The 121,546-nt window shown below is 36.7% G+C and overlaps 6 protein-coding genes across 24 annotated transcripts in view; 2 read left to right on the top strand and 4 right to left on the bottom strand.

The window, feature by feature from the left end:
- Positions 1–498: 498 nt before the first annotated feature.
- Positions 499–23,556, bottom strand: si:dkey-7k24.5. The gene is made up of 6 exons (XM_001336254.7): positions 23,247–23,556; positions 19,705–19,896; positions 19,185–19,257; positions 14,661–14,843; positions 10,777–10,926; positions 499–1,852 (listed from the first exon to the last, which is right to left on the bottom strand). The coding sequence occupies exons 1-5, from the start codon at positions 23,521–23,523 to the stop codon at positions 10,809–10,811; spliced, it is 843 nt and encodes a 280-aa protein (XP_001336290.2). The 5' UTR covers positions 23,524–23,556; the 3' UTR covers positions 499–1,852; positions 10,777–10,808.
- On the top strand, positions 23,522–50,343 carry rdh20 (retinol dehydrogenase 20). 4 transcript variants are annotated; one of them, XR_012408195.1, is made up of 6 exons: positions 30,188–30,706; positions 36,191–36,289; positions 36,382–36,527; positions 37,170–37,301; positions 46,046–46,725; positions 47,761–50,343. XR_012408195.1 is itself a non-coding variant. In XM_073954519.1 (5 exons), the coding sequence occupies exons 1-5, from the start codon at positions 23,643–23,645 to the stop codon at positions 46,164–46,166; spliced, it is 510 nt and encodes a 169-aa protein (XP_073810620.1). In that variant the 5' UTR covers positions 23,522–23,642; the 3' UTR covers positions 46,167–48,373. The 4 variants fall into 4 exon arrangements, 3 of the variants coding, with proteins under 3 accessions (XP_073810620.1, XP_683600.5, XP_073810622.1); XM_073954519.1 differs by lacking the exon at positions 30,188–30,706 and adding an exon at positions 23,522–23,654 and having other exon boundaries at positions 46,046–48,373; XM_678508.10 differs by having other exon boundaries at positions 46,046–48,373.
- Positions 49,862–73,001, bottom strand: stau1 (staufen double-stranded RNA binding protein 1). Of its 6 annotated transcripts, none has more exons than NM_205561.2 (15): positions 72,820–73,001; positions 70,341–70,579; positions 68,542–68,663; positions 68,273–68,453; positions 64,699–64,849; positions 64,389–64,560; positions 62,864–62,959; positions 59,550–59,762; positions 57,603–57,746; positions 57,271–57,417; positions 54,438–54,513; positions 54,033–54,358; positions 53,839–53,961; positions 51,624–51,703; positions 49,862–50,740 (listed from the first exon to the last, which is right to left on the bottom strand). In NM_205561.2, the coding sequence occupies exons 2-15, from the start codon at positions 70,528–70,530 to the stop codon at positions 50,653–50,655; spliced, it is 2,109 nt and encodes a 702-aa protein (NP_991124.2). In that variant the 5' UTR covers positions 70,531–70,579; positions 72,820–73,001; the 3' UTR covers positions 49,862–50,652. The 6 variants fall into 6 exon arrangements, with proteins under 6 accessions (NP_991124.2, XP_073808726.1, XP_005168816.1 ...); XM_073952625.1 differs by having other exon boundaries at positions 49,862–51,181; positions 51,526–51,703; positions 70,341–70,683; positions 72,820–72,987; XM_005168759.5 differs by having other exon boundaries at positions 70,341–70,683; positions 72,820–72,987.
- Positions 73,002–73,251: 250 nt separating this feature from the next.
- On the bottom strand, positions 73,252–98,276 carry pbrm1l (polybromo 1, like). Of its 9 annotated transcripts, none has more exons than XM_073952827.1 (30): positions 97,860–98,267; positions 95,132–95,277; positions 94,938–95,035; positions 94,238–94,385; positions 93,921–94,073; positions 93,688–93,804; positions 93,487–93,555; positions 92,043–92,141; positions 91,858–91,943; positions 91,684–91,775; positions 90,830–91,037; positions 90,597–90,738; positions 90,415–90,497; positions 90,045–90,324; positions 89,789–89,894; positions 88,208–88,871; positions 87,557–87,768; positions 87,209–87,406; positions 86,952–87,109; positions 84,843–85,085; positions 84,615–84,760; positions 84,251–84,408; positions 83,550–83,733; positions 81,741–81,948; positions 81,207–81,405; positions 79,105–79,302; positions 78,467–78,628; positions 76,234–76,292; positions 75,944–76,148; positions 73,252–74,010 (listed from the first exon to the last, which is right to left on the bottom strand). In XM_073952827.1, the coding sequence occupies exons 2-30, from the start codon at positions 95,264–95,266 to the stop codon at positions 73,847–73,849; spliced, it is 4,974 nt and encodes a 1,657-aa protein (XP_073808928.1). In that variant the 5' UTR covers positions 95,267–95,277; positions 97,860–98,267; the 3' UTR covers positions 73,252–73,846. The 9 variants fall into 9 exon arrangements, with proteins under 9 accessions (XP_073808928.1, XP_073808929.1, XP_073808926.1 ...); XM_073952828.1 differs by having other exon boundaries at positions 79,189–79,302; XM_073952825.1 differs by having other exon boundaries at positions 98,162–98,267.
- Positions 98,277–101,390: 3,114 nt separating this feature from the next.
- Positions 101,391–121,546, top strand: part of camk1a (calcium/calmodulin-dependent protein kinase Ia) — a 54,653-nt gene continuing 34,497 nt past the window's right edge. For both annotated transcript variants that reach the window (XM_021477264.2, XM_021477265.2), the window contains exons 1-2: positions 101,391–101,501; positions 106,235–106,346. In XM_021477264.2, the coding sequence (XP_021332939.1) occupies positions 106,261–106,346 (86 nt within the window). In that variant the 5' untranslated portion in view covers positions 101,391–101,501; positions 106,235–106,260. The remainder of the gene's footprint in view (positions 101,502–106,234; positions 106,347–121,546) is intronic.
- LOC555793 (actin-associated protein FAM107A) overlaps positions 107,937–121,546 on the bottom strand; it is a 60,664-nt gene continuing 47,054 nt past the window's right edge. For both annotated transcript variants that reach the window (XR_012408191.1, XR_002459113.3), the window contains exon 8: positions 107,937–112,590. The gene's annotated coding sequence lies outside the window, so the exon portion shown is untranslated. The remainder of the gene's footprint in view (positions 112,591–121,546) is intronic.

Below are 121,546 nucleotides of genomic sequence, written 5' to 3'. Positions count from 1 at the left end.
GTAAGCCATGATTTTATCTACAATTCACTTTGAAGTTTGATATGACTAAAAAGTGGCCATACATTAATATTATCTCAATTCAAATGAATAGCGGCTTGGACCCGGAAACAGTATTCCACACATCACTGATACGTCACGACTTAACAAACAGATTGAAAAAAAAATGACCTGGAAACATGAGATCGATTATAGTTTCTAAATGTCAATTTCAATTACGTTTTGATTAATTGTTTAGCCCTATTTTTGAATTTCTTTCTTCAGTTGAAGACAAAAGAATATATTTTGAAAAATGTCAGAAACCCCTAACCATAGTATTTGTTTTTCCTACTATGGAAGTCAGTGGTTACATGTTCCAACATTCTCCAAATTATCTTCTTTTGTGTTCAACTTCAAAAATTCAGCACTACTGTCCTTGAGGGTGAGTAAATAGTGAGTCAAAATAAATTTGTGGGTGAACTATCCCTTTGGAAAAGTTACAGAAGATTGATGCTGTGCTTACATGTGTAATATGTTCCCTTCAGAACCACTTTATGCATATTTTATGTTTAAAAACAATACGTAGCACACGCACATCGGCAGCCCGAGCATAAGCAACACTGAGAAAGAACGGACAACACATACCTCGTCCTGTTGTTACATGATGAAATGCTAGAATAAATCTGACGACTTTCAAAAATAACTTCAGGTCAACTCAACATTTCAGTTACCAATTTCATAGCAGTGAACGCTGTCTAAAACACAAATATTTCTGAATATGAGAATAAATATATATTTCTAAAGTATTTTCTAGATGAAGCGAGGGAGATGGTCTCATACTTTTGCATTTGCCAGGGAGAATGTTTATTTTAGAATATTTGATTTATAAATAATATTTAAAAAAAGGTTTTATGGGACCTTTTGTGCCCTCAGTTGTTATTCAGGCTCCACACAAAACCCCAACATGACCAAGATGACCACCAGTTAACCCAGCATTAATCCTTTTTGATACTGTAACACAGTACATAATGCATGACCACGTTCACCTCCCGATTTGATACACTGCACAAAACTTAATATCCTCAAAGATTAGATTTACCGCCATTCTGTAACCACACGCATTCATAGTCCAGCATGCATTCGCAGGTATGTAGACGATGTCCTGAAGACGACTATATCCAGTTTCCATGGTGACCACAAGCCCTCCCTGTTAGCGCTCGTATCCAATTTGAAAAGCGGGATAGAGAGGGATAAATTTGATCAGAAACATGCACTCAATTGCATCCGTGTCCACAAATACCATAACTAAAAGTCACATTGTCAGAATGTACTTGTCTCTTATGTATGTGCGTGTGTGTGGTTTGATAATGAGAGCAAAGATGATGGAGGAAAACTCGGCCTCTCCCGAGACTCGTGAGTGTGTACGTTTTCCATCCTTGTCTCAACGATTTTAGCCGAGTTGAACTGAGGTGTGAACGGAATACCAATTTTCTGCAAGAGAGCGGGAGGAGGGTGTGTATGAAAAAAAAAACACTGCAAGTGAGAGGATCTTCCCTCTCCGTTCAATACAGAATAATTTATGAATGCAACGATGTGTTACTGCTTACTGTAATGGCTGGAGAGGAAGCTGCTGTGAGTGCTGAAGTCCCTTGCTTCACTTTGTGGTCTTTTTATGTGGGTATAATATAATATCCATAATCTGTCGAGTGTATGATCCACGCTCAGTGCCCTGTGCATTCAGTAGATTCATTTGGAGAGACGTCATCGCTAAAATGTGACTTCACTGAAGCCGTTCTTTCATGTGTCTGTGTTAGGCTGTGCCCTGAGGTCAGTGTCCATGGATGAATCTCACAAAGAAATGTCTGACGTATTTTCCCTAGAAAGTTAAATATATAAATATGTATTTCTTTATGATTTATGCTTATTTAATTTAAGCACAATTATCCTTATTTAATTTTAACACTTTCAAAATATATTGTTTTTACATCTTCACCACATTTTAGCTCCCTTAATGATTAGGTTTTTTCTTTTGAGACTATAAATATGTAAACCCAATATCAGTTCTTTAATTCTTTAAAAAGTCATATTTGTGTTCATATTTATCTCATGTCAAGCAAATAAATACTCTAAATATTAAGATATTACTTGAAATTTCTCAGTTTCTTTGGATTTACTTGATTTATAAAGTATGTGTTTGAGTAAAATATTAAATTATTATTTTTTTGTTTCTCTTTGATAACATTTCATCCAAATGTCCACTATATACAGTTGGTTAGAATTATTAGCCCCCCTTTTAATTAGATTATTTTTTATTATTATTTCCCAAATGATGTTTAGCAAAGCAAGGAAATTACACAGTATGTCTGATAATATTTTTTCTTCTGGAGAAAGTTTTATTTGTTTTATTTCGGCTAGAATATAAGCAGTTTTTAATTTTTAAAAATCCATTTTAAGGTCAAAATTATAAGCCTTTTGAAGCTATATATTTTTGATGGTCTACAGAACAAACCATCATTATACAATAACTTGCCTAATTCCCCTTTCCTGCCTAATTAACCTAATTAACCTAGTTAAACCTTTAATTGTCACTTTAAGCTGTATAAAAGTATCTTGAAAAATATCTAGTCAAATATTATTTACTGTCATCAAGGCAAAGATAAAATACACCAGTTATTAGAGATGAGTTATTAAAACTATTATGTTTAGAAATGTGTTGAAAAAATCTGTTAAACAGAAATTGAGGAAAAATATACAGGGGGGCTAATAATTCTGACTTCAACTGTATGTTTGTAATTTAGACTTTTTCATATACATTATATATTAAAAATGACAATTAGTCAGAACATTAAGTTGGTTCTGACTGAAAATCAAAATTATTCCACCATACAGATGTGGCTACTGAGAATGCGCGAGTGAATGAACGTGACCACACACAGTGCTGCAGTACTGCGGCACAGCACAACATGGTCTAACACAAGAAAGACATGACCAGCAGGGGGCAGTTATGTAACATAGTGAATATACTGAACTAAAAAAAATGAAGCAGCCAGCGCATGTGAGCGAAGCTGAGCGGTGAGGCACTTTGCTAAGCATTCCTCTATGGTCGTGTGCTCGACTCAGTTGCTAACCATGCAAAGCAACCGCTCCATTAACATTCCGCTCATGCTAGCCGGTAAACGAATACCGCTTAGAACCCACGCCGACATAAAATTTCTCGAGTAGGCTAACTATTTTTTTATTTTATTTTTTTGTTACTAAAAAATCTCGTCGATAAAATTTCAAAGCGGCAACCTTTCTTGTGTTTTTTTTCTTTCAGTACAGTTTTTCAATAATATTTAGTAGGCCTAACTGATCAACTGTGTATTTTATAGCCTATTTATTGAGGTAGCTGAACATAATTTAATTACAAATTTGCTTCCACGACCATGTCTTATTGATGCATATCCTTGTTTTAATTAATGTTGTACTTTAATAATTAATTATGAAATCGAATTTGTTCCTCGATTAGTCCTACTAAAATAATGAAACAGAATTACCTTACAAATTAATTGTATATTGCTTTCATAACTCTTCTAATCTTTAAACATCGATATTGTTTTGTCTAAAACAAACGATATATACAGTTGAAGTCAGAATTATTAGCCCCCCTTTGAATTTTTTTTTTATTTCTTGAATATTTCCCAAAAGATGCTCAACAGAGCAAGGAAATGTTCACAGTATGTCTAATATTATTATTTTTTTCTTCTGGAGAAAGTTTTATTTGTTTTATTTCGGCTAGAATAAAAGCAGTTTTTATTTTTTTATTAACCATTTTAAGGTCAAAATTATTAGCCCCTTAAAGTGAATTTTTTTTTTCAATAGTCTACAGAACAAACCATCGTTATACAATAACTAATTACCCTAACCTGCCTAATTCACCTAATTAACCCAGCTAAATATCTAGTAAAATATTATTTACTGTCATCATCGCAAAGATAAAATAAAGCAGTTAATAGAAATGAGTTATTAAAATTATTATGTTCAGAAATGTGTTGAAAAAAAATCTTGTCTCTGTTAAACAGAAATTGGGAAAAAAAAAACAGGGGGGAGAATAATTTTGAGTATATATACATATATATATATATATATATATATATATATATATATATATATATATATATATATATATATATATATATATATATATATACAGGCCTGATTAATTGCGGGATTAAGCTGCAAATAAAATGAATGAATAAATTTTATGTCAAAACGAACTTATATTTTGAATGCTATTAATTATTGCCCAGCATGATAAATAATTTTCATCAATCCGATTTTCAGTTCTATACATGTTCCTGACATGTTTTGTGAGATTCACCCCATACACTTCACATTTATTAATCAAAGATTAGCATATGTTTTTTAATGCTGATAAATGTTCTGCAAACGTCATTCTGTACCATCCCACACATGCAGTGCAGTGTGTTTAGAGCATTTACAACGATTAGAGCAAATCATATATGGGTGATTGTTATTCTTTTGGGGAAATTTTTGACACCAGTCTACAAGCAGTGATGACAATCAGTAATTAGAGTCTAATGTTAGTGTCTTATTGGATGGTTTGATGGCATTAAAGGTGTTTTTTTTTTTGTCTAATATTACCACCCACACCACAGTGCAGGTTGCAATTCATCATAATCCTTCAAATTAAGAGGTATTAAAATCTGCTCACAAATGTATCAAACTGTGATGCCCTGATGAGGCTCTGGAGTCTGGGCCACGGTTTGATAATCAAATCATGTGACTTTTGTTATTTTGCAAGTAATGAGTATTAGATGATTGGCATTTTGACTTTTAATTCTGTTTATTATTTATATGAGAGGGTTTGCGATGATTTATAAATTTAATTTAAACCACAAAGCACAATTATAAGTAAATTATTTAGTTTATTCTATTTTTTTTCCTTATGAAATTGTACATTAACAGTGGTAATTAGAAATGTGAAATTTAGAACGTATTTCACGATTAAATGAAATTACCTTCAAAACATCCATATAGAATTTCCAGGGAATTAAAAAAAAAGAGAGAGAGAGCACTGTTTACAATCCCTCCCATTCCCTAAATCTTCTACAATGTTGTTTGTAGGTCTAAAGGCTGTTTGTTTTGTAATCTTTCTACCTGTTGACTTTCTATGCGTTGTTTCTGTACGTGTGTTCTGTTGTTTAATGCATGTCGTACCTCTGAAGCTGTAACTCGTTCTGTATGTGACAAAAAGCCAATTCCTCGTCTTGTATAGGAAAAAGAGCCAAAAATGTGTCAAAATGTCCTGAAATCTTTTGATTTCTTTGCAGTATGAAGAAGAGATATCCCCCCTTTTCCCCCTTGGTTGGCTGGAAATCAAATAAATGATACAGATTATTAATTTTAATTCTGTGTTGTCATTAAGAGTTTTAAACCGGTGTTATTTCAGTATTGCTGTAGCTTTATTGCTGTATTACATGTTTTTGTTTCATTTTCTTTTTAGTTACTGAGTACATTGACTTTAAATGAAAATGAGAATATTTCATTGTTACACAGTTAATGCTTATTTGATTAATATGACAAAAATGGTTTTAATTTTATGTTTTTGTTATGTATAATTATTGTATAATAACCTAAAGTCCATGCTCCCAAAAAGTTATCTTAAACCTAATTCACAATTTAAAATGTATAAATTTCACAGCATTAGACCAAATAAAATATATAAATAAAAAGTTTATAATATATAAATAAAATATTATTATTATTATTATTATTATTATTATTATTATTAATAAAATTAAGTAATATTCAGCTGAATAAAAAATAAATTGTAAAATATTCAGTACTGTGAACACTTGATAAATGCTGATAACGCTAAATATATAAATCTAACATTTGTACAACCCATATTTATTTTTAGTCTCATTTTCATTAAATTAGAGATTCAACGATTATAGATTTTGGTTCTATGATTAGTCTGAGAAATAGTCACGGTTTCACGATTATTATGCATTAATTAACTTCAAAACACTACTAGTTTAGAAAATCATCTGAACTTATCTATATAATATTAATGAACTAGGCAGTTTAGGGTAATTAGGCAAGTCATAGTATAACAATGGTTTGTTCTGTAGACTATTAAAAAATATATAGCTTGAAGGGGCGAATAATTTTGTCCTGCAAATGGTGTTTAAAAAATTTAAAACTGCATTTACTCTAGCTTAAATAAAACAAATAAAACTTTTTCCAGAAGAAAAAATATTATAAATCTGACATTTGTACAACACATATTTAGTTTTAGTATTATTTTCAATAAATTAGGGATGCAACGATAATAGATTTTGGTTCTATGATTAGTCTGAGAAACAAACACGGTTTAACGATTATCACGATTATTATGCATTCGTTAATTTCAAAACACTACTACTTTAGAAAATCATCTGAACTCCTTATATTTTAAAGTGTTATTTATTGCTGCTCAGCAACCAATTTATACAATGCATAATCGTAGAAACAAACGATAGTCCATGTCTCTCTTTGTGCTTAAAATAAGTGAATGTTTTTTAATATAAACATAATTAATAATTTTACACTGAAAATAAATAACAGATAAATAAAAAAAAATCAAAAATAAGTCTGAATAAAAAAAAAACGCATTTGTCTAAAGCAGAGCTTCAAATTCACTTTTTTACTAGGTAAATAGTGAAACTGGTTAATCGTTGCATTGCTACAATAAATGATTCAGTTAATCACTAATAAAACTTCATGTTTTATTGCTAGATGTGTCATTATTGAATAATTATTCAGTGGCATATATGGGATGGCTGGTTGTCCCCACCTATTCGTTAAATAATATAATTGCTGCCTACGACTTTCATTTTTGAGCGTCAAGTTAAATGCATATGACTGTGATTTTAATCTTTACCATAAACATCAGTGGTTATATCAACTGTTATGCCAGCTGTGTTATTTGACTGTTTGTAACTTCATAACTAACTCAAGACTAAAGATTGAATCTTTTTCTTGATTTTTGAATTTTTCAAACACAGATTTGGATGCAGCAATTTAAAGGATTAATAAACATAATAATTTATCATTTATGTTGCGTGGGTTTTGAGATCTCAATCTTTTAATGATTAATCATGCAGCTTACACTAAAGGCATTGATGCAGGCTAAATAAGTAGTGACAGAAAACCTAACCTAAGAATCCCACAACATCCTGAATAACCTACCACAACTTCTTCCAGCATCATTATATTTTACAGGAAAGCCTAAATGCTTTCATACATGCGATTTAAATGACGCGAGAGGTGATCTCTCTGTGAAGGTTTAAAATTTAGGATTAATCTACAACTGTTCTAAACCATGGGTTGTGATCAACCATGATCTGTTACACCTAAAATTGATATTAGCTGTTTTAAGTAAATGAACCCAAGCACCCTATAATTGTATAATAAATGCTTGTATAAAAATGTTCAAAACCACACAAAATTTCTCGATTTCTCTGAATTAACTATTTATATTTATGTATTTATAAAATACGTCTCGTCATCCAGATGGATGCTGCTCACTGGTGGTGATCACACTTTGAGTGTCTAGAAAAGCACTGTATAAATGTAAATGTAAGGAATTATTATTATTATTATTATTATTATTAATGTATTTGAGTAAAATGCTTTCAGACACATTGATACATTTTTTAAATAACAACAAAACCATGATTCCTGGGTGTTAAAAAGTCAACATATATAAAAGAAATGAATGTACATTTATCACAATTAATGACAATATTAATAATAATCCAGAGAAACTGAGAATTCAGAAATCAGAGATCTCTTCATTTATTCCATAGCTGTATACTGCTATATAATACCATGAAAGTGCCACATTTATTTAAAATTCATGCATTGAAGACTTTATTAAATTGGTGCTTAATCATCATCTTATAGTCATTAGCATAAATAAGAAGTCTTTCATGAATAAATGTAAATTAACTGTGACTAATATTAAATCATATCTTGATAACAAGGTACAAGGATTCTACACAATCTATCGTCACTTCTTTTAAGTGTGAAATCTCCTGACCTGGTTAATATGATACACTGCAGGCAGGAAAGGCCTTTTTTACACGCCACGGATCAGTTTTGGGTATTTTTTTGCAGTCTAGTGTGAAGAAAACATCCAAATGCATTCTAAAGTGTTACTGTTGCTCCACGTTATCATTTTGGGTCTGTAGATCTCGAATACAATCAATATTTTTAAAAGAGTTTTTTTCTTCTCCACTGAGCCATAAATCTCCACTTCAGCAGCACTTTTGCACTCCAAACTTCACAGTTTTATTCATATCTGTATTCTGAAGGATTTCACAGAGATACGTTCATACATAGCGGCTGATTTTATCGAACGCTTCCTTCAAAATACTTTTCATCTGGCTGTTCAAGGTGTTTTGTGAATTAGGGAGTGATAAAAAGAAATCCCCTCAGTAGAAACATTTGACTTTAACATGTCAAACAATTAAACAAGAATATTTGAACCTGACATCTTGTGAGTTTTTTGTTCTAGTTGTGTTTGCAAATTATATCATAGTGTAAAAAAATATCTGTAAATTAGCAGTTTACCATATTTTGTGATTCATGTTTATATATTTTATTTATTTTCCCCCATTTATTTATAATTTTTGAATTGTGGGATTTATGGGATCTTTCTTCCTACAACTTTTAACAAATGTTTTAAGAAGTTATTTTATTGATTTTTTTAATAGCTTAAAGTGAAATATTGTCTGGGTTGGAGTTGTATATTACGCAACAAAAACCTCAAACTCACAGTACATTTTCTATTATTTTACAGGCTCTTTTCCCGCTACATTAACCGGCCACTTTATTAGGTACACCTTACTAGTACTGGGACCCCTTCAGAACTGCCTTATGAAAATATTCCCTACACCATTACACCACCACCAGCAGCCTGAACTATTGATAAAAGGATCCATGCTTTTATGCTGTTGATGCCAAATTCTGACCCTACCATCCGAATGCTGCAGCAGAAATCGAGACTTATCAGACCAGACAACATTTTTCCAGTCTTCTATTGTTCAATTTTGGTGAGCATTGCCGAATTGTAGCCTCAGTTTCCTGTTCTTAGCTGACAGATGTGGTCTTCTGCTCCTGTAGCCCATCAACCTCAAGGTTCGACATGTTTGATGTGGCAATGATGCTCTTCTGCATACCTCAGTTGCAGCGAGTGGTTATTTGAGTTACTGTTGCCTTTCTATCAGCTCGAACCAGTCTAGCCATTCTCCTCTGACCTCTGACATCAACAAGGCATCTTTGCCCACAGAACTGCCACTCACTGGATATTTTCATTTTTTAAGATCATTCTCGGTAAACCCTAGAGATGGTTGTGCGTGAAAATCCCAGTAGATCAGCAGTTTCTGAAATACTCAAACCAGCCTGTCTAGCACCAACAACCACGCCACGTTCAAAGTCCCTTAAATCACCTTTCTTCCCCATTCTGATTCTTTGAACTGCAATAGATCATCTTGATCATGCCTACATACCTAAATGCATTGAGTTGCTGCCATGTGATTGGCTGATTAGACATTTGCGTAAATGAGCAGTTGGACAGGTGTACCTAATAAAGTGGCCGGTGAGTTTATATTATTTCTTACACATTAAATTAGTGGTTCTCAAACTGTGGTACGTGTACCACTATTGGTACGCAGGCTTACTTCTAGTGGTACGTAGAGGAATCACTGAGTAACAAAAGAAAAAATGAATATAATTTTAATCATTTTATGCGTACGATAACACCAATGTGATCAGTATTGTCCGTTCTCTAAAGCCTACGATCAAATCGTTGTACTTAGAATGTTTACTTTAGTGCATCACGTCATCAGCTGCTAAAAATCTATTTAATTAAACTAGAGAAAGAGGTGCGTGGTGCTGGCAGAGCAGATACTGTACGTGCTACAGTAGTGGTCCCCAACCCTCAGACCGACACCAGTCTATAGATCAACTGGTACCGGACTGCACAAAAAAATCATTAATTATTTTATTTATTTTGTAAAATCTTTTATTTTGAAAAATGACCATATTCTCTTGTTACATCTCAGTCACTTGAGTGCCAAAATTTAACCCACAGGCTAGTAAAACTAGTAAGGACTGCAGCACGAAGCACTTGCGTATTCCAGGCGTCCCTAGTTGAAAACATCTTAACTTTTCAGAATGCAGCACTACGAGTCGGCATAAGAACCGACTGATCAGCTTCATATTTTGTATGAAATATAATTTCGTTGAATGAATATGACTCTGACTTGTTTTCGAACTGTGCAGTGCTGTAGCTGCTTAATTTGACCAACTATGCTATTTTATTTCAATACTGGTCATTATGGTGGTACTTGGAGAGATCATTTTTTCTGAGGTGGTACTTGGTGGAAAAAGTTTGAGAACCACTGCATTATATTATTTAAAACTACTAAAATGGCAATAAAAGTCACTGTTAAACTGTGGAGATGAATTATCAACATCAAAAGACGACAGATCGGAGATCAACATCCCATAATGCACTTCACAAGCATAAATATTTAAAAAACACTTGTAAATCACAAAATACGGAAACTGTTAATTAACAGATATTTTTTTACAGAGTATGTAATGAAATAATGCCTCATTTGCATATTTAAAAAGAACATTTTAGAACATTTGCAATACAAAAAAAAAAAAAAAACATTTGCTATTCTGAATGTAATCAATCAACTGGGGAAAATCGCTATTAGTTCATGCTTCTACCCTGTTCACCTGCAGTGCCTTGAGTGCCTGACTGAATTGAGTTAGATGAAGAGAAAACTGTGCACTGTGGGACAGGAGCAGGATTCTCTTCGACGGACGCGTCTCCACACCCCTCGGCACTGCGAATTCCCCACGGCCTGCCACTGCAGAGACACACTCCTAAAAGGAAGACAGCGAGAACATGATTGGCAGAGATGATGGAGGAAGACTGATGGACTGATGTGTATCGCTCTGACTGCTGTCCTTGAGCTGGGATATGAGTTTAAAGGCATTTTATGCATTGGTTAAAATCAGTGCTTGACAATAACTCAAGTATTTTTTACAGAACTACTGTACTTAAGTACATGTTTTAAGTATCCCTACATTATCTGAGTATTTTGTTTTAGAAAGCTTTTACTTTACTACAATTAAAAAAAAAAAACTAAATATTGTATTTTTACTGCATTATACTCATTTTTAACAAGAGAAATTGTCACCTTCTGAGACAAGGTTGAGGTGTTTGATTTGTAAACAAGCTGAGGTTGAAAAGTTCACAAATTGCAAAGAAACAACTAATTTGTGAATTGGAGTGACATTTGTAACCCAGTTCACTGATTCAAATGATCCCTTCTGAGTGGGTTTACAGTAAATGATTCACAGATTCAAATGATCCGTTCAGAGTGGGTTTACAGTAAATGATTCACAGATTCAAATGATCCGTTTAGAGTGTGTTTAATGTAAAGTTTTCACTGATTAAAATTATTTGTTCAGAGTAAGCTTACAGTACATTATTAACTGATTTAAAATGATTTGTTCAAAGTGTTTACAGTAAACTATTCACCGAGTCAAATGATTCATTCAGAGTGAGTTTCCAGTAAATTATTCACTGATTCAAATAATTCATTCAGAGTGAGTTTACACTGATTCAAATGATTAATTCATAGTTTACAGTGTTTTAAATGATTTATTCAGAGTGGATTTACACTATTGCAAATTATTTGTTTAGAGTGAGTCTCCAGTAAACAACTCACTGATTCAAATTATCCATTTAGAGTGAGTTTGCAGTGCGTTCTTCACTGATTCAAATAATCTGTTCAGAGTGAGTTTACAGTAAATTATTTACTGATTCAAATGATTCATTCACAGTGAGTTTACAGTACATATTTACTGATTCAAATGATTTATTCAGAGTGAGTTTGCACTGATTCAAAGGATTAATTCAGAGTTTACACTGATTCAAATGATCTGTTCAGAGAGCGTTAACCGTAAATTATTCACTGATTCAAATTATTCATTTAGAGTGAGGTCACAGTAAATTATTTACTGATTCAAATAATCTATTCAGAGTGAGTTTGCAGTAAATTATTCACTGATTCAAATAATCTGTCCAGAGTGAGTCTCCAATAAACAATTTACTCATTCAGATAATCTATTTAGAGTGAGACTCCAGTACACAATTCACTTATCAACTTTATTGCAAAGTAAATAAAAATAAGCAAAAAATGCTTTACATTTATTACTTAAATAAATTAAAAATGAAGTATTTTTGTAATTTGCGCCAAGTAATATTAAAAAAGGAGGGCTTTTTCTTTTGGAGTAAGACTTTATTGGGAAATCTACTTTTACTCAAATACCTAATTTGTGTGCTTTGTCCATCACCAGTTAAAATGTGGTTTCAAAAAAAGGTAAAATTCTCCAGAATTATCAGGGTTTTTTTATAATTTACCTAGATTAAACAGGCAATTGATATAGTTTTATTCAAAAACAATAAAATAGCATCAAATGTGTGCCTGATGCTGTTATGAGGGCTTCAAACCAGAACAAGATGTTTTCTACACAAGCTGCTGCATATTTAAAGATGTCTCATGGTTCCCTCTAGTGGCTGTGATCTAGTCTCGAAATGTTCCCTTGCTCCAAACAACCTGGCCTACTTCATTTTGAAAGATAATTCTGAAGAGTTAGGATATTTTATAATGGCTTGCCATGTTTTTTTCACACTTCATAATTTACTGCTCAAGTATTAAATGTACAGCTTTTTATTTTTATTTATTGAATTAATTTGTTCAAAATAATGAAAGAAAAGATACTGTTAGTAATAAATTCTATTTTTAAGTAAATATAGAAAAGAATAAGTTCCTTTTATCTTTCAAAAATCTTGAATATGATGAATCATGGATGCCAGAGTAATTTCAAATAAGACAGTGGTTTCCAATACATTTCAAATTATATTGGAAGAATAGAGAAATGATGTCATCTAAATTCATTTGCAGTGATATACATTTTTTGTAATTCCTTTTTTTCATGAGAAGATACATATTAACATGTTAACATACAGTAATTTATTATCATTCATTCTCATACTTCTCACATTATCATTTGTTAGTTTAGAAAATGCTAAAAAAAATACAATGAATGCTGAGTTAGATCAAATGTATTTTGGATAATAAGGTAATTTCTGTAATTAATTACAATCAACAAAATAGTTCAGAAAACTGTTCATTGCTGCAGCAGCGTCTTTACTTGCTGGTGATTTTTAGTCCACTATATGAAGAGTTTTTGGGTGTATCACAGTTTATAAATTAATATACACTCATCAGTCACTTTATTAGGTACACTTGTCCAACTGCCCGTTAACGCAAATTTCTAATTAGCCAATCATATGACAGCAACTCCATACACAGGCTCACCAAAATTGGACAATAGAAGATTGTAAAAATGTCTGATGAGTCTCAATTTCTGCTGAAACATTCAGATAATAGGGTCAGAATTTGGTATCAACAACATGAAAGCGTGGATCCATCAAGCCTTGTATCAATGGTTCAGGCTGGTGGTGCCGGTGTAATGGTGTGGGAAATATTTTATTGGCACACTTTGGGCCCATTAGTACCAATTGAGCATTTTGTCAACACCACAGCCTACCTGAGTATTGTTTCTGATCATCTCCATCTCTTTATGATCACAGTGTGCCCATCTTCTGATGGCTACTTCCAGCAGGATAACGCGCCATGTCATGAAGCGCAAATCATCTCAGACTGGTTTCTTGAACATGACAATGAGTTCACTGTACTCAAATGGCCTCCACAGTCATCCCTTCACAGAAGGATTAAGGCAGTTCTAAAGGCTAAAGGGCAACTCGGTACTAGTAAAATGTACCTAATAAAGTGGCCGGTGAGTGTATATTAATATATAGTTTACTATTCTCACTTACACAAATTATTGAATTCGGCAACCTACTACTACAAAAAAAAAAAAAAAAAATCAAAATGCAAATCTAATGTCTGAATTTGCATATAAGGTTTAAAGCAGTGTTTCTCAACCACATTCCTGGAGGTCCTGGATGTCTCCTTAACCAACACCCGATTCTGATCATCAGCTTATTAGCAGAGACTGAAAGACCTGTAATGGGTGTGACAGACAAAAGAGTTCACAACATGTAGTGTCGGTGGTCCTCCAGGAACATGGTTGAGAAACACTGGTTAAAGGCATAGTTCACCAAAAAAAAAAATCATTATTTTAATAACTACCATTTACTCACACTCAAGTGGTTCTAAACTTTTGTGAACTTATTTCAACTGTTGAACACAAAACCAGATACTGCATTTTGAAGAATGATGGAAAAAAAGCAGTCACTGATATCCATATTCAATAAAACAATCAAAATAGATTTATTAAATAATAAATCGTTTTTTTTAGAATTCATCTGTAGCATTCTTTAAACCTAAACAGGTCAGTAAAAAAGAAAAAGAAATAAGTAAATGAAGACAGAATTGTAATTATTTGTGTGAACTATCCCTTTAAGTATTACGGCTATACTTCTGAATCGTTTATATACTGTGATGAGTGTCTTAAGTGTTGGGCATAAGTTGCACAGAATTTCAAAAAGTTTTAATCCAGAAAGATTTCTGTGCTCTTACCTGTCATATCCCATGTTCTCTCCATCCCCGGAGCAGTATCGCTGACCTGGGGTCAGTGCTGGCGGTTGACACTCTACACACACCTGATGGCCTTCCTTCAGGTAGCGCATCCAGCGAGTGTGTGAACTGAAGCTGCGCTGACAACCTGCCGTCAGAGACGTGAGCTCAAACTCCACACAGTAACTGTGGAGAACACATGCAGACACAGAAATGCACAATCACTTGACAAAGCCACGTCTTACATTAAAATGTTTTAAGTTGTTTTTAAAGATTACTGTTTGAATTGAATGTTATAAAAATCAGATAATCATAGGGTGTGGCTGTTCTGGGTAGGCGTTTGCTTGAGTGTTCTGAGTGGTAGCTAGGGTAATCTGGCTGCCTGCTAGAATGTTGCTATGGTGCTCTGGGTAATTATTTGGTGGTTTCTGTGGTGTTGCTAGGCTGTTACTGGGTTGATCTAGGTGGTTTTTCTGGCCCTTGTAGTTGTAGTTCTATAGTCAAGCAATATCAACTTGTATAAAATTTGCAAAATCTAAAGATATTTGACCATTGATTGAACCGTGATACCTGGTATTGTTTTAACATTAAATCAATGTTGAATTGCTGGCTGGGTTTCCACCTGTCTAACCCAAAAATATCAAAGGAGTAACAATAATGTTAATATAATGTTAGTGTAAAATAACCAAAAACTTCCTATTTCTGTTAAAAAAAAAAAAAAAACTTTCCTGTCTAACAGGAAAAACTAATGTTGGAATAACGTTGAAGTAACATTACTATAATGTTAGTATAAAGTTAGAATAACCCAAAACTAACATTCCACTTCTCTAAAGAACACTCCTGTCTAACAGAAAAACTACCGTTAGAATAGTGTTAAAATAATGTTAATATAATGTAACTATAATTTTAGAATAACTAAAAAGTAACTTTCTACTTCTGCAAAGACACTCTGTCTAAATAAAATGATGTTGGATTAACGTTAAAATATTATTTAATTAATGTAATGTTAAAATAATGACAAACTAACTTTCTATTTCAGTAAAAAACACTTTCCTGTCTAACAGAAAAACGTTGGAATAACATTAAAGTAATGTTAATATAAATGTTAGCATAACGTTAGAATAACCCAAAACTAAAATTCTATTTCTGTAAAGAACACTTTCCTGTCTAACAAAAAATTAACATTGGAATAACATTAAAATAACAATACTATAATGTTAGTATGACGTTAAAATAACCCAAAACTAACATTTCCTTTCCGTGAACACTTTCCTGTATAACAGAAAAACTAAAGTTAAAATAATGTTAGTAGAAGTTTAGATTAAGCAAAAACTAACATACTATTTCTGTAAAGAACACTTTCCTGTCTAACAAAAAATTTACATTGGAATAAGGTTAAAATAGCAATACTATAATCTTACTATAACGCTAGAATAACCCAAAAAAAATTCTATTTTATTATTTTTAATTATTATTTTAAATATATATTCCAACAGCAAAACTAACATTAGAATAATGTTAAAATAATGTTTATTTAATGTAACTATAATTTTAGAATAACTAAAAACTAACTTTCTACTTCTGTAAAGAACACTTTCTAAAAGAAAAAAAAATATTTTGGAATAACGTTAAAATAATGTTAGTATAATGTTAGAATAAAGACAAACTAACTTTCAATTTCAGTAAAGAACACTTTCCCGTTTAACAGAAAAACTAACGTTGTAATGTTAAAATAATGTTACTATAATGTTAGTATAACGTTAAAATAACCCAAAACTAACATACTTTTCTGGATGTGTAAACGTGAACATTGGAGTATTTTATATATATATATATATATATATATTTTTTTTTTTTTTTTTTTTTAATAATATATTTATGAGAAGATGTAATTTTGTACAACCCAGTAACAGCCATGCAACACTCTAGCAACAACCTACAACTACAGAGGGAACCACACTCAAAAAAATGATATGTTGGCGTTAATTAACTTTTTTTTGTCCCCTGGTTCCACGTAACAGAGTTAAGTTACCTTTAAGAAAGAATATTAATTTTAGTGAACTTAAGTTAGTTACATAAAGGTAATGTAATGTTACGTTGATTGAACTAAACAACATTTATAATTTAGCTTTAATTAATGTAGTTATTTAAGTTCAATTTTTATAAAATTGATATTGTTATGTTTAACCAAATAAAAAAAACAGTTTCCGTTTCATTGAGTTTATTCAATAGCATTTTTACAGTTTTACACATTTTCCAGCAATAAAATGATTAATAAAATCCAAATACTGTCTTTATCTGTATCTTCACTTATTACAATAAGTTAAAATATTAATACTATTAAAATAATAGTAATACAAGTATGAAGCAAATTGAAAACAATAAATAATTTTAAAAATATGCTTACAAAAACATCATAAAATACACTTTTCAAAATAATACTTTTCATATAATACAAAAACATACAAAAACAGTATTCTGCCTTCAAATGATTTATCAAAAATATACTTAGAAAAATTAAGTCTTCTTTTGTAAACTACCTTCTTTACACTGAAAAAGCAGATAACACTTCAGTTGTTCAAAGAAAGATTAACATTTAAAGCAAAGTAACACGATCAGCACTACACCATAAATTAGACCAACCATCACAGAACATGCAATAGCTACACACATTCATCTCTCTAAAACTTGCACCATTTATGCACATTTGCAACAGACACTTTCTTACAACCACTCCCTATATCTAAAAAACAAAAAACAAAACATTGTGCATGAAGTCTGCTTCACACAGGTGTGTGGGCTTGACAAACCACATGTAGAAGCATTCTTAATTCTTACATTTTTTTGTATAATTAGCACATCTTGGGTGTATCGCCTCTTCTTGTTGATTTGCTGAATGTGTCCTCAATTGTAAGTCACTTTAGATAAAAGAGTCGGCTAAATGTTAATGTAACTACTGTAGATTCATAAGGTGGTGTTGCACATCAAGGTTTGCGCTTCATCATGCCCAGCATCCTAAAAAAGTCAGGTAAAAAATAAAACATTTACCAACAGATCAAAGGTGAAAGGAGAAATTGGTTTAAGAGGAAAATACAAAATGTTTAAAAAAATAAAATAAAATAGCTTACCATGTACTCCCTGCACTTTGAGGATGCATTCACACCTTTTTTTCCACTGGTGATGTTCTAAATGACATGAAATGACAATTAGTAATTTACTAAGTAATTAGTAGTTAAAATTACTAGTAATTTTTACTGTACATCATTTTAATGTGTGTATAGGCGTCTAAAGGCATAGTACCTGGATGATCCACAGTCTCCTCAGCCAGATATGGGACTTTAGATGTTGAGCTGTAAACCTGTGAGGGAGAAAATAGATGTGAGTGAGCAAAGATTTGTAATAATAAAATATAATAATATACATAGCAAACTACTAAACTTAAAAATTTAAACGTGTTAGATGACCAAACAAATAAGCTTACATTAAATATGTCATCATGCTAGATGTCATGCTATTTAAGTGTCACATATGCTTTTTTGCTGATTTTTTTTTTTAAGTTAACAGGCTTGAATAATACAATTAGATAATAAATGACAATGTGCCAACACCACATTTTAATAAATTGTATGCAAGTTATCAAAACTGGCATTCAAGCTTGACAAACTTGACACTCATTTAAAATAAAGACTATCAAATCAAATAAAAAATCAAAACACTTTTATTGTCACATTATCAGCAGCACGTGTGCTATGATGAGTGAAAAGCTTAGACTATTCTAACATGACTATTTATTACTACCAACGTTTGCAACTTTATTTTGGGGGAGTTAATATATACTAAGTATAAAATTTCACAGGAATGCAAAACAAACTATACATTTATCTGTCTATAATGTGGAAAAGACACAGGGAACATGGCAATTTCATAGCAATACTATACACAAACACAACATAGTATTACAAGAGAGTACATTTATGATTCAAATGTTGTCACAGCCTCAGTATAAATACATAATATGTAAAAAAAATCTCACCTGTGTGTCCACATTGGGGAAAGCTTTGTGCACGTTCTCAATTTGTACTGTAATCTTCATCTTTTGATTCCCATAATATGGCGCCGAGCTGAGAGTGATCGTTGTGGTTTGAATCTTCTTACTTCCTGTGTTGTTTTGAAACTGCGCATGCGCAGATATTACTCTACCTATTGACCAAAATGCAGTACTGCAGAAGCAACACAACTCCCTTTCATTCATGTTAATTAAGTGAGCTGTTTAAATGTGAAAACTTACATTTTCTAATTTTTTCCAACACAACACTTTTATTTTTAATACACAAACATAAGCGAATTGTTTAATTTAAACATAGTTACATTCTTTGGACCAACTAAAGCCATAATTCATTTTTTTGAGTGCATAGCAACACTAACAGTCTGCCAGAGTAACCCAGATAAGTAGCTAGGAGATAACTAGGGTATATTTATGTCGTTGTTATATCTGGTCACTAGGTTAATAGATTGTCAAGATCTCACCCTGTGATGTTGTCCAAAACCTCCCTCTTTTTCCGAGCATTTCCATATCCACCCGTGGTGATGAGAGCCGGGACTATAAAATAATGAGTCAGGACAGGGGGTCAAAGATTACGGAAGAGACATTTTAATGCTTATGTGGCCCATATATAATAAGAAGGTTCAAACCTTCAAAAGCACATCCATTTATATGGTCGTTCAAGGTAAAAAGTGGCATTTATATTGCTGCTTAAGTACTTACAGCAAATCTATGCAAAGAAGATGATTATAGTACATCATTTGATTACACTCTATGTAAAGATAATGTGATTACATAAGATATGCCTGTACTGTGGAGCAAATGCAATAATAATTCAGTGCAAAAAACAATAATAATGGTTGTAACAAGTAAATACACTTCTGTGATGACCAGGTGCTTTTATAATGGATGCAAAGAGCTGACCTCAGACATGTTGAGGTATCAACTGCTGATTATGAAATGTATGGGTTTGCGTAAGAAGAATATTACTATAGATTGATGTACCCAGTGATTGCAGGCATGGACCGTGCTGATCGTGGTACTCGGCACATCCTGCGGTCTGCTGAAGAGACGGACAGGGTTCACCTCCATTACGTGCTTCTTGAATCACCTGCCTCCGCCTGGACCGCAGTGTGGGTTTACAGGGCTCCAGACAGCCAGACCACAGGCTCCATTCACTCACCACACAAGATACAGCTGAAACACACACGTACAATGGCTTTTAAATCAGAGGAAAGTAATATTTCAGAGTTTATCATTTTAATGTGCCTTGTATGCCTCATATTTAAACACTTTGGACAGTCATTACAACATTTCAGCTACTTAAATTGACAAACTCGTCATTTGGAATACAAAAAGAGATGATTTCATTCTTATCTTTGCCCGGAAAGTCCATTGAGAGTGAAAAAAGTAAGTTTGTTAGTGCCCACCCCATTTTTATATTACTATTTGGGAGTTTGAAAAGGTCTTTAATTTAAAGCCTTATCAAGGTTATACAGTTAGGGCCCTTACATATTTGGACATTGACACAATTCTAAAATCTATACACCAACACAATTGATTTGAAATGAACAAGATGTGCTTAAACTGCAAACTGTCAGCTTTAATTTGAGGGTATTTACATCCAAATCAGGTGAACGCTGTAGGAATTACAACAAATTTGCCTCCCACTTGTTAAGGGTCCAATAGTAATTGGACAATTGGCTTCTAAGCTGTTCCATGGCCAGGTGTGTGTTATTCCTTCATTATCCCAATTACACTGAGCAGATAAAAGGTTCAGAGTTCATTCCACGTGTGCTATTTGCATTTGGAATCTGTTGCTGTCAACTCTCAAGATGAGATCCAAAGAGCTGTCACTATCAGTCAAGCAAGCCATCATTAGGCTGAAAAACAAAACAAACCCATCAAAGAGATAGAAAAAAACATTAGGTGAGGCCAAAACAACTATTTGACATTCTTATAAACATTCTTAGAAAGAAGAAATGCACCACTAAAAGAGCTGGAAGACCATGAAAACAACTGTGGTGGATAACCAAAGAATTCTTTCCCTGGTGAAGAAAACACCCTTCAACAACAGTTGGCCAGATCAAGAACACTCTCCAGGAGGTCGGTGTATGTGTGTCAAAGTCAACAGTCAGTACAGCATTTAAGTTACTTAAATTGACAGAAACTCATCATTTGGAATACATAAAGAGATACATTCTTTCTTATCTTAGCCAAAACATGCACTGAGGGGAATAAAAGTAAGTTTGTCAGTGCCCACCCCAGTTTTTATTTTACCTTTATAGGCATTTCTTCAAGGTCTTTAATTTAAAGCTTTATCAGGGTTGTATATAATACGGTTATATAAGTGTACATTGTATGCCTCATATTCAAGCACTTTGGACAGTTATTAAAGCATGTGAGTTACTTAAATTGGCAGAAACTCGAATACAAAAATAAATGAATTCTTTCTTATCTTAGCCTGAAAAGTCCATTGAGGGGAAAAAGTTTGTTAATGCCCACACCATTTATTTATTTATTTTTTTTACCATTTGAGAGTTTAAAAGGGTCTTCAATTTAAAGCCTTATATCAGGTTATATATGTGCCTTGTATGCCTTATATTCAAGCACTTTGGACAGTCATTACAGCATTTCAGTTACTTAAATTGGCAGAAACTCATCATTTGAAATACAGAAAGAGATTAATTATTTCTTTTTTAGCCTGAAAAGTCCATTGAGGGGGAAAAAAAGTAAGTTTGTTAGTGCCTACACCATTTTTCAGTGGCAAGTTTTTTTTTTTTTTTTTTTTTTTTTTTTTACCATTTGGGAAGGTCTTTAATTTAAAGCATTATCTGGGTTTCTGCTGGTTTCACCAAGTCAAATGTAAAACTTTAAGACATTTTTAAAACTTTAATAAAGTCAATTTTAGACTTATAAAGTTCTAAACACTAAGGATTTTTTCTAATGTTCAGTGGAAAAGATTTTTACTTATTAAAACATTTCTATAGATGTGTTAAAAAAAATAATGAGAATGATCGGGAGGTAACGTCTGATTCCGATCGAGTCTGAAACCACATGATTGTGCCTGTTTTCGATCATGTGATCGGATTTGGAGATATCTACTTATTATTGTTAGGTAATGCTGAAAGATATATGTATATAACAAGAATTTGCTTGTTTTGACACAAAATTTGATATACAGTTGAAGCTCTATAGCTACTTATATTTTTAATATATTATTACAGATTGGTTTGGCAAAAGTTAATTACACCGAAATATTGTGAAAACAAAAGAGTTATGTCTGGGGTGTCAAACAAGAGCAGTAGATACTAGACTATATAAACCAGTCATCATAAATGGACAAATAGTAGAGCAGGTCTCAAATTTTAAGTATTTAGGCACAGTTATTGACAATAAACTTAATTTTAGTTTTAATGTTGAGGCGGTTTATAAGAAGGCAAGTCAGCGCCTCTATCTCCTCCGCAAGTTGAGAAGTTTTAATGTTAGTACACAGACTTTAAACATGGCATAGAGATCATTGATATTGTTTACATATATGTTCACATAATATTGTTCCATGGTTTGGTAACACAACACTTAAACACAAGAAGAAATTATGGCAAATAAGACGACTGGTCACAAACAACATTCACTGCAGATTTGATTAGACTCCTTTATGGAAAAAACAGCAGTTGTGATTTTTTTAAGTAATACTCATCCCCTTCACTCAGCATTTGAACTGAATGTTACCATCAGGACGCAGGTTTAGAATTCCTAAAGCATGAAAAAATGCTTATAAACAGTCATTTGTGCCAATGGCAGTTGTTATTTTAAACCGGATCACTGTTTAAAGTGAATGTGGTGGTTGCCAAGAATGATCTGCAGTAGTTTGTATGGGGCTAATTTGTTTATTTAAACATTTAACTTATGTTGTTGTCTTGATGAGTGTTGTTATTGTGTGGTTGTTGCATGTATGCAATTGTTGTCCTAAATCCAGTGTTAACGAAAAAGACTTTCCTTTCTTTGTCAAGCAGAACGGACAATAAAGTTTAAACTAAACGAAACATAAAAAGTCAAAATTATGATTAATAAAGTCAAAATTATGACTTAAAAAGCAGTAGTGATTCAAGTCATAATTAAGATTTCTGAAGTCTAAATTATTACATAAAAAGTCAAAATTAGGACAATTAATGTTAAAACATTAATTTCAGTTTGTAAGTTGTTATGACTTACAAAGTCAAAATTAAGGGATACAAAAATATAACTTACAAAGTAGAAATTATGAGTTAAAATGTCTATATTTAGACTCAAAAAAGACATGACATGTTTTATATGATTCAGATAGAGGTTACCATTGTATACTACTGTATACTATTATTGTGGCATGGCTGATTATGAAACATCTTTTTTAAAACTTTTTTTTTTATAATTTTTACAAGCAAACACATCAGCATATAAGTAAATAAAATCTGGCCTCCGGTTTACAGATCAGGTCTATAACAGCCTGATTCCATTGTATAATTCATAAAACATGTCATCTGAAAAAAAATGAAATTCTTAGAAACCTGGACAGGCAAGGTCATAGTCGTGGCAACAGTCCAATGTGGTCTTGCATGCCTGGTCGCAATAGCACTCTCCAAAGGAACGATCTTTCCTCCAGTCTTCACTAATGCATGACTGGTTTTGTCCGATGCAACACATTCCCGTATCCTGACAACCTCCTTCGCTCTGGGACACCAGTGTTACCAGCAGAGCCAAGAAGCAGAAAACCATCCAGGAGCTGCACGCTGACATGATAATGAGCAACCTGAATGTGTCGCTCGCCTCATCTGAACAGCTCATGCATGTAATTGACTTCTACATCTCGCCGCACCTCTGAACTGGACCATGACGTTTGCTGGGCCTGTTTTAGATGACATGCTTCGCTCAGCCAGAACTTTTTGCTTTTCTATTTTTACCTCATGGCTTTTAAGGTGAGTTAAACTCATTACAAAGTCTCTTGGGTGAAATATGTTTTCAGAAATAGGAGCATAGAACCCACAATTGTAAAATTGTATCTCTTTGCATGCACAGTTCTTTTGCTTCTTTTTTTTTTTTTTGGCAATTGAAGACTTTTTAAATGGATCCTTAGCTGGCCAATATTGCCCATTGATGCTGAAATGCATAAAAATAGAGAGGATTAAATTCCATGTGCATTAAATTCCATTAAAGCCAATTTCCACTAGGTAAGAAATTAAACTATTCCTTAAAGTCCAAATTATGATTTATAAAGTCAGAATTATGAGAAAAAAAGTCTCAAAAAAGTTGAAATTATGACTTAAAATCATAGCTTTGACTTTTTAATCTCAGAACTTTTATCTTATAATTTTTATTTTATAAATTATAATTTGCAGTTATGTAATAATTTATACATTTTATCTTATAATTTTGACTTCAGATTATTGCTTTGACTTTTTATCTCTGAATTGTCTTTATAAATTGTAATTTTGACTTAAGTAATCATTTCAACTTTTTATCTCATAACTTTGACTTTAGAAATCATAATTTGGACTTTGTACGACACTATGGCTTTTTAAGTAATAATTTTGACTTTTTGCCTCATAATTCTGATTTATAAATCATAATTCTGACTTATTTTTTATTAATTTAGACATTTTATCTTTTAATATTGACTTTGAGATTATTGCATAAAAAGTCAAAATTATGATTTATAAAGTCAGAATTATTATATAAAAAGTGAAAAAAAAGACTTAAGAAGCTGTAGTGACTTACAAAGTCCAAATTATGATTTCTTAAGTCAAAATAATGATAAAAAGTTGAAATTATGACATAAGTAAAAAAACTATTCATAGTTTAAATTTTGAGATAGAAAGTCAAAGCAATAATTTAAAAAATCTAAATTATAAGATAAAATGTCTAAATTACATAGTCAAAATTATGACTGAAAGTCAGAATTATGAGATTGAAAGTCAAAATAATGACTTAAAAAGCCGCCGTGTCATGATTTACAAAGTCAAAATTATGAATAAAAACTTTCAAGTACAACTTTAAAAGCCAAAGTGACTTAGAAAGTCATAATTATGATTTCTAAAATCTAAATAATGAGACAAAAGGTTAAAAATTCAGAGCACAGAAAAGTAAAAAAAAAATGACTTAAAACTGAAGTGACTTAAAAATCAAATTATGATTTCTAAAGTAAAAATAATGAGATAAAAAGTTAGGTAAAAGTAAAAAAAAATATTTATACAGTTAAAATTCAGAGATAAAAAGTCAAAGCAATAATTTTAAAAATTAAATTATAAAATGTCTAAATTACATAAAATGTCAAAATTATGATTTATAAAGTCAGAATTATGAGAATAAAAGTCAAAATAATGACTTAAAAAGCCGTCTTGACTTACAAAGTCCAAATTATGATTTCTAAAGTCAAGGATTATGAGATAAAATTTTTATTGACTTAAAAAAACAATGCGAACTAAAGAGTCATAACTATGATTTTACTATGTAAAAAGTTACAATTGTAACAGTCAAAATTACAATTTATAAAGTCAAAATTACAAGATAAAAAGTCAAACCTATAATTTTAAGTCAAAATTATAAGATAAAATGTCTAAATTATTACATAAAAAGTCAAAATTAGGACTATTAAAGTTAAAACTGACAAAGTAGAAATTATGAGATAAAATGTCTAAATATAGACTCAAAAGACATGACATGATATATATGATGCAGATAGAGGTTACCATTGTATACTACTGTATACTATTATTGTGGCATGCCTGATTATGGAACATCTTTTTTCAGCTGGGTTTAGATATGACTTTGTTTGATTTGATTAATTCCTAGGAAGATACCTAGTATCGTTTTTGTCTGTCTGTTCCAAGAACAAGGCTGAAAACAAACTGGGTCTAAAATATTTTGATATCAAATAAATTAGGCTTAATAGTCTTTGTTCTAACACAAATCTATGGCATTTCTCCGATAGCATGTAAATTCAGCATTATTTTGCAAATTTGGTCAAAAGTCCATGCATGCACTAGCTTTTAGATCCTCCTGCCACAGAAGTAAAAAATGTCAAAGATGAGTTAAGCTCATTACAGTCTAATTTAGAAATCAAAGCAAAGGGGATTTGCTCATTAAGTCATGAGCTATCTCTTCTGATTTTAAAAAATGTGCTGCTGTTTTTTTTTTAAAGAAGTTCCAAAGAATGGGAATAACATGGCCTACAGTTAAAGTAATTCACATTTACGGCCATAAAATTTTGCATCTACAGTTGTTGGTTTAGTGTTTTTTTAGTGGCTGAGGACCCTCTTCAATGTTTCCTTAGCTGACCAGTATTGTCCATTGACGCTGAAACACGTGAAAAGAGAGGATTAAATTAATTCCAGTAGCTAGAGGCTATTCATACAGAGAGAACAATGCCATAGGCACTGCTGTAATGTAGGGCCTCATATATACACATTCCCATGTCTCACATGCAAAGAGAGGGTAAGAGGGGCTTAGAAGTTATGTGAGGTAAATGGGCACATGCAAGCGCATATGATGCTTGTGTAAAAACAAATTTCAGTAAAATGTATACGTCAATGTATGGAGATCTACTGGGATTTAATCAATTGTATGACACATTTTTATACAATTCATTTATAATAAAGGTCCTTTGATATACTTAATAAAGGTCCTTTGATATACTTAATAAAGGTCCTTTGATATACTTAATTTGTTTTTGAGCATGTGATTAACAGTATTTTTAACCAAATATTTTTTAACCAGTTTCCTCTATGTGTAATATATCTGTGATTCTTTGTGTATACACTCATTTACCTAACTTTATGTATACAGAACTGCCTTAATCCTTTATGGCATAGATTCAACAAGATACTGGAAATATTCCTCAGAGATTTTGTCCATATTGACATGATAGCATCACCCAGTTTCTGCAGATTTGTCGGCTGTACATCCATGATGTCTGAGATGATTCCTGCTTCATGACATGCAGTGTTATCTTGATGGAAGTAGCCATCAGAAGATGGGTATACTGTGGTCATAAAGGAATGGATAGTCAACAACAATACTCAGGTAGGCTGTGGCATTGTCATGATGCTCAATTGATACTAATGGGCCCAAAGTGTGCCAAGAAAATATCCCCCACACCATTACACCACCAGCCTGAACCGTTGACAGAAGGCAGAGTATATCCATGATTTCATGTTGTTGATGTCAAATTCTGACCCTACTATCCAAATGTAGAAGCAGAAATCGAGACTCAGACCAGGCAATGTTTTTCTAATCCTCTATTGTCCAATTTTGGTGACCCTGTGCGAATTGTAGCCTCAGTTTTCTGTTCTTAAACCCGGTGTGGTCTTCTGGTGGTAGCACATCGGCCTCAAGGTTCAACATGCTTAATGTGTTCAGAGACGCTCTTCTACATACCTCAGTTGTAACAAAGTGATTATTTGAGTTACTGTTGCCTTTCTATCAGTTTGAACCAGTCTGGCCATTCTCCTCTGATCTCTGGCATCAGCAAGGCATTTGTGCCCACAGAACTGCCGCTCACTGCATATTATCTCTTTTTTGGACCATTCTCTGTAAACCCTAGAGATGATAGTGCGTGAAAATCTCAGGAGATCAGCAGTTTCTGAAATACTCAGACTAGCCTGTCTGGCGCCAACAACCATGCCATGTTCAAAGTCACCCAAATCACTTTTATTCCCCATTCTGATGCTCGGTATGAACTGCAGCAGATCGTCTTGACCATGTCTACATGCCTAAATGCATTGAGTTGCAGCCATGTGATTGGCTGATTAGAAATTTGCATTAACAAGCAGTTGGACAGGTGTACCTAATAAAGTGGCCGGTGAGTAAGTAACCATTCAAAATGATAAATTAACACTAATTTCACATTTGTGGATTTAAAAAAAGTGACAGTTCTATGTGATTATTAGCATGTTTAACATCAAAATACATGAGAGTTTCTTTTCTATATGATATCACCAATGAAATCCCACAGCAATTTGTAAGTTTTTAAATTTAGTGTCTAATTCGTATATGAATTTGCACAACCAAATCTGTATATTTTCGTGAGATTTTGGGCTGGATGTCAATTTATGGACATCGACTGGTACTGTATATAATCAACTGTATGGCACATTTTTTATACAATTCATTTATAATAAATGTCCTTCATTATACTTTTCTACAATTATCTACAATTAGTTTGTTAACCATATTATGAACAGTATATTTAACCAGCTTCCTCTATATCTAATATATTTGTGGTTTTATATATGTACAAGTAACCATTCAAAATGATAATGATTTAACATTGGTGAGTTACAAAATTGAGGCTAGGATGGCTTTTTGAAAATTAATCTCTAAATTATTTTTTTACAGTGCGATTATTAGTATTTTCAACATTGAAAACATGACAGTTTCTTTAATACATGATATATCCAATGACATATGTAGTATTTAGTTTATACTGTCATAAAACATATGACAGTAATTCATAAGATTTTGGATATAGTGGCTCATAATATGAATTTGTATGAGTGCATACATGTCTATCGTGAGATTTATGGCTGAATACTTCTATGTCTGTGATAGTGCTCATTCCAAACTGTTAAAACGTTCAACAAATAAATAAATAAATAAATAAATAAATAAAGTAAAATAAAAATGAACACTAAATTGCCATTGGTGGCTTTGAAAAGCGAGTTTAGCATGATTTGTCAATATGCAATGTCTGGTGGAGACATCTGATCCATCCAGCATGACTAACAGAATTACACTGGTTAAATGTGCAAGAATAAAATGTTGCCTTACAAAAACAAAAGCATCATCTCCTTACTACACAAACATTTCCATAGTTCTAAATCATGCCACTCTTTAAATGAAAAAGAAGATATTGTCTTTATGTACTTTTGTGCAGAGGCTCAGCTTGGACTAACAGGTTTTCAATTGCTCGCAGAATTGTTTTTGTGGTTCAGGAAACACAATAATGTTGCATTATGTTTTACTGTGAATTTTTCAGCAGACAGTAGATCATGTTATGAACAATAACACTGTGGCAAGTCTGGTTACCCAGCATGCGCTTCAACTGGGGTCAAATTAGAGTTTATTTGATTTGATTACTAGCTTGGAAAACCACAAAGCCCTGTTCACATCTGAAAATAAGATGTGTTTTTGAAGGTATAATGCACAACACTAAATGCAAAGCTTGTTCACACAAGCAAACAGTAAAAAGGACAATGTTTTCTTATTTCTTACAGGTTCTGTTGAATACAAACTCAAAATGCTGCTATCTGAGCTCAAACTACATTTTCCTCTGTAGTTTACCATGTGTTTCCTTTTATGTGTGTGTGTGTGTGCGTGCGTGCGTGTGTGTGTGTATGTATATATATATATATATATATATATATATATATATATATATATATATATATATATATATATGTATATGTGTGTGTGTGTGTGTGTATGTATATACACAGAACACCCAAACGCTGATGTGCTTTAGCATACTATGGATATCAATAATTACAGATATCCAGTTTTCTTCATGTCTTCTTTTGTGTTAAAAAAAAAAGACAGGACAAGTTTGGAACAAGTGGATGATGAGAGAATTTTAAGTTTTGAGTGAAGTCTTTTGAGTATGTCAAGCTGCTGTGTTAACCCATTGTAATGTGTTTTAGTGAATATTAAATTACTAAAAGAGCTGCAGTTTATTTTGTATTTTCATAGGTATATTTTATGTTTTAAAAGTATAGCTTCAAAGCAAAGTACTAAGTAATCTGATTACTTTTTGCATGACGTAATTAGTAATGTAATCAGATTACAATTTTCCAGTGGTAGTCAATAATTTGTAATCTATTACTTTAAGTTACCCAACACCGACAAGGACTATATACCTACATATAAAAATAAGAAGAGTGAATGTTGATTTTATACCAACTTGGGTTTCGTGAACAGAAAATATTAAGGCTATAAAAACAACACTAGCTGGGTTAGTTAAATAGTAAGAGATATGCGAGACGATATGCAAGAAAAAAACATGAATGATTTTGCATTGGGGAAGCAAAGGCAAAGTTGCTGAAATGAAATATGATTTTTCTCACAACAAAACAAGTTCTCACAAAAACAAACAAACAACAGATACCATTACGGAAGTTCTAATGGTTTTTGTAATAGTTTGAATAGTTCCAGTAAAGCCTGTATTGGTCCCGTTGGACTCTGGACTCAACCAGTTTTGACAAATGGATATCTGCCAAAACACATAGAAAACATTAAAATTGACTAGTTTTAAAATGTAATGGTTAGGTTTATTGGTTTAATGGTATTTGTAGTGGAATCTTCTTTTTAAGCAGAGGTTTTATTCCCATCACCATTAGAGGCTCTGTCTTTCAGTATTCTCACAGCAAAGGAACTTTAATTAGTGGCTCAAAGTATTTTCTCCTAATCCTGACTCTTGAGAACGGGAATATATAAACAGCCTCTGAGGAAAGAGACCAGAAACAAGGCGAACAAATCATTCCCTCCCTCAGTCAACCACACTGAGGCATACCTGAGCAACGCCATGATCTTCCTAATGGATTTACAGGTGATGCTGCTGGATGTGCTGTACTTCATCCTGCGCTCCTGTCTGCGGCTCGTGTTCAGACCCCGCACGAAGCCCATAGACGGCGAGTTGGTGCTAATAACCGGCTCTGGGGGTGCTTTGGGGCGGCTGTTCGCCCTGGAGTTCACCAAACACGGCGCAGAAGTGGTGCTGTGGGACGTCAACGGGGAAGCTAATGAGGACACCGCCAAACTGGTGAGGGCGCGAGGGGGGCAGGCGCACGCGTACACGGTGGATGTGACAAAACGGGAAGAAGTTTACCGGACAGCCGACCTCGTACGGGAGGAGGTGGGAAGAGATGTGACCTACCTGGTGAACAATGCCGGGGTGGTCGCCGGTGAGAGACTTCTGGACTGTCCCGATTACTTGTTGGAGAGGACCCTGAAAGTAAACTGCCACGCTCTCTTCTGGGTAAAAAAAATGCGAATTTTAATGTCACAATTAATTACTCTTTCATTTGTTTTAAATTAATGTTATCTGTGCAGATTATTAATAAAATAATAATAATAAAATTGCCTTGGTAATCTACACCAAAACCACATCTCTCCGTTTGATTATTCTTTTTCAGGCGCGTGGGCGGGGCCATCTATCACTCACATAAACTCGACCAATAGCGAGCCTTAACACTAATAGTTTTTTTTTTTTTTAATGAAATACGTAGGCTAGCATTTGTTTTAAATGCAGGTTATTCGTGCAGATTATTAATACAAAAAGTAACAGTAATCTACACCAAAACAACATCTCTGATTAATTTACATGTTTTTTTTTGCCGCATGGGCGGGTCAACCTGTCAAACTGACACATGAGATCGACCAATAGCAAGCCATAATGATCCCACGGTCCAATCAATTCACAATATCTTAAACAATAAGGGCTATGTTGTTTTAAACCATAAATATTTACATTAGATGTTTTTTACCCTGTTGTCGCCTATTGGAAGGAATGCATCAGTAAAGTCGCCTATGCAAATGGTCAGTAACCTATGCAAATTTCTTTTTTAATTATGAAAATTTTAATTTTACATCACTTTTGTACATTGATTGATAAGTGATCACATGACCATTGCCCACAAAAAGTGCATGTTTGTGTGCATGGAAATGTATTATCCTCTCCTGCTTTCACTTCCGATGGCGGTGAGAGCATCAAAGGTCTCTCTGGCCGCCCTGGCGACAACGTTGTCTGCCTACAGCTCATTTTAAACCACCAAACACGTCAATAAATATAATTTTATTAAACTCTAGAGTAATTTTTTACATCAAGTGTTTTCTTAAGAGATGATTGTCTCTAAAAAGCAATTCAAAAGCATGAAAAAAATGTATTGGCCATAGTGTGTAAATGGGAGAGTGTGTGTTTACCCGCACTGATAGCACAGTCTAAAACAATCACCAGCGTAATCGGTGGTTCATTCCAATGTGGTGACCCCAAATAAACCAGGGAATAAGCCCTGTGAGTGAATTATAAATGATCCCAACTGATTTGATTGTCTAAATGTGTTACTGTCACCCAAAAAATCAGCACATGTTGGTTACACAGGTTTTACCATGGCTTTTGGTTAAGCTGGTTTAAACTGGTTCTTGCTGGTTCTAAGATGGTCCTGTTCATCTCATTACCAGCAAAAACCAGCTTATGACAAGCATAGAATCAACTCCAGCAAGTCCATCAGCAATGGATCAAAAACCTAACCAGCAATCCAGCATATGCAGTTTCTCTCAAGTTCATAAGGTCATGAACATATGATCCATTAATGATCTACCAAATGTATAGATGTACCTGTATTAAGGAACATGTCAACAGAAAAATATCCTTAAAGATCCTAAAATACCTATAATTGATGACTCTTCCACACAACGACCATAAAAAGTACAGTACCATTTGAATACCTACCATAAAGACATACTGTGCTTTCTGCGTTTAATCCAAAGTTTGACATTATAGATCACTTCTTGATAAATCCGTACATGAAATGCATAGAATGCATGATGTGGGAGTTAACAGATTTGAACCTTTAAGCCCCATTTACATCCCTTTACTCGTAAACATATTATTGCTCAACGAAAGTCTGAGTCTGATCCTCTTAATGCAAACAATCGTTACAACATATGAAGTAAGTGGATTAATGCTCACATTCAGCAGCCATACAACTGAAGATTTGATTTGGAATTGCTCTATTTTTGTAAAGGAGAAGCCATGTGTTCATTCATTCATAATGTCATTGGTGCACGCAACTCCTTTGGAAACATCAAACTTATGTGAACTCTAGAAAAGAAAAGACACGATAGGCGAATGGTCCCAAAAGGCTGTCGTCATTTGCAATCTCTAGTAGTTGATCTTCTTGCACAGACATGGTGGATTCAACTGGTTTGTTGGCAAATTGGTTTCGGATCCATTCTTTGGCAGTTTGTGTGTCCTTTACTGGGCATTTTCCCCTTAGCAAAGAAACTTTCCAAAGAAGTCTGTTTTTTTACTCATTTTGCTGCTTATTGGCAGGGGTGAATTTGGGGCCCTTAGCAATTCCAGCCATGGGGCCCAAACAGGCCCGGATTGGCTAATCGGGAGGACCGGGAGAATTCCCGGTGGGCCGGTCTGTTTTTTGGCCGCGAGAGCCGGTGTCCCTAGCTGCTTGCACTCTCAGCAGTCACACTTTTTTCATCTATTTATTTATTTGACCTTAGCTTTTCTCTTTTTCTTCATTATTTTGCCGCAGCGCCGCTCTTTTTATTTATTTTCTCGCAGCCCCGTGAGCAAAATGCAGCCTGCAGGTTAGCTAACATTAATGATGATGATGTAATGTAACTATCGAGCCCAAACAGCGGCACCTTAGTGAGTATAAGAATTCGAATAATTGATATTAATGAATAATACACCTGCTCAATGAAAATCAAATGATTTACTACATTAATAAATCTGTCATAACTTGATCAGAAATCTTAAAAGGGAGAAGGGAGCCATCAAAACAAAATAGTGCTGTGTCTTATGGGTCACAAGTCATTACTTATTTTTTATTGCCACATTTATAGCGCCATTGTGGTCCAGTGTTACGAATGTTGCATTTCAACGCCGCGGTCCCGTTTTCGAATCTCACCTGTAAAAGTATTATTAATTTTATTTTTCATTTTTATTGTAAAGACATATAATACTGTTAGGGTTGTTGAACATTTAAATTTCTAAAGCAGCTGTTTTCTTGAAAAAGTCGTGATAGTGAAATTAGAAACTGAATTGGAATCAGTCGTGAACTGAGATGGGCCGGTCTGGCTTGAAACTCCAGGGCTGAAAATGAGTCCCACTCCGGCCCTGGGCCCAAAAGTTCTAAAATGCACCTGTAACTTTTACTTTTTGCTGATTTTTTCTTATATCATTCGATTTCCTTTTCTAAATTTTATCATAATGCACAATAATGATAATAATAACATGTAAAGCACCTTGTAAAACTTTTGAAACTATTTGTTTTCTTAAGATGAATTCACAACTAAACATAATAGGTGAACTATTTTGTTTTTTTAAACTAAATCTTTACTGATTTGACTGCTGGACTGCTCCATAATTGAAGGTGTGGGATACATTTGCGCTAGGGTTGGGCATCTAAGCTATAATGCCGATCCGATACGCATCTCGATACAAAGAATACGATCCGATATATTAGCGATACATTTGTGACATATTGCGATGCAACACAATACGATTCACACCCATATCACGATACGATGCGATATTTCAGCACTAACTAATTAGATCAAGTTTATGAGATGATGTGAAAGAGGATGCTGTGCCATTGAATGAGTTTGATTATTTATTAACCAAGCAAAACCAAGACTTTTTTACAAACTGGCTTTTCTCTCAGAGTCAGAGTGTCAGTTTACAGTAGAAGGCCATTTTAGAACATATAGCACATATTATTTAAGTATTTTCAAGATAAACAGAATGTATAAGTGCAATATATATTAAAAAATATATATATTTGCACTCTTTCAACATAAATAAATTTAGCATTGCACAACAAGAATTTTGATTTAACTTTTCAACTATGAAAACAAGTTTTACAAAGATATATTTTGCCACTGATTATTCAAAACTTAAGGTCGTGAACTAGCAGTGTTATGCTGCGTTGAAACATCACTGTCACTGTAAACAACAGGCTAATAAAAATATAACAAACCAGCAATCTTCTTGCTGTGAGGTGGTCAAACTACCCACTGTGCCACCGTGACACCCATTATTTTTATCATTATTATTATTAATATTATTATTATTATTAAATAAAAATTAACAGGAGGAGGTGTTTAAAACATTCGTTCTCCGTGACACTAGGCTGAATATCTTTGCAGATGAACAATGCAATAGCATTCGTTATTGGCGTAGAGCGAGCAGAACTGTTGCGCATGGAAAAAAAAACTTTCAATGCTTTTCTCACCACTTTTGGAGCTGGTTGAAGCATTGCGAAAGCCGGGGATGCAGAAACACTGGAAGATGCTTTCACAACAACACCGTGGCGCCGCTTCAAGTGAGATATCATATTAGTCGTACTGCCCGCGTATTTTACAGATGCGCGGCACATTTTGCAAATTGCATCTGTCCTGTCATGTCGTCCATCCTTAAATCCATAATGTTGCTTGCCATACTTTAGATTTAGAACTCAGTGGGGAATAAAATGTTTGTTTTGCTTCTCGCGCTTTCTGAGGGCGCTCCACTAGCTTCATCCGCACACCTGATACACTGAGTTGTAGTGTGAGTGTACACATCCGCAAATCCGATGCTAAGGCTTACTTTATGTAGGTCGATTAAATTATGCGCCAAAAACAGGTTGACAACACTTGTTAATAAATAAAAAATACATTCTATATTAAAAATAAAAGCTGTATCTCGGAAAAATCGATGCATCTCGCAAAAACCGATGCATCTCGATTTGCTTCCAAAATTTCATTCATCCTCTGCTGCTCAACCGATGCACTCGCATCGTGCACGCGCATGACCGCGTATCGATACATATCGGTTAATCTTCCCATCCCTAATTTGCGCAGATGTAATGATTACATTCAAATGAAACATTTTAGACCCTCACCGTTCAAAATATGATATGAATATGTATATTTGGGGGCCCTCAGATATCCTGAGGCCCTAAGTGGTTGCTTACCTTGCTTATTGGTTAAATCCGCCCCTGCTTATTGGTTATATTTGGGCGCTCAAGTGAGAAAGATGTAAACGAGAGAATGTGGTCATTTTTCAAAATAAAATACTTTTCAAAATAAAAGATCATTCATACTATCAAATATAAGATCGTTCAGATAATATTTAAACCGGAAATAGTTATTAACAGTTCTTGTGTGGCCCGGTACCAATTGATCCATGTGGGTGAGGACCACTGATCTAACCTATTTACTTTTAATAACATAGTTCTACCATAGCACATTTCTAAAAATCCCAAGTTTAAGGGTTTTTTTTGTGAGTTTTTTTCACTGTAAAATGAAGTTTTTTGTTTTTTTTATTAAATGAATACTTCAGACTTTATTTACAAATCCGTATGTCTTCCAAATACTCCACCAAAGCTCTGAAATTTCACTCACATTTGAATGCCTTTGCTTGTGATGTAACCAAACCTGTTAGAAATCTCATTCTTAACTGAAACTAATGAGATTGGAGAACTTTGCTTGAGGGGAAGATTATGAGTGAATAACCATTCATTTTCAGTCAACACAAAGCTATCGTATGTTTTGGGAAAACATGAAATTGAGCAAAAGGTTTACGCTGTTATGGTGCTTCTTTTAGAACGTGTTTTCATCAAGGTTTTTACATAATTTCACAGATAAACAAGCAGCTTCTGAATTACGTTTTGTTTTTTACTGAAAAGTGATTTTCAGTCAATATATTATCAAACTGTATGATTTGTTTGTCTCCATACAGACTGTGAAGGCATTCCTGCCCCAGATGAAGGATAAAAATCATGGGCACATCATCACTATAGCCAGCGTTCTTGGACTCTTCAGCACAGCCTGTGTAGAGGTGAGATGAACAGTAACTAAGTAAGACAGTGTTCAAAGTCCTTCTTTAACCTGCTTGTATACATGTCATTAATGCACTCGTGTGAATGGCAGGACTACTGTGCCAGTAAGTTTGCTGCAGTGGGGTTTCATGAATCTCTGGCCCATGAACTGCTGACCGAAGACTTGGATGGAGTGAAAACTACTCTTGTGTGTCCTTATATTGTGGACACTGGCATGTTTGAAGGCTGCAGAATCAGGTCAGGAGATATCACAACACAATACCAATGTTTTAACTTCAAAAAGGATAAAAGGATACAGTAGTTCACCCACCAAAGTGAAGTGCGGGAAGGGGGGGGGGTCTCTGCGCCTGCTGAGAGGGGCACCTCAGCCAATGAGGGCAGAGGGGCAGTGGCTCTAGCCACCATGCCAGCCCCCTGTGCACGGCCCTGTTCACCACAATGATTGCAGCTTAGCTGTTAGTCGTGAAAGGCTCTTCAGCTAGAAAAGGATGCCTTAGCTTGGCACATGCAGCGGTTTATACAAAATTAATTTTAAGTGACTCACTGGCATTTCATTGGCCTGTATATATACTCTTTCAGATGATTAGATTCTGACGCAATCCCCATAGTGGAAGTTTCCACATAGCATTTCCATTCCCACCCTTGGGGAACGAGGGTTACTTTCTTAACCAAAGCATTCCATACCATAGTCATGTCTCCTATAAATACAGTAAATCCAGAGAGAGAAACTGTAAACTGTGTCTTTTTTTTATTTATATTACACTTAAAGATTTATATTAAACTTAAACTATTAGATCATCATTGGTTATAACAGATGTATTTATTTAAATATGAAGCAACACAATTATTCCGACTCTTCATTTTTTTATCTCTCTATAGGGAGGAAGTTGCGCTGATCCTGCCTCCATTGGAGCCCTTGTACTGTGTCCAGCAGGCCATGAATGCCATTCTGATAGACCAGCCATTAGTTTGCATCCCCAGACTAACATACCTTCCCTTCCTGGCCAGAGCGTGAGTACAGACCGACTTTAACATACGTGACTTTAACTCTATTACCATTCACATCTGCACCACAATAGGGTATATGCACAGCTAGTGTTTCTTCCCATACCGATAAACCTTCGGTGTACGGTTAATGCGACTTTTTTTCAATTATATATGGGTCCTTTTAAAGCATCGATGTTGTAATGTAATTAAAATACAATCAGTTAAACAGACTTCAGCACTCATTTAGTTGTTCAAGCGTAAAACGAGATCATTTACATGCACGCGGCTGTCAGGATCAGGCAGAAACTCCATGAAAAATACTGGGGTAAAATAAATGTTCATATTTTAAAGACATGGTGCGGTCACTTTTATAATGTAGATCAATCAGGCAGTGAAGATCATTGAATTTGAAAGAAAAAAGACCTTAAATGTGACGATTTTGTAACTGCATACAGTTTACCAGAAGCGCTTGACCCAGGTTACTGAAAAAGTCCTTCCGCATACTTCTGCATATACCCAAGCAGCAACCTCCCGTTCCCCTTCGGGGGGAACTTCAGCACTATAAGTGGATTTGATTGTAAAATCCACGCATTGGGAGGTTCGGTTCAGAAGCTACTCGTCTGAAAGAGTATTGAACGGGCCAATTAAGAATGAATTGGCAGCGCAAGCCTGCGCAGGTGAGCGGCATAAGCAATCAACTGAGTATATAAGCTCACCTGGCGCAGCAGACGCTATCCTTTTCGCTTCAGAGACTTTCTGATCGAGTCGATGAGGGTTCCTCCTGCTGTGACCAGCGATTCTGAGCGAACGAGAGCATTCTCCCAGTCCAGAGTGTGTACACGCAGTGGCAGACGGTCGAGCTGGGTTTCTCCCTTGCCTGGCGTTCTTTGGGTCCGGTCCTCCAGAGCGGTGCGTATAAAGTTGCAAACTTCACAGAAAGAGCAACACAGTCGTGCAGCACGTCCTTATCAGGACGGCGCTCCGACTGTGCGTTTCTGGATGCGGTGGTTTCCTGTCCTCGGATGATGGGCGCGGGCACTGTGTTACATGTCTGGGGGTCCAGCATGTTAATGCGCTGCTCGCGGGCAGTTCATGTCGTCATTGCGATGCCATGACTGTTGCGCAAGATCGCGGTTAGCCTTTGCAAAAAGGCGAACCACCCCAGTTGTCCCCTGCTCTGCAGCGGGCACTCGGGCAGATCTGAGGGTTTCAGCGAGAGATAATCCGTCGCCCACGGGCCCGCGGACCTCCCGCTCCTCTAAGCGCTCCATCCAAGCTTCGGGCGGAGGAAGCGATCCGTCTAACAGATGGTAGCCCTTACGCCCGATGACACCGGAGACCAGATGTCCACCGCGGCATCGGAGGGTGGGCTTTCATTGTCCGATGATGATCCAGACCCGCTCGCCCCCTTCGGGCTGGTGAGCGCTGTCACTACGGATCCTGAAACGGACATGTTAGCCGTGCTTTCCCGGGCTGCTTCGGCCGTGGGTTGGAGATGGTTTATCCCCCAGCTCCGCGGCCGGACCGACTAGAGGGGCGTTCCCTTCTTCCCGGAGGTGCACAGTAGGCTCACGCGGTCTTGTAAAGCACTTTTTTCTGCTCGTGCTGCGTGTTCCTCCACCCTAACCACTCTTGACGGTGAAACAGCCAGGGGGTATGTGGCGATTCCTCAGGTTGAGTGCGCGATGGCGGTCAATCCGCGCGGCTCCTCTTCTTGGCGGGGTCCGCCTCGTCTCCCATCCAAAGCCTGTAAGTTATCTACCTCCCTCGGAGCTAGAGCTTACATAGCTGCGGGCCAGGCTGCTTCCGCCTTGCATGCGATAGCCACCTACCAGCGCTACCAAGCGCAGGCGCTGGCCGAGCTGCACGAGGGTGGGTCCAACCCAGGCTTACGAGCTTCGCACCGCCGCCGACTTAGCTCTTCGGACTACTGAGTCCGCTGCGTGTGCGTTGGGGAGGACGATGTCCACATTAGTGGTCCAGGAGCGCCACCCCTGGCTGATATGCGCAAAGTCGACAAAGTCCGCTTTCTTGACTTCCCCATATCCCCAGCCAGGTTCGGCGACACTGTCTGTGAATTCACCCAGGAATTCAAGGCGGTGAGAGAGCAGTTGGTGGGTGATGTCTTATCGGCGGTCCGTAGCCCGCTCCGCCCGCCGTGCCATTCATACCTGCTCCTCGCCGAAGGCGTCCGCCTACGAGAGCTGCTCCGCCCCCGCACACGCCTAAGGCGAAGCGAGCGCGTCGGGCACCTCGGAAGCAGGCAGCCCCCCTGCCCAGAACGCCGCTAAGTCCGGCAACGGACCGCGAAGCGCCCCTGGGACAGGCCATCTGGAGAAGAGGGAACTTGCTCTTTCCCCGCTGGAGGGCGGGGCCCCATTTCCAACGGCACTTTTTACTGCCATGAAAACATTATGAAAGGGCACTTTTCACTTCCCCAGATGTGACAGTCCGAAATCTGCCAGTCTGGGACGCTATGCTTTCTAGCTTGCAGATTCGGTGCGTTTCGCCAGTGGCTCACGAGCGCTGGGAGGACGGTCTCCTTTCTCCCACCCCTCGAGCCTCCCCTCCGGAGCTCGGGTTTGGAGTGAGAGCAAATATCTCACCTCCAGCTTTTCCGTGGGACCCGCGAGCTTCCCGGATCAGCACACCCACTCCGCGCTGCCCCACTGCTGGTACGTCAGCGATTGTAGCGATGAGTCCATTAGCGAGAGCTCTGCCTGCCTGGTTAGCGCGGGCCAGCTCTTCGCGGTGGCTCATACGCACAATCAGACTCGGCTATGCGATTCAGTTCGCGAAACGGCCCCCCAAGTCACGGGTGTGTATTCACCAGGGTCAGCCCCCTGTCCGCCCCTGTCTTGCGAGAGGAGATTGCTGTCCTCCTGGCGAAGGATGCAATCGAGCCGCTCCCTCCAGCCGAGATGGAGAGCGGGTTTTACAGCCCACGCTTCATCGTGCCCAAAAAGAGCGGTGGGTCACGGCCAATCCTAGATCTGCGCGTTTTGAACCGCTGCCTGCACAAGCTGCCGTTCAGAATGCTCATGCAGAAGCGCATCCTCCGGTGCGTTCGTCCTCTGGGTTGGTCTGCAGCATTAGACCTGATGGACGCGTATTTCCATGTCTCCACTCTTCCTCGCCACCGACAGTTTCTGCGGTTTGCGTTTGAAGGTCGAGCTTGGCAATACAAAGCCCTCCCCTTCGGGCTCTCTCTGTCTCCGCGGGTCCTCACCAAGCCCGCGGAGGGTGCCTCAGCGCCCCTTCGGCTCGCGGGCATCTGCATACTCAATTTCTTTACGACTGGCTGAATTGCCCTCTCTTTTGATTATGCACAGAGTTGATTATGCACAGAGACAAAGTGCTCTGGCACTTCCACCTGTGGGGGTTTCAGGTCAACCGAGAAAAGAGCAAACTCGCCCCCGTGCAGAGGATCTCTTCTCTCGGGCTGGAGCTGGACTCGGTCACCATGGCAGCGCGCCTCTCCGGAGAGCGCGCTCAGCTGATGCTGTACTGTCTGAGAGAGCTCGACAGTAAAATAGTGGTCCCACTGAAACAATTTCAGAGGCTCCTGGGGCATATGGCATCCGCAGCCGCTTCATGCCGCTCGGATTATTCTATATGAGACCACTTCAGCACTGGCTTCACGATCGAGTCCCCAGACGCGCATGGCACGCGCGCGCACACCGAGTCTCTGTTACTGCGCTGTGTCGCCGCGCCCTCAGCCCTTGGAGCGACCCCTCGTTCCTACAGGCCTGGGTGTCTCTAGAACAGGCGTCCAGTCTTGTTGTCGTTTCAGCAGACGCTTCCAACACGGGCTGGGGGGCTGTGCGTTGCGGGCATGCGGCTGCGGACCTGTGGAAAGGTACCCAGTTGCATTGGCATATCGCCTGGAGCTGTTGGCAGTGTTCCCCGCTCTCCACCGTTTTTTTCCGGTGTTGGAGCGGCAACACGTGCTGGTCAGGACGGACAGTACGGCGGCGGTGGCGTATATCAGCCGTATAGGGGGTATGCGCTCTCGCCGCATGTCTCAGCTCGCCCGCCGTCTGCTCCTCTGGAGTCATCCGCGGCTGAAATCGCTGCACGCCATTCATATTCAGGCAAGCTCAACCGTGCAGCCGATGCGCTCTCACGGCAGCCTTGCGTCCTGGAGCATGGAGACTCCACCCCGAGTCTGTTCAGCTGATATGGGCGCGATTCGGGGAAGCCCAGATCGATCTGTTGCTTCCCCCGAGATCGCTCATTGCCAGTTGTTCTTTCCCTGACCGAGTGCTCTCGGCACGGATGCACTGGCTTACAGCTGGCCTCGGGGCACGCGCAATACGCGTTTCCCCCAGTGAGCCTGCTCGCGCAGTTACTGTGCATGGTCAGGGAGGACGAGGAACAGGTTGCTGGTTGCGCCCCTCTGGCTCAACCGGACCTGGATGTCAGAGCTCTCCCTCGCGATAGCCCTCCCCTGGCAGTCCCTTCGAGAGAGCACCTACTCTCTCAGGGACAGGGCACCACCTGGCACCCTCGCCGATCTTTGAAGAGATTTTTAGACGCGAGGAAGACTTAGGTAACCTCCGATTGCGGTGGCTAATACCGTCACTCGGGCTAGAGCCCCCTCCCCGAGCGCGCCTATGCCCTGACGTGAAGTCTATTCACTGAATGGTGTGTCTCTCGCTGAGAAGACCCCCGTAATTTGCCAGATCAGCGTTGTGCTTTCTTTACGCCGAGAGAAGTTGGAGAGCAGGCTGTCGCCCTCCACACTCAAGGTTACGTGGCTGCCATCTCCGCTCTCATAACGCGGTGGCTGGCAGCACCGTGGGAACGCATAACCTCATCATCCGGTTCCTCAGGGGCGTTAAGCGAATTAATCCACCCCGCCCCCTCTCATGCCCTCTTAGGATCTCGCCCTCGCGTCAGATCCCTTCGATCCTCGACTCAGTATATTTCTGTCCCTGAAGACAGCTCTGCTGGTCGCGTTGATATCGATTAGAGGGTCGGGGACCCGGAGGCATTTTTCGGTCAGTGACTCGTGCCTGTAATTGGGCTGGCTTCTCTCACGTATGAGACCCCGCCCGCGATATGTGCCCAAGGTTCCTACCACTCCGTTTTAATACGAGGTAGTGAGCCTGCAAGCGCTGCCCTCGGAGGAGGCAGACCCAGCCCTTATTTATTGTCCAGTTCGCGTTTTGCGTATTATCCGGACCGCACTCAGAGTTTAGATCATCTGAGCAGCTCTTCGTCTGTTATAGCGGTCGGCAGCAGGGAAGTGCCGTACCGAAATAAGTTCCCACTAGATTGTGGATGCCTTTCTTTCACTATCAGAGCCGAGATGAGCCGCGTCCCCCGAGAGCGCGTGCGCACTCCACTCGGAGCTTCGCATCCTCTCGAGCGCGCGCACGCGGCGCCCCTCTAACAGACATCTGTAGAGCTGCGGGCTGGGTGACACCCAACACATTTGCAAGGTTTTACAATCTGCGAGTGGAGCCGGTTTCCTCAAGGGTATTAGGTAACCCTTGGTGATTGAGGAAACAATTCGGTATGGTGTTGAAACACGCTTGCTGCGCCATTTTCCCTAACACGGAGATACGTGCGCCTTTTTATCTGTCAGTAAAGTTCCCCGTCAGGTGAGCCCTGCAGATTCCTCCATGGCCCCCAGCACTGACTCAGCGGAGGAGTCACTTGCTGGCCCACTACGTTGTAGGTCTGCCCGCTGGTCAGCCCGCGTTTTGGGTAAAGGTGTCTGCTATGCGTGGTCCCCACTAGGCGATCCCATATGCTTATTCAGCCACGGTTAAGTCCCCCCCCCCTGGGCGGACCCGTGTCTTCCCTCCCCGCTAACCACTCTTTTGCTATGCGTACTCCCCCTTTTTAGGGCTAGTCCATATGTAAATTCTGCCATCTATCCCCCCTTGGGTAACGGATGGCCTCCGCAGCGTCCTCCCTATCGGGATTGCACGCTTCCCAACGTACTGTCGTATTTCCTAGAATTATCTAGATGCTCACGACACCCCAAAAAATATATATAAATCCGTAAAACTTCTGTTGAAGTAGGATAAATTAGGGCCAGGGACACGTTGGAGGACCGCGCCCCCCATGATGTGGGTGCGTCACGCTTGCTTGACTATCTCCTCATCGGGGGTGTTGGTAAGGTGCAGTCATTATGGCGCTTTCAATGGGCTCCCAATGCGTGGATTTTACAATCAAATCCACTTATAGTGCTGAAGTTCCCCCCGAAGGGGAACGTTCGAGGTTACTAAAGTAACCCTTCGTTCCCCGAGGAGGGGAACGGAAGCACTATACTCCGTCGCCATAATGACTGTCCCTTAGCTGTTGAAAGTCTCTTCAGCTTAAAAAGGATAGCGTCTGCTGCGCCAGGTGAGCTTATATACTCAGTTGATTGCTTATGCCGCTCACCTGCGCAGGCTTGCGCTGCCAATTCATTCTTAATTGGCCCGTTCAATACTCTTTCAGACGAGTAGCTTCTGAACCGAACCTCCCAATGCGTGGATTTTACAATCAAATCCACTTATAGTGCTTCCGTTCCCCTCCTCGGGGAACGAAGGGTTACTTTAGTAACCTCGAACGTTCTCCCTCGTGAAGCTAATATGTAAGTAATGTGAAACTGCAATTCATCGAAATTCCGCTAGTCCTGGCTCCATAGTAGAGCAGATGTCTATTGACCCTACTGTTTAAAAGGCCAACTTTACAGCAGAAAAAAAGGTGTTTACAGCCTGGTACAAAGAATGATTTTGGTTCATAAAGCGATTTTATCCTTCATGACAACTGTGTGGGGCTGTGATTTTTATTTTTTTTTTATAACTCGTCCGTTTCATTTTTATTAAGTTATATCAAAGGTGCAGTAGGTGATCTTTCACAATGCTAGCAGCTTAGCATAAATCTCTGAATCACACTCCATCCCCTGCCGTCTAGAGCTACACCTCTTTAAATACGAGCACAGCAAAAGAAGCCTCTCTCATGTGTTAAAAGCGACTAGTGCTTGTCCGGCGGCGAGCAAGCCAAACTGACATGCTATTTCAGAGTGAATATTTAGAGTTGCATGGTAAACAATATAGGGAGAGACAAGGCAGAATAGCGCTATTTACCTGTGTTTTTTTTGTTAAACTAATTAAAATCTACATTTATATAGATGATGTAAAAGGTCCCTTATGAAACTGAAAATAGTCTTATCAATCCTTTTTGATTTTTTCAAAGATTTTAGTGGCTGAACAACACTTCTGTGAAGATATAACCCATTTGTAACAACATCTAACCTTACATCAGCTTTGTGTGAAGCTAAAATAGTTTTAAAACCAAACATTACCTGTCTTAGTGAAATCCTTCAGACATTGTTTCATCCTTTCTCCAGCATGCAAAGGTAACTCCAATAGATGCGTACAAACGGCTGCACAGTTGTTCAAATCTGCATGTGCTGACAGACAGTTTTGCCTACTTATCGGAATTATGAGAGTTGTTGGTCCGACTCTATTTAATTGTTTGAACATTTTTTAGTTTTATGCCTTACCCAAAATATAAAAATAGATATAAATACATTTAGATAATTTACTTGAATCATTACTATTGGACTGTGAAGAGACTTTCAACCAGCACAAAAAAAATGCTTCTGAAGACAATCACCTACTGCACCTCTAAGTCTTGGGTGACAACTAAGTCTCGCTGGTCGCCGTCATTTTACCTCAGCTAATTCCGACTTATTAGCCGCTGAGCTCGGCATATACATCTGTAAAGTCACGAATAAAACGTCCATATTTTTTACAGTCTATTATATACCCTATAGAAAATTGACCTATCAGTAAGCCCCGCCCCCTCTTAGTTACGGTTGCTAACAACTGCCTTCCAACGACCGCTGTCAGTGTGAAAAACTTTTTGTAGGTCTCATACAGCCCAGTCTCATGGCAGTTTTTTATATAGTCATTTATATAGTCACAAAATGAATCTATTGATTCGTGTTTATGCACTTTATTTTGAACACGCTGTCAGTTTAGAAAAGACATGCATATAGAAAAACACTACCTGATAGAGAAAATATCTTTTTCAGTTTGTAAACACAATCTAAAGCAAATTCTCACAACACATGTAAATGGAGCAACACTCTGCAAATAGCACAAGCCACAACAGAAACGTGTCAGAGGGCTCCAAAAATGGATGAATTAGTCAGTGTTGTTATTAATATTATTATTATTATTATTTTTAAATATCCTAGTCTTATGATTGTGAAGACTAAACATTAAGCAGCCTAGTTTCTGTATTTTCACGTGCTGTGAGAATTTGCACGCGTGCGTGTTGTCAAATTGATGAAGTTGTTTGTTAGAATTTTTCCATTTGCATGCATTTTCTAAACCTGCAGCAAATTTGAGCTCTCTCGGCCACCATATGTGTTACAACATAATGATTGGCATCACTTTGAGTGACATTAAATAGCAGAGTAAAAAGCATTGCTGATTTAAGTTACCTTAAAACAAACGCATGTACCCTTGTTGATCTTCTGAACAATAAGTTGCTTTAGTTTTAGAAAATTGACTAAAATCATTCTTATTGACCATCCTCTCAAGACATACAAAAAAAACTAATCCAAGTATTAAGCTTCAGATCTTCTCTGTGTTTTTCTATGGCAAAGTATTTATGTGCAACTAATACTCACCTGCCATTGGCTCATTGTGTTTGAGGGGAGGAGTTTACTGATTGATCAATTCTTCCTTATTTGTGGCACAACACAAGTTCTTGACGTTTTGGAAAGACTCACATGTGACTTCTTGTCTTTGCAGTCTTTTACCATGGGAATCCAATGCGGTGACATATCGCTTTATGGGTTCAGACAACTGCATGTATCCATTCATTGAGACCATGAAGAAGAGAGGAGGCAATAGCCCACTGAAAGCTGATTAACACAGATACGAATCCTGCAGCCACTGATGTGTTACATGTTGAAATTAACACTGATGTGTGGGTAAATCCTGTTTGAAGTAAAATGAAAATCTTTTGTTTATTTATTTAAAAAAAAAAACAATTCCGTCTGGTTATAGGATTTCTGAAGTTAAATTTAGGATACAAGACATTTTAAGACAATTATGAATGAAATTTTAGACTTCTAAAAGGCTAAACGCTAAGGAGTTTTTCAAATGTCCCAGGTAGAAAAGATTTGCCCTAACAAAAAAAGTGATTATAACTTAATAATACAATAATAAAAAATTAAAATACTTTCGATATTTCTTAGCAAAATATTTAAATATTGTTTAAAAATAAGCAAGCTGTACTTGTATCCACCCCCCCCCCCCTATTTATTTTTATTATTTTTTTTTTTACAACATAAACTTTATGTTTAAAAAACTATAATAAACTAAATCTGTTCACTACAATCTGACCAGGTCAGAGTCCGTAGCAGTAAATACATGAAACAAATATTAAGCCATTATGATAAAGAGTTAAAAAATGACCTTTTTAAAGGGCACTTAGGTTACCCCTTTTTTCAGATTTAATTTAAAGTCTTTTGCGTCTCTAGAATGTGTATATAAAGTTTCAGATCAAAATACCCATCAGATTTTTCATTATACCTTTTACAAGATGCTGTCTTATACTGATTTCCAGCAGGGGGTGGTTTTGTCGTACTGCGAAAAAGAAAAAAAAAAAAGAAGCTTTTTCTTTCCCGCCCACTGTTTCTACAAGCCTCCTCCCTCAGCTGCGTCAGACAACAGACAGACTTAAAGGAAGGAGGTCTCACGTAGTGTTTGTGAGATACTACAGTAAGAACTAACCTTTACTAATCAGTATTGTGAAGTTGCATTGATGAGTCACACACAATATCGTTACAAAGTTAACGCGCGCGCGCGCACACAAACACACACACACCCCAGATGATACACACACACACACGCAGGCAGGCAGGCAGACAGAGAGACAGAGCGCGCTTAGCCTAGTTAAGGCTAACCTCAAGTGTGGATATCTGTTATGCTAATGTACAAAATAAACCTGATTTAACTTCCACAAACCGGGATTGAAGCGTCTTCTTTTATAATTGTTCTGACACGCGGCTGTGCTGATGAAGTAAAGCTGAAGTAAAACGCTGTAATTAATTACACACATACTCTGTTTTAAAACACTTTAAACATGTGAAACTTACTCTTAATCACATTTGATGATGATTGCTGATCCTAGCGAACAGAACAGACCTTTTATTCCCGGTTGCTTTGCGTATGTCTGTCTGGTCTTGTTGACATATATAGTACACGCGACTACCGGAACATGTTAATGCACGCAGCTGTCAATCAATTCGGTGGGCGGGGGGGATCACACACCTACGTAATGGTGCGATCGATTTGAAAACAGCTCCAATTGGCCGACCCTTTTTTTGTAGTTAAATTGAAAAAAAAAAGGACTGGGTGTGTTCATATCACCCCAGTATGACGGTCTATACACTATACCAACACACAGATCTGTCCAAACAGCTTGAAAAGTAGATTTTTTACCATAGGTGCCCTTTAAGTAAAAAGTTTAAAGTTTTATTGAGATGTAATGTTCATAATTGTATGAGCTTTGGGCACATTGGGTAGAACAAAGGAAAATTAAGACCTGTTAAAAATATTTAAGACCTACAACATTTCATTATATTTCGGGAAATGTAAGATTTTTTAAGGCCTAAAATTTACATTTTCAGATTAAAGACATTCTAAGATTCTGGGTTAATCACTTATGAGTGGGCCTTTCAACTACTATTGAAATTCTTCACATTTTTAATGTGTGGGTTTTTTTAGACTATACAAAGCAAATCAATGAGCATAATACTTGTTATATATTACTAACTCTATTGGAAAATACGTACATGTATAATTCTTTTCTGTGACTTTCTATTACGTTGAATTGAGAAACTGAGTTGCACTTGCTGTTGTGACAATTAAGTTTAAAAAGAAAGTGTACTCACTAATAGTAAATGGTATATTCAAATTCAAAATTTGATATGGCAAGTATGTAATAGCTATCATTTTTCTTTAGAGGGAGGTTTTACTGGTTTAGATACCACAGACCTCAGACCATCTTAATTCGAGGGACCTCCATGTATAAAGACCCTGTTTCATTAAATGTTTTTTTTACTTCTAAAGTGTCTCTATTATATTATATATTATATTCAAAATCCTAATTTAGTTTCCAACAATAGGTTTACATCCATCAAAAGTATAAGGAAAAAAAAAACATTAATTGTCTCATCTTTGTTGCAGCATTATTCCTAAGAGAATATAAGAAATTTGGTCTCTCTGATCTCCAGTGGTCTGCTGTGATTGGTCAAGATGGCCCTGTCTTTTGTCATTGGTCAACCACTTGCAGTATGATGCAAACCAAATGGTAGGGCTGGGTGATATCGAAAAAAAAAAATCTCTATATTGTCAACCTTTTTCTGATATTCGTTATATATCCCAATATGTTTGCATTTACTTTTAAACCGCAGAAAACATGATTTTTTTGTGCCTCTATTAAAAAAATAACTATGTAGAAAAGCTTCTGTTGCACAAACAAAATGTTAAGTACAAGTTAAGGCAATTTAAACTGTTAATGCAAAAAAAAAAAAGTGTTCAGTTACCGCCGTATGGTTTAAATTTATGTCCATTTCCACTGTCAAATGTACATTAAAAGCCAACCGCTTCGTACCACTTTTTGAGTTTATCAATATGAAAGATATTGGATAATCCCACATCGCGTTGGCGAATCATATCGATATATCCCAAGAACTCCCAGCCCAACCAAACAGCTATGAACATGTCTGATATCAGTTTATCATTTTAATACCCTGACATTTCTAATTCTTCAAGTTCATAATTCTAAGCATTAAAGGTCATGTAAAGTGAGGAACAAAGTAGCTTCTCCCCTATAAAAATAAAAAAAAAGCCAATAGCGTTTTGCTTCGTCATCGCTCTGAGAGTGGTTGAGCACAACCGCATCAAATGTGAAGCAACTTAAAGGGAATGGGGCATATCAGACACTAGAGAGCATTCGGTTGGTCACGATTTGATGAGGAAACCGAAGTAACCGCATATTAAGTTATGACGTATCGGTGAGGTATGGTATACTGCTTCTGGGTCCAACCTGCTACTCATTTGAATTGAAAAAATATTAGTTTATGACCACTTTTTAAGTCATATCACACATTGAAGTTAATTTTAAATGGTGTGCACATCAATCACTGGACTTGCTGCATCACAATCACTTTTGAATCACTTTTTGGCCACTGGATATTAGGCATGGATATATATATTGTCATATATAGTGATGTTCTAAAGTATTACATTGCTTTGCAAACGTTTATTATTACCAATAAATGAGTCTCCCTATACAGTTTGATATAGCACTTGGACCCGGAAGCCGCTTCGCGTGACGTCACACTTAACAAGCAGATGAGGTGACGTAAATAAAACCGTGATCCATTTAGGTGGAATTGACAAAATACTAGCTTTACACGTTTGTATGTTTTATATCTCCAAAATGTGAATTGTGACTTTTGGCGCGCACTAGCTTATAGATATCCTAAAAACAAACAATACTGATACTAGCTTAAATTTATGGGATCTTTCACATAGCTCAAATACACACCGACACACTTTTATTTGTGCGAGATGCACAAAGTTTTTACTTATATTTTGAGGAAAACAAAATCCAACTGGCAGAGTGGACAGGGTGGACACGGACAGGAGAATGCATCAGTTTAACTGACTGACATGACTGAACATTAGCGTGCTTGAACATACATTCACTCGCTCACGCTCTCTCACACAACAAACAGAAAAAACACAATCACACACTCTATACTGAAGTCACAACAACACTTTTTCCCAGACCTACATGACGATGTAGTTGAAATTTCGTTTTCCGTATGTGTTATGGTCGTCGTCGTAACTCAAAAAAAAGCACTGGAGAAAAATCACCGCAGCAGAGACATGTATGAGAGCTTCATCATATCCTTCAATGGGGTTTCATACTGCACTTCACAACAGCGCTAACACAATAACCCAACTCTATGGGTTCACATAACACAATGTTAAAAACAAGAGAAAAATAAAAGCGTGAAAATAAAAAAAATCATGAACAACGAAACATAGCCGGTCTACTCGAGTCAAACTTCACGATAATCTTTTTACAATTTAACAACGGAAAAACAAAACCTCCACTTCAATGGATATGATGAGGCGACTATTCCAAAGCGGTTAAAATGTATCGCCGTTTGCGTACAATTAAACAACTACGATATATCTTGACCTTGTTTAAATGAGTTTCATACTTCATTTAAATTGGGAATTGAAGACTTGTGTTTATGAGCAGCCGACAGAAACTCTGCTTCTGAATTTTCTCTAGTGTTTCGCAAATAAAATGACCACTTCGATAGACAATTCTAGGCTGTCCCATCCAGAGTCTTTCCCATGGTGCTTGAGTTAGCCGGTTTTAGTAATGCGTCACCCTCTAGGTCCTGTTTGGTGCACCTTTTGGGGAGAGACGGGTAAGACATGTAATGTAATGTAATGAAAAGCTATTATTACACTCTTCTTGGTCATTAGCTGAGCTCTTTTGAGGGTTAGTTCACCACAAAATGAAAATTCCATCATCATTTGCTCAGCGTCATATGTTGTTTTCAATTCATAAAACATTTTTTATGTTCAGAACAATCTAGTATTCAGATTTTTTTTAGGTTTGGAGCAGGATGAAGATGAGTAAATGACAGCCATTTTCATTTTTTGGTATGAATTGACCCTTGATCTAAAGTTCAACATCTATACAACTTACGGTTGCATGATACTGGAATTTGATACCAATAAATACTGAAATTTTAAAAACGTCCATTTCCTGCTAACATTTAAGCGCTACTGAATACTTCCTTAAACAGCGCTGATTTGCCATTGTGTTCACATGCTCAACAGAAATGACTGTGATTGGCCATGAAGGTCATCAGTTCAATGAACTCACTGCTGTTTACTGAGTGTAACTACAGATACACGGACATTGGAGCGTTTTAAAGCCGCAATTCAACAGCGGATCTCTCATATGTCAGGTTACAGACAAACCAACTGATCGACGTGACTTTGAAACACTCCAGTGTCCCTGTATCTGTAGTTACACTCAGTAAACAGCGGTGAGCTCGGTGATTTGATGACCTTCATGGCCAATCACAGTCATTTTTTGTTGAGCATGTGAACACATCGGCAAATCAGCGATGTTTAAAAACGTGCTCAGTAGCACTTAAATGTTAGCGTCAATAAAACTTCAATACCGATTGGTCCCGAATTCCAGTATCGTGACAACCCTAATACAACTAGCTTATATTGTAAAATGATTAATACATAAAATACTTGTAGGCATGAGACTGACCCTGACATTGGTCCATTAGCTGTGCGCTCATTGGACTGCTGGTCAAGTTCTGACAGGAGCTTCAGGATGTTCAAAGCAGCCTGTGAAGACAGGAAAAGGCATTTTAGCTAAAAACATAAGTAGTTGAAAACAAATGTTGAACAGTTCCATTGTATTGTACAATTCGGTACACCACAGGTCAAGTTTTAAAGTGCTAATATTTTTAAAAATGTTTCTGAACTAAGTGACACCAAGTGTACATTCAATTTTAAAAACTAAATGTTATCTTAAGAGAGAGAACCTAACCCAAAATGCAATTCGAAAGCTTAAGAAAATGGAAAACAAAATGGGTAGCATCCTTTTTAACGACTTTAAATAAAACTATAATAACAACAACAGTTTATAAATAAAGGGTTGGCATTAGGGCTGCATGAATAATCGGAAAAAAAAATTATGTTGATTCGACTCTACACACGAACTTAATCCAGCAATTCTACGATTCCGCCAATTATATTTTCATAAAAGGCAGTCGCACAAGTCTTCACATTGTTTTATATACATTACTCAGCAACACGGACACCTCGAAATAGTGTTAAAATGTTTTATATTGTATTTATAAGGTATAATTTACCCAAAAATGTCAATTCTGTCTTAATGTAATGACGTATTCGCAGCCACAAAATCACACGAGCTGATGCACTGTTCATTAACAACTAAGAGGACGTGCACATGGTCGCAAATGATGTCTTGTTTAGTAAACTAAACCTGCATAGGTTGTGAATAACTGGTAATAAATTTGTAAATAACAATCAGTTTGTTAAACAGAATGGTCGTATGGGAGCTGCACGGGAAGTTTGATTTGCATGCATGTTTTTTTTTTTCTTAGAGTGACAGCAGCCATGACATGAGCGCACTTGGCAGTGAAAGTGAAAGACCGCACATCATTTATATGATCATATCACATTTTAAAGTTATGATTACGACAAGCATTGGATATGATTTTTCTTTCATAGCGAACACAGTGTTGTGCATGATAATAAATGTGTACCAGTGTCAGATTAACTACTCTAGCCTGTTGAATATAATGCAAGAGGCAATCTGAAAATGACAAATGTCTCATTTTACCAGTGAAAAAAAATGGTCTCAATGTTGTCAATGACAAGCACAAATCTCAAACATAATATTTCAACATCAGAATTATGAATAGTTGTATTCTATATTCTATTCTATAGTTGTCCCAGTTTTCCCCACAGTCCAACGACATATGCTGTAGGTGAATTGAATAAACTAAATTGGTGTGTGAATGCAAGAGTGTGTATGGGTGTTTCCCAGTACTTGGCTGCGGCTGAAAGGCCATCCACTGTGTAAAACATATGCTGGAATAGCTGGTGGTTCATTCTGCTGTGGCGACCCCTGATTAATTAGTTTACCCCTTAGTTTTATTTGGACTACGCCGAAGGAAAATGAATGAATTAAGGAACGTCTTTTTCAGTTCATAATATTTGACCATTAGTTTTTCAAGCTACTTGTATTCAGCTTAAAGTGCCATTTAAAGGCTTAACTAGGTTAATTAGGTTAAATAGACAAGTCATTAGACGACTGGTTTGTTTTGTAGCCAACCGAAAAAATGGGGCTGATAATATTTAATAATCATTCATTCATTTATTTTCTTTTCGGCTTAGTCCCTTTATTAATCTGGAGTTGCCACAGCTAAATGAACCGAAAACTATTCCAGCATATGTTTTACGCAAGGATGCCCTTCCAGCTCCAACCTATCTCTGGGAAACATCCATGCACACTCATTCACACTTATACACTATGGACAATTTATCCTACCCACTTCACCTGCACTGCATGTCTTTAGACTGTGGGGGAAACCAGAGCACCCGGAAGAACCACGCAAACACAGGGAGAACATGCAAACTCCACACAGAAACACAAACTGACCCAGACAAGGCTCGAACCAGTGACCTTTCTTGCTGTAAGGCGACACTACCTACTGCGCCACTGCGTCGCCATAATATTTAATATAAAAATTATATCTATATTTTTTAACTGCTGATGTTCCAGTCAAATTAAAAGAAATGTGACTTTCTCCAGAGGAAAAAAAAATACTGTTGAAATGTCCTTGGTTCTGTAAAACATCTCTTGGGAAAATTTTGAATAATGATGAAAATGTTCACAGGAGGGTTAATCATTTAATCATCGACTGTATAAAGCTTAACATGATGCTCACCATGTCATGGCAGGACTCCACGTCCTTGCCGATGCCGTGGCTGATGAGAGGAGGCTGAGAGGAGCAGTTGATCAAAGACACAAACTCGTTCTTGTTATTTTTGGGAAAGTCTTTATATTCAACCTGTGCCAAAACAAATCAATAAATCAAAACATGTTGGGTTGATAAAGTGTATTTGCAGACATATTCAGTACCTGTAAGCCCTGTACATTGGCCAGGTAGCTGAGCTGTTCAGATGGTCTGGTCAGGGGCCCTTGGGGTCTGTGTGCCAGGCTGTTGTTGGTCTTCAGTATTCCCTCAGCGGTCGGGGAAGTGCCAGCGTACAGCAGCTCATTGGCAATCATGGCCGTCACTGTAGCGTTGGCTGGGTTTGGGGCAGCTGTGCGACCGTAGTCTTTGGCATGGGGACCCTGGTTGGCACCCACCGCCTGTGCTACCTCAGGCACCATGGGTAAAATGCCAGCCGGAAGCTGCTGATGGCTGAGGAAGGGAAGGCGGAAATCCTCCTCCTTACTGACCACTATAAGGAAGATAAGAGTTGGTCACAAGCAGGAAATCTTCACTAAAACGTGTATGAAAAATGACAGCAAAACACATACCAAGACCAGCTTTCTCCATAGATCCCGGCTCAAAAAAGGTCACTTTTCGTCCATCTCCAAGTTTCTTAGCAGGCGGCTTTACAAAGATAAAATGTATATACACTTAAAGGGACAGTTCACTCAAAAATGAACATTTATTTATTTACTCATCCTCTACTTGTTTCAAGCCTGTTTGAGTTTCTTTCTTCTGTTCAATACAAGGGAAACTGTACTGAAGAATGTTGTGAGAAAAAACAGCCATTGACTTGTATGGTATTTTTGTTCATACTATGGATGTTAATGATTGTTTTGCTGTTTGGTACAACGTGAGAATAAGTAAATAATAAATTAAAAAAAAAAAAAAAATGTTATGTGGGGATTTTAGAACTTAAAAATGTGCAATTTTCAAAATGTTCAAATAATAATATATTATAATTAGGAAAATCAGTTCTTTGTAACTTTCTTTACATTTATTTAAAAAATATTTTTAGATAAAAGTTTTTTTTTACATAAATATGGCTATAAAGTAAAGCATAAAGTAGTTTTGTTTTGCGTTTGCATTATTAAACACTAAAATAAAATATAAAATAATAAAATATTTTTATATTTTAATAAAATAAAATAAATTAATTAATTAATAAATAAATAATTAAAATAGAATAGATTAAAATAATTTTTTTCAGTGTTGGTGAAAGTTACTTTTGAAAGTTTTAATGCATTACAAGTGTGCCTCAACCCCTGGGCTGCGAACCGGTACGGCTCTTTGGATCAATATGTACCGGCCTGCACAAGAAACCATTAAATATTTCTGTTTTATTTATTATCCGAGTCAGAAGGATCATTTATTTAAAAAAATGACTGTATTCTCGGTTACATCTTGGTCACTCGAGCTCCCCAAATTTAACTCACAAGCTAGCAAAAGGAGTAAGAAACAGATGTCTTTGGAAAGTTTCTTTGTGAAGGGGAAAAGGCCAAGTGAAGAACCCATGAACTACCAAGGAATAGATCCATAACCCATTTGTCAACAAATTAGGTAAATCCAGCATGTCTGTGCAAGAAGATCAACTGCTGGAGATGGCAAATGAAGGTGGCTGTTCATACATGGCGTTTCTTTCCTGCATCCAAGTTCGTTATTTCCAATGGAGGCGCACATATCTTCAAAATGCTACGAGCACACAGCGAGTCATGTGATAAGACCTGACCAATCAGCTTCATATTTTGTATGGAATATAGACATTTAATGGTCGCCAACATTTTTAATTTTAGTAAATATAAAATAACTAATAACTAAATAAATAAATACCGAACATTTAAATACATTAACCATTAATATGTTAAATAGAAATGTTAAAAATACATTTACATTTGGTGACCAAGTTTATATTTCGGTTTCTACTGCACACCTTAAAGAGAGAGAATAACAAATTGAAATCCCATCCTCTACTTTGGAGGAGGGATTGAGCCGTATTCACTCTTGCTCTATAAATGTAAGACTACAGCTCATCCAATTTAAAGTGATGCATAGATTACACTATACTAAAGCCAAAATTAATAAGTTGTATACTTTTATCTCTCCTTTGTGTGATAGATGCAAAGGCGCAATTAGGACCTAAGGTCATATAATTCTGTCCAGAAGTATCTGAATTTTGAAAAGGTATCTTCGGACTTTATTTCCAGGCTTTTAAAACGGACATAAAAATTGATGTGGAATTAGCATTATTTGGATGTTCAGACCAGGATCTAACTTGGCCTAAACAACAACAACTCTTCCTTATGTTTGGCATGTTGCTGTACAAGAGAGTAAATCTGATGGAGTAGAAATCCACGCCACTTCTCACTTCCCACGCCATTTTTTTTTCTTTTAATGGTTAGGGGAAATGGTTTCAGCCCTCAAGCTGGAAAGGTTACGTTTCTCTAGATTTGGAAACAGAAGATGTATGATAAAATATGGGGCCCCTTCCTAAGATGTACATGTTAATAATGTCTCTGTAATATTTTTACATGTCATTCTATTTTGTTTCTTAAGGCTGATTTATACTTCTGCGTCAAACGCCGGCGTATGCCACAGCGCTGACGCAAAGCCCTTCGCCGTGGCCGTAGGCGTCGCTGACGTGCACCTCTCAAAAAATGTAACTACACATCGCAACGATGCGTAGCGCAAGCTCTGTGATTGGTCGGCTTGGTAGCGCTGACGAGTCTGGGCAGGACCGAGAGCCGCGTGAATGGTTCAAGCCTGATGGAGCGATTGTTTACAAGTGTGGAGTCCCATGAAGGAGCTCCGGATGGAAAGATTTGTTTTGTGTTTACCTCAAAGTTAAAGTTGTTGCACGTCCGCTGGTTCCTGCCACAAAATGAGCAAGTTTGAGCCACTTGTACATCCCTGAAGTGTTCAGGAAAAGCAAAACAGCAGCAAAGAAACTCGACACGGAGGAGCATTAACACCTCACTGCCAACTAGCGTTTCAGAAGTGTTAATGCAGACCAACAGAGACAGTGCGCAGAAGTATAAATGCACAGCTACACGCATTGCATGCGAAGTGGGTTACGCCGCTTACTTGACGCAGAAGTATAAACCAGGCTTTATTCTACTAATCTGGCTGAATTTCGTTTTTAATGGTGCTGTATAATTGCTGTATTGTGAGTTAAAGTTTTGGTGCACGTTCTAGTCGGTATCATGTAATAACACTGAGATAGTTTGTTAACATATATACATTATGCACACTGCAGGGTATTATGTTTTCATAAAAACTTCTAAAGTAAAATAAATAAATAAAATACATTGTGTCAGGCAGGAAGTCCATCGAGGCCCTGGACTCCGCAGAGCAAACAAACACTGGTAATAAGCAGACACTCACTTTCTCATCAGTTTTCAGTGCCGGTTTGGGAGGTTGTGGCTGAGGCACTTTGAAGCCCAGAAGTTCCAGCATTTTCTCCGCTGCATTTCGCTTGGCCACTTTTTTACTAGGTCCCATTCCCTCAGCATTCTGACCCGCAACTGATACCTGAGTGAGAAAAAAAAAACAGAAAGCAGCACAGGGACGCATAAGTCTTCCAGGAACATTTTTTGAGAATAAACAATTTTGCGGCATGTAGTAGACAATGACAGCCAGAAGAAGAACATGGCCTTCATACGCAAAATGTGCAGTGATGCACTGTAAATGTGCTGAGTCAGAGAGTGATGGAGTACCTGCATGACAAACTCTCTGCGCCGAGGCAGTCCTCGCTCCGTTACTAAAGTGTACTCTGGCTCTTTTTCTTTCTTGGCCTGCTGGATCTGAGCCAGTCTGCTGATGGGGTTCATGCCCTGACCGTACTCTGGACTGGTCTGCAGCTGAGAGAGAGAGATTGTAATAAAGAAAATTGTTTTCATTCTTTTCCAGATAAATTTAGTGCATTTTGATATTGGGGAATAAACAAAGACAAATTCGTTAAATCAGAATTGATCCATTCCTGTCCTCGCACCCCCCACATTCAGTATGATTCCTTTTTACATTAGACTTTGTTCTAATTCAACAACAAGTGCCCTGCAAAGTGGACTCTGCAAGATGTATTCATTCAAATGGCATTTTAGTGTGTGGTATGTGAATTTATATTGTTTTTAATTACGGAGGGACAGTTGAAGTCAGAATTATAAGCCCACCTGTATATTTTTGTCCTCAATTTCTGTTTAACGGAAAGAACACATTTCTAAACATAATAGCTTTAATAACTCATTTCTAATGAATGATTTATCTTATCTTTGCCATGATGACAGTAAATAATATTTTACTAGATATTTTAAAAGACACTAGTATTCAGCTTAAAGTGCAATTTAAAGGCTTAACTAGGTTAATTAGTCTACAAAAAAAAAAACACTGTTATAAAATGACTATCAAAAAATATTGCTCAAGGTGACTAATGATATTGACCTTGAAATGGATGTATTCCAGCCAAAATTAAACAAAAAAGAAGAAAAAACAGGAGAGAAAATATTATAGGAAATACTGTGAAAAAATCATTTGGCAAACAACAGGAGGGCTAATCATTTCGACTTCATTTGTACAGTATATTATGTCACACTTTAATTCTTTTCTAGTAAGGCTGCAGGCAATGCCATAGTGTAAATCCACAAATTAACATTCTGAAGAGAAATAAAGGCTTCTTGTGCTCAGGTAGAGAGCAATGAAGGAGAACGGGCTAGGGATGAAAGACACATCCCTACGCAGTGCACAGTCAAAACACAGTTCAATCATGGAGCTCTATCTAAATCAGCTGTGATAAATAAAAGAGACATGCGAAAATAAATAATAATAAATGGTCTGCATTGTTAGCATCACATAATTTCTTGATTTGGGTATATATGAATAAAGATATGAATATCTCAGGTACACTGTCATACTTAAAACATAAAAAAATAAACTTTTTTGGTTCTGTAACACCTTTTGTTTTAAAAGCTGTTCTTTGCTCATTTCTATTAAATCAAAGATTACATTTACTAAAAAGAATTAATCAGAGTTTTAACAAAGTGATGAAGCACTACAACAGTTTTACAAATTGTATAATAATAAAACTGTTTCTTTAACAAATCATATATATATATATATATATATATATATATATATATATATATATATATATATATATATATATATATGTGTGTGTGTGTGTGTGTGTGTGTGTGTGTGTGTGTGTGTGTGTGTGTGTGTATATGTATGTATGCAGCATATATATATATATATATATATATATATATATATATATATATATATATATATATATATATATATATATACATACACACTTTTAAAAAATATTTTTTAATCACGTGACAATCAAGAATTATAATATATGTGAATAAAGAATTCTAAATACATACATATATATATATATATATATATACATACACACACACACACACACACACACACACACACACATATATATACATATATATATATATATATATATATATGAATTATGAAGAATTATAAAATATACATGATATGATGATAAAATGTGCAAATTATGTAATATGAAAAGCATGTTACATTTTAAATAGGTTTATCAATCAAAATCTTTTTTTTTTCTTTTTGCAAAGATGTGAATGATTTCAGAGGTTTAGAGCCAGTCATCCTCAAACTGAATCGTGCTTTACCTTAATTATGGACTTGCTTTTCTTCTTAATGCGTAATGGTATTTTGTCAGTGGCAGGAAGTTGAGGCAGTCTGCGCAGCTCCTCCAGGACGGCGATGGCAGCTTGTTTCTTTGCAATCTTCTTGCTTTTGCCTTCACCCTCCCCTGCAAACTCACCTACCACTACCCTCACCACAAAACTCTTCATGTGAGGAGCCCCTGCCTCTTTTAGCACCTGTGAACAATGGCAAGAGTAAAAAAAAATCAACTTCTTGTACCGTCATTACAAAACTCACTTTGCATGTTTTACATTTATCATTTAAATACATTATGAGGGGGGGTGTATTTTTGTGCATTTCTAGTATGGCTATGTGTCATAATATGGCTCAATATTTGAGTTATGGCAGTAAAACTGCTAGTACATGGCAAGTTCCTATTTTTAGGGATTAATCAATTTAAAAAAAATTAAATCATCTCTTTCTGAGTGGATCTGTGAATCACTGACTCAAACGATTGATTGAAAAAACAGATTAATTTCAAAATTTAACAGCAGTGTTGCTCTGATCTGCTTGTGAAACTTTTGGGACAGCGGGGAATAAACAAGTCAGTAAACTTGCTTTAGCAATGTAAATTTACCAATACACATTTTTAAATTGGGTGAAACCAAAAACGCATGCTACAACAGTTTAAAATATTCAGTCGGGCCAATAACATGATTGGGCAGACTTGATGGTATTTCAATTGGCTCAACACATAATTCCTCATTGAGCCAATTCTATCAGGCTGTTGCTACAATTGAAAAAAAAAATCAGTTTGCTGAATTTCATTTGAGCCCAGTGTTAGGGGTGTTGCATTACTAAGTAACGCGAGATACATAATAATACTACTTTTCTAGGTAACAGTCAGTGTGCTGTTAATTTCAAAGCTCCTCTATTTAAAAAAAATGTTCCCCCAACACTGGGCCAACTGAAAAATGTAGATGTGACCAGTCACTAGAACATTGAGCTTGGGCTTTAATTTTTTACAGTTTACACAAACACTAAAACTTAGTAAAATGAGTAAAAATTTAGTAAAAACTGAAACTAAGGGTGCTTTCACACCTACACTTTTGTTTAGGAACGTGTCACGTTTGCCCAGTTAGCGCGGTTCGTTTGGCATATTTGAACAGGGCAATCGCGCTCTGTTCCGCGTCAAAGTAATCGCTCCGAGATCACTTGAATGAGGTGGTCTCGGCTCGATTGAAACGAACCCTGAAGCGGTTCGATTGCAGTGAGAAAGCGATCCGATCCGAGCGCGGTTATATCACAGTGTTTTATGGATATGTAATGGGCTTACGGCTATATGAAGAGAGAATTATGAGTATGGCGGGAAGTTTCGCGAGTCTCCGGATGCCCGCAAACGAGTGATGATCTCCCGGTAATCTCGCGTCTCCCTCCCGGTCCTCAAATAGGCATCGTCGAGCACCCTTCTCACCCCTCCCCACCGCATCTCTCCTCAGACACGTCGCGCGCGCACCCTGTCAATCACCACCAAACCACCACCTCTCCTGACAGCTGAGCGGGACGCTGCAAAATAGACCCTGACACTCTGACCAATGTAAGGAGAGTTTACTCGCACGTGACTTGTTTTAGCTCTTTTGGTCCGATTAGAAACTTTGCAGTGTGAAAGCAAACCGCTCCAAGAGCAAAGAGCAACAATGTAACAATTGTAATCTCTGTTTCGGAACAACTGAATAGATTCACAGGTGTGAAAGCACCCTAAAACGGAGTAAAAAAATTTTCCCATTTGGGTGCACATAATCAATTTAGTTCCTCTGAAATAGAGCAGACCTGAACCCGGAGACTTTGTCACAAGATAATTTAGATGTCACAAAGCCCATTTTAGGCCTGAACTCAATGTTGAGCAAATGCATACTTGCTGCACTTTTCCTTTGTACAAAAGCTTAAAGGGTCACGAAACACCAAAACACATTTTTTGAGCTGTTGACAGTCGTATATGTGTCCCACACTGCTAAAAACACTATTAGGACACCTATATTTCACTAAAAAGTGTAAATTGGTTGTTGTGTTATTTCAAGCAAATTCGTACTTCCTGTTTGAAACGAATTTTTGAAGCTGCGTCACGGTCATGACATAATAGCCTGTATTCCAGCGTGCAGACTGGGCGTCTGTGCCAGAGTGAGTCTTATTACGTCTTACAGTGTGATGCATTAATGCATGAGTAAGGCTTGGTTCAAACCAATCAGCGCGCTCTATTGTGCAACTTCATTAATATTCATTACTGTCACAGTGTAGACGGCAAAGACGCCACGTTGTGTTGGCAAAACAAGCGTGAAGTGTTGCTTTTATAGTTTGCTGCAGTTAAATTTCATTTTCATTTTCTCTCTGTGAGAGCGCAGAGTCACGTGTGGATTAACAGTGTACGCGACGCGTGACAACAACAACTTACGTGTCTAAGGAGGATTATTGTTTACCTGAGAGCTGTTCTCATCTGCAAACGCTGATATCCAGATTCGCTTGTAGTCTCTCTAAATAAAGACGCGGCTCTAGTTGCTGGTGATTGTCCTGTCTCTACAGATTTGGTAAGTGAGCGACCAGTGCTCTTTGTTTATTCAGTTCGTATTTTATTCGTATCAAACAAACTATTGCACCGAGTGCAATAGTTAGCACTAACAGTTACAACCAAACTATAACCTCGTGTTGGATTTTGTGACCGGAATAACACACGCGGCTTTCTGACGCTACCTGCCGTGTGTATCTAAGTTTTCGGGAAATGCTGAGTTTTTTTTTCTCTCATTCGCCGTGCGGTATCAAACATTGCATGAAAAATACACGCTTAGAGCAGCGCCTCGAATCAAATATCACATTTGTCGGGAGGGACATTAATGAATTCCCTGAATAAAAGAGCCAAACTGCAGTTAAAGTCCACCATTTAATAATTTGGCAAATAATTCGACAAAGATGTCCATGTAAACAGTCACATTGTCCGCTGTGGGTGTGTGTTTTGACTCTGAAATTCAGCGCGCCCAAATAGAAACTCCCATACCAAGCCGCTTTTCCTCCTCCGACACTCCCCCCTAAACAGAGCTGGACACGCCCACTTTTCTGACTTTTTCCAAAGTAGAGGTGTGAAAACACACTGCTGAAACGAGGGGGTTTCATGGCCCTTTAAACTGTTGTAGTGAATTACACACATGCACACAGATATGAGGAAAATGGAACTCCTGCTCATATAATTCAGCTTAACTAAATCATTTTGTATAATAACTATAAAATAATAATAAATATACAGACAATAAATGTTGCACTCCCATTATTATGCATGATGGGATCATACCTCAAAGTCCACAGGCATGTTGCGCTTTAATGCAATCTCAAACACTTGGCTAATCTCTGATTTGTTTAGATTTTCTTGTGCTGGCTCGTCCGTCATCTACAAGGTAAACACAACATGTTTGCTAAATCACAATTTAACAAGATGGATAAGATGCATGTATTTTCCTTGTATATTCTAATACATTTTCAGGAAATAATTAAACAAAAGTTGCACAGGCTCAGAATTGCAGAGAAAATACATTTTCACTTAATTAGTGTATGAGATGGATTTTAGAATTCCATTCAAAAACAAAAAGTAGGCAAATACAAATGTTGAAAATGTCAAAAAAAAAAAAATAAAAATCAGTTCAACAGCAGACAACTGAATAAAAACTGCATGTATACAACAAACATAAATTATACTCTAAAAATTGCTGGGTTCCACAAACTTCCCTCATGTTGTGCCAACACAAATAGATTAAGTTAACCCCCATTTACGTTATCCCAAAAAAATCTCAAGAATTGCGTTTCAGCACATTTTAACTAAGCAGTTTTAAATCTTTTCAAGTATACACTGGTATCTATTTGAAACAAACAAAAATTTAAAATAATTATTAACTTTTAATTTAAAGGGAAAATGAAACAAGCAACGCACATGAAGTGTATATTACAAATACTCACTTTCCCCTCATTTGGCACCAATTAAATTGCTTGTCTGCTTTGGACATCCGTTTCCTGCTTGACTTTAAGTTCATTATACTTCTAATTCACTTTGTAATCGTTTCAGCATAAATAATACATTACTTATATTCTGGAAAACACCTTAGATTAGGTTCAAGCTCACAAAGCAGGGGTCTGATTTATAAAATATGCATAGAGCAAGAAACCTTCCTAAAAGTGAACGTACAACAGAATAATTATGTATTTGTTAATGAATATGGCTCATACAATGATTACAAGTGGTTCAGTTTAGTCAATGTTTGAGTTTACTTGGGTGGCACTGTGGCTCAGTGGTTAGCACTGTCACCTCAAACCAAAAAGGTTGCTGGTTCAAGTCCTGGCTGGGTCAGTTGGCATTTCTGCGTGGAGTTTGCATGTTCTCCTCATGTTAGCGTGGGTTTCCTCCAGGTGCTCCGGTTTTCCCCACAGTCCAAAGACATGCAGTACGATGATTTGGATTAACTAAAATTGGCCGTAGTGTGTGAGTGTGTGTGTATGTGAGAATAAAAGTGCATGGGTGTTTCCTAGTACTTGGTTGCAGCTGGAAGGGCATCCACTGCATGAAACATATGCTGGAATAGCTGGCGGTCCATTCCGCTGTGGTGACCCCTGATAAATATGGGATTAAGCCGAAGGAAAATAAATGAATGAATAAGTTTACTAAAATCTAAGCCCATTCTCCCATCAAGAATGTTTTTACATCACAACTTTTGTGTGCGCACATTTCCGCCCTATTTTTGATGTGTGCGCCATGTTAATAAATGAGACCCCAGCTCATTTCGTAGAATAATCCATTAACAGCATGTAATGAACATGACCCGTCTCACCTCAGTTATTTGCTGCAATATTGGCTCTTTCTGCAGGTATTTGATAGCTTTGGCTGCAGCGTCATGTTTGGCGGCCTGACGTGTGCGGCCCTTGCCATGAAACTGTTGACCACCGATTGACAGCTCCATATGATACAGTACTGGCCCCACAGGAGGAAATGGGTAGTAATAACTGCTCAAAAACAAAAGACATGCCTGTACATCAATCCTACTGCATTTGTGCTAAGAGATTAATCACTGGCTATCACACAAGACAAAATGATGTTATGCTTTTAGGAAAACTGAACAGATTGGAATAGAAAGTACATACTGCTGCATGGAGCGTGCATACGGGCTTGGTGCTCTGATGTTGTAGTTAAATGCTGGTCTCATCCCCTGGTAGGCATCTATAGGTTTATAGATGGGCTTTTTGCCCAACTTCATACAAAGTGCATTAAGCTCCACAGTGTGGGTTACATTATCTGCATGAGAGAGAGAAGCATGTCAAAGAGCTGCTTGCTTATTTATAAGGGTTCAAACTATTACAGTAATGTTAGAGAATACCATTACAATTTGTAGATAATTAAATTTACATATAAGCTAATTCAATTCAACAATCTTTCTAATGTGGTGAATTGGTGATCAAGAAAACCGTATTATCCACTTAAAGTTATAGGGCTTAAAAGCATTTCTTTAAAACAGATGACTTTTATTTGGATTATAAATGTCTTTACTGTAGTATTTGTTCAAATTTATTTGGGATTAATTTAATCTCTTTAAAAAAATGTACCACAATGTACCAATGTTTTTTTTTGTGATAGCAAAGCTGAAATTTCAGTATCCACTATTAAGCCTGATTTATACTTTCGCCTGGTGCCGCATCGAGCACCACCACTGACTGTGCATCCACCTCACAAAACGGCCAAGGCTTTTATACTTGATGCATTTGCTGTTGTGATATTCTTTAAAACAACAGGGGGCAGTCAAAAGAAACGGACTGTAAAATCAGACGGTTAAACAGAGAAGTAGAAAGTTTCCGGAACTGCGTCATATCATTAATATTGTTCAAGATTATTAATAAATTATTTTAACGATTATAAGCATTTTTATAACCGTTCAAGATTTTTTTTTATTTAAATTTGATGCATCACTTGCTTTCGTTGATATCTTGGACAGTTCAACCTTCAAACCTTCAGTTTAACCAAAAAAAAAGTACACTTTCTAAAATATCTAAAAAAAGTAAAGACTTTTTTTATTTAACCCACTTAACAATTCACACATTACTGTCTGGCTAGTTTGTCCTCTACCTTTAAGCTAAAAAGGCAATAAAGGTCCAAGATTCCTGACCATTATCACCTATAAAGCCTAAAAAAACAGGCATCCGTATATTGTAAACCAATCGGTTTAAATATTCCTTTCCAGTTATCAAAAAAAAAATAATAATAAAATTAATGATGTAACTTTATTTTAGCTTAGTAAATATTACATTGTTCTAAATTATAATATATACACATCAGTGTAAAACTTATGAGTGGTGGAAAAACATAATCTGTAATTGTTTGATAAAACCATCTGGGTCTCCCCTTTAGCTACGGCCTCTCTTTTTGGTTTTAACAAACTTATTCTTCAAGTTTTTCTAAACTTTTTAACAAATCTTTCTTCCTTTCCCACTGCTGTTGCAATTTCTAGCCAAGAATTATTGGTCATCCGGTTCTCCCTATAATCAAACATGGACAGACTATAAAGATATCTGTACAGTCGTACCTGTTTCAGACAAAATCTCTTCAAAGTGGTTCAGATTCAACTCAAAGCAAATGCGGCGCGTGCAAACTGTTTGTTCGAGTCTCAAAAAAAATCTTGCACTTCGCCAGCCAAAAGCATTTCACACGCACCCAAAGTGAACCTCCGCAAACACATTGATGGCGTCACATTCACTGCACGCACTCAAGCGAACTAGCGGACGCGTTAAGTATAAACCAGGCTTTATGATCACCTCTAATATGCTAATCTGGTGCTCAAGAAAACATGAGGAAAATGTTATTACAAAGTTATTACAAAAAATGGTTATATTACTACTACCAATGTTAAAATTGTTGCTTACTTTTATTATTCAATCTTAGGGCGTACTCTCACTAGTTACAGTTTTGATGACTATCCCAAATATACGATACACTGGATGTTTAAAGATGCATTCAATGTTAAAATAAATGAAATTATTATGAATGATATTTTTGAAGTCTCTAAAGCAGATCCTGTAGTAAACCCTGCTTTAAAGGTCCCATGAAGTTAAAATAAAGGTGTTAGTATCAGTATTGTTCATTTTTAAGGTATCTACAGTGCTTTCGGAAAGTATTCAGAGCACTTCACTTTTTCCATATTTTTTTTATGTTAGTCTTATTCCAAAATGGACTAAATTCATTTATTTCCTCAATATTCTACACACAATACCTCATAATGACAATTAAAAAAAAAGAGTTTTTGAAATTGTTGCAAATTTATTAAAAGTAAAAAACCTGAAAAATGACATGTACATAAGTATTCACAGCCTTAGAGAGCCATAGAGTGGCCAGACAGAATCCACTCCCCACCTGGAATTTGCCAAAAGGCATCTGAAGGTCTCTCAGACAATAAGAAACAAAATTCTCTGGTCTGATGAGACTAAAATTTAACTCTTTTGAGTGAATGCCAGGCGTTACATTTGGAGAAAACCAGGCACCGCTCATCACCAGGCTAATACCATCCCTACAGTGAAGCATGGTGGTGGCAGCGTCATGCTGTGGGGATGTTTTTCAGCAGCAGGAACTGCAAGACAAGTCAGGATAGAGGGAAAGATGAATGCAGCAATGTACAGAGACATCCTGAATGAAAACCTGCTTCAGAGTGCTCTTGACCTCAGACTGGGGCGACGGCTCATCTTCCAGCAGGACAATGACCCAAAGCACACCGCCAAAGTATGAATGGATTGGCTTTACAACAACTCGGTGAATGTCTTTGAGTGGCCCAGCCAGAGCCCGGAGCTAAATCCTATCAAACATCTCTGGAGAGATCTGAAAATGGCTGTTCACCGTCGCTTCCCATCCGACCTGATAGAGCTTGAGAGGTACTGCAAAGAGGAATGGGCAAAAACGTCCAAACACTAGTGTGCCAAGCTTGTGGCATCATATTCAAAATGACTTGAGGCTGTAATTGCTGCCAAAGGTGCATCAACAAAGTATTGAGCAAAGGCTGTGAATACTTCTGTACATGTGATTTTTCAGGTTTTTTTGCAACAATTAAAAAACTATTTTTACACATTGCCAATATGGGGTTTTGTGTGTAGGATTTTGAGGAAATAAATGAATTGAATCCATTTTGGAATAAGGCTATAACATAAAAATGTGGAAAAAGACAAGCGCTATAAATACTTTCCGGATGCACTGTATAATCTTTTGCACAACAAATTAGTGAAAAAATTGAAGAAAAAGAAAATAAAACTAATATAAACATGTAAAGCGTGTAGTTTGTCACCTCCCCCTAAATAGATCAATAGTTTTATTCACGACACCTCATACTTCAGTTCTTATCAAATCGTGACCAATCAAATGCTCTCTAGGATCTGACATTCCTCATCTCCTTTGATGCGTGATGAAGATTTGATGCTTTTGATGTGCTTAAGCTTAACAACTCTCACTGGCAGAGCAGTGATAAAACGCTATTGGCTGTTTTTTTAAAGGGGAGGAGCCACACTATGTCCCAGCTTCTCTTCATGTTTCGGTTGAGATTACAACACAGAGTAAAACCGCATATTTCAAAGCACTTCAGGAGACCTTTAACTTTCAATACAGTTTTTTTCTCTCTTAGGATTTCACAATATAAGGATGAGAATATTTTCACTTAATAAGATAAAATGTAATGATTAGACGTACACTCTGAGCCCTTGTAGATCCCACCTGGGCTCTTACCGGGGTGGCGGGGGCTTCTGTGACTGGGTTTGGGGAGAGTTGTTTGGGCGAGAGCACTTGATGCTGCAGAGTGCTGCGCTTTTTTAATACTGGTCCCCTCTGCGTCCCAATGCTGATCCCCCAGAGTCAAGCGCACTGAGAAAATCTGACCAACACACACCGTCAAAAAGTATTAACAGCTGGGAAGGGAGGGTTTAGTGTGATTTTGTCTGTAGAAAAGTGTTAGGTCTTACCTTGGAGTGGGCTGGTCCTTCTTCACTGAGCAGCTTGTATTCAGGTTGGATCTTGTTGTAACGGGCTAACTCATTTACTAAACACATTGGGGTCTTCTCTTTAGGGTTTGCCATGTTAGATACTGGAATACAATATTAAAGTACAAATGAAATCAAACTACCTATATGATTTTCTTAGCATACATTGCTAGTTTTGTGTTGAACAATTCATCTGGGCATGTCCTTAAGAAAAAAATATGTTTGCCCTTGTAATCTAAAATTGAAATCTGAAAATGGACTTCCTGTTTTTTTTTCAGTTAAGTTGTCAGATAACGCATGTCTTAGGTATTCAACTGTCAGTTTTGACAAAAAACAGAAATAACTGTTAGGTTGTAATCATAGATATTTACTTTAGATGTCACCTACGCTGTTGTTGTCTATTGGAAGTAATGCGTCAATGGAACCGCCATTTTGGTACAGAGTAGCGCTCCTTTGAAATTAATTTGTTTTTGTTTCCTGTTGTACATATTGAAGGGGTAGTTTATATTGCTATGAAAATACTTCAAATAATAGGCATAATAATTATTGCTCTGTCCCAACCAATTGTATTGTCCCAATAGCGTAAGAACAGCAGCAAGCAGTTTGGATAAATTAAGTGACTTTACTGGCAACTGTTCTACTCAATCTTTCAAAGAGGGGAAAAGTATGTACATATTCACATTTACTAGCATGTTCAATTCAGCTAGCTGTACAATTTTACTAATGTGCATAGTTTTTATGCAAATCTTAATAAGCATATAAGGAAAATTTATTAAATGAGACCATTTAAATCGAATATTAGCTAAATTATCATATTTGTTACACCACCATTAAACGTGTAAGCCATGAAGACAAAATACAATCGGATTATAATTAAATGACCCTTGAATATTTACAAAAATAGAGCTTTAGTAAAAATAGAGCACTTACAGGCATTTATTTCAATGTTTAAATTAGCCGCAGAATTAAAACGCATGTGTGTTATCCGCTTGTTAAGTGTGACGTCACGTGAAACGGCTTCCAGGTCCAAGCGCTTTGTTCAACTGTATGGGGAGACTCATGAAATGGTAATAATAAATGTTTACAAAGCGATTTAATTCATTCGAAAATCACGATCGCAATATATATGTCCGTGCCTAATATCCGATGGAAAGAAAGTGATTCATTTTTTTATAAATTGTAAAAATGTTGGTATTTGTTATGCAGCAAGCCAAGAGATTGTTTTATACACTATGACTGTAAAATTAACTTTAATATGTGATATGAATAAAAAGTGATCATAATCGAATGATTTCTCAACTTAAATGAATGGCGGCTTGGACCCGGAAACAGTATTACATATGTCACCACTTAACAAGCGGATACTTGACCACGCACTTAGTGAAAATGAAAGTAAAACTTATCTGACTGTAGTACTGTAGTACTGTAGTACTGTAGTAAATGTCAACTAGGTGGCGGGTCAAAACCACAAGTGGCTAGATGAGACTGCACAACAATGATAGTAGTTCAAAAATATATGTTCTGGCGGGCCAAATATTGTTATATTTTTGACGCCAGTTGCGGGCCGGATGGAAGAGGAGAGCTTTCCGTAAATGGCTTGCAGGCCGGCAATTTGGGACCCCTGATATAGATAAACTATATTTTATATAAAAGGCACCAGCAAAATTGCTCAATTTAACTAATTAAAATGAAAAACAAATACATCAAATTGAAATGAACACATAAAAACTTTCTTTATAAATAAAATGCTTAATAATTTCTAAAACAGCACCGTCACTCACCTGTAGGGTTACAGAAGGGCGTGGCTGAGGCAGAAGGCAGAGCGGAGTTTCGCAGTGGGTGACTGGCACTCTCTGAGGGTAAGGGGGCGGTCCCACAGGGAATGCTGAACCCAGGTTGGGGCGGGGCCAGTTGTAAAGGGGCGCTGCTGGGTGCAGGGTTGCCAGGCGCTTGGAACTGAAGCTGTGACATTCTGATTGGCTTGTAGAGAGGTGGGTTGATTGAATGACCAGATATAAACCTTGCAGTCGGGAAAGAAGTGAATATTACAGAGAGAGTTGTGTGTGAAAGAGAGAGAATGAAGATTGTGGGTTTGTAGAGTGAAAAACGACTGCAAAGCTCTACCTACAGAGACAAAAAAATGAAAATGATAAAGATTAGAATGAGGTTATGTTTAATCAGTTGACAAAAAAATTATTCTACATTTGCATTTCCAAAGCAAATTGATTATATTAAAAGGTCTTATGAAATTAAAATACATTTCTTCAGATTTTAGTATCAGTATTGTTCAGTTTTAAGATATCTATAAGCTAGTGCGCAACATAACAGTGACGAAATTAGTATTTAGGAGATATAAAACGGCTATTAACATGTAAAGCTTGCAGTTTGTCACTTCCTCACAAATGGATCAACGTTTTTTTTCACGTCACCTCATACTACAGTTTCTAATCAAATTGGGACCAGTCAAATGCTCTCTAGTGTCTGATATGCCCCGCCCCCTTCAAGATGCTTCACATTTGATGCTCAACCACTCTCACTGGCCAAATTCCAAAATTGCTAATTATTTTATCTAATTTGTGTACTTTCGGCAATATACATTAAAACTTTATTTCACCTATTCTATAAATGCAAAATTGAATTACATTTTAAAATGCTAAATTCTATAAATGTTTTTTTTTTGTTCTCTTTTCTATTTTTTTGTTACTGTACTTTTTCTTCAATGAAGTGATGTTACTTTTCTTGTATAAAAAAAAAAGCTTTGATAAACAAAAACGCTTTTGGCTGTTTTTTTAAGGGGAGGAGCTACACTGTTTCCACCTTCTCTTTATATTTCAGTTGAGATTACATCAAACCAGTAGTATCTGGATGCAGCCTTTATGATGCAAGCTGAGATTGCATCACTCAGCGATGCAATGTCAGTCACAATGCACTCAATAGAGTAAGTGACGTCACTGTGACGTGTAGGGTTAGGGGTGGGGTTAGGTGAGCGCATTAAAAAGCATTGGATGCAGCTCAGATTGCACTGCACCAGGTCTGCATCCAGACCCCTCTCCATCAAACACTAAATAAAAAAATGCACCTCACAAGACTTTTAATAGAAGATTTGGTGAATGTAGACTGTAGAATTTGACAAAGAAAATAGAAAGCTTAATTTTGACTTCAATACTCAAACCTAAATGTTAACTTTTGTTTTAAAATAATGCAATATAAACCTAATTTAAGTTAGTTAGCAAGAAATTGTGAAATAATGCGATCATTTTTAATACTCAAACATGTATTTGACAGGATTTTAAAAAAGGATAATGAAGTAAACATTGCTTCAATAGCTAAATGTTCATCTTTAAATATAGCTAGAATTATAGACTAGTTATTCTTACTCAGACTTACCAAAAATAATCAAATAAAGCCAACCAAACACAAACTAATTGTAAATTTAGAAGTGTGACACTGTACCACAAAACCTTCTTATGTTGCATGGGTATATTTCTGACAATAGACAAAAACATATTGTATGTGTAAAAGAAATCCATAAAAGCTTATTTATTTCAACTTTCAGGTAATGTTTAAATCTCATTTTCCACTTAAGACTTTTTTTTGTGGTCCAGGTTTACAACGTTGAGAGCATGTTGATAGAAGCATCAAATGTGATATTGTAGACTTTCTAGGGTTACTGCAATGATGGCAAATATCAAGACGGAAAATCAACATATTAAAGTAACATGGCAACCAGCTCTTACTGGCTGACAGCTTCAGGAAACCTGATCAACAGCACAAAAAGAAAAAAATACATCACCTTGCAATAAAGTTGGCAAAATACAAAACACGCATCAACACTGCACACTCGATCAGTGTCATTAAGTTAAACCGATTATTTCGCATATTAGCATTAGCACAGGCTGAACATAATGGGTGTTTGCAGTATAATATCGCCTAGTGTATACTGAAGTATGAAATGTATACTAAAATAGCTTTTAAAAAGCCAACGCAGAAGCCGGTTATGTTGAAAAGAAAAATAAATATCAGCTGTCAGACTCCTCCTCCTACCCCTGCAAAGCAAAGTATAAAAGCCGGCTAAACAAACACGTTATACATTTAACAAGCATGATAACCCTAATCAGTCAAAATATTATTACATATGCATCTTGGTTAGAAAGCATCCATGGCACTAAGCGATAAAATCCTCTCAGATCAATATGAATGGCTCGAGCTAACGCACTAGCAGCTCGCGCATCTCAACAACTCCGGCTAAAAAAAGCTCACCTCGGTTTTATTTCTCTCCGGCTGTGATTTACTCCATGAGATAAGATGTTAAAGCGTAGTGTCTGTTCGCTTTCGTCCTTTTTATAGGGGTTCTAGAATGGTTTAGTATGAAAATACGGGGAAGAGGTAGAGAGGGTGAGTGTGGACAGGGCAAACACTAAAGAGAATAGCCCGATATTTTCCGCCCCTGCCAGGAAATGACATCATGCCGCCCGTTTGTGGGGTTAAAATTGTGAAAACGTTGTTTTTAATGGTTAACAATAACATTAACGAGCAGTTCTGATATTTAACAACTCATATTTAAAGGTAAACTGTATTTGCTGAGGTAAATTTTGTGGTTAATAAGCGGGCCTTGTGTTACAGTGGTGGCGGGTGGAGGGGCTTGAAACTCAATCCTCTCACAAACATGTTTTGGACACACTTGAAGCGCACTTTATCCATCTGTAATGCCGTTTATTGGTGTAATTGACACAGTTTTGTCTTTTTTTTAATGCAGCAGTGTTCAATAAGCAACAGTTCACACAATTTTTTTGTATGTACACAGTGTAAAAATAACAAATTGCATTATCATTAAAATAAGTAGGAGCTCATGTAGTTTTACCTCCGTATAAAAAGAAAACATCTTTATAAAATGCTACTGTGTTCTTCAACAACTCATATTAAGCATTTTAGAATAGTCATAGATGTAAAACTTTGTGAAGACTTGTGATGTAGTATTCATAAACTCAACCTTAATTGAGGTAACAGTCCAAATGACAAATATCAAATCCATGTTAGTTATGAATTAAAAAAGTGTGACTTCTTTCCAGGGCTCCATATATATATCAAAAGAGGTGGGAAAATGTTTATTTTTCTCTTCACACACGCATTTACACACACACAACTGATAGATATAATTATTGCTGAAGCACTTTTGCGACAGTACATTAACACTTGATCACATCTTGAGTCATGATGGGAAAGATTTGGTTGGAGAAAAGTCTTGCATAAATTAGAGTCCTGAGAGTTTAGGGTAAAAGGTAAAGGTTTAAAGGTTGTACGCCTGTCGGATGTTGAGCGTGTCTTTCATCATCAGGTCTCGGAGTCTCCATAAAGCATCGGCCATCGTGGTGTGAGCGCCTTTGCTTTTCAGCCAGTGAGTAGGGAGATGACTCTCCTGTTCCCTACTAAGCCGGCAGTCTTTTCTCTGTGCTGAAGCAAAGATAACCAGAAAGATAATCATCACAAAGTTATGTTATAATAGTATCCATATAAAATAATGACAAATAAAATAAATAAATGCCAAAAAAACACAATGTTAAAGATGTTAATGGCAGTAATGTCATATGTCAATGGTAGTCTAAGAACTAATGCCCTGTTTACATTGGCTAAGACGCATTTTTGTGGGACAATACTAAACACAGGTCTAAATGTTAAGACTGGACACTTTTGACCACTTCAAATGATAAAAAAAAAAAGAACTGATTTGAGTGGGTTGCTTTTGTAATGTAAATACTCAAGCCACTGAAGACCACCTTGTGTCCATGAACTGACCTAATTATTAAACATAACATATCCCAGAAGTGTGCAAGCCGGATGAAATTTAAACTTTGCTGTTTGACATCTTAAGCTTGGTCTGAAAGCAAAAAAAAGTAAAAATCACAATGTTTTCTTACTAGTATACTGGTTCTAACACAAATCAAAACAATTCTAGTAGTTTTGCAGTTTACAGAGCATATATTGCTTTCCGTTGTCTTCTTTCACGTTCTTATGTAAACTGCACAACCTAATTTTGACTAATGCTAAATTTGAAAGTTCAGAAATAGCCCAGTCACCCATCCAAAACATAAAAATAAAAAATATGTTAAAGTGGGCAAAAGAAATGCATTAAGTGATGTTTCACAAAATGAAAAAGCTGCGGTCACACACAGCATTTTTCTCCTTATAAACTTCCATTATACGCACGTGAATGCGTCAAACCGGAAACGCTAGCTTATGCCAGTGGTTCTCAAAGTGGGGGTCGGGACCCCTTGAGAGGTCGCGGAACAATGAAGGGGGGGGTCGCCTAGTGATTTCCAAAAATCTACTTATTATTATTATTAGGCCATAAGAATTACCATATTTTATCCATAACCAACTGAAGAGAAAAAAACAGTTGTTTATAGTTACTATAGTAGCTTATTTACTAGTTCTATTGGATTGCGACCCCTGGGGTAATTACATTATATTAAAGACAATAGCGTCAGATGCAGCAGATTGATTTTATAACACCAGGTTAAACTTTCTGGCCCATTTACAGCACTGACATACAAAAAAAAAAAATTTAAACGAAGAATAGACTTTGGTCTATTGGTGTGTGTGTGCGCCATTGCATGCAAGTTTTCTGTATTTATAACCACCTCAGAGGATATTGGGGGTCACGAATCACTGGTATTGTTATTTTAGGGGTAGCATGCTGAAAAGTTTGGGAACCCCTGGCTTATGTGACACAGTTCACTGCGTAGGAAAGTTCAAGCTTGGTCAACTCTTAGCTGCGAAATCGCATCACATAATTGCGTGAGACCAATCAAAGATCAAAACATGACCTATCTCGGCAGAAAATTAAAACATCCAATCACTCGCTTTTTTTAATGGCTAATCATCGTGTTTAATCCCGCCCCTTTTCACACCGCCATACGACAGAATGTGAATGAGCCATAATTTCGAGAGAAGCATGTGATATGATTGATCACGGCTGGTCTCTCATCCATATTCATTAGCAAGCCAATCAAATTATTCCAAACTTAGAATAAATATCCCATCTAGCAATCCTGCTTTATCTTCGTTTTTGATGAATCTCCCCGATCCACCCCATCTTCCCTTTCCCCGTTACCAGGGGAGCTCTCGAAAACTACCTGATCTCGTACCCCCTTACGCGTTCATTGACCAGGCAGAAGCCCTAGGATCAATTATCTCCAAGCTCAGGGTTCTCTCCCAGGATAAGCTTGCCAAATCTGCTAATATTATCAAGCAATATCTAAGTGTGAACTCTTGAAAACACCAAGTATGAATAGAAATTTAGAATCAATTAAATGCATCTTCGGTAAATAAAAAACAAAAAAAAACAAAAAAAATTAATAACCCTACATATGCAAACTCGTTTTACCCTTAAGGCTCTGGTCCCATTTGCTAACTGTGGAGGATTCAGCACTGAGGCCCTCAATGTACTTCAGATACGCCTCTGAATGCAGGAGACGCTGGGGTTTTGGAGGCGGAGCAACAAAAATAGGTGGGGCTGGCTGTTGATGGCCTGGTTGACCTTGACCTGGATATGGGGGTGGAGCTTGCTGTCCTGGTCCATATCCAGCCATCTAAGAAGACAAAAAGTAGTAAAGAGATTACAATTTGCATCTGCATTAGCATCACTTCTGAAAGCTGAAAAAATATGATCTTAACCTGCATGCCATACGGGTTTCCGGGACCAGGGCTTCCATTCATTCCTGGGACCATCACACCTGAGAAGGAATGAAAGAAACATATATTTTTAAATATGGAAATGTAGTATGACTAAACAAGTTATAAATAATGCACACTGACAGGATAAATAATGTTTTTTTATTAGATAAAGGCACAATATGTAAGATTATTTCATTTAAATATCCAAAAACCACAAGATCAATGCTTTTGTGGATTTACGTAGCTATATTTATCCCAAATTTTTTAAAGAATGCTCAAATCTAGAGAAATAAGCTATTTTAACTAGTGAAAAAACAGTAATTTTGTCATAATGCTAATGACATCACACCCTCAGGGAAACACCAAAGATGCTTTAATATGTCATGCATTACATTAGACGGAGCTTAAAATGTATTCAGCATAAAACGATCACAATCGGAAGAACTGAAGTGGACGACTGTGGAATAATAAAATATCTACCTCTTTTCGCTCACTCGTCTCATATCTGCAATTGTTCAGGCTCTTGTTTTGCTTTGTTGAATTTCAGCCTAACTCTGCTTTATACTACCATGATAAGAAGCTGTGAATATGTTTTCTTGTAGGTCTTGTAGAATGTAATGACGACAACAACTCCCATGATTCCACACTCAGCCACAAGGCCATCAAATTACACCTTTGTAAATAAAAAAACACTGACAGCTAATGCCTCATTCCCACTAGCAGCGACTTTGTAGCTGCCTGTCGCTCTGGGTGACGATCTGCTGCAAACGTAGGTCTGTTAAGGTCTACAGCACAGAGAATACAAACAGCCTCTGAGCAACCTGAGAGAGGATCACTTAAGAGTTGCTCTTCATTTGCATAAAGTTAAAGGATTCTCAACTTTTCCCGCTGCTCGACACGCCCACCTGGTCGACTGTTGCTCGTGTAGACGGTAAAGTCTAGATCGGATACACGGCCGGCCGGAAGTGCGATATGTACATTAATTATAGTCGCATTTTTATGACACTGTATAACAATAATTTATATTTTTAAAATACTGTGACGGTTTGGTTTAGGGTTGGGGTGGGGGTAGGCTTTAAAAAAAATACAATTTATAGGGGAATTTAATAGATAACAAAAATAAATCGGTACAACTACTGTTTTTACGTTACTGTGACGGTTGGGTTTAGGGTTGGGCGTTGGCATTAATAAAATACAATAAATGGGAAATTTAATAAATAATTCTTGTTAACTTCCGGCCGCAACCATATCTGATTTAGCAACAACCCACCTAGATGGAGGTCACTGTTCACTTGTCGTTGCGAGCCACATGCCAACAAAGCCATCATTTACACCTTTGTTTGTTGTAAACACGCCCCCTCTAGTGGCAAAAATTACATAGTGTGCCTTTAAATTATCACCAAACAAAAAGCTTGTATTTGTATAAAACCAAGGCCCTGTTTACACCTGATTTTAAGATGCATTTTCATCAGTCTGAATTTTCTGAGATTGTTTAGCTTCAAGAAATTCTTTGGGTTTAAAGCATTAAGTCCGTTTGCTTTTATTATGCAAACCTTCATGCGAAGCCATTTGAACAGCCCCTAAACCACTCCTCTCTGCATACCGACTGAACATGCCATCATTGAGAAGTTTCTAGAAAGCATGCCAAGACAGGGTATGCATACCTAACTGCACTTTAGCAAAACAGATGGACTACGATTTAAATCATACTTGCTAACAACAGCATTTTCATTCACTTGCTTTCCTACTCTCTTCTAAAATGCATAACATGGCTTTGTTTCTTCAGCAGTCTCAATGAGAGCTGCTGTGACAGTGATGTATAGAATCTAAAGCCACTTGTGATCTATTCACCACGAATGCATGTTTATATCAGGTAGAAACACAGCCAGAGACTCAATGGAGTCAGTGAGTAGAAAAGTGGAGATGACAAATCTTGTGAACTAATTAAACTAAGAAAATATGTGTTAGTCATGTTGTGTGAATATTCTCCCTCTATGAACAAGGGATAACTTAAATTAGATCATGCAGAGATACAGATATAGTCTAGGGACAAGGATTTCTACAGTCTTCTTTTTCAAAACCAAAAAAAGTGTCGATGTCTAGGCACTAGTTCACTAGTATTTGGAACAAAGCTATGGCTATGATAAAAAATTAAAAATTTCCCCCCAATTTGGATTGGAGCTGCTCAGAAGATCTTCAGGTGGAGTTCCTGATTAATCAGGGTGCTTCTTACCCGGATGGGGCATACCAGGGTACCCGGCCATGCCTGGTAGAAGGTAGTGCTGGGAAGGCAGCTGGGGCACCCCCATGAGATGAGGTGGAGTGCCACCCATGCCCATCATGCCCTCAGGACCCTGCATAGGCATGTAGGGCGGGCCATAATTTCCCATCATGCCTTGGGTGAGGAGAAGATAGCACAAAAAGATCCATGCATTGATGACATGCAGCAGTCTAAACAAGTCATGCAACTACAAAATAACAGTCATGTCAATGTCTACGAAAGGGTGAGATGAACAAGTGAATATTCAAACATGGTTATTTCAGGCATGTAAACAGGAACTCTAGACATTTATGGGTTAATAAAAAGGTTGTCATGCTCAAAGAAAAATGCAACTTGGAATAAAAAAAAGAGGTAGCAATATTCAAAAACAAACAAACAAACAAAAAAAATCATACACACAAAAGATATTTAGTGAAATGAACTGAACTGACAATAATGGGGTAGACTTTTGGTTGGTATGGGCCAGATAGTGACATGATTGAGGTTGATGGGTTGAGGATTGAGATGGATTTAAATGGATGAGAATTGTCGGAGGGTGCCCGGATGCTGCGTCTGTCACTTTCAGCATGGGTCAGGGGATTTGGCGTTACCTGGGACAGGTGGCATGGCCTGGTTAAGCATCCCCATAGCGCTTGGGGGAGGTACCACCCCCATCATTGTGCCGACTGGGGTACCTGCTCTTGGGGAAGCCTGTTGTTGCTGCTGCTGCTGCTGTTGTTGTTGTTGTTGATGCTGCTGCTGAAGGACCCTCTCCCGCTCCTGCTGTTCTACCAGTTTAGCTGCCCGTTCTGTCAAAACATTGGCAAATTAATTACAATCTTCATAAACAATCTTATCAAGAGATAAAGAGCTGGCATATAGATGAATCCCATCAGCATAGCATCTTATACTGTGCGTAGCATAGTTAAAAAGGGGAAAGAATACCATAGATCCCAGTAAAATAAACAAATCTACAAATCATGACATTTTATATTTATTTATTTATTTATTTATTTATTTATTTAAAGTCGGCATGAATAAGATCTTGCAGTGAAAGGAAAAGAAAGAATTGTGGAACAGTATTGGACTGCTGTATTTTAATACTGATGTAATCTTATTTGAGGGTGATATTTAATCAATAATGTTGTAACTGTTTCTTTAACAATGTGCAAACACAGTGTCAAGTCACTTAAATTCCCCCAAAAAAGTCCTAAAGCATTCATTGTGTAATGATCACAAATACAAATTTGATTTCATACAGCAGTTTGATGAACAAGAAGTTAATAATACGAATATAAAGAACAACTAGGACAATATAGTTGGAATCACAACAATTTATTTGCCCTGCTGGTGACCAATGATCAGGCATCAGTGTTTTTTTTGCTTTAAAGAGCCTAAACATTTAAAGCAGCAGATGACAAAACTGCAGCGCAGACTTATGTAAACAATAATATTGTATGTGCATGTGCAGGTGTAAAGGTGTTTAAATGTTTATCACAATATTGCCCATTTTATCATATTTCACCCATGATTTTTTTTTTTTAAAACAAAGCTCGAGCAGAACATTTGTAGGGGTCACAATACTAAAGCAATCTGTATTTGTGTCAATATTTCACTGATCCACTAATAGAGATATTGTTTGGTTTATAAATTAATCAGCTGTTTTCAACAAACATGCATTAAACTAGCATTAAGATTTTTAGTCTTTAATCATTAAGATGTCATTTTCGTGTCTTATTCAAATATACTTAACAGGCCTAAAGGCTGATTTATAATTCTGCGTCAAGCTCAAGCACAGTCTTCGAGTGGTCGCATAGCCCTCTCAAAAATGTAACTACACGTCGCAACAATGCATACCGCAAGCTCTGTGATTGGTCAGCTGGGTAACTGTGAGTGTGGGAGGTGCTGAGAGCCGCGAACCCAATGGAGCGAGTGCTTACAAGTGTCGAGTCCCATGAAGGAGCTACAGCTTTTGTTTACCTTATGATTAAAGTTATTGCATGACCGCTGGTTCCAACCTCTGAATAAGTGCATTTTACCTAATTGTACATTAAGGTAGCATTAAAAAACACAGAACACCTGCTAGGAAACTCGATACAGAGGGACATAACCAACTGTCAGCTAGTGTTTCGGGAGTGTTATTGCAGTGTAACGCAAACAGCATGCAAAAGTATAAACTCTACGGCTACGCACAAGGCAGGCACCGTGGGTCATATCGATCACTCGACGCAGAAGTATAAACCAGCCCTAAACCAGTCAAAATTACTACATAACTGTTGAATAATCATTATTGGGTAAAAAATCCTCCCAAAATAAATTGTCAGTATTGCACACCCTCATTGTAACAAGTTGTCCCTCGTTTTTATCAGTAAACACTAGCAGTAGGGAAGTCATTTAGATGAAAAACATAAGCACATGGATAAACAAAATATGCATAAAAATCCTATTTATTCCACAGTCAATAAACCATTTTAATTTCAAGATTTTAAATAAATAGATTATTTCTCTTTTTAAAGCTAAATCTCTCACTGTGAACATGAACATTACATCTGAGATTCCAGATACAGCCCTTTTACATTCTGACTGAACTGCATGTGATCTTTGCAGTGCCTTGTTAAAACTATTTAGCTTCGACCATGACTGGCAATTTAATATATTAGTATCCATGGTAACCAGGACTAACACATGCTCTCAGTAAGGACTGAAGATGTACCTTCATATTCCGCCTTCTTAGTAGCTTCCAGATTCCTCCATTCTGTGCCCACCAGACGACTCAGCTCTCCGAAAGAGAAATCAGGGTGACGAGCCTTTATTAGAGACCTCACTTCACTGCTAAACAGGATGTAGCCGCTCATGTTGATCTTACGCTTGGCTCCTTCCTTTTTGGACATACCCTTTATCTTTGGTGTGGACTGAGCAGAGGGGAAACAGAAAAGATGACAACTATTAATAAATATGAATAAAGCTTAGCCAAATCATATTCAAATAAGAGTTTCATAATCTAAATGTGAAATTACTTCAGAGAACTGATGAAAAGCACATTATAAATGATTCATGTTTCCAATAGATGGACAAACACCATCTGTCTTGTTTGTAGAGCCCAGAATATTGGCGTTAACTTGCTTATGGCAAATGAGGTAAACACATTTGCAGCATGTGTACATAACAGAAAAAAAATCTAAATTATTTTGCATGTAAAACAGGATAGTGTGAGCAATGGCTGACATCTCTGAAACATATATGGCACCTGTGGTGGTGTGTAAGGCATATCCATGTCACTTGTTGTGGACGCCTGACTGGGTGGCATTGAGGGCGTTGCGGCTGCTTCTTCGTCGTCATCATCTAGGTCATCCATATCATCATCCAGATCCTCCATGTCCGCAAACTTAGCCTCTAGCTCCTCAATCTTCTTATCTAGCAGGGGAGATGGCACCTTCTGAGGTACGATAGGTTTTCTGAAATGAAAATTAATTATATGCATCAGAGTGGGGTTAAACTCAACTAATGATTTCAAAGCTATAAATAAAAAGTGTTTACACATACAGTTGAAGTCGGAACTATTAGCTCCCTGTATATTTTTTCCCCCAAGTAAATATTTTCCCCTTGGTAAATACTTGTAAAAGAATTAAAAAATAAATAATTAAATAAAAATTAAAAAAATAAAAATCACAGGAGGGCTAATAACTATGTGATTGCAAATTTTGTCACACAAGTACTGAGTGTGACCCACATGATTTTTGTGAATGCACAAGCTATCAGAATTGTTTTTTTTTTGCATTAAAGCTGCTTTTCCAGCATGAGGTTGAACGGTTCTCTTTGCTTAACAGTTCCATTTGATACAGTTTCTTTTTCTATGGTGGTGCTGATAACGGAGCTATGTGGAATGTGATAGAAATGCGTCAGTTGTTGCCTTGGCAATGTAATTGTATTGTAAACAGCGCATGTTTGGATAATGATTAGATATTTTTGATTTTAAGACTCTTTTTTTTATTATTATTATTATTTTTTTAAATTTATTTTATTTTTATTTTTTACCGATATTTCCTTTGCTCAATAGCTAAAACATGAATGAATAAACAGCGCACTGCTGTTAAGCCTACTATGGAGAGTATCCAGACAACAGAGTGGCTACATCAAATGCAAATGAGTCCTACAAGTTCAGCATGGTTGCCTAAATGTGCCTAGAATTTTGTGCCAAGAAATGTTTGTAATGGCGGTGCGGTGGCGCAGTGGGTAGCGATGTCACCTCACAGCAAGAAATTTGTTGGTTTGAGACTCGGCTGGGTCAGTTGGTAATTCTGTGTGGAGTTTGCATGTTCTTCCTGTGTTTGCCTGGGTTTTCTCCGGGTGCTCCAGTTTCCCCCAGAAGTCCAAAGACATACGGTAGAGGTGAATTAGGTAAGCTAAATGGTCCATAGTGTACATGTGTAAATGAGTGTATAGGTGTTAAGTAATGGGTTTCAGCTGGAGGGACATTTTACTGCATAAAACATATGCTGGTTAAGATGACGATTCATTCCGATGTGTCGACACCTGATTAATAAAGGGACTAAGCCGAAAAGAAAATGAATGAATGAATGGTTTGTGATCATGCTAAACAAGGTTCAAGGTTTCTGACTGTACTAAAACATTTAGCACAATAGTGGAAAAGCATCTTTAGTTTGCCCCATTGTGTCCACACTGGTTTTACCGTTTTTACAAAAGAGCAAAATGAGGGGATTAAAATATATTCTAAACTTTAATTTAAACAAGAAACAACATTTTGTAGCTTCTTTCATTCGGAAAGAAAATCAATGTAATCCCTGGACAAGGATGATTTTTTTCTAATGTGGATGTTTAAAGTGGATTGTTCTGGAATATCATCAAACAAAGTATACTTTAAAATGCTGTGCATTTGACTGTGCAAGGATGTTTCCAAAAGTATTTACTGAACATCAGTTTAGCACAATAGCAGTTTTACAACAAGATAAAGTAACAAGACATACTAAAGAACTTCCTTGCGCTGGAAAAATACTTGAATACTTCCCACTGCAAAAAATGTAGGAAATAAATGCACCTGAAATAGAAGATCTCATCATCAACCACTTTGGCTGAGAGGGAGAAACGTTTAAGGGCTTTAAACTTCTTCATCTGCTTTTCGCTCTCAATATAGCGACTTTCAAACAGAAGCACATCTTCCTCTGGACACTCAGTTGGCCTGCAGGAAAGGAAGTCCTTAAAGGAAGACACCACACATTTCCCTGAGGAAAAAAGGAGAGAAGGTTTAAAACTAGCACTGTAGGAAGATTTCAAACAGTCTTGAGGGTAAGAAACTAAAAAATGAAAAAGCTGAACTAAAATGGAAATGTTCAAAAACTTAATCGGCTGCATATATCCCATTTGTGGCTAAGCACAGTAATAAGTTTTAACATGATATTTGCTAGCGGATATACTGTAATTTATTTCACTTGACTGCTTTTTTGTTCTCACCAAGCGATCCCGAACTGCTTTAATTATCCGTTCAGGATACTGAGGTGGCTTGTCTCACACCATAAAAATCACTGGAGACTTTTACAAGAAGCAGGGCTTAATTGTATTTCCAGTGTCTTTGTGTTCATTAGCATGCCGAGAGACTCATTTCACAGAAGCACCAGAATGCGATAAGAATGGTTGGCACAATTTCATTATCACAGCTTGAACACCCACAGTTTGACGAGTTTTGAGTCATGGATGGACAGCAGACTGATACAGAATGTCTTAAAATGAATAACAGCATACTCAAAACACAGGTCATAGGACAGTTCTCTTCCAGGCTGCTGAGGAAAACTTCACGTTTGTAGAACATCTTTGTCGGCTCGTGTTCGGTTTCTTCAGGGTGGATGAAGATGGGTCCAAAGAAAAATGCAGCTCCATCCCGCAGCCACATCTTCTCAATCCTTTCAATATTAATTCAAAAATAGATTTGATTGTAATACAATAATGTGCACCTTTTGAAGCAATAATTATTGTGAAAAACGCAACAAGCATAAACTTTAATTGAATTAACCATTAACAACTCAAAATATTTATGTAAACATATTGCTAGTAATTTTTTACTTCTAAGATGAGGTATTTGGATAATACAAAGTATAAATTTGTCTACCTGCCAACTCGTGGTCGCACCAGCCCATGGGAGCGTATGTAAACACAGTCGCCCAACTTGAGCCACATATCATTATAGCGGAGCTGTTCATAATACTGGCAACCCAGCTCCCCGTTGGGAACTTCAACTGGAACGTCTTCTCGCTCCTGTGTTGAATATTTGCAGGATTAAACTCAAGAAAACCAAAAAAAAAAAAAAAAAAAAAAAAAAAAAAGATTTTCTTTGTACCTTCTCAATGAATCCACCACTCTCTCCATCAGGAAGGTCAGCTGCTTTGTCTTTCGCACCGACAAACATGGAGGCGACTCGAACTACAGGTAAAGGAACCTCTCTGGGGAGCAGTTTGACAGAGTTGGGTGGCATGGACCATATTTTGATCTTCTTGAAGGCTTTGGTCCTAACAGTGTATCGGGATTCGCAGACATACACGTCTTCGGGTTTAAAGCCTTCTGGTTGCAACTTAAAATAATCCTAAAAAACAAATCCACATTCACCATACTTTAAGAGCTTGTTAGAAAAAGGTAAAATTTAAGCTGGTTGTTCACACACAAACAAAAAAATCTAAATAAATTACCTCATTTATTCGCCCTCATGTATTTTAAACCTATATTAGAGTCTTTTGTTGAACACAACAGAAAATATTTTGAAGAATGGTGGTTGACGGGATCTATTGACTTTCATAGTAGGAAAAATAAAGGCTAATAGCATTTTTCAAAATTTGAGCAATTCCAGCATTATGGATGTGACATTTGCAGTAAAAATCTAAACATAAATTGACAGAGAAAGTTTATGTTAACATGAAACATGTTTAAAACTTGTTTATTTTTTCCAAAAACTACTAACCACAGAGTTATGGGGCCAGAAAATACCAATCTGTAATTTTTTTTTATTTTAAACGATAAAAATAAACATGCGTTATGGATGTGACCAAAAATGTTAGCAAGTTTACATTTTACAACATACATTGTAGAAATTCTGTAAATTAAACTACACTACCCCAAAGAAACAATGCTAATCAAGAGGATGAGAGTTGGCTAACTATAGAACAAAAATTATTGATTTTATTTTACTTTACATTTTTGCATTAATGAGACAATAGGGTTGTCAAAATTAATTGTTTCTTCTGTGCACCGCGATGCAGACGCGAACAATTTGGTGTCGGTTCAGTAATTGATCCTGACCGGTTATTGCGTACTGAAGTCATTTATCTCATAAGCGCTATGTTGCCGTAGAATATCATGGTGAGGGATTCGAGCACAAGTAATTAAAATTCAGCAGAAGCCCCTATTTCACTGCTGTGGAGAAAGTAATCTATTTCTCTCTCACTGGGGCCAGTTTGACCTGCTGGCGTGACGCTTCCTCTCCTTTCGGCTGTTACATTGATTGTGGTTCCAGACTCAAGTGTATCTGCAGAGCGGGTTTTCTCCTCTGCGCCTACCATGGATCAGCTGTGATCACCGCAGCAGTTTATCAGTGCCACTCAGTGAACATCTCAAGAGCATTAGAGCCCTTTCTGTTGAGCACGTCACCATTCATAAGCATTTAAGAACTCACTCGACAACGCTCAAAAAGCAAGTGAGATAATATTTATGTTTGTTTATTTGCTTTAAATGCTCATGTTGTTCTGTGCTTGTACTTGAATTTTGTTTGATGTTGATTTTTTTTTCTTAAGTAGGTAAAACTGAAGGTACAGTTCATAAATCTGACTCTTTGCATCAAAAGACAAGATTGTATTACAAATACACAGAAAATGTATTTAAAAATTATACATTTTAATTCAATAATTCTTGTGCTGTAAAGTAAAATATCAAATTGTGTATGGAAAGCACCGTCAATGCACCGAGATTTCAAATTGAACCGAATCGATGGCATTAATGATAATCAACTGTGAGACCAGTCAAGGTTCACACCTCTATGCGAGAAAAAGCTTCGTTATGGATGGGATGTCTCTCCATTATGGATGTGACAGATGTGAAATTGGCACTCGTGTGATTTTGGTAAATCACATATTATCATTTGAAAACATTAATAACAACAATCCTGTAAAATACAAGCCTACACAAAAAAAAACAAAAAAAAAACTTGGAAAGGGTTTTAGGAAGAAAAAAAAAATGATGGCAAGCTTGACATTTGCATGGAACTGATTATATCTTCTTTTGTGTTCAACAGAAGAAACTCAAATAGGTCTTGAAGAAGTGAAGGTTGAGTAAATGATTTGAATTATCAGAAAATGATCATGTTTTGGTGAACTATTCATTAAAAAATCTATTTGATTTATGAATAAATCTTTGATGAATCATCAAAAGTATTTGATTAATTCAAAACATTTAAACTTACCTTTACAAACAACACAAAGCACTTGCCCAGGATCTTGCTGAAAGGCACGCGGTTGTTGTAGTCACTTTTAAAAATCTCCTTCTCCAGGAACTTGCGTGTTGCCAGATGAAAGGTTTCCTCTGGACGATAAAACCAACATCCATACATCCACTGCTGACCTGCAGAAAACATATCAATTTTATTAAAAAACAAAAAAGTATAACTGATGACCACAAATTAAACTCAAACAAGCAACTCTGATAAGTGAGAATGCACACCAGATTCATCTTTCCAGAGCTTCTCAATGCAGACAACGTGGGGTTGTAAATTTGCTTCTGCGGGCTGAACATATACGTAGTCTCCTATGCTGTAGGTGTTGTTTTCAAAACTGCAGTCCTGACTATAAGAGCTTTGAGAACCTGATGGCCACTGGCCACCTTCCGCAGGACCCTCTGCTTTGTCCCCTTCTGGAAGAGCTATTGATCATAAAAGCAAACGTATACAATTTCAATATAAAAAAACATTTTAGAAGCAAGAAGCAAAAGTATCTTAGGGTGTATTTCCATAACTTTAAACATACTAGAAGCAATAGTGAAGAAATGCCTTAAACATCAAAAGCATAAAACCTTTTTTATCCTCCTCCCGTTTCAGTTGGTCTTCCTCAATTTCCTGGGGCAGTTTCTCTCGCTTTTCTTGATCTATGTCTGAATGCAGATGTTTGGATGTGTAGCTCAGTGCTGGGGTCAGCAGGATTTCACCATTTTTGCACAGCTCATCACGGATCTTCACAAAGAAATGCTGCAGCTCCACAGAATCCTCAAAGATCTCAGAATCAGTCCTGAAAACACGAAAGAAGTTTAGAAACAAAGGGAGTTCGACTATCATAAATCTAACATCACACTCTGAATAGACCATAAAGAATATAAGATTTTTCTCATCTTAGTTATGTTCTAACCTTTATATCCTTTCTTTATACAGAGTATTATTTTACAGAATACGCAAGCAACTGTTTTCCAAATAAAATGAACGAAAAAGCACCAGAAACATCTTATAAAATGTCTATATGTGCCAATATTTTAAATAAAAAAATTACTTTAAGTTAGTAATTGAATGGCTTAAAATTTTGGCTTGTAATTAAAATGTATACTTTTATTATTCCACAGAAAAAAAGGGCAAAAAATCATACAACGGGGGAGCTCAAACTGATGAATAAATCAGAAATGGTGTTTAAATAATGATGACAAGAATAGCTGATTTTCACACTCTTCTCTGCTTACCTGTTGAGACGTCTAGCTTTCTCCAGCACCTCGAACACATGCTCCTGGAAGACATCCAGTCTCCGGTAGCGGCCACTATCCACATTATTGCGAATGATCTCTAAAGTAAGGGGTGGATCATCTGGGTTAGCTGGGTCGATTGCAGGCACCTCCGCCAAGGAGTCACTATAGCATCGGCCTTCGTCATCCTGGTGCCCCATCATTGACACAAAGAGGTTTCGGATGAGCTCACGCACAAGAGAGGCAACCGACAAACCCCCCAGACCACCTTCATCTCCATTCTCCTCTTCCTCAATCCGTCTACGAGCTTCCAGAAATGCTCGATGGAGCAACAGAGCATCACGATATATTAAAGACTCTGGCTCATTGTATGTGCAAGCATTGTTGAACATGAGGATGAAGTCTTCTGCCAGTGAATCAACATCCTGGTAGCGTCCCTGCACCATGTAGCTGCGTATTCGCTCCATGTCGATTGGACGCTTAATAGCAGCGTAATAGTCAGGCAGTTCAGAACGGGATGGCAGCCGCAGGAAAACGGTGCTGAGACGACGGCCACGATTGTCTGTGAAGTTGCGAACAGCTTCGTAGAGCTCGCTGAGCTTCTGCTGGAGTGGTGTAGTTTGGATGCGAGCCTTTTTAGGGGAGACTGCAACTCCACTACGGCCTAGAAGAAGAGGCATTTAGTGTTTACTTAATACAGGGTATATACAGGAACCAGAGAGTGAAATTTCATACCTTTCTAATGACTCTTTCCATACAATTCAAGACCTCATAACCTCTTTTTGTTTCAACAAAACATTAGTGACTATACTAAATACCGATTTTAAAAAACTAATCCAAAACTAAAACATTATCAAATACTGAATAAAAATACAGGTGGCATGTGGCTCAGTGGTTAGGACTGTCGCCTCACAACAAGAAGGTCGCTGGTTCGAGTTTGCATGTTCTCTCTATGTTCACGTGGGTTTCCTCCAGCTACTCTGGTTACCCCCACAGTCCAAAGACATGCGCTATAGGTGAATTAGGTAAAACAGAATTGGCCGTATGTGTACGAGTGTGAATTTGAGTGTGTATGGGTGTTTCCCAGGACTAGGTTGCAGCTGGAAGGGGATCCGCTGAGTAAAACATATACCAAAGTTGTTGGCAGTTCATTCCACTCTGGTGACCCCTGACAAAAAGAGGCCGAAGCTGAAGGAAAATGAACGTATGAATAAATAAAAATGCTAATCCAGCAGGTGGCTCCTATAGAACTGCAGAAATAACACTGTTGCCTTGTTTACTGCAGCAAACAATGCAACATGATGTCAAATCTAGCAGGATTTTATCAATTTCATAAACTACACAGCATCTCAATATTCACAGATTAAATTCAGCAAAAAAAAAAAAAAAAAAAACCTTGTAAAATAGCATTTAAGACTTTTTAATACTTTAAAAGGACTTTAAATTTATTTACACTAATTTATCAACTTTTAAAACTTGTTAAGTCCACACAGACCCCCTGTAATAATAAAAGTTACATTCAAAATAAGCATCTCAATTAGTATGTCTGAATTCAAGTATGCAGATGTAATAAATACTTACGAAGCTTGAGTTTGGGAGAGCCAACGTCATCTTCCTCTGGAGCAGGGCCAAGCTCCTTCTGTTTATCCTTAACCATCTTCTCCAAGACATTTGCATCATTATAAACCTAAGGGTTCATCAAAACGTGAATTTCATGGACTTTCTGGATTAAGGCAAAATCGCTGTTTACATGGTAGACTCTTAATTAGAGTATTGTCTTAATCTTATTAAAATCTAATCGAAATCTTGGTGTCCATGTAAACATAATGATGCTCACCTGAGATCCCTCCTCATTATAGTGGCGGGCATTGCGAAACATAAGCTTCATGTCCTCCATAAGTGCATCCTCGTTGTTATAACGCTCAGTGCGGATGTTGTTCTCAATGGTACGCATGTCCATTGGATCTTGAATAATTTTGTAGTAATCTGGGTAGTCCTTCTTTAAAGGCTTCACCATGAAGAGGTCACAAAGTCGCCGTCCAGAGCCTGGCTCACGGGCATCGGTCAGCACAGCATACAGCATCTTCATTCGATTTTTCTTGGCGCTCTTCTTGTGGCTGTAACAAACAGATCATGAAACCAATGCAAGACAATCAGAGATGATTCAATTATTTATTTATAATGCAAGATTCATTTCAGTCAATCACCTTTTCTTTTTACTACTTCCCACATCAGAATTAGCAGTAGAGACATCTCCTTCATCATCATCTCGAAACTCTCTTTTCTTTTGCTGAAAAAAAAAATTATAATAATTAACATAAAGATTTAACCCATCATTTTATCATTAATGTGTTAGCTCTTCAAAAGCTTGTTAACAAAACAGACTCACCTGCATTATGAGCTGTAGTCTCTGTGCACGTTTGTATATGGTGGAGTTAGGCATGTTGTAGCGTCTGGCGTTCTCAAACATGACAGAGAGATCAGCCTCAATCTGCTCGACTGCTTCATAATCGCCATTCTTCATTTTTTCCCTATAAAGAACGTATGAACACAATTTGTAAATATTGACTTTAACGTTAAAGACTTTAATCAAAGGCTTCTTAATTTGTTCCACATGCAAACCTGATTTGCTGCAGAGAGATGGGGTTTTTGATCTGATGGTAGTAATCTGGGTATTCCCTTCTCGAGGGCAGCTGGAGAAAGGGCTCAGAGAGGAGCAGGCCTTGAACACTTCTTGCTCCTCGCACTGCCTGATACAAAAGAAGGATGGGATCACCTGCACTGAGACCACAATCGGCCTCGGTTTCTCCAGTGTCATAACGCACAGTCCCTGAGAGAGAGAGAACAAGAGTCAAGGGTATTGAATTTTCAGATATATATTCTACTGTAGACCTTGCCAATGCATTTAGGTCATAAATCCGAGCTTACAGTCTGTGATTCTGGCCACAATATTGTCAAACGAGACAACTTTTGTAAATGTTAAAAGATTCCTATAATCCTACGCTAAGATTTGTGGTCTTTAATCACTGATTTAAAGTTTACCGAAAGCTAATTATTGGCCAATTAATTGTTATTAAATTTTCCTTCAGATATAATGATAGCAGTGTCAGAAGTTTTGAGAGCCTAGAGTCTGATTTTTGCAGGAAAATGTTAAATAGTGGCTTTTTTGTTTTATTATGTCTTAATAAATGGATTTTATGTGCAAAATTAAAACTTTGGCTTATTTGATTACAGCTAGGTACCTTTTCAGAATGTGGGCTACTCCTTAGTCTTCTTACTTGTACAAGTTTGGCAAGTCTTAATTGATGTACTGTCTGACATTATGACAACTTAGATCCTACAGCGTGATATGTCGACTATGTTCATACAGTATGATAAGCTACAATCCTATACGATTATTAAAATTCATAGTATAAGTCCAGCTTATTTAGCGCTCTCATCCGCTCTCAAATTGACTGCCAACGTTTAACATCTACCTGTGAGAATGGAGTCTTCATCACTTTCAGATCCAGCCTGAAGAGCCATGGTGATGGCAGACAGACGATCACCTTGAGCAGACCTCCGGTTTCTAGCAAAACACATACAAAAAGCATGTTACAAACATAAATATGCATCTTCAAAGCAATCACTTTAAAGAAAAGAAAAATTGCCTAATGCGGAGGCTGGTTTTAGTGGGTTCAGCCTGCTCGATCTCGATCTTCCTCTGGGCAAACACTTTCTTAATTGTGTTAGCATCCTTAAGAGAGATAAAAAGGAGATTGTTGCGCTAGATTAGATCTACATATAATGGAAGCATATTGGCATAAAGTACATAACGTTAATATAGTTTCCCAACCTTGAAAACTTGAGATCCTGGCTCATTGTAGGTTTTGGCATTTTTTACCAAAAGATCAATGTCCTTGGCCATGGCACTGATGGATTTATAATGTCCCCCCTACAACAGAAGAACATATTAATATTCTAAAAGTCAATATTATATGAACATTATTTGGCAAAGCAGAAATATACTGTTCAGTGCTTCCCCCAGGTTTGAAATATACTTGCGGTGATAGCTGGATTGAAACACACCTTTTACCCACAGCACATAAGTGATCAACTATGTGACAAAAAATAACACGATTTTTAGCTATATTATTATTAATTATGACCCTGTTATACACCTTTTCTTTTCAATGGGATAGTTATTAAAAAGGCTGTTGAAATAAAAGAAATCCATTATTTCTCTTTTATGCTATTTAGGAGCCATGTGCACCCACTGACAGGTGAAGGCCCCTCTCTCTCTCTCTCTCTCTAAAAATTTGCTTTATTGGTAAGACATTTAGTACAGTATTGCCAAATAATTTAGATATGTATAAAGTATGCAATACATTACCATCATTAAATTAATAAAATATACAGCAAATGAGAAATAAATAACAAAAAAAAGGAATAAAAATAAGAAATTATAGCTAAAAATTATAATAATTACTAGAATAAAATGAGTAGATTATTTAAACAAGGCAAATTAGTTGATTAGCCATTTCTAATGGTGCACTAATATTTTGCGGCCATAATATTTTGTTCTCTCCAAGTGTATAGTAAAATTTATTTGAGTCCTTTATTAAATGATTCATCTTTTAATATGTTTCACTTGCGACTGTACGAGCACAGTCAGCTGTGAAAAGGTAATGCAAAAACGCATACAAACAACAGCAACTTTAGAAAGCAAAAGTAAAACCCAAATCTCTGACATTTTAGAAGATTCAGAAACTACAGTCTGATGCATTTTGGTGCAAAAGGCCCATCTCTGTGGGTCTGCACGTGAAATTGTCTGTGTGAGTGTTGATGACTAGCAGTAGGAAACGTGCAGAGCAAAAGAAGATTCCACTGGTTAATCAATCGCGAATGTTTGGCTTTCTTTTCATTACCCATGCATAAATTACTAGAAGAATAGTGTAGAAAACAACAAAACTATATCTGGTACAAATACTGTGCATTTACAATTATTGCAATTACCTAAAATTACATCAAAACAAATAAGAAGATAACTGGAATCGCCTAACACCATTTGCAAATATTCTGACCCATGGAAAAAGGAGAATAAATAAAGATGCTAACATGTTATAATACTTATCATCTCATGAAAATTTGGTTGAGAAGTGTTATTATTTACTGCATATCAATATGTACAATTGAAGATATTTTACATAAACAGCCTCTGAAATTTTACAACATAACATCTCCAAACACACATTACAGCAAGTTTATATTGCTACATTAAGCTACTGTGTTTTCAATACCTGGATCTTCTGAGCCACAGCGCGTAGGTCTATTGGCTCTTTTATGACAGCATAGTAGTCTGGATAATGCTGAAACAAACAAAAGAAAAATTAATCAATGAAAATAAACAACATTTATCACTAAAAATCCAACCTAAACTAGGTTTTATGAAAGTAACAAATTAGTCTGATTTGAATCAAGTGCACACGCTTGGGTCTTACCAGTTTGGAAGGAAGTTTTTGGAAGAGCTCACTAACAAGCCTCCCTGAGGAATCAGTGCAGGATGCGATGGCCTCCAAGAGCTGCTCCAGTATGGCTTTTAAATAGCTTGGTGGTCTCTGTTAATTACAAATGTACACAGGGAAAAATATCATATCAGTCTGGATGTCTATGGACTGAAATCTTAAAAAAAAAAAATACTGAAGGTCTACATCTGTCAGTGCATTTTCTTTACCTCCTCCTCCATAGAAGCGTTTGTGTTCTCCGCATCTTCACTTTCCTCATCATCCTCAGCCTCTTCTCCATCCCCACCCTGCAGCAGTTCATTCTTGGCAGATAGGAAGACGTTCAAAAGCTTAGATGCCGCTCTGTGCTCTGCACTGTCAGCCTGTTGTTAGAGAACATAAGAGGAATATTAGTGTTTCTGAATTGTTTTGATGTTGAGCAACTTTGCATGTGCATTCGTAGCATAAAATAAAAGACAGACTCAGCTTATTCATGTGGCAGAAACATCAATAATTAATGGACTTAAATGTTTACGTGCAAACTTACCTGATAGTAAGCTTTGGTGTTATTAATTAGCAGATGAAAGTCAGCTGAAAACTGTTCCACATCCTGGTATTCCTCTGCCCTGAGCTTCTGCTGTATTTTCATCATGTCTATAGGCTGGCTCACTATTTCATAATAATCAGGCTGATTTCTAAAACAAGAAAATGATGAGGAGAGATTGAGACATAGATTAGTGTCTATTGCATTCACTCAGCTCAGGGTTTGTTTCATCACATTGTAAAATTTATCTTAAAACGAATCAAACAATCAATTACAATTGAGCCTTTTTTGAATTATTTATTTATTAAAAAAAATTATTTTAGTCATATTGCTGCATTTTTAATGACTTAATTTCTATTAACTATTAAATTGTCATGTATTAACTGTTGGTCCCATTTACACTAAGCAGAATAACAAATGTTGAGGCAGTGTGTGTATTGAACTGAACTCATGGTTTCATAATCATATAGAAAGATTTATCTTGAAATAAACAAAAAAAAATAAATATTTTTATTATTTTTTATTTTTTCTTTACTTGTTCATTATATCCAATCTATGCACAATTGTAATTATAAATGCAGGCATTAGCAGGATGTAAAACATTTAGAGTTGTACCTCTTTTAACCACCTTCAAATAACCAAACAGTGAAACAAACCACTATCATCATTCAGTGTACACTAAAGATAAGGAATACACTCATACCTCCTCTTTGGTGCACGAACGAAGAGCTCACAGATCTGTCTGCCTTGATCATCTTTATAATCTCTAACAGTGTTGTACAATTCATGGCACACAGCAATCTAAAGGCAGGATACAGTTAAGGTAAACAAACTGCCAAAACCAGTAATGGGTGCTTAGTAAAATATTAATTAACATACTAAACCCCATGTACTCACTTGATCAACAGAAGGAGCATTGGAGGCTCTCCTCCTCTTCCATCCACTGACTGGCGTGGATGAGCTGGCATCGTCAAAGTCTCCTCCGCTGGCACTGCTGGAGGGAGAGGTGGCTCGTCTTCTCTTGGAGCCCATTGAGACAGTACCTGTTCCAATAATCCAAAAACATATCCTTTCAGATGCAGGATTTTCACAACTTGTGACTAATGAATCCTACAGCTATGCAAAATATTAAGAAATCACTTGAAAGTTTTATTGATTTGCAATTTAGTTGTGTTTGTGTAAACTGCATTATTTTCATTCTTAAATTAAATTTAATCCAAATTTAAAATAAAAAAAAAACTTGTCATATAGAGCAGGGGTTCTTAACCTTTTTCACTTCGGGGCGCAATTCTTTCTCTGAGCAATTTTTGAAGGCCTACCTGTCTGTCATTTTCTCTAAAATATTAGTATGAAATGTTCATTTAAACTTTTAATTATTAACATATAAATATACATTTGTATCCATATATAATACATTTGTTGTGCCTTATACTATTTATTATATATATATATATATATATATATATATATATATATATATATATATATATATATATATATATATATATAGATAAAAAAAAATTTTTTAAACATGCACAAATTTAAAGAGAACCACAGGTCAACAGGGAGATTGCAAAAAACCAGCTTCTACTTTAAACTGGACTGACTATCCACTATTAAATATCCACTATTCAAAAATATACAGACAAATGACAAATATACAGAAACGCGGCGATCTGATGGAGATTGAGTTTGCAGCTGGATATTATTGGGAACTCGCTGACAGAAACAGTGAACACCTCTGGCACAGCGCGTGTGAAGCTCATTTGCAAGTTTATTTTACATTCTATGGCAGAAAAACAATACAGCTTCGCTAAATTGTCTTGTATGGGTGAGTGTTCGTTATAAAACACTGACAGGACATTAATTTGGACAACTATGCGGATATGTTAAATAGTTCAACTAAAAATCTCGTGGCCCACAAGCAGCCCACCAGTTGAGAATCCCTGATATAGAGCATATTTTGCATATAAACTAAAAGGTGTAATATATATATATATATATATATATATATATATATATATATATATATATATATATATATATRTRTATATGTGTGTGTGTGTGTGTGTGTGTGTGTGTGTGTGTGTGTGTGTGTGTGTGTAATATATAATAGACATTAATAGACAACAAAATGCCAATGTTTAACTATCAGAAGAGCTAAGTTATCAATATTTGCTGGAATAACCCTGAATTTCAATTCACAACAAATAAAAGCATTTGTATTTCTGTCCAAGGGTCATTTTGGACAATTTGGCCTAAATGCCAATGTTTTTATTTTACATGTGAAAGAAACATTATCAGATCTTCGTAGATTAAAAGAAATATCAACATTTATTTTAACTCCTACCTACTAAACCCTATACTAAACTCATACCCTTAATATTAACATATTCATTTTCCATAACTGTATCTAAAGTAATTTACTGGGGTAAAGTTTGTTTTATGCTTACACAATCAGACTTTTTCCTTATTATGACATTTTCAGAAAAAGTATTATTTGCTAACTCTAAATAGAAAGATTGTAGTAGCAGCCAAAGACTATCAATGTACAACATTGTTCACAGTCAATTGAATAGTGGTAATACAGTGTTGAACTCATACTTGCAAGCTATTTGAATATTCAATAGTAGCATGGTAAACAATTTACTTACCATGTCTCAAGTTGTCCCTCAATCAATGTGTGAATATAAAACTAACTAGACCTGCACAATATATTGTTTCAGCATCGATATCGCAATGTAATCATTCATAATAGTCAAATCGCAGGATATGCAATGTTGAGTTTGTATTATAATTTATCATTTGCAAGCATTTTTGATGTCTGCGATTGTATAATGATTTTAAAAATATTCAGGTATAAAAATTTTACCATTTGTGACCTTAACTATGGATTAATTTTATTGAATTATTTGTATCATTAAGTTATTGTACTTGAGTTCTATTAGACTTGGGAAACGATAAAACATTTTATTTAAATTGTATATTTTTCTTGATTGTATTTATAGATTTTTATGTGTGAAAATAAACACAATACATGCAAAAACAGAAATGCACTGCAAAGAGCAGCCCAAAAAGTCTAAAGATTGTTTACAGATTTTTTAGAGATGCACTCCCACTGCAGAACCATCCCAATTAATTTAACACTATAAATTATTTCTAAATATAGATATTAAGTCATATGGTAAAAACATAAATTGTATTTATATCTCTATATATCGCATTGTTAGATTTTTCTAAATCATGCAGCTCTAAAACCAACTTTACCTGAATTAAGTGAGTGACCATTTGTATGTTGTCAAATATCAATCTTTAACATGTATAAATATGTATAATAAACAAACTTCTTCATATATACTGTAAATGTCAATCTGAAAGCACCAGCTGTATCATTAAACTGCTCATGAAGTATTAGTTTTACGGTAGAACATCAATATTACAGATTTGTATCACACATTATTTCACTATATTCCAAAACAACATGTTTGCTTTTGTTAACTTTGCACATAAACATATGTACATTTGTCCGTACTTACTGAATGTCTAAGTTACCAGTCAAATATATTACAGTTGAGCACTAAACTGAGGACAAAGAAAAGTTTAGACATTAATTCATCAACCGTACATGAATTCTTCCACACCAGCTTCAACGTTTGAATATCCACCAGAAGCTTTCATATGCTTTCTGCATCTACATTGTTATTATGAATTGCATACTTAGCAGCGTGCTAATCTTCCGGTAAACAATCCCTAAACGACAGCAGCCAATCGACGCTCCGTTTTTCAGTCAAACAAAAGAGCGCTCTTGCGGCGTGCTCTAGTGCACACTCACTTCACTGGAAAACGCTCTTCGGTTTCTTAGAATATTATTGTCTGGATAAATACACATATGTGGGAACAAAATGTTTCAGAAACAACGGAACTTACCCGTATTATCGCGACGATATTGGCGCAGTTAGGAATAATCCTTCTGTAACAACAGAGCAGCAACTGATAGCCAGCAGTTAGCGTCGATGGCTAGCAAAGTCCCACCTCCTCAGTCACAAACCGGAAGTTGTCTTTAAAAGCTCCTCCTTACTTCCGAAAAATTCTCCTCCCTAAAAACAAGCGACTGTTGTGTTTTTGTTGTGCCGATTCCAGAATTACTGCAAATTTAAAATATCCACGGAGGTAGTGGACGACATAATATCACAGACTGAATAGCAAAGATATTGAGCTAAAGGTAAAATTAATATTAGGACCTAACAGATATATAATAAATAACAATAATTAAAACCACACAAAATATACTTTAGGCTACTACACTACAGTGCACTATACTAAACTACATTGTAAAACCCAAAAGGTTAAGGTAACTCATACCATTTGAGGAAACCGAATGCAACAATCCTAATGAGTACTGTGAACTTAATCCATTTGAGTAAATGAAGCAATTTGAGCACAGTAAAACCCAATAAATGAAGAGAACTCAAACTACTAGTACTGTAAAAGTCAATAAGTTAAAGCAACTCAGACTGTTTAAGGAAACCGATTGCTACAAAACATTTGAGTTAAAAAAACAATTAATATGAGTACTGTGAACTTACTCTATTTTAGTTGAAGTATTGAGGTATTTAATTAACTCATTACCTTCAACACTGAGTTTAAAACTCTTTTCAAATGAGTAGAATGAACTTTCAGTCAATTCTGAGTTAATTACACTCATTTCATTTAATAAAGTTGACTGTTGGGTTTTACAGTGTGTACTATACTATACTATACTTTACTATACTATTCTATACTATAGCAGAGGTGTCCAAACCCGGTCCTGTAGGGCCAGTGTCCAGCAAAGTTTGGTTCCATTAAACACACACATGAACAAGGCAAGTTCTTTCTTGGTATACTAATCCTTCAGGTAGATGTGTTGAAGGAAGTTGGAACTAAACTGTGCAGGACACCAGCCCTCCAGGACCGAGTTTGGACACTCCTGCTATACAGCAAAGAATTCTTGCCCAGATTTGAGAGGGGTCTGGAATGCAGGCCTTTTGCGGTGCTATCTGAGCTGCATCCAATGCTTTTTAATGAGCTCACCTAACCCCACCCCAAACCACACCCATCACAGTGATGTCACTCCCTCCATTGAGTGCGTTGTGTCTGACATTGCATTGCTAAGTGATGCAATCTTAGCTTGCATCATAAAGGCTGCATCCAGATACTATTGCCAGATTTGGCACGAAGCTGGCATAGCAGGCCTTCATCCAGCACTGCCATAGAGCATGTGGGCCAAACATGGCCCGGGTTTGGCAGAGGTGGCACTTTCTTTAAGGCAGCACACATGACATTATGAATGAACGTCGCCTCGTGGTTCCATCCCAAAGAGGGAAGAAGTTACTTTTTCGATTTTTCGCATTCAATCTGCCCAGTTGGTGGAATGAACTCCCTAACTGCATCGGAACGGCAGAGTCACTCGCTGTCTTCAAGAAACGACTAAAAACTCAACTATGTAGTCTCCAACTACCTTCCTAATCTGCAGTTGCCTCTCTGGTTCTACCACTACCTGTATTACAAACAAATTAATGAATTAATAAATTACTAATGTTTTGCTTCTTACACTTTACATACCTGAAACTTGCCTACAGCACTTATTCATTGTTGCTCTTATAGTTGTGTAAATTGCTTCCTTGTCCTTATTTGTAAGTCGCTTTGGATAAAAGCGTCTGCTAAATGTCTAAATGTAAATGTAAATGTACATGGGCCAGATGTCAAATAGTATTTAGCCCAGACGTTAAACATTGATTTGTGGGCTACATTAGTTTGGCCTTGTCTGGAAGCCAGACTTGGTCCAGTCATGTACGGTAATTCACTGCGGCATGTGGGCCAAGCAAAAGCTGCTTGTATGGGCCAAAGCTGGGTCAAATGGGGGGTGTGCTTTGTGCCAGCTTTGTGAATGGGGGTGATTCTTTTATTTCAAAAAGCGGACACTCATTTTCTATTTAATTATGAGATTTAAATACATTTTAAGCACGTTTGTAGATGGATTAGCTTGGTCATCATAACCACACTTTTTGATATACATTTTTTTTTCTAAATTTATAAATAAATAAAATATAAAAAAATACTTATTTTTAAAACACAAATTTATTACATCATATATCATTAATAACAAGCCTACTGTCATTTATTAGGCAAACTATAAATGCAAACTTAAAATAATAATAATCATAATGTAGAGCTTCACATTTTTTCTAGTCTCTCTTGTAAAAAGGTGCATTTGAAAATTCCTGCATAACAATTTAAATTAATTTTAATTTAATGGGTTTTCGATGGAATATTTTTACTATTTATGATGGCTTAGCAGTCAAAATGAGACAAATGAGCTCATGAATAGGCTTTTTATTGTTTTGCTTGATGAAATGCAGAAATACTTTGAAACAAACAAGGCTTTAAAAACAAATGAAATTTGTAAATTGTATAATCATTTTTCTTGAATGTTTGTTTAACATAATATATATACACCCCTTCTGTTTTTTTTTTTTGATGTTGTTCTTTTTTTCCAAAATATTTTATTTTTATCTTTCCTTTTTCTATACAATGTACTGTGATTGTATATTCTTACTTTTCGCATAATAATAATAATAATAATAATAATAATTATAATAATAACAATAATAATAATAATAACAATAGTAATAATAATAACAACAACAACAATAATAATAATAATAATAATAATAATAATAATAATAAAAGTCCTGGCTACTGGTCTGAATTGTGCCTTAAGTGTCATTTTTGTTGCTTATTTCAAAAACTCTTTAGGAAGACTGTAGGCTGAGGCCAAAACATTTTTTTTATTATTATTAGTTTTCGTCAGCTGAAAATCAGTATATTGCAGTTTTAAAAAATACTCAAATTTGATTTAAATGGAACAACAGCATACTAGGAACAAAACAGAATAAAATTATACAATAGACCACGTGTTTTAAACATTTTCAAAATCTCTTTCTGACTCTATCCTTTTGTCACAATGTAGCAAGTCTAGCAGACCTGTTTAAACCTCGTCTGTTTCTGAAATGTAACAGTTTATTTAAACCTCTATCTCTCTGCGGACGGCTCTCGGGAGTAGTATCATAGTATCCGGATTGTATCATTATATTGTCAAATGAAAGACGCCTCCTTCAGTCGCTACTTGACGTCAGGGTAGATCCCGCAACTATTGCATCGAAAGAGAATTGCGGACAGATAAAGAGCAGAAGAGGACCACCATCCGTCCACAGGAGCAGACGATCAGGTATTTATTTCAAGCTTTCTTCGAACTCTGCGGTTGAAGTGTATGAACTGATTTTAATGTAATGCAGAATCTTCTGCAATGCCAACTGCAAGCTTTCATGCATGGTGCGGGTAAAACAGTGTGTCCATGAGGCATATTTTAAGTCTAAAAAAGCGTCGATTTGAAACCGGCATTGCTTCTATTTTTAGTCAATTCAGGTTATTGTTTGTCTGTTCAGAGAAGATTATTAGTGCAGGTGGACACAGACTCCTGCATTCGCATCTATGCGCAGTGTCTGAACACGCACACACACACACACACACACACACACACACACACACACACACACACACACACACACACACACACACACACACACACACACACACACACACACACGAACAATATGCATCCGTTGGCATAGTAGTGCATTGTTCGATGCTCAATTACTAGTGATATACTAGAGACAGATAGTAGGGATTTTGTGCATTGCACGTTTACAATTGAGCTGGTTTACTAAAATCTTAGTTCATGTTGATTCATTTGTTGTATGTGTGTTTTATTCCTTAAAGCAAAGTGCTATTACTATGTGCTGTATATGTATAGCATGACATCGAATGATTATCATATTCAAATAACTGCATTGAACATCATCAGCATTGCGTTCGTTCAATACCAGATCGTTCCTAGTACTTTGTGTACAGATCTGAAAATTGAATGTGTACTATAACTTATGTAAGATAATGGAAAAAGTGTCCATAAATGCTATGATCTCGTGTGTAAGAGCTGTTTTGGTTATTGAATCTGCACACTAGTTTGATATATACAGTTGAAGTCTGAATTATTAGCTCCCCTAAATCATTCACCCCCCGTTTATTTTTTTTCCACAATTTCCGTTTAACGGAGAGCAGATGTTTTCAACACATTTCTAAACATAATAGTTTTAATAACTCATCTCTAATAATGGATTATTTTATCTTTGCCATGATGACAGTAAATAATATTTGACTAGATATTTTTCAAGACACTTCTATACAGCTTAAAGTGACATTTATAGGGTAATTTGGTTAACTAGGCAGGTTAGGGTAATCAGGCAAGTTATTGTATAAAGATGGTTTGTAGACTATTAAAAAATGCTTTAGGGGGCTAATAATTTTGTCCTTAAAATAGTTTTTAAAAAATTAAAAACTGCTTTTATTCTAGACGAAATAAAACAAAAAAACTTTGTCCTGAAGGAAAAATATTATCAGACATACTGTGAAAATTTCCCTGCTCTGTTAAACATCATTTGGGAAATATTTGAAAAAGAAAAAAAAATCAAAGGGGGGCTAATAATTCAACTTCAACTGTATATATTATTACTTTGGTCAGTGAAAGAATGTGGATAATCTTAAAAAATATACATTCATACATTTTAGTTCCAGAATTACAACAATCAAACATTATGTATCCATATAGCCACAAAGACTAAATAAAGATAATAAAGCATGTAATGTAGAAATTTACATTGTAAAAGAATAAATATATAAATATCTTTATATAAAAGTCTTTATTGATTTTATTAGCTTTTACCATGTACTAAAGAAATCAAAACCAAACATACAAATAATAATAATAATAATACATAAATAAAATAATAAAAAACATATATTTAAATTTAATATTTAACAAATACAGATTAATAAAATGCATAAATTATACAATGAAAATACAACAAAACAAAATTACAGAAAACATTATTATAAAACATTCATTCATTCATTTTCTTTTCGGCTTAGTCCCTTTATCAATCTGGGGTCACCACAGCGGAATGAAACCCCAACTCATCCAGCACGTTTTAACGCAGCGAATGCCCTTCCAGCCACAACCCATCTCTGGGAAACATCCACACACACTCATTCACACACACTCATACACTACAGACAATTAGGCTACCCAATTCACCTGTATCAAGTCTTTGGACTGTAGAGGAAACCAGAGTACCCGGAGGAAACCCATGCGTACGCAGAGAGAACTTGCAAACTTCACACAGAAACGCCACCTGAACCAGCCGAGGCTCGAACCAGCGACCTTCTTGCTGTGAGATGACAGCACTACAGCAAGAAGCGCCACTTCGTCGCCTAAAATAAAACATTTGTGATCATTTCAATATAAAAAATAAATATAGTCTAATTTTAATGTTTAGTTGTAAAATCAATTATATTTTTGCAAACTCATTGGAAAAAAGGTTAACAAAAAATTAAAGCGTGCCTTAGTGTCTCACTAGTGACAATATACAGCCACACCGCATTGCTACTCGTGTGATATTGCTTTTAAACAACAGTTCGACAACATAATCGTGTGTATAAAAACAAAAATCAAACACAAGAGTCTAAAAATCCTTTTGTAAGAGGAACTACTTTCCTCCACCATTCCTTAACATCAGAAACCATTGCTCATTCACTAACTTCACTTTAGAGTTAGTACTTGAATGATTCTATAGCGTAATGTCTAAAAAGTCACAGTGATGACAAAACAGGTCATTTTGCTCACATTTTAAGATTAGGCTGAACGGCATGAAATGTCATCAGTCTACAGTAATTTCTCCCAGTATTGCTCTGTTGCAATCTGGAGATCACAATATTACTATGGTATAAATACAGCACTACAACATACAATAGAGAGAGATCGACTTCAAAGTCATTTACCCGTTTAATAATGATTTGATCAACTGTAGTTTGAAATTACCCTGTTTTTCTCTTAGGGCTTATTATTTAGTTTCTGCCGCCATCTTGTGGATGAACATCATCAACCATCTTTGCTCACTGACAATCTAATGGCAAATCGACGCGCTGTCTCTAGATATATGCAATATCCTTTGTTACGACCCTGCCTTCCCCTTTCTTACCTTTCGGTGTGGCGTCACAGTTAGTTGGTTAATTCATGGGTGAAGAATGTATATATTTGAATTTTTGTGTGAAGACCGGCACTTCCTCTGGTGGACCATTATTCCCCAGAGAGGTCATTCTGTTCCAGCTCTTTTGTTTATGTTTTAGTGTTGTATTTTGTTGAGAGGATTTCAGTTGATTTCTTATTGATTTCAAATCCATAGACAGTTTGTTATACTTTGTTATTCCTTTTAATAAATGTTTATTTCATTATATACATTTTTGTAAATCTGATCCTTTTAATGTTACGGTCGGGAGCGAGCTGGCCATAACACCTTATAAATAAACTGCATAGTTGCAATCTAAACAACTACATTCTCCACTAAAAAAGCCTCAAAAATACATTATGTTGTCCAACAGCTGCAATATTTGTCAAGCTGTAGAGTGTCCTCTGCTTGTTGCTGTATGTGGGCAGAGTAATACACAAGGGTGAAGGGTTAAGAGGCTGGACGAGTGCTGTTACTGGCAGAATATTGCACGGCTATCAGCCAATCAGATTCAAGAACCAAACAGAACTGTTGTATAAAATCTTATAAATAAAATATAATTTAGAATATGATATATAAAAAATGTTGCATAACCATTAATAATGTTTAATATTATATTTTTCTAAGTTATTTGTATTATTTTAAGAAAAGTAACCCTGAAAAGTGGGACAAATGTTAAATACCTGAAGATTACTAATCGATCATTTTAATTATTAACAATAATAAAAAATAAAAAAAACATTTTAAGTGTGCGTATGTTAGATCATTAGGTCACACTTTATTTTGATGGTCCGTTTGTTGAATTTATGTTACATTGCATCTACATGCCAACTAATTTTCATTAGATTTTAAGTGGACTATTAGGTTGGGCTTAGGGTTAGGGTTAGTGTAAGTTGACATGTTCTCGTAAAGTTTCTTATAGTCAGGTAAATGTCTGTTGAAGGAGCAGCATCAATATTAGGCAGACAGTCTAATACTCAAATCGACCAACGAAAAAGTGTCACTGGTTATTACACTAAGGTCTGACAAATCAAAAATGTAACAATTTAATTTACAGTGTACATGTACTTACTATATTAACAACTATAAATTATGCATGTTGATGTACAAAATCCCTAAACCTGTCCCTCACCCTAACCCTGTGGGAGAACATTTTGTTAATTAGGCCTAATATTAGCCAGTACTTAGAATTACACTATAACATAAACATAAATAAATAAGGTAACAAAATAAATAATAATACAAGAAAGTAAATAAAAATAAAAGGAGGATGGAATGTCTCTCCTCCTTATGTTGTAGTATGCTCAGCCTGTTAGAAAGATCAATAAGTATCATTTAACAGCGTAGTTGCTCCTCAGAGAAACATTAATAGCGATGTAAATCACATTGATCCATTTAGACTCATGTAAAGAAAGTTCTTCATGACTTAAGGTTGGAAGCGTGGAGTTAAGTAAGTTGTGGAGGTGTGCAATGTTTGATGCATTTTTGATGTATATTTTAAAACATGTAACAGGGTCACTGGAGTTTGCCCATAAAAATTTCATTTCAAAATCTATAGCAAAACTGGCTGACACTGCAGACGTGCAGGCTAAATAAAATGCTTCATTACGCAACCACAAACCGTTGGTATGGTCCATCATCCCCTGCATGGAGAAAAGTAACAGGTACCATGTGATGACGGCATTCACACATCTAGGTTTCAGTGGCGGTGTGATGTGGTAATGAACACCTGAACAATGCCACACTGTTTTTATTGCTGTAAGAAAGAATTAATAATTTGTTTTGCTAATTTTCCATCACGCTGACTTTTTTACTGGCCTCTTCTTTTGTGTTTGTGTAGTTTCTGAGTGGCAAATCAACTATAAAATGCCTTTAGGAGAAGATGAAAATGGATGGAAAAAGAAGACAACTGATATCAAGGAGAATTATGATTTCAAGGAGGTCTTGGGAACGTGAGTATTGGATCAGATAATTTTGGTGCCCAGAAAAGTGCCCAGAGCTTTGTTTGATTAATCTCACATGCAACTGGCTTCTGCGATATTGCATTTGGTATCGGTGTTATTTTGCTATTGTTTATATCCTGTAGTATAAAATACTTATTTATTATATTCAATCAGCTTTTATAATATACACTCACCGGCCACTTTATTAGATACATCTTAAGAGTAACAGGTTGGACCCCATTATCCTTTAAGAACTGCGTTAATCCTTCGTGGCATATATTCAACAAGACACTTGACATATTTTTTTTTAGAGATTTTGGTTCCATATTGACATGATAGCATCACCCAGTTGCAGCAGATTTTGTTCCACCACATCCCAAAGATGCTCTATTGGATTGAGATCTGGTGACTGTGGAGGCCATTTGATGACTAATCTATTTTTGGGCATTTAGTCTTAGATGTCTATTAGATGACAGACCAAATTCAGCCTTGTTTTAGCCAAGTTGTCTATGTTTAGATGTCTAACAGACATCTATTAGACTTCATTTAAAAATAAAAATGCCTGCCGGGTGTGTTTATTCATTTATTTTTTATTTTTGTTTTGTGACAATGATCTGTTTTAGGTTGCAGTCTTGAACCTAATGTGCCCACATGAAAAAAATGAAAGCATGAAAAAATACTATAGTAATGCATATTAAATTATGCAAAAAGTGCTTTGAACTGTGCTATAGTAAAGTGTATTATAGAATTTACAACTCTTTGTTAATGAATGTTCCAATATATTGTAGTATTCACTATAGTATTTACTATGAACTGATTAGCTATAATAAATAATGTAGTACACTTTAGTGAACTGTTGTGTGTATCAAATATACCCTACAGTTGTAGAAGTATTAACTACAGTTTTAGTTCATTTGTTTATATTTCTATAGCTGTTATTTTGCCATAGTAACAGATTCATTCAAATAATTTACTATATAAATCAATGTAGTACAGCTCTTTGTTAATGAATGTTCCGGCATACTGTAGTATTAACAATAGTGAACTGATTAGCTTTAATAAATACTGTAGTATACTTTAGTTATTACAGTTGTAAACTGTGGTGTATTAAAGTATAATATACCCTACAGTTGTAAAAGTATTACAAGTATTAACAACATTATTAGGTCATTTGTTTATATTACTGTTTACATTACTTTAGTTGTTTTGTCGGGGAGACACAGTGACGCAGTAGGTAGCGCTATCGCCTCACAGCAAGAAGGTCGCTGGTCCAAGCCTCGGTTGGGTCAGTTTGCGTTTCTGTGTGGAGTTTGCATGTTCTACCTGTGTTCGCGTGGGTTTCCTAAAGGTGCTCCAGTTTCCCCCACAGTCCAAAGACATGCATGTAAATTGGTTAGGCTAAATTGTCCGTAGAGTATGAGTGTGTGTGGATGTTTACCAGAGATGGGTTGCAGCTGGAAGGGCATCCGCTGCATAGAAAGTGTGCTGTATAAGTTGGTGGTTAATTCCACTGTGGCGACCCCGAATTAATAAAGGGACTAAGCCGAAAAGAAAATGAATGAATGAATGTTTTGCTGTAAGAGTAGAATTATTCAGGTAATTACTACATCAATTCAGCTTTATTTGTATAGCGCTTTTACAATGTAGATTGTGTCAAAGCAGCTTCACATAAATGGTCATAGTAACTGGAACAGTGTGGTTAAGGTTTTAGTGTTTAAGTTCAGTTCAGTTCAGTTTAGCTCAGTTCAGTGTGATTTAATCATTACTGAGAGTTCAAACACTGAAGAGCCAATTTATCGATGCATAGCTCTACCAATCCTGAACCATGCGAGGCAGTGGCGACAGCGGAGAGGGAAAAAAAACTTCACCTGATGGGAGTGAAGAAAAAAAAACCTTGAGGGAACCAGACTCAGTTGGGCACGACCATTTTAATTTCTCCGCTGGCCAAAAGTCTTGTGCAGAGCTTCATTCGCCGTGGTTAAGGCTGGAAGATGGCCTCAGCGAAGACTCGTCTGTCCCTGGGACGTCGCTGGAATCAGACTAATGTTCTCCACTCCCCACGACCATCAGCGCAGCAGCAGCTCAGGATATGGCCTGGTCCCGGATATGGAATCCTTGGGATCATCACGTCGCTGGTCTTGGATCCAATCAGTGACTCCGCATAATCTGAGGACCTCGGGATGAGTATCCCCAGGTGAAAATAGAGAATAAAGAGAATAATTAGCGTAGCTGCTGTTCATAGTGTATATAAGCAAGATGCAGAAGCCTGTGTGGAACCCGCTAGGTGATGCATTGAGTGTATGCTTTACTAAACAGATAGGTCTTTAATCTAGTTTTGAACTGGGAGAGTGTGTCTGAGCTTCGGACATTATCAGGAAGGCTATTCCAGAGTGTAGGAGCCATGAAAGAGAAGGCTCGACCTCCTTTACTTGATTTTGCTATTCTAGGTACTACCAGAAGCCCTGAATTTTGAGATCTTAAAGAGCGAGTTGGTTTGTAGCGAGACAGAAGGTTGGTTAGATAAACAGGAGCTAGATTATTTAGAGCTTTATCGGTGAGAAGTAATATTTTAAATTCAATACGAAACTTAACAGGCAGCCAGTGTAAGGAGGATAAAATAACATCAATTGTTATAGTAACCTAAATTATTGTAAGTTCTGTAAATAGTGTTTTGAACCATACAAATTTAAAGTGTATCATGCTGTATGTATTATAGCATTTACAACTCTTTGATAACGAATGCTCAAGAATACTGTAGAATTAACTAGTGAACTGATTAGCTGTAATAAATACTGTAGTATACTTTAGTTATTACAGTTGTAAGCTGTGGTGTATTAAAGTATACCCTACAGTTGTAGAAGTAATATTCATTCATTCATTCATTTTCTTTTTCAGGTTAGTCCCTTTATTAATCAGGGGTCGTCACAGTGAAATGAACCACCAACTTATATCAGCATATGTTTTATGCAGTGGATGACCTTTCCAGCTGCAACCCATCACTGGGAAACACTCTCATTCTCTCACTCTCATTCACGCACACACACACTATTGACAATTTAGCTTACCCAATTCACCTAGCGTATGTCTTTGGACTGTGGGAGAAACCGGAGCACCCTGTATATCCACGCAAACACTGGGAGAACATGCAAACTTCACACAGAAATGCCAACTGACCCAGCCGAGGCTCGAACCAGCAACCTTATTGCTGTGAGGCCACTCTGTATAAGTATTACAAGTAGTATTTTACTACATTTGTTGTTTTGCCATAGTAACAGATTAATTCAAGTACTTTACTTTAATACGATTAAAAACACTGCAATATTTACTATAGTATTTTTCATGTGAATGATATGTCTAATGCGACACCTGTGAAGTTGTCCTAGACCTGAATGCAACACGATGCTTCTCAACCATCAACAAGTATTCTTCTCCCTAATGTTGCTCTGTAGCTTTCTTAATCTCCTTCATTTGTTTTAGTCTGTTGAGAATAACAATATGTCATGTTGGCATTCTAAAAACAATTTTCAGGATATGCTGGCACTGAGTGGCGTCTGAAACAGAACTCATCCATTTTCTGTTGGAGCAGTTGCCTCTTTTTCTCACTTTGCCGGGTGTGATTAACGACACCTCGGCGAGGCACGCAGCAGGCTTTCATTAGCCGTCAATATTGAGAAATTGTAAAATTTATTTTCACATTTATATACTGCGTAGATACAAATGACAAAATCTACAGTTTTCAATATTTCAAGATCACTTCTTGCTTAGTAATGTTTGAAGTTTACCTAGCTGGGAAAAAATGCAATTTTACAAATAAAACCTCAGTATAACAGTATGAAATGTTTTCACGACACATCGTCAGCCACCATATTGCAGAGCAGAACATAATCAATCCCACTGAACCAAATAAAATGTTCATTTTGCTGATTAATGCTGCTAAAAATGATTGATTATTGTCACATTTTGGCCTTTATTAATCTGAATATGACATTTAGGGCCCTATCATACACCTGGCGCAATAAGGCAAAAGATGTGTTCGGCATGATTTGTTGCTATTTTCATTTGCGCCACGTTGTTTAAATAGCAATTACATTTACGCTGCTTTGTGGACTGGTCTAGGAGTTGTGTTAAGGCGTAGCGCATAGCTTTTTTCAGTTTATTCATGACAGTTAGCCTTTATATAATGTTATTATTATTAGCAGTATTATTTATTATATGCATATTTATATTTGTTTTAATAAAAACAAGTTTAGATTTGTCCACCTGTTGGATTTTGGAGACACATGTATCACTATATTGTAATAGGAAATGTGTTTAGATATAACTATTTTAACTATTCGATATAACTACTCAATATTATTGTTCATTTATTCATTTGCTGGAAATTAGAACTGAATTTAGAAATAGTTTGAAACAAATCTTTGAGCTTAACAAACGAAATTGAACATGTAGACTAATAGATGTCTTTAGTGGAGGACTGAGTTTCCACTGTTTCGTTATTCACGAAAGTAAAGGAGTAAAGAGTAATAGTAAAGTAAAGAGGGCGAATGGATGAGGCTAGTTCTTTATCGTCTTTATCCTCTGTTTAACTGTTTTCTTGCTAATGAAGCTTTCAGTTTTTCCACTTACACAGTCTGCCTTGTAAATAACAAATGCGCAACTAAATCTTAAAGGAAATGGGAGATGAGCCTCTGATTGGTTAATGCAAGTTATGCTCAAAACATACCCATAACTATAGGGCTGGGCCGATAAATGATATCATATCGAATCGCGACAAAATATATGTCAATAACAATGGAATTTTTTACTCTATTTTGATACAAGAGCCAATCACTTAGCAGAAATGTGCATCGATAGGAATCTAAATGTGTGTTGATATTAAAGATGGATTGAATTTTTGGCTACCGAAAATTTATCAGCCAAAAAATATGTTATGCAATTTAATGGACCCTCTAATTTTTGTGGCTTCAGTCATTGTTGGGGTACTCCTAAATCTAAAGGCATTAACAACTGATATCTAAATATATATTATCAATGTTCAATATGGAAAATAATTATTAAGACTGCTTCTTTGCCATATTGCCCAGCCCTACCCATAACTCATGAAGAGAATAAGAACAACCCTGTTACACCATATACCAGAATGCAGAGCAAATTTTTCCGTCCCTTAAATAGCAAAGGTGGATTTATATATGCCCTTAATGCTTCTGCACCATGCACTTTAGACTTTGTGCCTAGATCACTAAAATAGAGCCCATAGTGTTAGAAAGACTTCAAAAAGTGATAAAAAAAATCAAGCAAAAAAAGAGCCCATTAAATTCATTTTTTCAAAATATTAGATTTTTCTGCCTATTAAGTTATTCTCTAGTAGATTTATCAGTGTACACACATTTTCCATGGTTTAGACCAGGGGTTCCCAAACTTTTCAGCCCATGACCCCCAAAATAACAATGCCAGTGACTCGCGACCCCCAATATTCTCTGAGGTGGCTATAGATAAATAATCTTTGCACACAACGGCGCACACATACCAAAAGGCCCAAATCTATTCATCATTTAATTTAAGAGTATGCCACTCGGAGACCATCCTCCATGTTCAGTTGTGGCCTGTATTTATTTTGTATGTATGTTAGTGCCGTGAAGGTGTCAGTAAGTTTAACCTGGTGCCATAAAATCAACATGCTACATCTGTTTATTATTAACATGTTACCATTGTTACTATTAACTACTATTTAGTTCTTTAGTAGGTTATGAATAAAATATGGTCATTCTAATATAGGTGAATAAATAAAATTATTAGATTTTTGGAAATCGATAAGCAACCCCCCTTTATTGTCCCGTGACCCACTGCAGGGTCCCGTCCACCTCTTTGGGAACCATTGGTTTAGACAGAATAAATAAGCAGGACAATGTACTCAGTAGTAGATTACTGTGCAATAGATGCCATTGATTACATCTGAATATATCCATCATAGCCTCACATGCATGTTACTGACACAATTGTTACATAAGTGAAAACACAGGCACTCGGTTCAGCACTGCAGCTGGACTGGATATATCGTATCTGTAATTTAACACAGTATAATGTCACAAAATTTAAGAGAATTTGGGACTGACATCAGCAAAAAAAGGAACAAAAGGCTAAACTAACCTTTATCGAGGAGCATGTTGTGTAGACACAGAGCTGGTAAAATTAAGTTAGAGGTGAGATGTCATGGTTGTGGTGTTTTCGGTAGCAGGAGTTGGGTTTCTCATGGCTACAGGGCAAAACGAATGCAACTTTTCATCAGAAGTTCCTTCCCTGCATTCTTCACCCAATCAGACAGCAATGTTTATGCAGAAAAACAAACATTTTCACACAGCAAAACAGATAAAGCTGTTTCCTGAAGCTGTAAATATTAAAATGATGAAATGCAGCCTAGAGTACTGATCTGAACCTGATTGAAAATCTTTGGAAACTGCTTGGTGACAAAGATTTGGATAACTAAAGCTACAGTCAGTGAACTGTAGAGTAGACGAAGAAGAGCTGATCAAGATTACAGCAGAGCAGTGTGAGAGACTAATGATGTCCTGTAAGAAACTAGAGACACTAGTGACATCTTCGAGAAACTAGAAAAACTATTGATGTCTGTAAGAGTTTAGTGATGTCTACTAGTGATGTTTAATGGAGACTAGTGATGTTTACTAGAGACTAGTGATGTTTGTGAGAGACTAGTGATGTTTGTAAGACACTAGTGATGTTTACGAGACACTAGTGATGTTTGTAAGAGACTAGTGATGTTTACTAGATACTAGTGATGTTTGTGAGAGACTAGTGATGTTTTTAAGAGACTAGTGTTGTTTGTAAGAGACTAGTTAGGTTAGGTTAGGTTAGGTAAAACTTTATTTGTCCCCGAGAGGAAATTTGTCTTGGGCATAAAAGGTGCTTCAACATTGTCTAAACAGACAGTAAAAATAAATAAAACAAAACAAATAAGAACAAACAGTTAAGAACATACATTGTTTACAGAATAAGACCGTATATAAGTGTAAATATATAAAACACAGAACCCAGTCAAGTGCTAGCGTACTACAGGAGCAGTGTTATTGGTAGAGTTCAACAGTTTTATGGAGGTAGGAACAAACGAAAGCTTCAGTCTATTAGTTTTACAGTGATGTTTACTAAAGACTAATGATGTTTACTAGAGACCAGTGATGTTTACGAGAGACTAGTGATGTTTGTTAGAGACTAGTGATGTTTACTAGAGACTAGTGATGTTTGTGAGAGATTAATGTTGTTTACTAGACACTAGTGATGGTTACAAGAGACTAGTGATGTTTGTGAGAGACTAATGATGTTTACTAGTGACGTTTGTGAGAGACTAGTGATGTTAAGAGAGACTAGAAATGTATGTGAGAGACTAATGATGTTTACTAGAGACTGGTGATGTTTACTAGAAACTAGTGATGTTTGTGAGAGACTAGTGATGTTTGTTAGAGACTAGTGATGTTTGTGAGAGACTAATGTTGTTTACTAGAGACTACTGATGGTCACAAGAGACTAGTGATGTTTGTGAGAGACTGTTGATGTTTGTGAGAGACTGTTGATGTTTGTGAGAGACTAATGATGTTTACAAGAGACTAGTGATGTTTGTGAGAGACTAGTGAAGTTTAGTAAAGACTAGTGATGTTTGTAATAGACTGTTGATGTTTGTGAGAGACTAATGATGTTTACTAGTGACTAGTGATGTTTACTAGAGACTAGTGATCTTTGTGAGAGACTAGTGATGTTTGTGAGAGACTAGTGATGTTTGTGAGAGACTAATGATGTTTACTAGAGACTAGTGATCTTTGTGAGAGACTAGTGATGTTTGTGAGAGACTAGTGATGTTTGTTAGAGACTAGTGTTGTTTGAGTGAGACTAGTGATGTTTGTGAGAGATTAGTGATTTTTACTAGAGATCAGTGATGTGTACAAGAGACTAGTGATGTTTATAAGAGACTAGTAATCACACGTAAGAGACCAGTGATGTCTGTGAGATTCTAGTGATGTCCTGTGAGAAACTATGGCTGTGTCTAAAATCGCCTACTACTTGAGTAGGTCCTACTTTGGAATTTACTTCAAAACCATTAGAAAATACCATCTAGTATGAATGCGAGTATATAAATGACATACTACATCCGCCATTTGTCATGATCACCTGACCTATCAGCGTCAGTTGTGTCGCTTCACTCTCATTTATGAATTCGGACTTGCTACTCGGCTCACATACTGTTTTCAACAAACTATATAGTATAAAAAACATGCGATTTCTAACACAGCCTATGTACTGATGGATCTATACACTTTTTACCAATATAGGCTCATTTCAAAAACGTAGTCCTATATACATTTCTGGAGATTGTGAATTATGTAGCCAGAGCTACGTATTGATGCACTTCATCTTTAAATCGAATGCTACAGGAAGGTATGATGCCGTTCCTTTTCGTGCTTACCAGCTGACTGCTTACCTCTTTGTGGACGGCTTTTCTGCTGTTGTCCAGTTAGCTTGCCATGTACGTTGGAGGACTTGAGACACGGGGTTCAAGTCAGTTGAAGAACGGTTCAATCGGTGCTTTTGAAAAAACTATTATTTGGGTTTAGGGAAGGAGGAGGGTGGGTTAGTCGATTGGTCAGTCAGTCGACAGCGGCCTCTGGTAGATTTATGCAAGAAGAGCATGCCCTAATAGCACTCATGAGAGAAATTTGAGATAGTTAAAAGCGTACACAGCAGCCTCTGGTGGATTTACACGAGAACAGCAGGCATGAATGGCGCTCGCGAGAGAAATTTGGATTTGCAAAAAACAAAAACTGCAGAAAAACATAGCTCCTGGGACTTATTTGGTGCTCTCCAGAAATGTATAAAGAGGTATGTTTTCAGAATGATTCTGGGTTGGTTTTTAGTAGACCCACACGGAATCTGCACGCACAGAAATCCACAGATTTTTACAGCTTTTTAGCCCATCGAGTCTATGTACTTGTGTAAATCTGTGTAAATTTATATTTGTTTAGTTTTTTAATTAATTACACTAATATTATTGTGTATTTAATAATAGTAATATTAAAATGTTCACATGATTTATGTACAATAAAATTTGTAGTCTAGTATTTTCTGTCTTTTTGTAGCTATGTTACACGAGAGACTTGCTTTGTTTACCGAATAAGTGCCTAATTGGATTGCATTGTAACATTGTAAACAATAAATTAAAGTAAGAAATGTATTATTAATTATTGCTAAATTAAGTTTAAGTTATGATACTCCTAAAATCATACCGCATAATTCGCAGATTTTTTTTACAAAATTCTCTGCAGAAATAGTAAAAAATGTCTGGCCCTAGTTATTACTTATTTTTAACTGCTACAACCTTTAGACATTTTAGTTCTAATAAACAATCTACAATCATCTCCAGTTTTGATCTTTTGTGTTTTCCACAAAATAAGAGCTTTAGCTGAAGCGCTTTGGTTATTTGGTAAACCACTGTTGTACTAAACTAAAATCTCCTTTATATTTTAAACAACACAGATTACATAACCTAACAAAGACTAAATAATAATAATAAAAATAATTTTGACCAACTGTATGCCGCGTTGCAAATTGATTTGTTTTGAAGTCATGTGGCGAGAAACCTGCTGTTAGGGCTTTTATAATTCATCTGAAGCCAGTTACTTAGCTAGCAGAGGACAAGAGAGCGAACGTTCCTCGACCCTAAGTGCACACTAGCCCTTTCATGTCGCAAGATATATTTATACCGCAGAGAGCGTGGGCAGAGCGTGTACGTTTACTGTCACGTTTGGCGCATCTTGGGCTTCGACGTGGCTGTGGGAAAGCGCCAGCGAGAGGGATAAACAGATGGACAGACCGATCTGCCATGCCGCACACTCACGCAAGATCTTTCACCAAAAGCACGTGAGCAGCAGGACGGCCAATGCTGGGTGGGAAGCGCATCGCCAACCTCCAAGGCAGCGCTGAGGGGAAAGTCACTAGCGATGAAACCTTCAGACACACGCAGACACATACACGAGCATATAATATTCATCAGGGGGTTGTTATGAGTGTCTCTCTCTCTCTCCCCTCCCGCGGCCAGAATGACTGCTATTTCAGATGGCATAACATAATCATTTGGGCATGCTTACTTCAGCTTGAGTTCACATGGCCAGCCTCATGTTAAATCCTCTTCTTTGGAGCCGTTCGTGCCACACAATCACCAGAGATACAGACTTAGTGTCACTGTGGCGCAATTGTTATAGGCTTGACCTGTGTTGCTATTTGACTGAAAGCAAGTTTGGATCAATCTGCAGCATAGTCAGATGCCTAGTATTAGGGAAAAATAGGCTTTAACTGTATTTATAGAAGTCAGTTGCAATTCTGTTTATGTTAATGTTATGTTTAGGGATTGTTGAACCTACAATAAGGTTGACTTCCAGAAATTCGTAAACCATTTTAGTTGATGGATTCTATTGTATTTTTCTTTAAAGATGCTGTAGGTACGGTGACTGTCTTCAGAAACCTTATTTTATTGTGCTGGTTGAAAGTCTCTTCACATTACAATAGGGTATATGCCAAAGTCAGGGGTGGACTGGGACAAAAATTCAGCCCTGGCACCGTAGCCACACCAGCCCACATTACCACACCGACACTGCCCCACCCACAGACACACAAATTTTTTACTATTTTGGTGTACAGATGATGAAATAATATGACATTCTTGCCAGATTTTGATTATGTCCAGGTAACCACAGATTGGGTCGGCCCATCTTGTAACCTGGTGGCAGTTGCCGATTGGGCCAAATACTTAACATTTATAGTTATTATTTTTATTATCATCATCATAATATCACATCTAGCAAGAGATAAAAGCTGTCTGCACTTAAAAACAATACATATAAAAAAAAAAACTGACCAGCCCACATTTAAAAGTTGGTCCGGCCCTTCTGGCATTTGCCAGAATTGCCAGATGGCAAATCAGCTTCCGGTGAGCTGTATGCCATTGCAAAATCGGCGAGTTTAAGGTCTGTTTTCTTTAAAAATCAGCAATCTCCACTGGCAGATTGAAATCCGATATAAAGTGGGTCACAGATTATACAAGAAGCACTGCATTAAATTACATTTTTCCCTGCCATGTCTTTAAAATATGAACATTTATTTTCAATAGAGCTTCTACGCTAGCCTGCCGATTCTGATGGGCGCGTATGAGTAAACGGCTTTTGTCTCGTTTTACGCTTGAGCTACTAAATGAATGTCAAAGTCTGTTTAATTGATTGTATTTTAATTACATTACAACATTGATGCTGTAAAAGGAATCGTTTAAAATGGAAAAAAAACTCATTAACAGGTCACCGGACATTTATTAGTATGGGAACAACACGGCATATCCCCTTTAGTAAAGTAAATGATCTACATTAAATGTATTATTATGTACTTTTATATTCTGAGTAAGGCATAAGACTAAAAAAATGTTCATCCAATTAAAATTTGTCAGGCCGATAATTCCCATAATTCTGATAAATAGCCCAAACTGTCTGTCAGCAAATGTAGATTTGTACATCTGCGCACCGTTTACGCAGACAGATCCGCCATTTGCACGTACACACAAGAGAGTGATAGCAGTAAAACCAAATGTTGAATCAAAACTTGTTAAAATCCTGAATCAATATTGGAGTTACTTTTGCACGCTGGAGTAAGGACGACACCATGGCTGAAGTATTTTTTTTAAACAGGTCATTTTATGTTTTAAAATTAGTTTAGTCACTCAAAGCTGATGTTGATTGTATTGTACAGTATTGGGAGTAATGCGTTACAAAGGTAATCTATTATAGTAACGTATTACTTTTTCCTTCAACGCAGTAGTGTAAGGCATTACTAATACACTTTCAGTAATATTTTACTCGGTACATATTCAGTAACTTGTCAGTTACCACAAACTTTCCCCCCGCAAGATATTAACAAATAAAAAATACTGCAAGTAAGTAATATTTCCTGTTCGTGGTTAGTGAATATACACAAGTGTTGTCATTAATCTCCCTTGACGCGGAATGATTTCAGCCTTTGAGCTTAAAGAGCCCATATTATGGGTTTTTGAAAATGCCCTTCCTTGTAGTTTGTAACACGGCTCTAGGTGAAGTGAAGTATCTAGCTAAGGCTTAAATCTGTTTGTGTACAGTGTTTAAAACTGTTGATTCATCTATAAAAGAGTCGACTTATAGTGCTTCAAACGAGTCGCCTTGATACCGAGTCATTAGGTGTTTTGCCATGACGTACAAACGAAACCAAGTTATTCACGTGCACGCGCAAACCCGGGAGATTTGAAACCTGCGGCCCCGCCCTCTGACACACACGCCCTCTGACACACACACACACACACACACGCACACACACACAAACATGCTGGTCGATTGAAGTCACACTGCAGATGGATATTATTGAGTCTCTACCCAAAGATGAAACCTCAGCATTATAGCCAAGCAGTTGGAAACTACTGGAAACTTCTGGAAACTACATGCTACAAAGAATACTTCATCGGCGTTTGCTAAAAAACACAAACAGATAAAAAAAAAAACAGACAGTACATTCGCGAGATGGACGTGCACACATATGGCAATATTTCACTGACAAATCGTCACCTTGGAATTATAAGGTTCTGCGTTGTGAATGATTTTGAGATATTGAGCTTTACAGTTTTTACATTCCATAGCAAACATTGTGTGTGTAACCTTTGTTTTTTTAAATAAAAGCTCTTAAAATGTAAACAACTTATAAAAAATATCCCATAATGTAAATAAGTTGACATAAGAATATGTCAATAACTCAATTTTGACAAAAATGTCAGACAGAACCTTATAATTCTAAGGTGACGAAATGTCGTTAGCGCATTATTACAAGTCGAGGGCGCGTTCATGTAACACGAGCAAGCGAATCTCTTTGCTCACTCGCTGGTTTTCTGTTCGTGGACAATGTATATTTGAGAGCTCGCAAGCAGTTTTGTCCACAGAGGAAATCGGTGCACGAGCAAAGAGATGTACCAAAGATTTGGATTAATAGATTTTTTGTTTGTTTGTTTTTTCAGCAAAGATCAATTAAATGTATTTAAACTAAAAACATTTTTTTTATTGGATTTACTAAAATTAAGGTATGTTATTGCAAACAATTCATATGAACTGAATTTAAGAAAAAAATTCACTTTAGTATTGTTCAACTTAATTTGTTTGTTTACATTCAGCACATAAAAAATTTTTGCAACCACTTACCTTAAAACAGGGGTGTCCAAACTCGGTCCTGTAGGGCCAGCGTCCTGCAGATTTTAGCTCCAACTTGCTTCAACACACCTACAAGAATGTTTCTAGAATGGTTAGTTAGAGCTTGATTAGCTAGCCCAGGTATGTCTGATTGGGGTTGGAACTAAACTTTGCAGGACAACTTTGTTGACACTTAAGTGGCTGCAAATTTTTTGTTTTTTTTAAATCAGGAGTAATCTATAATCTACAATACAATAAAATAGAAAACAGTTATTTAATTGGTGAAATAAAAGCAACCTGACTGAAAATAAACTGCTAGTGTGTATTTATGATTTTGTAATATGGTGGTTTCTAACTGTGATCATAAAATAGCCCATTTAGAGTGTTTATATTGCATTTCTGTCTAAAAAAGAGGTAGAAAGCAGCCCATTTTATTGCTCCTGAAGTCTAGCCCTGAGGTGACTCGCAGCTTTGACGCTTCCAGAGCTGACAGCCTTAAGCAAAGTGACGCTGCTTGCTTCTAGTGTAGACGTGGTGTTACATAAATTGTTGCATTGAATTGAATGTGACAATTTACGGTAGAATGGCTCAACACATTTGTTTCATAAATGAAGCCTGTTGTACCTTGTTTCCTTTGCAAACCAATCAAAACCTGTACTCCAAGAACTTACTGTACATCTACGGTTTCATAAAAGCCAGCCAGTGAATTTTGCTTCTCACACTTATCAGACAGTAAGCGAACAGTCTGTGCAGATGTCAATTTACTCTATGATTACAGCAGTAAGTACACTGAAAAAAAATGATCAATTGGATTGTATTTGTATAAAATTGCATTTTTTACAGTTTATATGGGCTGAATTTAAAGAATCAAATGATTATTTTTTAGTAATGTTAACCTAATATGTTTGTTTGAATTCAGCCTATATAAGTTGTTTGCCACCAGTTACCTTAAAAAAAAAATTAGAAAATCCAATGAATTTTTTTTTAGTAATCTATTATGATCTTCAGCAGTTCGTAATTTTGTTTTTAGGTCTCCTATTGTTGGTTCACATCCATCCAAAGTAAAAAAAAAAAAACACTTAAATAGACTCATTATAATATACACTGACACTGCATGAGATTCTTTTTTACAGTCTGAGGCTACGTCTACAGTAATCCAGATACATTTCAATACACTCTTTTGGTCTAAAAACACCATCATTCCACACTATCCACACAATCATTTTCAATTGCTTCCCCAAATTCGTTCATCAACACTAAAACAACAAGAAGCTGCATCATTTCTAACCTGATGTTTATTTAGTTTCTGGCTCTTTGAAATGCCATGGCAGTTTGTAGAGGAAAAAGCAGAGAGCACAGTAAACATTCTGTGTCATTTGAAGAAAAGCTATCTGGAGCCTTTGCAAACTGACATTGATCTTTAACAATGCTGTCCAAATGGAGAACATCCAAAAGAACTGCTGTACAATGCCCTCCACCATTTTAGCTGAATTGGTCACATGACTAAAAATGTGTCATCATTTCCCAGAGTAAAAAAACGCCTCAAAATGGCATTCACTTTGGAGAGTGTATTCAAAAAGATATATTTTTATTTCATTTCGCTTATCCGGGGCCAGGTCGTGAGGGCAGCAGTCTCAGGAGAGAACCCAAGACTTCCCTCTCTCGCCAGACACTTCCTCCAGTTCTTGGAAGATCCCGAGGCATTCCCAGGCCAGCCAAGAGACATAGTCCCTACAGCGTGTCCTGGGTCTCCTCCGAGGCCTCCTCCTAGTGGGACATGCTTGAAGCACGTCCCTAGGTGGGCGTCCAGAAGGCATCCGAAATAGATGCCCAAGCCACCTCAGCTGACTTCTCTTGATGTGGAGGAGCAGCAGCTCTACTCCAAGCTCCTCACGGGTGACAGAGCTCCTTACCCTATCTTTAAGGGTGTGCCCTGCCACCCTGTGAAGAAAAGTCATTTCA

The sequence above is a fragment of the Danio rerio genome, chromosome 6 (assembly GCF_049306965.1).
Source record: "Danio rerio strain Tuebingen ecotype United States chromosome 6, GRCz12tu, whole genome shotgun sequence".
Lineage (NCBI taxonomy): Eukaryota > Metazoa > Chordata > Actinopteri > Cypriniformes > Danionidae > Danio > Danio rerio.
The sequence above is the reverse complement of the archived record's forward strand: the minus strand, read 5'-3'. Positions and strand labels throughout refer to the sequence as shown.

Excerpts from the sequence above, each read along its gene's own strand:
- si:dkey-7k24.5 (XM_001336254.7), bottom strand. The coding sequence starts at position 23,523 with ATGAGCTGTTCAGATGAGGCGAGCGACACATTCAGGTTGCTCATTATC. Across the intron at positions 19,897-23,246 it reads CTATGACCTTGCCTGTCCAG|CTGTATCTTGTGTGGTGAGT; the intron begins GTTTCTAAGAAT and ends TGTGTGTTTCAG. Across the intron at positions 10,927-14,660 it reads GAGAACATGGGATATGACAG|GAGTGTGTCTCTGCAGTGGC; the intron begins GTAAGAGCACAG and ends TCTTCCTTTTAG.
- pbrm1l (XM_073952827.1), bottom strand. The coding sequence starts at position 95,266 with ATGGGCTCCAAGAGAAGACGAGCCACCTCTCCCTCCAGCAGTGCCAGC. Across the intron at positions 88,872-89,788 it reads CTCTCCCAAACTCAAGCTTC|GCCGTAGTGGAGTTGCAGTC; the intron begins GTAAGTATTTAT and ends CTCTTCTTCTAG. Across the intron at positions 87,110-87,208 it reads GCTCTGGAAAGATGAATCTG|GTCAGCAGTGGATGTATGGA; the intron begins GTGTGCATTCTC and ends TGTTTTCTGCAG.
- stau1 (XM_073952625.1), bottom strand. The coding sequence starts at position 70,530 with ATGTCACAGCTTCAGTTCCAAGCGCCTGGCAACCCTGCACCCAGCAGC. Across the intron at positions 64,850-68,272 it reads GATCTACAAGGGCTCAGAGT|ATAATGTAACCCACACTGTG; the intron begins GTACGTCTAATC and ends TCTCTCATGCAG. Across the intron at positions 57,418-57,602 it reads GCAGAGAGTTTGTCATGCAG|GTATCAGTTGCGGGTCAGAA; the intron begins GTACTCCATCAC and ends TTTCTCACTCAG.
- rdh20 (XM_678508.10), top strand. The coding sequence starts at position 30,254 with ATGATCTTCCTAATGGATTTACAGGTGATGCTGCTGGATGTGCTGTAC. Across the intron at positions 30,707-36,190 it reads ACTGCCACGCTCTCTTCTGG|ACTGTGAAGGCATTCCTGCC; the intron begins GTAAAAAAAATG and ends GTCTCCATACAG. Across the intron at positions 37,302-46,045 it reads CTTCCCTTCCTGGCCAGAGC|TCTTTTACCATGGGAATCCA; the intron begins GTGAGTACAGAC and ends TTGTCTTTGCAG.